This window comes from Pan troglodytes, chromosome 7 (genome assembly GCF_028858775.2).
Source record: "Pan troglodytes isolate AG18354 chromosome 7, NHGRI_mPanTro3-v2.0_pri, whole genome shotgun sequence".
NCBI classification, from domain to species: domain Eukaryota; kingdom Metazoa; phylum Chordata; class Mammalia; order Primates; family Hominidae; genus Pan; species Pan troglodytes.
This window is the reverse complement of record NC_072405.2, coordinates 81,652,283-81,796,461: the sequence shown is the minus strand read 5'-3', so window position 1 is coordinate 81,796,461 and position 144,179 is coordinate 81,652,283. Positions and strand designations below refer to the sequence as shown.

The window sequence follows — 144,179 nt, the reverse complement described above, 5'->3', positions numbered from 1 at the left end:
TTGTTGTTCTTTGTATTACAGAGATTACTGGAATAAAAACGTTTTTTAGCCCACCTCTCTATTAATAACTAGTATATGACATAATAGGATTTTGCCCTCAAGATATTAAATTGATTCTGACCTACAGTTTCTTTCCATTTTAACCAAGACAGAATCAAAGTGTTTGTGTTTCTGTTTTCTTATCATCTTATTAACCAGACTGTTGTATTTGAAAGTTATATTTTTTCACTATAAAAATGATTCTTCCTCCCTGTTATTTTCCCTCTCTCCCCTCCTATCTTCCCTACCACCTTTCTTCCTTCTTATTTCTTTTAAAAAATATTAGTTGAGCACCTATTATGTCATGTAACAGATTAGATGTTGGAGATTAAAAGATAATTCAGACATAGGCTTTCACAGAGGAAGAGAGTACAGTGGACAAAGCAGATGTGCAAACAGAAAATCACAACACAGTGTGAGTGCAGCGCTTGAGACACATCCAGGGAGTGCAAATGAAAGGCACCACCTCAGAATAATGAAGGGTTGCACTTCATCCAGGGCCAGCCTCCTAGGGAAGTGAAGCTGTGCCTAAACAGGTGAAAATGAGTATGTGTAGGAGAGGCAGGGGCTCGAGGCTTTTCAGGCTGGGGACATAGCACAATCAAAGGAACAGAAGTCAAACAAGAACAGGGAACAGAAGGAGATCAATGTTGCTGGAGTATAAAGTGTGAGGTGAGGAAGGGCAAGAGATGAGGGAAAGACATTTTTCAGGTGCCAGATCATGAATAAACCTCTGCGTTGTATTAAAGAGTTTGGATTTGATTTAATAAGAAAAGAGACTATACTTGTGAGATCCAAGACTGAATGCAGGGAAACTAATTAAGAAACTGTCGGCCATGCACATGGTGGCTCACACCTGTAATCCCAGCACTTTGGGAGGCCAAGAAGGGCAGATCATTTGAGGTCAGGAATTTGAGACCAGCCTGACCAACATGGGGAAACCCCATCTCTCTTTAAAATACAAAAAATAACCAGGCCTGTGCCTGTAATCCCAACTACTCAGGAGGCTGAGGCAGAAGAATTGCTTGAACCTGGGAGGCAGAGTTTGCAGTGAGCCGAGATTGTGCCATTGCACTCCAGCCTGGGTGGCAAAAGTGAAACTCTGTCTCAAAATACATAAATAATTAATTTTAAAAAGAAACTATCACACTGGTCCAAGAGAAGAAAACATGAGGGCTCAAACGAGAGAGGGAAGAAGGGAATGGAGCCGAGAAATATTTGAAAGGTAAATTCAGCAAGTGTGAATGACTGCTTGGACATGAGGGGTAAGGAAGGCAAGGGCAGGAATGTGAGATATCTGTCAGGTGTCTAGTTTGTGTAATTGAATAACAGGAGTGCTTTTAGTGCAGATAAACTAATCTTGGAAGGAAAAATGCTGAGCTGCATTTTGGAAACATTCAGCTGCAAATATCAGTGGGGTATGGGGCAGAGATGTCCAGATTTGGATGTATAAGTCTAGAGCTCAAGGAGAAGAATCTAAAGATACAGATTTTTTGGAGTTATTGGCATGTTGTGGTTAAAACCATAAGAAAGGATAAAATCACCCACGATTGCTCTGGGAAAGTGTTTAGAATAAGAGAAGCAGCGGGTTAAAGATGGAACTTTAGAGACAGGAACATCTAAGGGAGAGTTAGAGCAAAAGGAAACCCACGAAGAAGCCAGAAAGACAATGGTCAGAGGGATATGACAACAATTGAAGAAGGCATTGTCACAGACACAAAAAGAATGAAATGTCTCAAGGGCAGCAAGAACAAGAGTATCTGATGGAGAAGTACATAAGACCATCTGAAATGTGTTCATCAGACCTCATGATCAGAATTTCACTGGAGAGAGAGCTTGGCTAGAGGGGAAGACTCCAGGAGGCAGAGGTCACACTACAACAGCTTGAGGAGGGAATAGGAGCTGAAAGTTAGAACAAGTGAAAGCAAATTATTCTTTCAAGAAGTTTGACTGAGAAAGAGAAAAGTGAGATTTGACAGTAACTAGAGGGGAGTAACAGCAACATGGAGTCAATGGAGTTGTTATTTTTCTCTATATTTGAACAAATCTTCTTTAGAGGCTGAAGGGAAGGAGTCACTTAATAGAGAAAGGTTTAAAGATATAAAAACTAGGCCGCGTGGATTGATAGAAGTGTATTTTGGGGGAAGCAATGGGAGGCATTAAGCATACAGGAGGAGATTTTGGTCTTGAGCAAGAACAGGACTCTTCCTCCTATGAGACTGGAGGTAATAAGAATGGGTATGGTTAGAGCCAAATTGGTAGCCAACTGCTCAATAAGTTGAGAAAGATTGCTGCTGGGGATCTCAGTGAAAGTCCTCAGCTGACAAAATGGGGGTGGAGTTTGTGAAGCCTTGTGAAGAGTGGTGAAGGTTGAGAACCGTCTTTGAGAGGACGATTGAGGGAGCTGATGAAGGACAAGTGAAATATGACCAGCTGGTTGAGTTGGGAAACTGTCATTTTGTCAGTCCTCAGAGACTGTTGTGACTTTTCTCCAGCAGCACTGATTGGACTGAGCATCGACCTAGAGAAAGAGGAGCTGTGCCTGTGATCTAGGGCTGGGGGGACCATGACCCAGAACTATCAGGGTGTTAGGGAAAAGATGAGAGAGAGCGTTCAGATGACCAAAATGGGATCCAGATGGAGTAGTGAGGTCAGGAAGGAGCTCACAAGTTGAGAGAAAATGGAGAGTAAAAGAGGCTAGACATGTTTGAAGTTGAAGAAATCTTAAGCTGCAACATTCTACTCTCTCCTTTGCTGATGAGTTTCTTGAGAGAGCTGGTCTATGGAGAGAGTAGAATGTTGCAGCTTCAGATTTCTGATATAAAAGTAGCTCTAGATGACAACAAGATCCAAGGTGTGGTCCTAGAAATAGGTGTAAAGATGAAGGCCATTGAAGTTAAAGAGGTCATTAAAGTGAAAAAGGTATAGGAAGGTCCAGTCAAGGGCAGTATATCTACAATGTACACTCAAATTTCCTGGATTTGTGGGATAGATGGGTGTAAAAGTCTGTGATCCAGGTTCTAAAGACTTTAGTGATGATAATTTTTCATCTTTATTTGGTGCTTATGTGTTTCTAAAACTATTCTAAATTCTTTGTATACATGTAAATCCTAAGAGGTAGGCATTAATATTATCCCCATTTTATAGATGAGGAAATCTTAAGAACAGAATGATTGAGTAAATTGCTCAAAGGCACAACATTAACAAGTAGTGGAGATAGGATTTGAACTCAGGCAGACTGATTTCAAGATCTTTGTATGTAACTATTGTGTTATTAGCAAGAGGTTGACAATCCAATTCTTTTCCAGTAATGCTCATACCTACCTTTCCTTTTCGTGCTCACTGTTACTTCCCTTGGTTGGGTTCTAATTGCCTCTCTGCAATCTGCAATCTGCAGGACCTGCAATCTGCAATCTGAAAGGACCACTGCAATCTGCATGCGGGCCTTTCACAGACTGCTGCCAAATTACAGAGTTCTGACATTGGTCTATCCCATTGCCCTGCTGTGCCCCTTGTATCTTTTTTTTTTTTTTTTTTTTTTTTTTTGAGATGAAGTCTCGATCTGTTGCCCAGGCTGGAGTGCAGTGGTGTGATCTTGGCTGACTGCAACCGCTGCCTCCCACATTCAAGCAATTCTTATGCCTCAGCCTCCTGAGTAGCTGGGATTACAGGTACATGCCGCCATGCTGGACTAATTTTTGTATTTTTGGTAGAGACAGGGTTTTGCCTTGTTGGCCAGGCTGGTCTCAAACTCCTGACCTCAAGTGATCCACCCACTTTGGCCTCCCAAAGTGCTGAGATCCACTGTGCCCGGCCACACTCCTTTTATCCTTAATGACTCCTCACTGGGTCGAATCTGAACCTTCTTGTTCAGACCGTTAATGCACTCTGCAATCTGATCCCCATCCTCATTTCCAGCCCTGTCTCCTCTTACTCTCTTAAAAGGCCTTCTTACAGCAGCTCCAGTGCTCAGCACAGTGTCCCACACATAACAGGTGCTCAGTGATTATTCGTTGATGAAGTCCTATTTTTCCCACTAATGAAAGCTCTTCATAACAGGGAAGAAAGCTTTGTATCCCTGTTAAAGGAGAACAATCTGGGAGGAGGACATTAAGACCATCTCGATCAGCAAGTTCTCACCCTGAGACACACAGGGTGGTGATCATTTAATAGACGAGGAGCTGAGACATTGAGAAGATAAGTTGTGAGCCAAATTTAGAAAAAAATATGTGAATGTTCTGCCTCAGTCTATGGTACTAGATTAGAATTACCTTAGATTTGGCAATTGCATTCATCTGTCTGCCTATCTGGTAATAACCTGAACCCTTTGAAAGCAGAAACTCACCTTTATTGGTAGCTTTCTAGAGCCTAGAATAGCATCTTGTAAACTGAAGATTCTCAGTAAATATTTGTTGAATGAAATAAAATAAGTGGGTGTTAATCTTTACATCCCAGGAGCAGCTTTGTTTACATATTAGATAATTTAATTCAATTTAAAATACATTTACTAAGTGTTTAGTCCCATATTGGGCTAAGCTCCCAAGAAATAAGAGAATTATCACCAGGCACAGTGGCTCACACCTGTAATCCCAGCACTTTGGGAGGCTGAGGTGGGCAGATCACGAGGTCAGGAGATCAAGACCATCCTGGCTAAATGGTGAAACTCCATCTCTACTAAAAATACAAAAAAATTAGCCAGGCATGGTGGCGGGCACCTGTAGTCCCAGCTGCTGGGGAGGCTGAGGGAACAGAATGGTGTAAACCCAGGAGGTGGAGCTTGTAGTGAGCTGAGATCACGCCACTGCACTCCAGCCTGGGTGACAGAGCAAGACTCTGTCTCAAAAAAAGAAAAAAAGAGAGAATTATCATATGGCTGCATTGAACTTATTTATGCATTGCTGTATTTCTTCATAAATGGATCAAAAGTAAGATGCACATACAAACATGTAATGGGCCCCCATAGATTATTTAATTGCTTTGAATTTTGTATGTCCTTTGCCCAGGAACGCTATGTTCTGGAGTAGATTGATGACTGTTTGGAGTACAAGGTAGGGTGAACACTTACATCATGTCTTCACCTCAATCCCTACATGGCTGGACCCAATATTAATATTAATACATTTCCCTTATATTCTATCTGCAGTTTACAAGGCATGTTCACATTCATTATATTACCTAGGCTTCGATGAAAAGCTAGGAGTGTCCCCATGTTACAGATTCAACATTCATTTAACAGATATTTACTGAAATAAGCCAGGTACTATTCTAGCTACCAGATTAAAGATTGAGTACAAAAACAAGTTCTCTACTCTCATAGACTTAGCTTCTTGCCAGGGCAGGCAGACAGTAAACAGAGAAGTAACCAGAAGATAATAACGTGGCTCTGAAGACAATGAAGTGGTGTGATTGAGAAGGACCATTGTTGAGAGAGGCTTCTCTGGGGAGGTGACACTTGGGCTAGATGTGTCCTGGATGAGAATCAGAAGTCACTCATGGGCAGGTCCCATGGAAACCTGTTCCAGATAGAAGGAGTAGCAAGTTCAAGGACTCTGAGGTGAAAATGAACTTGGTATGTCCAAGGGACACATGTGTGGCAGGAGCCTAGTGGAGAATGAATGAGATGAGATTGGAAAGATATATGGGTGCCCCATCAAGTAGGCCTTTTAGGCAATGACCAGTCAGTGCTGGATGTCTCACTCTAATTGCAGAGGGGAGCCGTTGGGAGTTTTAAGTAAGCATGTGACTACTGGGAAGCATTTATCCACGGATTCCTCACGTTCCTGCATGGTCCAGGCCTTCTGAACAAAGGCATTTATTGCCAATGTTCATTTAAGGAGACATTCCAAGATAACAAAGCTTAGAGATGTCTCTCTCGCTCTCTCTCTGGAGACATCCCAGGGTCATAAAGATAAAGACTTCCTCATGCCCTCCCCAGAGAAGATTTGCTTACATTCCAAGGTAATGAGTAATCTCTCTCTCAGCAGCCCCATACATGATTGAATTTTCCTAATTTCAGGTTTCCTCTTCTGTGATACACCCCATGCACATGCAGGTAACCTCTGGTCCTATCACATTGGGGAAATAAAGCAAGATATTGCTCTGGATCCTGCTTTCGCTGTGAGTAACAAATGGTCTTTTCTCTGACCCTGAAGTCTCTTGTATCCTCTCAGCACATGTATGTAACACTATGGTAGGCTAACTTGTTAGTTTGCTAAGATAAAATTCCAGACCCTTCACAGCTTCCAAACTTGTCAATGACCTTATCCTATTTGCTTTTGAAAAATATTTCATAATAAGGAGACTGAGAGTTTGAGAGCTGAGAGGATTTTCCCAAGATAAGGCAGCCATAAGGTTCCCATTAGGACAGTCAATACTACAGGATTTTTAGACACTTGCTTAGTTTTCTCAGAAGAAAACATTTTCTCAGAAGAAACCATTCTGATCACTGTGAGTTTTCTTTCTGAACTCTCCAGGTGTGTTGTAACTTAGTTCCAGTTCATAGACTATTCCTACCAGTCCTCTGAAGGTCTATAAATTCAAAAAGTGGTGCAAGAAACAGCCCAATGGAAGAAATACATAGAAAGTTAGACCACAGACTTTGTGAAAAACAAGGTAAATAGACTTGTTATGAGATTTAAAAAAAAAACCTATTTGAAATTTGATGGATTCTCATTTGAATTGAGTTTATTGATGAAAGACGTTATATCAAGCCACCTTTGCATTTTGTGAAAGCAGCATCTCAGGGTGCAATGAAATACATCCCCACCTCCCACCGTCTTGTTTAGTCTATTGGCGCCCGATAGGCTGGAATGCTGCCAGCCCACGCATTGCAGAGCACTCGGGAGCTGCCTCCCACAAGGCACAGCTCTCTTGGTGTGGGAGGCTGTTCGATTCGTGTCACCTGGAGAGAACAGTCACAAAGAGAAGAGTCCCTCGAGGCCTTCGTTTGTTTTATGTGTGTTGAACATAAAGCAAGGAACACTCTTGGTTGAACTCACTATTCCTGGTTGCTTCTGAACATCTGCTCTCCAGTAAAGAATATTGTTTGGATTCAAAATCAAAACAGAAATCCACATTATTTTATTTTGCAATGTCCTTGTCTCGCCGTGTTGATCTCTGAAGTCTCTTGTAATCTCAGGTCTTAAAATAAGTATTTCTGTTCCAGGCTCATATTTTCAAAGGAATTGGTCACTTCAAAATTGCTTTGTACTAAACTGCCACTTGCGAGAGTCTTATGCCCTATGTTAGATATGGAAAAAGCCCTAAGAACTGACCTTTGGGATCAATTACAATATTCTTTGGGTGGGCATTAAGGCAGTGGTTCATAACTTTTTGTACTGAATATCTTACCAATTGCTGGATGAAAAACCTTGTTCCTATCATCAAAAAACAGAAACAAACAGAAAAACCCCACTTTTTCCAAAAGAGCGTTTCTACCTTGACATGCATTCTCAGTGGCTTAGAACTTTTAGGAAAACACTGCTTCTCACCCAGACTACTTCACAAGACCATTTACAACCTTGGCAGTCAATCCTAGACCTAAGTAATTACATCTTGGAAATAGGTGTTTGGTGATTATTACTTTAGGTGAGGAATATTTGAGATCCAGGTAACCTGTAAAAATGTTGATCCCATTTATTTTAGTAATGGGTATCCCTTAGCAGTATCCTGGTAGTAAATATTTGCAGGCTGACAAGTATTGTGATCTCATTTTCAAGGTTGTGTTTTAAATCACTAAATAGCTCTCCTTTTCTACTTGCCTGGATGGACAGGGGCTCTCCATTTCCAATTTCCCCTGCTCTTTCTCCATTCAGTTATGACTGCGCTGGGTCTCACCCATGCACGGTGCCCTTCCTGTCTCCAAGCAATTGACCATGTTCATATCTGAGGCTTTTTCAAGTAAAGGGAACTGAAGCGCTCTTCAGAGGCAAGAGATAAACAGGTCCATAGAAACTTCCCTTCCAAACTGAGACATTCTAACTTAAAATATTTAAACTAGGCCTCATGGATCACAAAAACAGTGTGGTTCTTTTCAACCTGATTCTCAAAACAAGCAATCCAACCACACATGCAGCTGAATCAAGTTTGTTGATCAATGTACTGGCATTCGGAGTTACTTTCCCTGTTTCTGAGAGTGACAACACCATCTACTTCTTTGAAATATCTGAGCTGTCTGATGCAACGTTGGCTTTGCCTTCCTGTTTAACTATGGCGTGGTGGAAAGAGAATTGGATGTGAAGTCTAGAGATGTAGGTTCCACAGCTGTCTTTACTGCTGATGAGCTTGTGACTCTGGGTAGCAAGGAGATGTTCCACAACTCTCCCAAAGTGGCAGTGCTGGAATCTGAGCCTGGGCAGCTGGCCCCATGCTCTGACCTTCCCCACTGCAATGCCCTCCAATGGGGGTGTTGTCTGCCCTGTTAACCCGTGGGGTTGCTATGATAATCACAGTTCACATCAGTGAGGAAAGTATGTTAGTTTCCCAATTCTTGAATGTAGTAAGCCAGGTTATAGGGTTATTTTCTTTGATCACTTAAAGTGATTTATCTTATTATTAAACTGCAGTGATAGCCTCTTACCTGGCTTCATAGCCCCCACTCTCTTTCTCCAAACACTCCTGCATGACCCCACTCCACTAACCCTCCTGGAGAACCACTACCATCACAGGTCACCCTGGAAAGAGTATTGGAGTAGAATTCAGAAGTCTCACATGCCAGCTCCAGCTTTCTCAGGTTTCCCTGAATTGTGTGATCTCATGTAGTTCACTTAGCCTCTCTCATACTTAGTTTCCGCATTTCTAAAATGAAAGGGTTGGTGTAGATTTAGAGATGGAAAACAGGTTATATTTCTCAAGCCAATTTGATCAGTAGCAGCTACCCAGAGCCATGGGTTGAGAAGGATTCTGAGGTTCCAAAAGAGCTTAGCGGGAAAGAGCAATGCTGGCCTCATGTGGGAAGGAGGCAGTGATGGCGCCTGTGCCATGTATTTGCCAGCGCTGGTTTAGATGATCTCGAAGGTCTTCCCAGCTTAAACATTTGATTCTATGTTAATCTCCTGCTCAAAACCACCCATTTTTCTCCATTGCTTAGAAGCCAATCAAATGTTCTCAGTCTTTATTTTAGTACCAACCTTAATCCAGTTATTTCTAAAGATTCTCTAACAAGCACTTTCCGAACCTAAATGTTTGCTAATGCCAATGAGCAGATAAAGTGGTTCTTGAAAATGAGGTGATTTAGGCCAGGTATGGTGGCTCACACTTATAATCCCAGCACTTTGGGAGGCCTAGGTGGGAGGATCGCTTGAGCCCATGAGTTCAAGATCAGCCTGAGCAACATAGAAACCTCATCTTTACTAAAAATAAATTTAAAAATCAGCTGGGCCTGGTAGCATGCGCCTGTATTTCCAGCTACTCAGGAGGCTGAGGCCAGAGGATGGCTTGAGCCTAGAAGTAAGCAGCTACAGTGAGCTATGATTGCTCCACTGCCCTCCAGCCTGGTGACAGTGTGAGACCCTGTCTTGAATTAAAAAAAAGAAAAAGAAAAAAAGAAAAGAAAAGAAAATGAGGTGATTTGCAGGGTAGATAATCTTTGGGTAAATGTACAAGGGCTGATTTATCATCTATGTGAAGATAATAGAAAGCACTGAACAAAAATTAACAATTGATTTGATATGTGGCATTATGTAAACAGTATGGTGTTATGTATGTATGATATAATATATAGATTTGGGAAAGGAATTTAAAGGATTAAATAGCATGAGAACTTTATAAAGACACAGCATTAGGCTTGTTTTCCTTTGAAACAGTTTATTTTGTCATGATACGCTTATTGAGTCAAGACCGTATGGCCGAGTGGTATAATAAAATGGATAGGCTTTGGCATCGAATGCCCTGGGTTAGTTCCACTGTTTACGGCTCTTGGCCCAGGTATCTCAGTTTCCCCCTCTGTGAACTGGGGGTAAAGCACCTACCACCTAGGGTTGTGTAAGGACTGAGTGAGTCAAAATACACAAAGTACTTGCAACAGCATCTGGCTCATGTTAACGCTAAGATTATATGACCTCAGTGGGATGATAGAGAGAAGACAGCACTTTTTGCTTTATCACAAAACTTGCCATCACCACGCAGATAGCACCAAGGGGTTGTAGAGACCAGGCTGTCCCACAGCCCTCAGTATCTACTTAGATTGGTGTCCTCTCTGACCTGTGTCATGAGTTAACACCTCCAGGATGCTGCCTTGTGCTTAAACCATAGGACAGGCTTAAGAATTAGTAGAAAGATTCTTGCGTGTGTAAAGTAAATATGTTATTAACTAAGGTGTTCTAATGTGCTGCCCTGTGCTTAAACCATAGGACAGGCTTAAGAATTAGTAGAAAGATTATTGCGTGTGTAAAGTAAATATGTTATTAACTTATTATTCTTAAGTTGTGAAGAGAAGGAGGAAGGGAAAAGCAAAGAGGAAAGGAAGGGGAAGAAGGGAGGGGGAAGGAGAAAAGAATGAGGGAAGACGAGGGAATAATAATCTTCTTCACCAATATATTTAATTGAATATTAATCTAGAGGAACAATTTATGATGAAATTTGGCTCTGTGAGTTCAAAGCACATTAAATCCTTTTACAGCCTCTTGAATGTATATCAGCACTAGGTCAACTTCAAAATTCCTCCTAGAGGAATAGCTCCTTTCTCAGAGCATTGAGAGTTTATCTAAGTACTCCCTTACCCCCTCTTTAAAACAAACAAACAAACAAACAAACAAACAAAAATCATATCTTCACAGATTCTGGTCTTCACATTTATTTAAATTTAAAAAAAAAAAAAACTGGGCCAGGTGCGGTGGCTCATGCCTGTAATCCCAGTAGTTTGGGAGGTTGAGGCAAGCAGATCACAATGTTAGGAGATCGAGACCATCCTGGCTAACATGGTGAAACCCCGTCTCTACTAAAAATACAAAAAATTAGTTGGACGTGGTGGCGGGCGCCTGTAGTCTCAGCTACTCGGGAGGCTGAGGCAGGAGAATGGCGTGAACCCGGGAGGCGGAGTTTGCAGTGAGCTGAGATAGCGCCACTGCACTCCAGCCTGGGTGGCAGAATGACACTCTGTCTCAAAAAGAAAAAAACAAAAACAAAACAAAAAACTGGAAAACTTTCCACGGGGCTGGCATTGCCTGTGGCTCTCCACAAATCATGGAAGTCACCTGGTAGGTTTGCAGGCCCTTATGGTGCTCAATAGGTTCAGTCAGTCTGCCCAGAGCTTTGACATTCAATGGTGGGAGGATTGTAAGATACAGTCAGGCTGTGTGGGTGGTCCAGCTGACCCACACAGCCTGACTGTAAGATGTTGTAATGAATGGGATGGATGCTCATGGGTCTCCTCCAGGGTGTGGGTCTGTCCATCACCTGACAGAGTGTCAGAGTTACAACAGAATCTTCTTTAGGCTGTTTTGCTGTGAAATGCACAGAAGACTCACATGATGCAGGGGTGGATGAGGATGTCATTCACCCCTTTGACTTTAGACAGTGCTGTGTTTTGTTCATCCCTGCCACTGGACTGTCTGATATTTTGTTTTCGAAGGAAACATCTCCACTAAAACAGAGGCCCCTGTCGGAAGGAAACTCGCCTGCCTTGTACCTCTGTTTCCCCAGGGTCTGTCCCAGAGCTTAGCATATTGTGGATGCCCAAGAAGTACTCACTCAAGATCTTCACAGCTTCCTTGTTAACAGTTTACAAACCAACTAGCCCTAGGTTTGAGAGAGTTTCAGTAACTCCACCAGTACTGATTGGGTGCCGATTCAGTGGCTGGCACTTCAGTGGATACTAGAGAAATGATGGTGAGTAAGACATAGTCCCTGCTCTTGAAGAATCTAAATCCCTCATTTCAGGCCCTGATGTTTCTGGCTTTATCTCGGGCATTTTAGTCAGGTTGCCCTGCACACAGGGCCTCAGCCTTATTCCAATTGCTTGTAATGCTTGTTCCCTGGTGCCATAAAGAACAGCACTTGAACATAAATTTAATTTCCTCAGCAAAGCCATTTTTATACTTTCTGCAGAAAGGGTACACTCGCCAGCAGTTTTGTCATGAGAGTACACCGAACGAAGCATCATTTATAACCTGATGCTTCCACCCTACTGCTGTGTCTGGTTTCCATTGGCTGAAACGGGACCTCACATTCTGTATTTGTCCCGATTGGCTAGCAACTTAGAACTTTTTAAAAGAGGCAAAGGCAGAGGTGTACAAAGGAAGGAGGAAGTAACTTGTGGAATGCTGAGAAAGGTAAAAACACCTTCAAATAAGGAAGAGGAACAGGCTATGGCCTACTGCTTGCTTGGACCAGTATAAGCATGCCAGGGCAAATATTTAGGCTAAATTGTGGAAGCTAACAACATAAAGTACATTGATTTCCTTATTATGGCTAGCAGATATTTAAGAATGTTAGCAGGTCTTCGAATAAATTTTGTTTCTAACAGAAGTTACTATTTGTTCTTAATTAGATGGGGAGGAAAGTCTTTGAAGAGGAACCTCTACTTCGCTTTTTACATCAGGATGTCCCTCCTGCTCTTCCTCTTGCCCGGAACACCCTCCACCTCCTCTCCTCCATTCTTCCTATACCCTGAGACCAGCTCAAGTACCCCCTCTCCCACAAAACCCTCCTGACATCACCAGATCCTGCAGCTCCCCTGCCCAACCACCCATAGTCTTGACACATCATCATTTTCCTTACAAACTGCAAGGCTTAATTACACAGCTTTCTGTGGGCTTCCCTTGTTTCACCATCATGCTTATCTTATGCCCTGGTAGAACCTTAGGTGTGGGTCTTCCACGTCTCTGTCTCCCATAGTGTTCACGTTGCTCTTACTACATGGTTACTGCTCAAGGAATACTTGGTTGATGGTATAGTTCTTTTCTTCCTGTTTTATTAGTGCCTATAAAGACCATCAGGACAGTATTTTATTTATAGTAATCCTTTATGTACTTGTTAGCTAAGGTTACTCCATTTCTCACTTTTTCAGATTAAATAGTCCCAGTTCCCTGCATAATTCCCAATGGTTCTCATCTTTTACCTGTTGTGATTGGAGCTGCATTCCAGGAGTACGTCCCATGAAACACCACATGAAAAAGTATTCTGTGGGTAGTTTGACAACTCTTGCTCTTTTGTTTACTGTGGCTATGCAGATCCTTTAATATCCTCTACTATGTTATGAATCTTCTAAAAGTAAGTCTAGTGTGCCTACTTAACACTGAAAAGTTTGAGTCTTATTTTACTTTTACAGGCATAACTTGGATTTATTGAAAGTTCAGTTCCAGACCACTGCAATAAAATGAACATCACAATAAACTGAGAGACATGAATTTTCTTGGCTTCTCAGTACATACACAAGTTAGGTTTACACTATACTGTAGCCTATTAAGTGTGCAATAGCATTATGTCTAAAAACAACCAACATACATACCTTAGTTAAACATACTTTATTGCTAAAAAATGTTAACGATTATCTGAGCCTTCAGTGCATTGCAATCTCTTCACTGGTGGAGGGTCTTGCCTCAATGTTGATGGCTGCTGACTGATCAGGGTGGTGGTTGCTTAAGGTTGGGAGGCTGTGGCAATTTCTTCAATAAGACAAGAGTGAAGTTTGCTGCATTGATTGACTTTTCCTTTCATGAAAGATTTCTCTATAGCATGTGATGCTGTTTGATAGCATTTCCCCACAATAAAATTTCTTTCAAATTTGGAATTAATCCTCTCAAATTCTGATGCTGCTTTATCAAATAAGTTTATGTAATAGTCTAAATCCTGTGTTGTTATTTCAACAGTGTTCATAACATCTTTATCAGAGGGCTCAGAAGGGAACAAGAAACATGTTATTGGAAGCTGGAGGACAGGGGATTCTTGTAATATAGTGGCAGAAAGCTGAGCAGAATTGTGTCCTGCAATTATGTGGAAAGCAGAACTTCCAAGTGATGAAACTGAACACTAGGTTGAGACTTCCAAGAAAGGTCTTAAGACGTTGTCTGGTTTTGCTGCTTATAGTGAAGTGTGAGAGGAATGAGATAAATTGTGTGAAGAACAGTTAAACCAAAAGAATTCAAGACTTGATTATTTGGGGAATTCTCATTTTACCCAGATTGCAAAAGATGCTAAAATTAAGAGATTCACCATCAAAAAGCATGCTGTAGAGAAAAAGCTGAGATCATGGCTGGATCCATTTGATAATACTCTGGAAAAATAAAACATTTCAGAAAAATGAAAAGTTTAAAGTCTTTGGTCACAAAAGAAAAAAAAACACAAAAAACTTTTTTGTAAAGATTAAAGATGCAACTCACAGATCCCATTATCTCAGCAGAAACCAAAAATAGAGATGGGATTATCTAGGAAAGATCTTTGAAGGATCCTTTCATCAAATGGAGTAAATCACTGTGATTTAACATGGGAGACTTACAAGGTTTCTGAGGATTTTTATACCTGCTGAAACACTTCCAGCTTGGACCGAAAAGGACAGAGTGCAAAATGAAAGAAGCCTGTTGGTCCCCAGAAATGCAGAACACAGACCAATAAAACTACTCAGCTGCCTTTTATGAAAAAGGAAGGATGCTCAGGCAGCAGAGCAGTGAACTACAGAGGATTAGTTTTAGGTTTTAAAACCAAATGGAGTTTGCCTCGCTGCAGTTTGAAATCACTTGATTGATGATTTCTTTTTTCTTCTATTTTCTCCTTTTTTGAACAGAAATATCTGTGTCATCCTATGCCTGTCCTGCCATTGTATTTTCAGAGAAGATAACCTGTTTTTTTAGTTCACAAGTCTAGGTAGAGAGAAACTGTGCCCAAAGATCTGTTATACCCAGAGGCTGACCCATACCTTATTTAGATGATTTAGACAATGAGATTTGGCACTTTGAGTTTGTGCTATAATGGGTTGAGACTCTGGGTGCACTGGGATAGGGTTAATGTATTTTGCATGTGGGGCAGACATGAATCTTTCAGTGCCAGAAGGTGGACTGTCCTAGGCAGAATAAGGTGCAGCCACTCAAGATGCCCACACCCCAATACCTGGAACCTGTGAGTATGTTATGTGGCATGGCGAAAGAGAAGGTTGCGGATGTAACTAGGTTTGCTAATTAGCTCACTTAAGATGGGGAGATTAGTCTAGATGATCTCAGTGGGACCAATTTATTTATATGAGTCTTTAAGAGTGGAAGAAGAATCAGAGGCTCAGAGACGGTGGATGAAAGGGACTGGGCCCACTGTTGCTGGCTTTGGAAACAGGGGGAAGGGCCTTGAGTCCAGGAATGAAGGCAGCCTATGGAAACTGGAAAAGGTAAGGAAACAGATTCTCCTCTAGAGCCTTCAGAACGGAACTCAGCCCTGATAACACCTTCATTTCAGCCCCGTGCAACCCTTGGCAAACTTCTGATCTGCAGGCTGGAGATAACACATTAAGTGTTGTTTTAAGCCACCATGTTTATGGTAATTTGTTACAGCAGTGATAGAAAATAAAATACATTTAGTGTCTATCAGAAACACTTGGAAGGCTTATTACAATATAGATTGTTTTCCCCAAGTTTGTGACTCAGTAGATCTTGGGCGGGGCCTGAAAATAGGCATTTCTAACAAGTTCTCAGGAGAAACTGACGCTGCTGGACTGGGGACCACACTTAGAGAATTCCTGCTTTATGTCCTTTAAGGCCTAAACTGTGGCAGGTCACTCAGCTTCTGAAGTGTTCCATGTTATTTATTTCACAATACTTTGTATCCTTTGGCTTGAGAAATTTAAAAGTGAAAAGAGGACTTGAAGGGATGGGTGTTAGAAAGCAATTAGCACCCTAAGTGTGCACAGAGCAGTTTGTAAAAGTCATTCTTATTCCCTGTAGCACAGGAATGGGGATGGGCTCATGTCAGAGAGATCAGCAGCGGCCCATTCAAGAATGTAATTAGAGATAACAGCATCTGAGTGTGTTATGTTTTCCATGGTATGGAGCTGGATCCAATGGTTCTCATCACTCAGCATGGCAGTAATCCTTGGCATGGAGCTAAATGGAACAGTGACTTCAGAATGACAACATTGATCTTGATTTTAAACTGAGCTCAGGAATTTTTGTGTTCTCAGGTTTCACTGCATGCCTGGTATTGCACAAATTCTTCAGGTTTTTTTGCTCTAAATAGGCCTTTTTAAGCTCAAAATGAGTTCTGTATGCTGAATGGACTCTCTGACTCAAGGCCAGGCACAACAGCAGGTTCACAATAGATTTTGTATTCTTGCTGGGCCTCCTCAACATCACTTTGCAAGTAGTAGCTTTGGAAGAATATACAATGGTACTCTGTATTATTTTTCAAAGCACATTCATGTCTTTCATCTCATCCTAGCTGTCACAGATATTAATGACAAAGCCAGGAAGAGAATCCAGGCTTCCTGGATCTTAGCCTCATGTTCTATCTGCTTTGTGCTCCTGAAACACTTTTACGTCAGTCTCTAGATCAATGCCCAGGATGTTGTTCCATCTATAGGCGAAACATAGCCTGTGGGGTAGCGGGGGAGAAAGAAAGAGAGAAATAGAGAGAGACAGACAGAGATAGAGACAGGGAAGGAAAGAGAGGGAGAAACCGACAGAGACAGAGACAGAGGCAGAGAGAGGAAGAAAGAACAAAAAAGTGAAGAAGATGAAGGTAACCCCCAAACAGGGAAGGATAAGCAAAGGAGGAAAAGAGAAAGAAAGAAGAAAGAAAATAGACGCTGAACCCCCTAAAGGACCACTGGGAGCCGTAACCTTCCATGTCCGTGAATAGGAATAATAATCTAGTTTCCTTGGGATGGTGACAAAAACACCATCATAACCCCGAGAGAAGCGGTGGGTGTCACAGTGATTAATTACAGATAACAGTTGTCACTTCCTTTTCCCTTGTCTCCTTGCCCTGCCCTTCAGTGATGGCTGAGCTTCTGTTGCCTCCTCCCCACTTTCTTCTCCCTCACTGCTGGGGTCTGAGAGAGCTGTGTAGAGAGGTTACCTGCCTGCAGGTCACCTTGTGCTGTTCACAGGCTGATCTCAGGGTCCTCATGGGGCAAAGTGAGGACTGGACAATGACATGGACATGCTGCCTATCGCTTGGCTCCAGTCCCATGCTGTTAGCATCACAGAGCACCCAGAGTGATTTCTGGAACAGAAACTGGACAAACAACCCTTGCCATTCTTTTTAGGTTTCATCTTGACTACTATAAGATTTAGATCATGAAACCTTTTGACAGTGAATAAGAGTCAGTGTAACACTGCTCAAAATGGTGAAATATTTTGAGAATCTAGAATGGAAACACAATATCCGTTATGTAAGTATGCTTCAACAACTGTCAGTATGACCGGGTTAGGGGATGGGGAGATGGCAAAGAGGAAATGCCTGTCAAATGTTAGAGGATGTGCTGGGTTTTGTGTTGACTCTTAGTATCCAGAACCATCTCGCTTTGTTCAAGGATCTCTTTCTTATTCCTCATCTGTATTCTCTCATCCTATTCTCTTACCTACATGGGAGTTTCTTGAGTAGTCAGGATCCTGGCATAGCACCTGGCACACTGCAGGTGCTTAATGAATGAGTAGGGGGATATTGGAGACAGAGAGGCACTGCTTGTGGGAAGAGCTCAGGCAGAGATTGCTGGATCTGTCATTTGGCAGGGGTGTGGGAGTCATGCGTAAGACAGATGGTTAGGCTCCATGATTCTACCATTCCTCCAAACCCTGAGAGTTCACAGTTCTTATATATTTAGAAAAGTTCAGAAATGCCAATATCTGCATCTGAAAGTGTGATGGTTAATACCGAGTGTCAACTTGATTGGATTGAAGGATACAAAGTATTGTTCCTCAGTGTGTCTGTGAAGGTGTTGCCAAAGGAGATTAAAATTTGTGTTAGTGGACAGGGAAAGGCAGATCTACCCTCAATCTGGGTGGGCACCATCTAATCAGCTGCCAGCGTGGCCAGAATAAAAGCAGGTGGGATGCTATGAACAAGCCCTAAGCCTGCCATAAACAGGCCTTAAAGAAACTGGCCATAAACAGGATTTCTGCAGCAATGTGACATGTTCATGATGGCTATCATGCACACTGCTGAAAGTTGTTGGTTTACTGGAGCAGGGCAAGGAAAACCTGGCCCGCCTGGAGTGGAAAACTGCTCAAACCACAAACAATAGCAGGAGCGGCCTGTGCCTCAACAACATGCTTTTGCTGCAGACAATCAGCCAGAGCCTGTTTCTCTACTCCTCGCTAAGAATGCTTTGTTTCCCGTAAGGAAAGCTTTTAGCTAATCTATAATCTATAGAAACTATGCTTATCATTGGCAGTAAATATGTGGGTCAGACTCTGTTTGTGGCTTTCAGCTCTGAAGGCTGTCAGCCCCCTGATCCCACTCTGCACTCTATTTCTGTGTCTGTCTTTAATTCTTCTAGTGCCGCTGGGTTAGGGTCTTCACGACCGAACTGGTCTCGGCAGTGGAAGAACATGGAAACACTAGGCTGACTTAGTCTCCCAGCCTACATCTTTCTCCCATGCTGGACGCTGCCTGCCCTCAAACATCAGACTCCAAGTTCTTCAGCTTTTGGACTCTTGGACTTACACCACTGATTTGCCAAGAGCTCTCAGGCCTTCAGCAACAGACTGAAGGCTGTGCTGTCGGCTTCCCTACTTTTGAGGTTTTGGGACTCAGACTGGCTTCCTGGCTCTTCAGCTTGCAGATGGCGTATTGTGGGACTTCACCTTGTGATCATGTGAGTCAATACTCCTAATAAACTCCCCTTCATGTGTACATCTATCCTATTAGTTCTGTCCCCCTACAGAACCCCGACTAATACAGAAAGGAATTGTATTAAAGTTTTATGGTGTATTTTTGTCAGAGGTTTATAAATAGCACCATAATTTGTCTTTAGCGCAAATTCCAAGTTTTTAATATTCTCATTTATTATATTCCATTTCTATAGCAGAATTGGAAACCAAGAGTCTGAGGACCCTTACTATTGTCATGCTATATTATTTTACAAATTGAAAGGGTATGTTTTTAGAATTGCAAAAGAAAGTTAACTACTTCAAATGGAGCAAATACCAGCAAAACATAAATTGCCTCTGCCCAAGGAAAGTAGTAAAAAGGATCAAAACTCGGGTCTTTCAAATATTTCCATAAAACCATCCATCAATCTAGAAGCTCTGAGAGAGCACACAAGGCTTAATAAATGGTTTCCCATGGTGATAATGTTTGGTTGTAAAAAAAAAAATAGCTCAAAGTTCTATAGCTGAAGGAAAGAGAAAGAAAAAGGAACAAATATCATAACTATGAAATTTTTCATAAAAATTGAAAAATATTTTACCTGTAATAACTATAAGCAAGCTTCACATAAAACAAAACAAGCTTCATGTAAAACAAAAAACTAAGCCTCCATTGTCACCAATCCCTGCAAGATTTGCCAGGCTTTATGTTCTTAAGGAAAAGAATGAGGAACTTGATAAGAAGTTTCCCAGCATGGTGCAGAAACTTGATTCATACCAAACCAAAAACTGCCCCGAATTGTCCAGGAATTTCTGTTATCTATTATAGTTGCTGAGGGGATGGAGGCTTGAATCTGTGCATAAATATTATTTACATGAATGTTTGGGAAAGGAAGTTCCCAAAGGAAAACAGTAACATTCCACCTAAGAAATTATACAGTCTCAGGCTTTGGCCAGTCATTGCAGGAGTAGGCTTCTTTCATATTTGATAGCATTTTATATCAACCCATAGATGATTTGCGGATCATATATGGGGAGGTGAGTCTTCACAAAGGAGGGATAAAGCTGTCATCTCCTGAACCCACTGATCAGTTTTTGTCTCACTAAAAGTGAGAGAATAAGACATTATGGCTCCAATGTACGAGGACATTGCATCATTTATCAGGTATTCTTCCCAAAAAGTTAGAATGCAAACTTAAGCATTTAGATCTAACTTCCAGTTTATAAGAAGCACAGTGGATAGAAGATCTGTTTCAACAACACCATGAGGAAGTCAGTAGAGAAATTCAGAATGTGAGAACTTCTATAACATATCTGACATCTCTCAACAGGTCAATGGTAGGAAAAAATAGCATGTGTGCTAATAGGGCAGAGACTGTTGAAGATCAGGAGACCAAGGACATGGGGCAAACAACGTGTGGACCTTATATTTGGATCCTGATGAAAACAAACCAACATTGGGGAAATAGTTGGGGAAATTAGAATATTAGATGATATTAAGGAATTACTGTTACATTTTTTAGGTGTTATGCTAGCATAGTGGTTATGTAAGAAACTGACCTTAATTTTTAGAAAGATATACTGAACTATTAGGGTAAAATGGCCTTTAAAATACCTCAAAAGGTTTTCGTGTGCTTATAAGTGTCAATAATCCCTTAATGCCTTCATAAGTTGGTTTGAATTACATTTTCTTAACAGTATGCTTGAATGTTGATAGTGTTTATCTAGTAGAGAGAGAGGGGAGAATTTCTGGAGTCATGTCTCTGAGCAGGCGGGAAGAGCTGTGATCTAGCACAGGGCCAGCTACTCAGAGCGGTCCAGGGACCCTTGCCAGCCTGTAAATTGCTTGCTACTGGTCCTCGAGAAGATAAATATGAAAGTTGAGAGTACACATTTAGAAACTTATAGAAATTCAACAGAGTCATTTTATGCCCATTGAATCTAATAATTTTTAAATGTGGCTTAAAATGGGGTTTTCCTGTTATCCATAACAGAAAGATTCATAAGTGACATGATATTTCATATTTTACCATCTCTGTTTGCTGGGCTTCTTAGCCTGGATTCTTGGGTGTGCTTCATGGGGTCTGTGAACCTCTTGAAATTGCATGCCAAATGGAATTGCAGACAGATACTCTCATACCCACATTCATGCCCTCACACACATTTGCCAACAGCTGTCATCAGGTTCTTGTAGAGGTCCACAACACCCAAAATGATAAAGAACCTTTTCCCTAGAGTTGCCTTAGAGTAATCCTCCCCACACTGCTTAGGGTTGCCTGTGTAGACGCTTTAATTTTTTCCAGATTTTAAACGTCTCAAATGCTAATTCCTAGCTCTATGCCCCTCTACAGGTCTTTAGTTGGCCGCTCTCCTCATCACTTTGCCAAAAGGCAGCTCTGAAAACACACACTATGGGCCAACCAAGCTTCCACCAGGACAGACAAGCTCCCTTCCACCCAAATTGGGTGAGGGGGGTGGAGGGTGCAGGCCACTTTCTCAAGCTTCCGGCACCAAGTGCTGAGTTATTGCCCATCTCAGCTCTACCAGGTTGGCAGCCTCCATTTGCACAATCCTTTTTGGCTTAGCTACTCACCACACGATGCACTGTTTAAACAAATTCCAGAAAGCACATCAATTATTACTAATGAATTCCAAATCAAATCATCCAGAACTACAAAGGGCCGCCAGATGTTTCAGGCAAGGAGAAAAGATGGGATGGGAGGTGTGGGGAGAGGAAGGATTCTTTCCCACCACTCTGTTAACTTGAATCTGAAAGCCATAATTTATCAGGCACCCATTATAAAGAGGCATCACATACATCTGAAAATATTTTTTGGAGATTGTTCTGATGTTAATTTCATTGTGGGATATTACTTTATATTGGTATCATACCTAAAAAAACTTTTCAGACCTCTTTTACACAGACATATCTCACTTTGTCCTTAACAGTGTCTGAGTGAAGATGCAAAGGCTGTGACTGTTTCTCATTGCTTCAGATGAGTAGGCTAAGGCACAATGAGACACATAGGGTTTTTTTGTTTTGTTTTATTTTAATAGTAGGGAGGGCTATGTTTAGAAACCAGGTGTTCTGAAGTTCTTGTTGGACGCTGTCATTTCCAAACAACCAGTGAACACACTAGGAAGAAAAAAAAAACTTTCCAAGGAGTAACGTCACAAGGGCCCATAGGAAAACCACACCATGTGTTTTAAAGGTTGTATGTTAATGAGCTATAACCAGGGCCAGAAAACAAATCTGCAGTGGTGAGCCTAAGTGAGAAAGTGAGAAAGCTGGGATGGCCATGGCAGGTGACAGTCCCCCGTGGCTGGGATCTCTGGTAGGGAGTCAGGGGCAGAGGCTCTTTAGGCAGTGGGATACCACCTTTTGCAAAGGTACACAAAAGTTTTCAGTGGTAAATTGCAGCAGACTGGCCCTTCTCTGAGCTTCTGACTCCTCCTGGAAGCTTGTTCCATTACCAAGCAGAATTAAAGACCTCCAGAGGACGCATGTCTAAAACAAAACCCCTTCAAAAGGCTGGGGGTCAGCGTTATCAAAATATAGATGACTTACAAAGTGATGATTTTGGACTTGGAAGTGAGAAGGAGGGAATCGTGGCATAGGAGGCCAGGAAGGGACCTGAACATACGTGATCCAACATGTTCATCTCTCAGGTAAGGGACCTGGGGCCCAGGTAAGGGCAAGCCATTTGCCAGGGGTACACCCCTTTTCTTTAGAGATGGAGTGAACATATGTTAATTAATTGCTTCCTTCTACTTATCCTCATCTTTGTGCTCCTTGCAAATATTCACAGGTTTCCAGTAGGTTTAAATATTTAAAACTTGTGCTCTGAAATGTTAGAATGAGTAAGAATTAAGTGCTGGCTTTTGTCTCTCCTACCATACATTTGATCAAGAAGTCAAATTTTCTTTAGAGGTAGATTTCTAGTATTTTTAAATAACAACACATGTTAAATATCTCAAAAAAAAGGCCTTCATGTAGCAAAAAGTCTTAATGTCTACACTTCTGTTGATACTGTGTGAAGACTGCTGAAGAAGGCTGGAGTTTTGTTTGTGAGTGCATTGCATGCTGCATTCCAGCCCTACAATACATTTGATTTATAAACTCTAAAAATAAGACATACTTTAGAAAAAGATGTGGGCTTGGTCAGAGTAAAAGTAATGGAATAAACAATTTCTTGCAATCACTAACATTCCAAAACCATTTTCAAGAGTGATTATCAAGCCAAGAACTACAAAAACACTTTAATTTACAAATCAATGCAAAATAAAAAAGCTTTACTTACTGACTCAAGAAATATTGTTTGTTTTTCAACTCTAGGATCAAAAGTATATAAGCATGCATAATAAAAAAATGTTAAGTGTTTAACATCTAGGCTATTTTAAATTTTAAGAATAAAAAAATTCAAAATATACAAATATTCTTGGGTGTGCTTCATGGGGTCTGTGAACCTCTTGAAATTGCATGCCAAATGGAATTGCAGACAGATACTCACACACACACATTCATGCCCTCACATATTTGTGTGAGAATGTGTGAGAGAAAGTGTATGTCTCCATCAAGTTCTCTTCTGCCAAATACCACAACCATCCTTTTCTCTACTGAAGCTACTGGCCAAGCGCCATGCTTGAGGTAACCAAAACCCAATATTTCTTTAGAGTTATAAAGAAATAACTTGAAGGACTGCCCAACCTCCTTGAGAAACAGAAGTGCTGAGCAAAGGCACCAACTAGGCGTTGTGAGCCATCACAACTTTGTGTTTGAGATCTACTTTCCAATGGAGTAGTCATTCAATAGATATGTATTGTTAGCCACCCACCAGGAGCTGGATTTCACTGATAAGTAAGATACAGTCCCTGTCTTACAGGAGGTTCTAGTTCTGGAGAGGAGATGGATAAACGGACTGTACAGCCTCACATTGTAATGCACCGGGACGAAGAAATAATAGTAATAACGGCTAACATTTATGAAATGCTTGCTGAGGGTGTGGCGTTGGGCTGATAATGTACGTGGTGCTGAGAGAGCATGGGGAAGGGATGGGAGTAGTCAGGAAGAGAGAACACTTTGTTATATATGAAAACAAAAGCAGGCTGCCCACACACACACACCACACACAAGATGACACACGATGGAAGAAATGTGGCTGGAGAAAGGCCACAGGCAGGCTGATGGAACGTTCCTTTATTTTCATTACCTCATAAAACCTGAAGTGACAGATACCTGGAAGCCTGTGTCCCTCAGCCCACCCCTGAGCCTCACTCAGTTTCATCCACTCTCTGGCACTCAAGGAAGTCAGGAGCAGACCAAAATGCCGTCGGTTAAACAATAAAGCTGAGAGTTTATTGAATGCCCTTTTTCCACCTCAGCGAAATATTCCTGGCTTTGCATTACAATGGATGTTAAAGCCGTCTCATGGCTTTGGAGTCTGCAGAGGTGGCTCTGAATCCTGTCTAAGCCCTCTGAAGGGTTGAGTATGGGACCCTGGATACATACATCATCTAACTGAGCCTCAGTTTCTTCCTCTGGGAAGTCAGACTGTGAGGGCTTCACTTCCAGGGCTGCCGCAGGGATTCAATGAGCTACGAGAAAAGCACAGTACCTGACACACAATAGTTAAGGTCAGCAGCTCTTACTGCTGTTATTCAGTCACCCTAGCCTTTAGGTGACAGCCCAAAGCCTTGGCACCTGGAACTCAGACCCAGACCCAGATTCCTGCATTCGCCTGTGAGTGCGCACATGTTTGTGCATTCGTGTGTGTGTGTGTCCTGGGCATGGAGTATAAGAAAAGGGAAACGATGGATCAGTCTATAGCAGGGTTTACCAACCTTAGCACGATTGGCATTCTGAACTAGATAATTTTTTGTTGTGGGCGACTGTCTTCTTTTTTATTAGATTTTAAACTAATTTTCATTTAAAATTATAGTATATAAGCATGCATAATAAAAAATGTTAAATGTTTAATATTTAGGCTATTTTAAATTTTAAGAATAAAAAAAATCAAAATATATAAATATTCAGAGAAAGTGTGTATCTCCATCAAGTTCTCCTCTGACAAACACCACAACTCTCCTCCTCTCTGCTGAAGCCACTGGCCAAGCACTATGCTTGAAGTAACCAAAACCCAGTGTTTCTTCAGAGTTGTGACTTTGAAGGGCTGCCCAACACTCTTGAGAAACAGAAGTGCTGAGCATTGCAGGGTGTTCAGCAGCACCCCTGTCCTCTACCCACTATATGCTAGCAGTGCCCACACTCCCCTTAATCCCCCGCCAAGCTGTGACAACCAAAAATGTTTCCAGACCTTGCCAAATGTCCCCTGGGCAAAATCACCCCTGACTGAGAACCACTGCTCTATACATTGGCATTTTACACCTCTTGTTGCCAACTAAATAAATCATGGGATTGGGGATGACTGAGCCCATGGGGATTAATGTTACATGAAAGGTTTCCAACATTCTGTATAGACAGCACGGTGGTCTTTTGCCCTACCTGTCGAACTAGAGTAAAACAAACAAACAAACAAACAAACAAAAAACAAACCAAAAAACCTGCTTCTAAGGACAGACCTTGCCAATGTTACCTGCAGCCTTTCACTTATGCTCTTACCTGCACAGCTCTCTTACTTTTTGAGGTCAAAATGCTGTTTCCAAAACAATCTCCCCCTCAGGTTTTCTGACCCCACCGCAACTCCTTTCTGCCTCCCAAGTCAGCTCCCTCCTCTGCACTTGTGTGCCAGGACACCGTGGCAATCTCATCCCATGCACCTCACTGGGCTCCTGTTTCTCATTTTGTCTAAGGGGACACCCTGTTGACCTCTTTCTTGTTCTTCTGGACGTCTGTGTTCCCCACCCCCCACCCCAGCTGAAGCAGCCTCCCACCTCCTTCCTGCCCATCACCCCATCTTTTCCTTACAGAACTTTTTCCAAACCCTACTCCACAGGGACATCTTTCCACACTCTCTGTCTGCTAATCTCTCTTCCCTCCAACAACTTTCCCATGAAGATATCTATCTACCCCTTGGTGGACAGATTCTGAGAAGAGCATCGTTTGACAACATGCCCAGGGGATTTTATTAAACGCATGGAAACACTTCACTGCTCTTGGCCGCCATTCTTGAGCTGCTTTCACACAGCAGTTGTGGTGAATTTCAAAGCTGTCTCTCATATTTATCTTGATCAAACATCTGTGTGTTCTATATCTACTGACAGTTGAAAAATGAATGCCTCTACAGTAGATGATTGGCTATTTACAAAGTCCACTGAACAATCAAACCTGTACCCTTGGGCAGTTCGTTCCTGTCTTGTTCTTGTTGATTTTGCTCTCTGATTCAAGTCAATTTTGTTTTCCAAACACCCCCTGCCCCTTTTTTTCTGGCATTTAGCTCTTCAGTTTATAACACTTTCTCCTATACTTCAGTTCTGGCTGTAGAGTTAGAAGTAATTTTTAGTGAGGGAAAAAGACTTAGAGTTAAGTGAATAAAGAGATGACAGTGGGTAGGGAAATAAAGGCTTTGGGGAATGTGCTGTATCTCATGTTCAGGACCCATTTATGTTAAAACATATTAATGTTTTAAGGTTTATTTTTGCATTTCACTGAACCAATAGCATTAGCAAAGGCTACCTAGCATACTTTCAGGAAGAAGTTTGGGCATATGCTGTGCTTAATGAATCCAGTTACCAAAACTGTCTTCCTCAGTGTAATAAGAATGGCTTTTTCTTCTGTGTTAAAATATAGAATAGACTACTGAGCTTTTATGTTTTACGAAAATTTCCTGCTGTGCAGCTCTTGGTGTTCTGGTTTTCATTAAGTTTATCCAGTGATGCATCCATAAGCTGTGAGCATGTTCACCCATTTTCCTGATGAGAAACTAAACAGAGGCCATCACGGTGGCTCACACCAGTAATCCCAACCCTTTGGGAGGCCAAGGCAGGAGGATCATTTAAACCCCGGAGTTTGAAACCAGCCTGGGCAAAATAGCAAGACCCCGTCTCTATTAGAGAGAGAGAGAGAGAGAGAGAGAATGAACAGTACAGTCTGTGGGTTCTCTTGATTGAGATCTCGGTGTTAGCACTGATAAGACTAGCACTCCTATTCCTCACACCTCCTGCATCATTGATCCCATTCATTAGTAGAAACCCACAGTTTTTCACTGAAGTTTGTCCATTTCACCCCTACGGGTGCTTATTTTTGTCCACTTCTTTTCTATTTGCATAGGTAAATTTTTAAGACTCTCAGCATGCTTGTTGCTCTCCTGACCGCATTTCAGTTCTTCACATAGGAGCTCATCTTCCTGTCCTAATAGCTTTAAAGAAGCTGAAATATAAACTGATCTGAAAACTACGTTTTAGAGTTTATTAACAGGGCAGAAATTTTAGCTGAGGACTACCTCAGCCCACTCTTATTTTACCTACACTGATGCCTATCCAAACTGGGTTTAAATCCCTACTTCATTTTCTAACTGTGTGTTTGGAGCTAGGTGTGTCAGTTCTTTCCTCTGTGAAAGGTATTTCATAGGCTTTTCATGAGGATTCGATGAATTAATAACAAAGCACTTCAAACAGTGCCTAGCACACAGTAAGAACTCAATAGATGTTAGCCCTATTATTATGGGAATTGTGATCAGAGAAGAGTATCAAAAGAAAGTTCTTAACATTTCTCTTGGAATGGAATCAGAATGAGAGCTCTAACAAGAACAAGGCAAGATACAGACCATTACCCTAAAAGTCAGAAAATACCAACCATGAATGGTTTTGTGAGGCAATAAACATCAATTTTAAAGTGAATTACCAGGCCGGGCGCAGTGGCTCATGCCTGTAATCCCAGCACTTTGGGAGGCTAAGGCGGGTGGATCACCTGAGGTCAGGAGATTCAGACCAGCCTGGCCAACATGGTGAAACCCTGTCTCTATTAAAAATACAAAAATTAGCGGGGCATGCTGGCAGGTGCCTGTAATCCCGGCAGCTCGGGAGGCTGAGGCAGGAGAATTGCTTGAACCTGGGAGGCAGAGGTTGCAGTGAGCCGAGATTACGCCACTGCACTCCAGCCTGGGCAACAGAGTGAGACTCCATGTCAAATAAATAAATAAATAAATAGATAGATAGATAGATAGATAGATAGATAGATAGATAAAATAAAAGATAAGGATAAAGTGAATTACTCAATTAAAAAATGGGCAAGTGACTTGAATAGACATTTCTTTAAAGAAGATATACAAGTGGTCAGTGAGTACATGAAAAGATGCTTAACATCACTAGTCATTAAGGAAATGCAAATCAAGACCATGATAAGATACCACTACATACTCACTAGGAGAGCTATAATTTTTAAAGATGTGCACATTCACCACCTGGAAGCTGGGGCCATTTCACCCCGCAGTGCCCCCAGCCTGGTGTAAAAAAAAAAGTGCACATTGCTGGTGGGAATGTAAAAAGACGCAGCTGTTGTAGAAAACAGTTTGGCAGTTCCTCAAAAATTTAAACATAGAACTACTATGTGATTGTATAATCCCACACCTAGGTATATACCCCAAAGAATGGAAAACAGGTATTCAAACACATACATGTGCACACATGTTTATAGCAGCGCTAGTCACAATAGCCAGAAGGTGAAAACCACCCAAATGTTCATCAATGGATGGATAGAAAAATAAAATGTGGTACACCCATGCAATGGAGTACTATTCAGCCAAAAAAGGGACAAAATATGGATGTATACTACAACATGGATCAACCTTGAAAAAAACTATGCTAAGTGAAAGGAGCTAGATGCAACAAGTCACGTATCATATGATCCTATTTATATGAAATAACCAGGATGAGTTTATCCATAGGGACAGAACACAGCCTGGTGCTCGCCAGGGTCTGGGGAAAAGGAAGAATCAGGAATACCTGCTTAATAGACACAGGGTTTCCTTTTGAGGTGATGAGAGTGTTTTGGAACTAGATGAAGGGGATGGTTGCACAACACTGTGAATGTACTAAATAGCACTATTGTCCAGTTTTTATTACTCCGCTACAGCCCCCAACACTGGGGGTGACTAAATGTTGTTCATTTTCTTCATTATCTGTCCAGCTCAATGAAACCAAATTGCACTGAGTCTGGCTTTGATGCCAGCTGGCTGAATCATTCATATTAAAATGATTAATTTTATGTTATGTGAATTTCACCTCAATTAAAATACAAAGCAGAAGTGAATCACTCACTTGCCAGTGAGCATTTCATACTTCATTGAAATAGAAGGTATATTATCTAGGTATTCTCTTGGATGTTTCAGTACACCTAAGAAAATTCTGAGGAAATACTTTCTTTAAAAAGCAAAAAATGCCAGACATGGTGGTTCATGCCTGTAATCCCAATACTTTGGGAGGCTGAGGCTGGTGGATCGCCTGCTCAGGAGTTTGAGACCAGCCTGAGCAACATGGTGAAACCTCGTCTCTACAAAAAATACAACAATTAGCCAGGTGTGGTGGCATGCACCCTGTAGTCCCAGCTACTCAGGAGGCTGAGGTGGGAGAATCGCTTGAGCCCAGGAGGTGGACGTTGCAGTGAGCTAAGATGATTGTGCCACTGTACTCCAGCCTGGGCAACAGAGAGAGACCCTGTTTCAAAAAGCAGAGAGAAAGAAAGAAAAGAAAGAAAGAAAGGAAAGAAGGAAAGAAAAAGAAAGAAGGAAAGAAAGAAAGAAAGAGAAAGAAAGGAAAGAAGGAAAGAAAAAGGAAGAAAGAAAGAAAGAGAAAGAGAAAGAGGGAGGGAGGGAGGGAAGGAAGGAAGGAAAGAAGGAAGAAAGGAAGAAAGAAAGGAAGGAAAGAAAAGAAAGGAAGGAGAGAGAAAGGAAGAAGAAAGAGAAAGAAAGAAAAGAAAGAATGAAAGAACGAAAGAAAGAAAAGGAAAAGAAAGGAAGACAGAAAGAAATGCAAAACCCCGACAAAACTGGTAATGAACTCTGGACTTAAATTGCGTTCGTGTGAAGGTGCATCCTCCACACCGTGGTAGAGTATGTTTCCCTCTCACTGTTCAAGCCTCACTGCGTTTATGGCCTGGGCCACTGTGGCTTGCCGGGCAGGTGGGCATGCCCTGCTCCCCAGTAATGCAGGTGCCATGAAACAGCTTGATTGGTGGAAGAGGGAAACCTAACCAGACAGGGGAAAACTGCTAACGTCAGTTTAAAAAAAAATAAGCGTCTCTGTTGTCAGAATCTTCCAACATGCTCTCAACGTACACATTGTAGCAGACACCTCTAGTGCTTTAATCCAGAAGGGTGACTAGTGGGGGAAATTTGAAGCCCCATAATGAGGCAGTAGATACAGGGGATGGTATTTATGAAAGTGGGGCTTTCTGCCCATTTCATACCAAATATGCCATCACTCCTCATGCCCCTGGCTACAGCCAGCCCGAATGGAATAGAACTGACCTCAGAACAATTGTTTGGCTACACCAAGTGCCGCTTTTCCACTGCCAGCATAGAACCCAGGAGAGCTCAGTGAAATCTGTGGTTTTAACCATATAAAGCCTGCCACTGCCTGCAGGCCACATATTTTCCAGGATGTCCCATCTCCAACTCTTGTGTCACTTCAGTTTAGCTACCCCCGTCCACATTGCCACTCCATGCTGCTTCCAATTTCCTATGTCCTATCTTTGCTTGTTGTCCAGCTTTTATTATGCTGCTACAGCCCAAATACTCGAGTGGTGACTACATGTTCTTTTCTTCATTATTTGTCCAGCTCATGATACCAAATTACACAGTCTGGCTTTGATGTCAGTTGGCTGGCTTCTTTCCAGGTGTTAATTATTGAAGACCTTGTCTTACTATTTGATATTAATTACTTTGTGTGGGCTTCAGTGGAAAAAAATGGTCCAGGAATGGAATGTGACCTTAGAAAACAGGTCCAAATCCTGAGTATTCTCCCCACAAGACAGGCTGCACAGAGCTTTTTAACCCTGAGAGGAATGACGCAGTGCATGCGGGCACCTTCAGAGAAGTCTTAAGACATTGGTAAACCTAAAGAAAAATGAGAACAAAAAGAGGAGGATCAAGGAGAGTGGATGGGTGTGATGGGTGTGCAGGACACAGCAAGGCAAAGATACTAAAAGGATGGGGACTCAGGGAGCACCCCTGCTAGCCATCCTTGGGATTAAAATGGGCTACAAATGGTCACTTTCCATGTAGTTGCTCCTGGGAGACGTAACAGTTAAGACTACAGACTTGGGAATCAGAACAGTGTGGGTTTTAAGTCAAGCTTTTCCAGTTACGCAAGCAGTCTTCAGGCAAAGTGTCTCATCCCCTACGTTCCCAGTTTCCTCCTCTATAAAATGGAGATAAAATTGACTGCAGAATATCTTTATTATTATGAGACCCTCATTTCCCACCTCTCCTTTTATGATCATCCCACTTCCATTTTACAAGAGGAAGATACAACCTATCTCTAATCTTACCATACTGCATTGTCCTGCATCTGACAAACCTCTGGGATGCCTAATAAAGGGACAATTTGGCAGATGGGTTTTTTTGTTTGTTGGTTTGTTTTGAGACGGAGTCTCGCTCTGTCACCCAGGCTGGAGTGCAGTGGTGCGATCTCGGCTCACTGCAACCTCTGCCTTCCACATTCAAGTGATTCGCCTGCCTCAGCCCCTTGAGTAGCTGGGAATACAGGTGTGGGCCACCACATCCGGCTAATTTTTTTATTTTTTTATTTTTTGTATTTTTAGTAGAGGCAGGGTCTCACAATGTTGGCCAGGCAGGTCTCAAACTCCCAACCTCAAGGGATCCCCCTACCTCGGCCTCCCAAAGTGCTAGGATTACAGGCATGAGCCCTTGTACTCAGCCTGGCAGATGGTTTTGATGCTGGTCTTGAGAAAGTGAGTGATTCTAATGATCAGGTAACACGTATTTTTGCAGTTCAGGTCGTTGCCAAATATTTGCTCTCAATACAATTGAAGGAAGTCCTTTTTGAGTTGTAAGCTGATTATTAAAAATAATTTTGATTATAGAATACTTAAATGATGTTCAAGAGGCTGAGAGGCTTTGCTATGACAAAACACCTTCCACTCTTGTAAATTTATACTAACTCTAGCTCATTGTAGCAATAAATATATATTTATCCACGGATACATGAATGAATTTTTTAAAATTCCAGCTAACTCATTAAGAGACATAATTCAAGACATACCCCCTCCAGCACCCTAGGGCATCTCACTACTGGGATCCCTTATTGACACTTCTACGAACTTAGGAGAAGCCCTTACTGCTGGCCCCCTTTCCTGGACATGCAGACTGACTGGTGGGTTTCCCCAATTTATAGACAATCTTCTATGGTTCTCCTTAGCATATTGACACTGCTCAGCTGAATTAATTAAAGGAAAAGGCCTATGTTTTTAGTGGAAAGATACTGCATAAATGGCTTATTGAACAGTCAGAATTTAGTCGATCACAAACACAAAATAGTCCAATTTTTTTATTCAATCGTTGCTTTTTAAAGTACTCTGTCAAATCCCTCATCCACAACTTTCTGATCACTTGTGGCTTTTAAAAAGTAGGATCCTGTCTAACTTAAAATGAAGTCATATCCAATTTGGCAATTGACCTGTATTATTTTATTGAAACTTTCTCTCTCCCACTAAGTAGTTTATTAAGAAAAGCACATTTCAGGGCTCCTCCCACCCTCAGATGAGGCCACCCGTTCTCTAATGCAGTGGTCATCAAAATATTTGTTTATACTCCCCACCAAAGGAATGTTGAAAAACTTTGTATCCCCATACTTTAAAAAATGTGACAAATAAGTTTTTTTATTTTGATGCAAATGCTGTAATTTTTATTGTATTGTAAATATTGGCACTTATAAATAACACCACTATAATTACTCTTAAATAAACCCACTATGCTACAGATATGGTAGTCATTTTATAACCACTGTCATGCATTTGTAATACATGGAAAAGTTCTCTCCTAACGGTGGGAAAGTTTGCAGTGCTTCTTTGCCTCCTTGGACTTGTATTTCCATTCCACTTCTCCAACAGAATTTTATCCTCTTATCTTGCTCTGCTTCAAAGTTTTTGCTAACCACCCTATCATAATTTCCTACAATAAAAATACCTCATGTAAATGTAAATGTTTTGATTTCCTATGTCTCTAAGACTGTAAGTATTTTTTTAAATGTATTCTGGAGTGAGTTATCAAGTGTTTTTAGGGCCAGGTAAGGTGGCTCATGCCTGTAATCCCAGCACTTGAGGAGGCTGAGGTGAGAGGATCACTTTAGGCCAGATCAACCTGTGCAATATAGTGAGACCTCCGTCACTACAAAAAATTTTTTAAACTAGCTGGGCATGTGGTGAGTGCCTGTAGTCCTGTCTACTTGGGAGGCTAATGTGGGAGGATTGCTTGAGGCTAGGAGTTGAAGGCTGCTATGAACTGTGATCATGCCACTGCACTCAGCCTGGGCAACAGAGAGAGACACTGTCTCTTAAAAACAAACAAAACAAATTTTTAGGGCCGGGTGTAGTGGCTCATGCCTGTAATCCCAGCACTTTGGGAGGCCGAGGCAGGCAGATCACTTGAGGTCAGGAAGTTTTCGAGACCAGCCTGGCCAACATGGTGAAACCCTCTCTCTACTAAAAATACAAAAAATTAGCTAGGCATGGTGGCAGGAGCCTATAATCGCAGCTACTCAGGAGGTGGAGGCAGGAGAATCGCTTGAACCCAGGAGGAGGTGGAGGTGGCAGTGAGCTGAGATCACGCCACTGCACTCCAGCCTGGCAACAGAGTGAGGCTCTGCCTCAAAATATACATATATATTTAAATTTTAAATAAATAATTATTAAACATGAAAAATAAAAGTTTGTTAGAAGTTATTTTAGGCAGCCTCCAACTTTTCCCTCCAGTCCTGTCCCACCCATGGTGCTGGCAGGTACAGTGCAGCAAGTTCTGGGCAAGGAGCTTCTTTCTCTTTGGGAATGGAAGTGAATGGTGGCTGGTGTGCAGGAGCCCCCGATGTGGGCCAAACAGCTGCACCTCAGTTCTTTCCCAGGTGGCTACCTGCTTCCACAGGCCGCTTGACTTCTTTTAGTCTCTGTTTCCTACCCTTGTAAACTGGGGTTAATATAACATGTGCCCTGTTTCCCTCAGAGTTGTAGAAAGCTTCACCCAATATAATGCAAAAGTGCTTTGTAAGCATTAAAAACAAAAATACCATTGTTAGTCAGTGTTTTGTATAAGAGGGAAATGTCCTTTCTGAAATTTGGCATCAGAGGCCTGGAATTTATACTGCAGTTTTATCTGACCTGTTTGGTATTGCTTTAGCCTTATCTGTATCCAAGATATTAAAGTACATTTATTTTTCTAAAGAAAATTATAAGGATCTTAATGATCCTTGAGGTAATCTTAAAAATAAAACTAAAAGAATTCTTAATAATCCTAAATGATTCAGTGATCACTCGAGTGAGAAGTTAGCTCTGGCTCAGTCCCCAGCCAGGACCTGGAAACCAGGGAAGGTGTATTACCAACTAGTCAACCAGGAGTGAAGTTGTGAATCACAGAATCACACAACCAGGCAGCTTCTGGTCTTAGGAGCTTCTCATTCAAGGCCCTTAGAGGAGAGGAAAGATGGGAAGGGAGGGAGAGGAGAGAGGGAAGGAGGGAGAGAGGGAAAGAGGGAGAGAGAGAAGGAAAAAGAATGTCTTTCAAGAGTACACAGATATAAGGAAATAAGCAAGAGATAGAAGAGGGGAAAAGAAAAACAGAAAAATGCAGCATGTGCAAAGTGCCCTCATCTTGATTCCATCAGTTAAATCCCTGGAGAGTAAACAAAGTGAGCCCTGTGCATCTGTAGTCCCAGCCCTGGGTGGGTCCCAGTGTGGAGGTGGAGGCGTGGCAGACTCTCCCCTGACAGATCCTACATCTCAGCTCCTCTTTGAAGTTGACCTGAATGATCCTTTTTTCGGGTTTTCGATATTGCTGTGGCTATAATTTAAACTTGAAACAGGAACAAAGTGTTTTTGCTATTGAGTAACCCCTCTGTTAGAAGAGATTCTTCGCATGCAGATGGCTTCCCTCTGTTCTCCTCTTCCTGGTGGTGCATTTAGCCCCCACATTTCACACATCAAGTTTGGAAACACATCACTCTGCAGAACAAGACAACAAAACACACATCGGGACTGACTGTGGGGTCTGAACACTGACAGTACCTTTTCCCAAGCTTCTCTTTGTCCCTTCCGACCTTACTCTCTCCATTCCTGTCTCCTTTTCTTTTTCTTTTTCTTTTCTTCCTTTTTTTGGGGGGGCTTATTTTCTTTTCTTCCTTTCTTAAAAAAATTTCTTATAATGCTAATGCAGTAGTATTGTAAATATTATAAAACATTAAGAAAATACAAATAAGCAAAACCAAATCAAAATAAAAACATGAATTGCTTTATCCAAAGTTTCTCAGTTAACATTCTAGTAAAAATTCTTTCAGAATTTCCATCTACTTCTCTCTCTCTCTCCTTTCTGTCTTTCTCTTTCACTCTGTGTGTGTGTGTGTATGTGTATGTGTATGTGTGTGTGTGTGTGTATGTGTAGGTAACTCTACAGAAATAAAGTGTCTTGAGGGTAACGACTTTCATTTTTCTCAATTTGAACCAGTTCTAAATAGAAGCTTCCTCTTGTTTTCTTCAGTAGAGATATTTAAGTTTTATCTACAAACAGCTAACTCTTAGACCATGTAATCCAATGTGATTTTTAGGTCACAGTTACTTGAGAAGGTCAGTACTAAAGTTTTTGTTCCTGATGGTGACTTGGGGTTAAACTTTCAGGGGTGTGAATAGATGCTGAAATCAGAGCTATTTCTCTGAGCAGGCTTTTCTGATCTTGACCAATAAGGTGTGATTGAAAAGTGTGAAGTAAAGCAGGCCCTCAACAAGTCCCTCATCAACTGCCCTCCTCCTCAGCTAACTCTGGCCCCTACACATTCCAAGAACCCATTGTTCTTTGTGCTACAGGAATTCTGGGAGGATTTGCAAATGGAAATGTGCCTGCTTGTAGATATCACACCAAAGCCTTGTAATTGGTGTGATGGCATTGAAGGACACTGACTTGGATTAGATCATCAGTTCCTGGGAAGAGAAAAAGACCTTGACAAAGGTGTGGGTTGGGTTGGAGGAGAATTAGGGAGACTGCAGAGTTAAGGGAAGGGAAAAATGAGGAAAGATTCTGACATTATACAGTTCCTCTAATTTGATGAGTGTTCAATAGCAAGGACCAGAAACCCACTCGACTTAGTGCACACTCTTACACACACACAGAGAGAGGGAGGAAGGAAGGATTCCTGTAAAGATCCAATATTCTTAGAAGCTACAGGGACATGAAATAAAGTAGAGCCGGTCCTTGGCAGTTGGAAATTCAGAAAGAGCTCCTCTCTTCCTTCTCTGACTCTTTATCTTTAGTTCCTCTATCCCCCAAGCAACACCTTCTAATCACTCACTTGGCACTTGGCCTAAAATGGTCTCCAGCTGTGATATTACAACAACCCTCTTCCAGTACCCACCACGGCTGAGAATTGTTTCTGTATCTTTTAATTCAAATTTACCAGAGTAGTGGCTCCCAAGACTGGCTTGTTATTTACATCAGTTGGGGCAATTTTTAAAGATCTAGATTTCTAGGGTCTCACCCCCGAGGACTCAACCAGAATCTCCATGGAGAGAGAGTAGTAACCAGCACATCTCTGTCTTGGCAGACTGTGTCATAGCTGCTGGTTGGTTGCCCTTAGGTCAAGTGACCATCCAAGGACACTGAGCTGGGGTTAGGGTGGAGGGGCTTCCAGAGACACAGGGGGCCACTTTAGGGCTGCGGCTAGGGCAAACCCTTCAGTGCTCCCTTCAATTCACTCTCTACTTGTCACTAGGGAGTTTTTAAAAAATATGTAGAAATCACATCATGCTCAGGCAGCTTCAAATCCTTTGATTAATTAGTGATCTTTTTAGATAAGGATCAAAATTCTTAATGTGGCTCACAGGGAGAGAAAGACGAGGGCAGGAACAGAGGGAAAAAAATAACTAGATAGAAGAAATAAGTTCTAGTGTTCTGTAGCACTCTAGGATGACTATAGTTAACAATAATATGCTATATAGTTTCAAACAGCTGGGAGGATATTGAATGTTCCCAACACAAAGAAATTATGTTTGAGATAATGGACATGCTACTTAGCTGGGTCTGATCACTATCCATTATATGTACTAAAACATCACCATGTACCCCACAGATATGTACAATTATTATTTGTCCACTTAAAAAATATAGCCGGGGGTGGAGGGAATATGGCTGAGGCAGGAGAATTGCTTGAGGCCAGGAATTTGAGACCAGCCTGGGCAACATAGAGAGACTCCATCTCTTAAAAAAAAAAAAAAGGAATAAAATAAATAAATACAATTTAAAAAATAGAATGGGAAACATTAAAAGCAAAACTGGAGTCTGGAGATCTGAATGCTGGTTTGGATTCTGCGACATCTTGTCAGTCTTACAACTTCTCTGGCCTCAGTTTCTTCACTATAAAAGTATGTAGGTGGGCCAAGCATAGTGGCTTAGGCTTGTAATTCCAGCACTTTGGGAGGCCAAGGCAGGAAGATTGCTTAATCCCAGGAGTTCTAGACCAGCTTCGGCAACCTGTCTCTACAAAATATTTAAAAAATTAGTTAGGCATGGTGGTGCATGCCTGTAGTCCCAGCTACTCAGGAGGCTGAAGTGAGAGGATCACCTGAGCCCAGGAGTTCAAGATTGCAGTGAGCTATGATTGTGCCACCGCACTCCAGCCAGGGTGACAGAGCCAGACTCTATCAAAAAAAAATAATTATATATATATATATAAAATATTTATCGATATAGATAAGATGATCTCTAACTCTCTCAGCTTTAACATTCTGACATTTCTTGGTCCTGTATCACAATTTTGGGGAAAGAAATCCATTCCAGGGCAAGGTAGGATTTGGCTGGTGCAACATGGGTCATGAATAAATTCACCTCTTATTAATTAATGAAATGTAAAACTAAAAAGTCAGTGGTAATAGAGGACTCTGTGTACAAGATCCTGACCAAACCTTGGCTTTATAGACAATAAACATGCAGACTTTTTCTGTCTTTTGATGACACAAATGATTTAAGTGAAAATCATGATTCTGAGACTATTCTTTCAAAAAGGATAATTCTAAAGCTGACTTGCCAGTGCATCCAGGTTTTAGCTTGGTGAGTATGTGGCAAATGATGAAATAATTCAGTCCTAAACAAACTGCAAGAATTGGTGCAAGTGGAAATGATGTGAAACTAACTACCAAGAGAAAATGAAAAGTTTCTATGGATGACTGGCCACATTGCAGCTCATAATAGTCATCTGTAGGGCAAATGAAATAGTGTGTCAACAATTCATTGGTTGGATGATTATAATGATACTTGTAAATTGATGAAGAGGCTTGAATTGCAATTTTTAAAGCAAGTTCAGAAATACTTCATTCATTTCCACCGAGCAATGTCCGTGTCCCTGAGGTCAAAGACAGCATCCATCATTTTAGTGTACCCAAGTCCTTAACAAATTCAAACTAATCTACAGCAGTAGACTGAGGCCCGTGGTTGGATGAAAGACTGCTCAAAGACCCTTTCACCTGGTATCCCACTTGCACTTCCAAGCTGCCTCCCAGGCTTCCCGCAGTGTACTAAAATGCCTTTCTCTTCTGCAGGCCAGGCTTGGTTTCTTAGGCTCAACCTACTGAGAGATTTTATGTTCACCAAAAATGCTGTCCTTTATTGCATGGATAGGGACTGATGACTTCTGATACCTGATGCTTAATTAATCTCTGCATTTTGTGTGCTGTCATGTCATCTTACAAATACCATGATTACAAGGCTTGGAGCATTATGTCTGTCTGCCCTCTCATTATAGCAGACATCATGAGTCACTTCTGTATCTCCCACATCTACCACAGTGCTCAGCACATAACTGGTTCACAGTAAGTACTTAGAGAAAAAATTGTAATGATGTCTTGGGCGGAGTGACGTGGGTGAGAAGGGGAGAAGAGATAGTTACCATCTCATAAGGACTTTTTTTTTCCAAGTGTTTTTTTCCTAGGGATAGGGTCTTGCTCTGTCGCCAGACTGGAGTGCAATGGCATGATCATGGCTCACTATAGCCTCAAACTCCTGGGCTTAGCTTTCTGAGTTGCTGGGACCAAGGTGCATGCCACCAGACCCATCTAATTTTTAAAAAATTATTATTATTATTATTATTATTATTATTATTGGTAAAGACAGGGTCTTGTTATGTTGCCCAGGCTGGTCTTGAACTCCTGGGCTCAAGCAAACCTCCCGACTCAGCCTCCCAAAGTTTTGGGATTATAGGCATGAGCCACTGTGCTCAGCCAGGAATTTTATTCCAATTTATTTTGTGCCACTTAAAATACTACACATTGACAATGTAAATATATCACAGTGCAATAGAATTTGAATATTAACGATTGAAACAGGAAAATGCTATGTGGGAAATATTTATCTTGAACGATGGTGCTTGAGAGAAAGAAAACAAACTGGTTTAAATAAAGGACAGTGAAGAAAAACCTTCTGAAGATAATGCATACCTCCTGAGTGATTTTAGGGGTTGCTCACACTCTACCCAGGTCTAGTTAAATTTCAAAGCACATGGCCTTCTTTTCCTAGACATGCCCATTCTTATGTGTTCCCATTGTGTATGGGATAATTTGTAGGCTGATGGGGTAGGTAGAGAGTATGTAGAAGAGAGATTGAGAATAAAAGATTGCCTTGAGGGGTCTGAGCAAATTGGAAGAGAAAAGAAGAAGAGGAACAGTTATGGCTTGAACTGTGTCTCCCCCCACCACCAAATTCATATGTTGAAACACTGGGTGTTAAGCCCAGTATTCCAGCATGTGACCTTATGTGGAAACAAGTTTGTTGCAGATGTAATCAGTTAAGTTGAAATTTGGGAGGGCTTCAATCCAATATGACTGTTGTCTTCATAAAAAGGGAATATTTGGACACAGAGACACGTACACAGGAAGACTGCCATGTGAACATGAAGACAACCTTCTATAAGCCAAGGAGAGAAGCATGGAACAGATTCTTCCCTCACAGCCCTCGGAAGGAACCAACCCGCCAACATCTTGATCTCAGACTCCCTGTGCTACTGTGAGGCAGTCAATCTCTCTTTAAGTCACCCTGTTTGTGGTACTTCGCTATGGCAGCCCTAGCAAACTAATGCAGGAATGACAGAGAATGTGTGTGTACATGTCAAAGAATGATTTACTGAGACAGAATTAATTGAATCGTGGGCTGTGAAATAGCAGGTCTGAGGACGACAGCTGGTGCTAGACAGTTCAGAGGAGGAAAAAAGGTGAGAAGATATTGACTCTGTTCCTGGCACTAGCCTGCAGATGGGATGCTGATTGGAACAGCTCTCTGTAGGAGGAGGAGAGATGTTTGTACTCAGTGGGTCTTTCTGATTTGTTAGATATTTGAAAGCAGAGTGTCCACGTAGCCACAACATGGAAATTGCTGGACAGGCAGACTACTGCTAATCCGTGGCCCTGCATCCTCTGTGACTCTTGGAAGGCTGTAAAAGCAGGAATCTGTGGGAAATAATATTGGTGGCTATAATCTAGGTGGGTGCACATGTGTGCTGTGTGGTGTGTGGGCATGGAATTTAAACTTTTGCCACATCTGACATTGTATTTTAATGCAAACTCCTAAAGGGTTTGTAACTGTGGCTGTACCACTCTCTTGGCATAACATCCTATGCAAAGTTAGAAGATAGTTTTTCTTTGTGATAATAATTTTATCCTTTTAAGCTTGGTGAAAGGAGACATACTTTTGAAAGTTATATTTTTAAGCCAATAGTAAATGTACAAAGCCTGCATTTACATCTACTGAAATCTTTGAGACATGCTTCTGTTTATTTCTTAGAATATAAACATTTTAATATAAAAAACTTCAATATAAAAAATGGAACCCAACAGTAACCAAGAAATAATAGTGAGTGTTTTCAAAGCACTTTCACATATACCATTTTACTTGACCCTTACGAGATCCCTGTGGGATTGTCAAAGTAGATCTTGCTGTCCCTCCCTTACAGATGAAGAAAACAGACTTGTAGAGTTTAAGTAAATGCCCTAATCACACGGGTAGAGAGTAGCAAAAACAAAACTAGAACCTTGGCTAGTTTCAGTGGCTCATGTCTGCAATCCCAGTAAATTGGGAGGCCAAGGCTGGAGGATCACTTGAGCCCAGGAGTTCGAAACCACCCTGGGCAACATGGCAAAACCCTGTCTCTACAAAAAATGCAAAAATTAGCTGGGTGTGGTGGTGCACATCTGTAGTCCCAGCTACTTGGGAAACAGGTGGAAGGATCCCTTGAGCCCGGGAGGTGGAGGTTGCAGTGAGCTGAGATCATGCCACTGCACTCCAGTGAGGGCAACTGCACTTCAGCCTGGGCTACAGAGTGAGACCCTGTCTCAAATAAACAAACAAACAAACAAACCTTTAGAACCTAGTTCTTTCCATCTCCAATTCAATATTCTTTATCATTAACTAAATATTTTAAAATTTAAGAAACAACAGAAAATAACACCACAAGGTTTAAGGTCTTAGGTTTTTTAAATTGTCTAACTATGCCCTATTTGTCATCAAGGTATTTATCATAAAAAGCCTATGAAATCTTAATAGAAATCCAATTGCTAAGTATGCAATTTGTTTTCTATGTAGAAAAAAAATGTGGACTCTGGAAATTGCAGAACTGGTTTGAATATCTCTAATTTGGGCACGTTATTTTACATCATCAAACTTCTATTTTTTTCAGCTGTGGAATATAAATGGTAACACCTGCCTTATAAGCTCCAACAAGATAAGATACATTAAATATTTAATATAGTTCCTGGTACTAAATAGGCCTTAATAAATGTATTGTGAATAAGAGAGTATTTGGAGGCTTAGTGTGCAAAGAACACGTTTTCCCTCAAGCAAATGTCTAGGATCAAGGTCAAAACCATAATATGCATCCATGAGCTGCATTCATGCCCACACAGGGCTGCTGCTGGCCAGTGAGTGCACTTACTTCCCACTTACTTGTTAGAACTAAATGGGGTAGAACATTCCTCTCCCTCAAAGGGGCACATTTCTCTCTGGTTTGTCGTGTGGCAGGCTTCTTAGGACTCTCTGCCCTTCGCTGACACAAGGAGAGTTTTGCATGTAGGAAGAAAGAACAATTTGCTATAAAAATCTCTGCTGTGGATCAGAGAAGGCTATTTACTACAAAAGGAGCAAAATTAGATGACTTCTTTAATCTCATCCGATGATTTTCTCCTTTTCATTTTTGGAAGCACTCTTATAATCTCATTTTCTAGCAGCACAGGATTAACCTTGGCACTATCCGTAGTTTTGCCATCATAAACAATGTTTGCTGGGCGTGAGTGTTCTGGCTGAGCCTTTTTAATTTCAGAATTCCATTTTATCTGAACCCCTTACATATGGATGAGTGCTGTGTAGTTTACAAAGTGTTTAATGTCACTTTGCCTACTGAATGCGTCCAGCTCTAAATTTTATTATTTTTTATTTATTTATTTTTGAGACAGAGTCTCGCTCGGTTTCCCAGGCTGGAGTGCAGTGGTGCAGTCTCAGCTCACTGCAACCTCCGCCTCCTGGGTTCAAGTGATTCTCCTGCCTAAGCCTCCCGAGTAGCTGGGATTACAGGTGTGCTCCACCACACCCGGCTAATTTGTGTATTTCTGGTAGAGACGGGGTCTCACCATGTTGGCCAGGCTGATATCGAACTCCTGGCTTCAAGTGATCCACCTGCGTCAGCCTCCCGAAGTGCTGAGATTACAGGTGTGAGCCAGTGTGCCCAGCCCAGCTCTATGTTTTAGTTCACGGAATTTTAGAGCTGGACAGTTTCAGTAGGCATTGGCAGACATTTTCTATAAAGGCCAGGTAGTAAATATTTTAGGCTTTGCAGGTCTTACAGTTTCTGTCTGCTGCAACTACTCAGCTCTGCCCTTCTAGCATAAAAACAGCCATAGACAATATGGAAACAAATGGGCATGGTTATGTTCCAATAAAACTTTACTTATGGACATTGAAATTTGAATTTCAGGCCGGGCGCGGTGGCTCACGCCTGTAATCCCAGCACTTTGGGAGGCCGAGGCGGGCGGATCACGAGGTCAGGAGATCGAGACCATCCTGGCTAACACGGTGAAACCCCGTCTCTACTAAAAATACAAAAAATTAGCCGGGCGTGGTAGCGGTCGCCTGTAGTCCCAGCTACTCGGGAGGCTGAGGCAGGAGAATGGCGTGAACCCGGGAGGCGGAGCTTGCAGTGAGCTGAGATCGCGCCACTGCACTCCAGCCTGGGCGACAGAGCGAGACTCCGTCTCAAAAAAAAAAAAAAAAAAAAAAGAAAAAAGAAATTTGAATTTCATTTAAATTTCACATGACACAGAATAATATTCTTTTTTTGATTTTTGCCCATCATTTTAAAAAATGTAAAAAAAAATTAGCTTACAAGCCATAAAAATAGGCATAATTTGCCTACCCCTGAATTAGAAGGTTTTATTCATAGAATCAGTGTTGGATTTGTAGGAGATCTTATAGATCCTCTCAAAGCTTTTCTTTTTATAGCTGGGATTCTGAGCACAGAGAAATTCCATACTTTCCCTAAGGTCATACAGCTAGTGAGTTATGGACACAAAACTACAATATCCATCTCCTGATTCTTAAATCAAAATTTCTTTTTACCATGTAATTGCTTCAATAATCACCACGACTTATGCACATCCAGGAAAGCATCTACGATGAACTTGCAATTAACCTGTGGACATAAATGTCTGTCTCCAAATTAGCTGTACTTGGAGAGACTTTGCAAAGTCACTTCTGCAGTTGTGTTACTTGCATCCTACTATTAAGGTCAAAGAGATCACACATGAGACCACTCTCTTGTGGCTTACACTGTTACTTAAATTGAATATTACAATTTTTGAGCTAACAGGGTTCTTGGAGATTTTCTTGGCTCCCATTATCAAATTATATAAGGGAAATTGAGGCCCAGAGAGTCTAAATGAACTGCCCCAGATCACTCATTGGCAGGATCAAAGCCAGGGCTTTGGACTCCCACTACAGAACTCTTCTGATTGCACCATGTAGCCTGACACACTAGTTAATGGAAAAAAAAAATTAGTCATCATTAAAGCATGTCTTTTGTGTTAAAGTCCAGGGCTACAATACAATAATTATTAATTACCAGCTCATTTTTATGAAGGAGGAACTATACTAGACATGTATAAATTATATAATTAAATGCTTTTCTTATTTATCTCCATTTTTACAGATCAAGAAGCTGAGGCTTGAGTTTACAATAATTTATTTCATGTTGCTAGTGATAGAGCCACAGTTCAAATCTACTTTTCTCTTTACAACTTGAGCTCTTTTCACTTTCCATATCCCCTCTGTTGAGTGCTTTTGTTTAAAGCCACGGAAACTGCAATTGAAAATGGCATAAATTATAAAAAGAATTTAATAGGGCAGAAGATTGAGAAGGGGGAAGTTCGACTTCTAATGTCAAGCAAAGCCCCTGTGATTTCCTGGCTCTCTCTTCCCTGGCTTGTCGCCTAAGATCTCAGGCTGGCTTCACATGGCCAAACGCGTCCCCATTCTCCCCTAGTATGTGAAGAAATGAAACCAAGTCATCTATTGAACAAATGTCCCTGGTCCCTGGGGCTCTGATTGGACCAGCCTCTGAGTGATGGGTTCATAGACTGAGAATAAGATTAACCGTCAAAGCTCATCCCTAGAACTAGGGGTGCAGTCTAATAATGGAGGGAAAAGGTGCTTCCTCTGGAAACGAAAATCTAAAAAGTCTGTTAGAAAAAGAAGGGAAAAATCGACTGAATTTATTTTTACCACTTCCATATCCAATTTACATTTTTTTCAGTGACAGGGTCATCAATTTTTCTCTTCTTTCCTCTGTCAATGAAAAAAATGTAAACTGGATATGGAAGTGGTAAAATAAATTCATTGACAGGGTCAAGGGCATAGAAATGGCAGCATAAACCTTAGTGGTGATGTACTTGACTGCTTTCTATAAGGTGATAGGAGAAGAATTACTCAAAGTGAGTTATGCATACCACCTTAAACAAGCATCTTTGGATACTTGTCTGCACATTTTGGCATTATTAAATAAATGCAGGTACTAGCCTATACAGGCAGTACCTTTCCAAAAGTTATTGGAGCTTTCCTGGTGGCTGAATCTGCATTTTCCAGGGAGAACGTAAAGGGACGAATCCTGATCTTTATAATCCAAATTCAAAATCCTCCTTGTCTGCCCTGATCCAGTGTCAGTATCTCAGACATCCCTCCCCCTTCCCTTTAATGGTAACACTTATCACCACCTGCTGTGGTGACTGCTTCCATGTCCAGCTCCTCCACTGGATTTTGATCTCCTTAGGGAAGAACCATTTTTACCCACGTTTGACCCTCAACGTGGAATGACATCACACCCTCAGGAAGAGAATGAATGCAACCACATGAACAGCGCTAGCTCTCCAGAGGGGGCTGGGCTTGAGCCCGTGGGACACTGCCCAGGTCATTTAGCTCCTTTTAACCTCCCCTTCAGCAAAACAAGTAAGTTAACAACAACTTCATAGGATTGCCACAAAAGCGTGTTATAAAATGTAAAATGATGAAAATGATATCTTGTTCCGTTTTTTCATTGGTTCAGGGATGCACATGCTTCCAAATTTAAACATCTCTGAAATTGAAATCTGTCCTACAATCACATATAAGTATGCATCACAGTGTAATTGGCAGGCAGGGTTTTTTTTTGTTTGTTTTTTGGTTTTTTTTCTGTGTTAGTGTCAAATAAAATACTGGTGCATCTTATAAGCAAAAGTGGCTAATATCCAATGAAATATTCTCTCTCTCTCTATCCATGCAGTATTCTGCCTCTGACAAATGTCCCCAAACTGTGTAAGAATCAACTACCTTATTTGTCAACCTCAAAATATTCCCTCTACAGCCCTCATAGCATCCTGGTTGCTTTTAAAAACTTTTTATTCATCTTACACAGATAAAACATAGGCTAGGCACGGTGGCTCATGCCTGTGATCCCAGCACACTGAGAGGCTGAGGCAGGCAGATCACTTGAAGTCAGGCGTTAGAGGCCAGCCTGGCCAACATGGTGAAATCCTGTCTCTACTAAAAATACAAAAATTAGCTGGGCCTGGTGGCACATGCCTATAATCCCAGCTACTCTGGAGGCTAAGGCACAAGAATAGCTTGAACCCAGGAGGTGGAGGATGCAGTGAGCTGAGGTCCAGCCACTGCACTCCAGCCTGGGTGACAGAGTGAGACTCTGTCTCAAAAAAAAAAAAAAAAAAGTAAAATTTACATTTTAAATGTACCCAAACCTTTCTGGAGAGTATTTGTATTTTGATTTCCACATACACTATTATAGTTACAGAATTTAGTACAGTACTTAATCTTATTTGTCTTTACTTTCTATTCCAATCTTTCCCAACCCCTCATAAAAAGCTTTATGTAAGGGGAAGAACGTTGCGGTGTTTTGGAAAGAATAATTTCAGTTCTAGTCCTGTTTTGTCACTAATTAGCTACATATCTAATCTCTCTGTCATCTGCGAAATGAGGATGCTAATATTTTCCTAACAATTATACAGCATCAAATGAGATCATATATGTGGATGTTTTCTTAAATTACTATATTCTGGCCAGGTGTGATGGCTCACACCTGTGATTTCAGTGCTTTGGGAAGCCAAGACAAGTGAATCGCTTGAGACCAAGAGTTTGAGACCAGCCTGGGCAACACAGCAAGACCTAGTGTCTCCAAAAAATAATTAGCTGGGTGTGGCAGCATGTGCCTGTAGTCCTAGCTACTTGGGAGGCTGAGGTGGGAGGATCGCTTGAGTCCAGGAGTTTGATGCTGCAGTGAGCTATGATTGTGCCAGCGCACTCCAGCCTGGGTGACACAGCAAGACCCTGTCTCAAATAAATAAATAAATAAATTACTATGTTCTAGAATGATGAATAGGTAGATCTCCATTCTCTCCCCACTCTCACCCCCCCACCCCACCCCCATAATTTTACCAATCCTGGACAGCTTCCAAAGACAACACTTCAGAAGAAAGTGTGTCTTCTAAGGTGCATTTTATTACTTCCTATAGTCATCCACCTGATCACTGGGATGATTTCTGCTCTCCAAACATCTCCAGGGCAAGGAAAACAAAGCCACTAATTGTTACAGTTGACTGCATCCAGTTTCCAGTAAGGATGTGAACTCCATTGCTTTAAATGTCAGGGTCCTCTGACTTTGCCCATTCCTGCAGGAACTGCTTCCTTTGCTACAGCCTGCTACGGGAGGCTTTTCTTCATATTTTCAAGACAGTACAAGCTTTAACTTGAGATTGTTTCTTTTAATGTTACTTACCAGAGACAAACTCCTTTTTATCTGTGCTGTTAAAGTAGTAATCATTTGTGGTTTTCTTTTCCTTTCTTTTCTTTTTTTTTTTAAGCGACAAAATCTTTTTGCTTTCCCCTATTTTGCACACAACCAAAACTGCACTTGTCTTTGCTTGGTTTAGGCTTAAATTATGGAGTGGGAGTGGGGTGGACATTAGGACATTAATAGATATTTAGTTCCCACTAACATCGCCTCGTCTCTGTGGGCATCTCACAACAATCTGAAAAGATTTAGTGTTCTATGTTTGAGTTGAGGGCACTGAGATTTGTCAGAAATCACAGGATCAGAACTAGACCCAGATTTTGTAATTCTGGAAGCTAAATCTCATGAGCACAGACCCCCTAACTTTTTGTTTTCGATTTCCAATTTTGGTTTTGTCTATAAGGAAAAGGGCTGGTGGGGGTGGGGAGCGGGCTGAAAAAAATGGTATTTGAGCAGGCATTTGGCATTATACTTTTAATTCTCTTAAACCAGACCTCCTCTTCTCCTTTCTGTTATCACTTCGTTTCATGTTTTATTCCTGAAAGTGAACTTGTCGGCGGATCATTTTCCTTTACATCTTTCTGGAACTGTTCCAGATTATTATGGCATTACAAAAAAAGTATCTGCCTAAAGGCGTTCTATAAAGCAGACAGCCTTAGAGAAGGCGTGGGTATAAATTACATGAATGAGTTAATACAAAACTGCTAATAAAATCTGTGACATGGGAAAAGGCAGAGGGTATAATTTGCTGGCAGTTATTTAGTTCCAGCTACAAAAACTAAAGATACACACCCACACCCACACACATATAAATATATATGTATATGTTATTTCTTTAGACTACAAAAGTAAGACAGACTTACCTAAAGATGGAAAAAAAATCTCAACGTTGAGAATTTATTTGTATAAGCTCACAAAGAAAAAATTTCTTTTTGACTTTAGAGTGTGCTTTTCTTGGAAGATGAAATAAGATTACAGTCTCCACTGGTCAAACTTTGTGGTTAGAGTTTATAAGATAATATTCTTATAATGTATTAAATCTTCTTCATTTCACAATGTGTTTTGTATGGTTGATTACCGTATTGTTTCACTACTTTTGTAGTCAAGTTTTTCATTTCTACTTTTGTTAACTTTTCTCTCTGATGAGTAAAGAAAATTCCTCTGTAAATCCTTATATGAGAAAGAAAGAAAGTCTATGAAATTAATTTGATTTCTTAGGTTCGCAGATGCAAAAAACGTTATATTCCTGGTTTCACATAAAAACCATATTAGGGTAAATGATTTAAGAACATAAAATGAAAATTCCAGAATAAATTTGGGTGAACAAAAAGAGTGGTGCAGAAAACGTAACACATTTGGAGAGAAAGGGAGAAGAAAATATATATATTAAAAGTTAGGCAAGCATTTTATTAAAGTGAAAGTTCTAAAATATCAGTACACAGAGTTTTTAGGGGGAGAAATTGGTTTATCAGAAAACAGAGCCCCGTTATTTTATTTGTTCTTCCCACCATTCACAAATTGCCTCCTCGTGAAGCGAAGTGGCATTTTCCTGGGGCAGAAGAGTCCCATTATAAATGCAGCAGAAAGAAAGGATGTTTCTTTGGACTTATCTCCTAGCTTCTCTGCGGCCTGCGGGGACTGAGAGGGTGGGCGAGCTGGTGTCCACTTTGTATTTGAATGAGCTTTCCCGGGCGAAGGCGGGGTGGCCCGCGCAGAGTGCTGCTGAGACACGTTTGGTGCCCATCGAGTGCTCTTGGTCTCATGGCTTTAGAGTGAAAATACCCGCTCGTTAATGTGTCCCCAGGCGTTAGAAGTACAGTTTAGAGCCAGGAAATGTGGCCTCCCCCGCCGGGCTCCTGGCTACGCCCCGGCACCCCACCCCGACCCCCGCCCCGCCAGCACCTGCTTTTCAGCTCCCGCGCCCCGGAGGTCCCCGGGCTGGAGCTGGGGCGCGAGCTGGCAGCGGGGAGTGGGTGGCGCCCGGACCGTCGATTGCGGGCGCGTCCCGGGAACTGCAGCGCCCTCCCCACCTGGGCAGGGCAGCCCCGCCACCCGCCCGGGCCTCGACGGGCGCGCCGCCAGGGCTGGGGAGGGGCGGCGCGGAGGGCGGGGGCCAGGCGCCGGGCAGGGCCCGGCTGTGCCTCGCCGGCCGCTCGGGCAGCTCCCGGGCCGCGGCCAGCCGAGGAGCAGAGCGCTTGCCCCGGGGGTCTGTCGAGTCGCAGGCGCCGCCGGAGCCCTGGCCATGAGGACCCTGTGGATGACGCTGTGCGCGCTGTCGCGGCTGTGGCCCGGGGCCCAGGCCGGCTGCGCCGAGGCCGGGCGCTGCTGTCCCGGCCGGGACCCCGCCTGCTTCGCCCGCGGCTGGAGGCTGGACAGGGTCTACGGGACGTGTTTCTGCGACCAAGCCTGTCGCCTCACCGGGGACTGCTGCTTCGACTACGACAGGGCGTGCCCAGGTGGGTGGTCAGGCCGAGAGTGGGGCGCCGGCCGTTCGCCTGCAACCAACGGGCACAGGGCAGGGCGCTGTGCCAAGGACCTCAGTCCCTGAGCCAGGTGTCCTCCAGCCCCTTTATCCCCACCCATCCCCACCACCGCCATCCAGGTACGCCCGGCTCCGTTCATCCTAGGGTCTCCCAGTCCCCTCCTAGACATCGAAGTGTCCCCCCACCCCCAAGACAGACCAGAGCCCGGATGGAAGGGCTGGATCCCGCTGTTCTCCAGCGGGATGGAAGGGAGCCCGGAGACGAAATCTCCGACTCAGAAACTCCAGATGGATAGGGCCACCTCTGGCCGGCAGAGATGGCACTGACAGATAAGGGGCATGCCCCTGGGCCAGGCTCCACCACCTTCATTCTGTTAACCCTCAGGGATCTTTGGGGCTGGTGAGGGGTGATGAGGGCAGGATTGTGTAATCTTCCCACTTTGTGCCAAGGGCGTGCTCTGGGAAGGTATTAACACTTTCTTCTGGAGAGCAAGGTCTTAAAAATCTGAAGATGTCCTCATCTCTGGACCCCAAAATGTAGAACAGCCTCTTTCTCCTAGGAGGTGTACAGTATGTTCTTGGAATTTAATTTTCTCTGTACAGCATGACAAGGATTTTATCTCGAGGTCCCTATTATGTTGTAATCTTGCTGGTTTTCCTTTAGGGTCAGTCTTTTTCAACTTTAAATTTCCCACAGTATCTCACAGTTCCTTGTCCCCGTAAGGGCTCAATAAAAGCTGGTTTATTAAAAGATAAAGGAACAAATGATGAGTACAGCCTTGAGGAACAAGGTGTACCTGAGAGAAGCCAGCCATGGAAGTGGAAGTCGCCCTGCTCCTGTTAATCACATCATCCCCAAAGCCACACAGATATTAGGGTTCGAGCTGAAGGATCCCGACATGTGGGAGCCTCAGCATTTTCTGGGGCTATGCCATTCCCTGGGCAACCGGATACCCAGTGGCGGGGAGCACCCCTCCTGCCTCTGCGCTGTTTGAAGAGGGCTTCAACCCGTGGCCAGGCCCGATGCTGAAAGAACACAGTTGAAAGCATTAAGATTTTTTGACCCTGGTTGAAAGCTAATGATTTACCTGTGAATATTGATATTCTTTTTGATAAAGCTTTTTGATAAGCTTCTTTCCCTTTCTGGCTCTAAGGTCAGAGTATTTTACTACTAAAGTAAGATGGAAGAGTCAGCTATTTAGGAAATGCAGTGCCCTTGAGCCAGGTAACTCCAGCCCCTCCTCACAGCATCCTAAACTGTTGGCCTCATTTCCCTGCATGACTCAAGCAAAGCCTCTCTCTCATGAGGCGCTTGCGTACATTTTAAAGGTAATTATGGAATTCCTGTGACCCAGCTAATGTCCCCTGATCTGTGGTAAGCGCAGGGATAGAGAAGTGACGAAGATGCAGTCTCTGCTCTCTAGGACTTTCTACTCTAGCTGGGCAACCTGTGCAAACTCCTGTTCGACACACTTAGCACTGAAATAGGTGATCCAGGAGCTGACCTGGAAGGGAGCACTTAAAAGACCCAAGGAATTCAAGGAAGACTCACCTGAGGAAGTAATGGGCGAGCCTGGGCCTGGAGAATGAGGAAGAGGCCTGCTGGAGGAGAGAGAGGCAGGCTGTAGGAGGGAAGCCCAATGTCACAGTCCAGCAGTTACTGTGGGCATCACCTGCTTGTGCCAGGCCCTGTGCTAGGCCCTGAGGCCAAAATGGTGAACAGGACAGATGCTGGAGGCAGCCAGATCTGGAGAGATTCAGGCACATAAGAGGGATGAGGACAGACAAGGAGAATGTCTCGAGAAGAACTTGCTTTCTAGTGAGACCTAACAGCGCTCCCAGGAATTGGAAAACCCTGTCTTCATTTGGTCAAAAAGAAATTGCTTATTTTCAGTCTAGGCGGTAGAATAGTGAGACAAAGAGCCTATGGTTTTGGAGTGGGGATTTAGTGGGTAAGTATGGAAGCGGTGAGACGGCCTGCTGTCTTGTGAAGCTCTCAGAAATCACTGTGAGTGTGTGCCCCAGAGGAGAGCTGTGAGTGGGGGAAAAGGAGATGGTGTCAGATTGAATTTTAAAAGGAGCATATTCTGAAGCCCTCAATACCCTGTGGCAGAGTCAACAGAGGACCTTGCAGGCCTAGAAGGAAGCAGGTGCGGGACTGAAAAGCTCCGTGTTGAGAAATTCCCTGTGCCTGAAGTTTCTTGCGAAGGGAGGAGGAAAACAAAGACAATTGGAAGGTGGCCACTTGGTGGGACTGAGCCTGCCCCTCCGAGGGTGAGGGCAGAAGGCCCGGAGCCGAGAGGCCCAGCCTGCTCAGCCCTGGACCCGTGCCACAACCATGCCGACTGTGGCTCCTGGGCAGGGCGGCCACCGCCTGCCTCCCAGGCTCAGAGCTGACCTGGCAGCTGGAAGCTGGTTCGGGGCAACTCCTGGAATGCAGCCTTCCCTCTCACAGATTCTAAGTCTCAAATATTTGTTTTTTATTTGTGATTTTTTTTAATCCCAGAAGTAACCCGAATGCCTCAATTTTGCCTCTAAAGGCAGAATCCTGGGTTCAGCCTTTACCCTGGTGCTGTTTGGCTTTGTGACTTTGGAGAAGTCACCCTCGTGGGGCCTAAAGTACCTCATTAAAGCGGAATGATACTGCCAGGCAGCAGTGACTCATGCCTATAATCCCAGCACAGTGGGAGGCCAAGGCAGATGGATTGCCTGAGCTCAGGAGTTTGAGACCAGCCTGGCCAACATGGCGAAACCCTATTTCTACTAAAAAGACAAAAATTAGCTGGGTGTGGTGGTGCCCTTGTAGTCCTAGCTACCCAGAAGGCTGAGGTGGGAGGATCACCTGAGCCCAGAAGGTAGAGACTACAGTGAGTTGTGGTTGTGACCATGCCACTGCACTTCAGCCTGGGCCACAGAGTAAGACCCTGTCTCAAAAAAAAATGGGGGCAGGGGAGATGAAACCACTGTGTGGGACTGTGGAGTTGACAGAAGGAGGCTATGCCTGGCAAGCCCAGAGCACTGCACCTGGCATGTGGTAGACATTTAGGTAGCAAATGTACTGTTGGTTGGCTCTTAGCACTGGTTGACAGCGGAGAATATTTTATTTGATTAAATATTTACATCATAATTTTCTGACAACATATTGCTATAATTTGTATTTGTTAATATTAAATCATAAATACATTTTATTCAACTCACACCATGTGCCAGATACTTAATACTTTGTCTCATTTAATCCTCCCAACAATTTTTTTTTTTTTTTTGAGACGGAGTCTCATTCATTCTATCACCCAGGCTGGAGTACACTGGCGTGATCTTGGCTCATTGCAACCCCCACCTACCAGGTTCAAGCGATTCTCCTGCCTCAGCTTCCTGAGTAGCTGGGATTACAGGCACCTGCCACCATGCCCGGCTAATGTTTTTGTAATTTAAGTAGAAACAAGTTTTCACCATGTTGGCCAGGCTGGTTTCAATCTCCTGACCTCAAGTGATCCACCTGCCTTGGCCTCCCAAAGTGTTAGGATTATAGGTGTGAGCTTACCACGCCCAGCCATCCTAACAATTGTTAAGAAAGGCAGGTCAGGTCCACAAACCCATATGACAATCCCAATCTAAAAAGTGCTAACATTTGAAAGCTTTTTCATAACTCATTTGGTGGCAAAAGTCTCACCTGACTTGCACTGATAGAAGGATATTGATAATCTTTGTTTATATTTTGCCTCAAAAATATTAATCTATTTTGCAAGGATCTGCTCCAGACCCTGCTGAGGAGAGGGGGACACCCCAAATAAGGTACATAGACTGTATTCCCTTTCTAAGATCCAGGAAGTCCTGAGTACTGAGACTCAACTGCCTCAAGCATTTGGGAAAAGAACCTGGTGACCTATACTAGCATTTTTACAGACAGAACAGCTAAGGCTTTCCAAGGGTTTCCATTACTCAAGCTAACACCAATGAGCAGAGCTGAGATCTGAAGTGCCTGATTTCAGACTGCCAATTGCCACATATATTTGCCAATTTATGGCTATTACTTATTCCTAGATAAATCAGGTTTCAGCATCTTAGAACCCCTAGTTACTCTATACTCATAGAACCATTCTGCCTCTTAGACTCTCTTCTTCTCTCTTTTTTTTTCTTTTTGATATGGGATCTGATTCTGTTGCCTAGGCTGGAGTGCAGTGGCGTGATCTCAGCTCATTGCAACCTCCACACTTCTGCTTCACAGGTTCAAGTCCATCTTCCCACCTCAGCTCCCGGAGTAGCTGGGACTGCAGACGTGTGCTGCCAAGCCTGGCTATTTTTTGTGGAGATGAAGTTTCCCCATGTTGCCCAAGCTGGTCTCCAATTCCTAGGCTCAAGCAATCTGCCTGCCTTGGCCTCCCAACATGCTGGGATTGTAGGTGTGAGCCAGGGTGCCTGGCCCTCTTTTCCTTCTTACCCATTATTTTACCTATTGTTGCTGCCTAAAGCCTTTTTTGACTGATATTACATTCAATGTGAATGGAAAATGTAACTGAGTCAGTGTAACTAAGCATGCTTTACTTCTATTCCTTCTGATTTTTTCATCTTGATAAATGCATTATTATTATTGTTATTATGTGGCTAAGAGATGAAATACTGGCATTTCTTTTTCTAAGTAAAAAGACTTTTTTTCTCAGGTAAAAACTAAAATGTTATTGAATCTATACAATTACTAAACTGTCAAAGACATCTGTTCTAGAATGATCTCAGGAAATCTCCTTATGACAATGGCATGAGTTTCAACACCAAGGGAGCATCACAGCTCCCTTCCCACCTCCTCTAAAAAAGGGATGGAAAATTCTCCACTGGCTGTGCCTTACCAGGGATGGGGAAAAGTAGAGTGGGGGAACAGATCCAAGTTACCCTGCCCTGGAAGAACTTCTTGGAAAACTTGCTTATGAGGTGGATAACATCCCAATCTCTGATTCTCCAGCTGGGTTCCTAGAATTTGCATTTTCTAAGATCATAGAACAGTAGTTGCATTAGATCATTGATTGGCAGCTTAAGGAGAGGGTAATAATTAACCCAAGTGAAGCAGGACAAATATTGAATAGCCTATATGGGCTGGTGTCTTCTCCTAGATTTATGGAGAGTCTAGGAAACAAACTAGTCAAAGTCTGATGACATCATATCTGGAGGGAAAGAGGCACCATGCTTGAAAATATGGGCTCCAAACTCACCCAAAGGAAAGATGCCAGAGTCTACGATGATTTAGAGAGTTGAGGCTTTACAGGAACCAGAACAGTCTGAGAGACATCGCCTTTGGCTTTGAAGAAAAAAAACGAGTGGGGCCTGACTGGAGCCAGTATTCAAATGGACTTGACTTAGCAGAATTTGGCTGCAGCCCTGGGTGAGCAGTGAAGGAGGGTCAAGTTGTTAACACTTCACATTTCCTCCATACCAGGCGCTCTCCCAAGCACTTCACAGTTATTAACTTACTTGGATCCCACAACCCGCTGATGTTAGTCCTCATTTTGGTCTCGTTTTACATACGAGGTAAGCAAGGCACAGACAGGTTGGGTAACTTGTCCAAAGTCACACCACTAATAACTGGTGTAGTGAGATTTGAACCCAGGTCATCCGGATCCAGAGGCCATACGTCAAAACATGATGTTTTTCTGCCTCAGAGAAATGAGGTCTTATGAGAAGCAGTGTGCTTTGCGGGGTAGGCCCCACATAAACACCAACAGAGTGAGCAAGGCTTCTCCCTCCATCTACTCGGGGCTCCTCGAGGGCAGAGTGTGTCTTGCCTGTCTTCATAAACTCCAATGGCTATCATGATGCCACTTAATAATGTTTGTCAAAAGAATGTGAGCAGTCGTCCCACCCATCCCCACCAGGTGATGTTATCCATGGCTTCAGACGGCACTGCCATCCAGGGTGGAGCCACATTTCCTCTATAAAAGATTTTCTTTCCTTAACTACAAAATATATGTTTGTTGCAGAAAATTTGGAAAATACAGAAATGCACAAAACAAGAAAACAACTCACCTGGAAACCTGTTACCCAGAAAGAAAAAGTACTATTATCTTTTTTATTCATATCTTTTTTTCTCCTGGGTTACATAGTATATAAAATTCTATTTATCAAATGACACAGCTCATGTCATCTTGCTAGTACTTCAGGAACTAGTTCAGTAAATGTCTCAAAAGAAAAAAAAACCCCTTTGGGGGCCAGATAACATGGTTTCTGCAAGAGGGGGAGAAAAGTCTTGATCATTTTATTTGAGCTTTCTGAGGGAGTAATAGGCAGTCGGGGAATGTAGTCTCATTTGGCTTTCAGAGAAGCTTTGACAAGGTTCTACGGAAAGAGGAATACACATGGAGAAAAAGAAAGGAAGATGATGGCCGGGCACAGTGGCTCATGCCTGTAATCCCAGCACTTCGGGAGGCCGAGGTGGAAGGATCACCTGAAGTCAGGAGTTCGAGACCAGCCTGACCAACATGGCAAAACCCCATCTCTACTAAAAGTACAAAAAATTAACCAGGCAGGGAGGTGCGCTCCTATAATCCCAGCTACTCGGGAGGCTGAAGCATGAGAATCTCTTGAACTCAGGAGGTGGAGGTTGCAGTGAGTCGAGATCACGCCATTGCACTCCAGCGTGGGTGACAGAGCAAGACTCCGTCTCCAAAAAAAAAAAAGAAAAGGGAGATGATATATATTTAAATTTGTGTCACTATGAGGTGTGCATGTGTGGGTGTTGGGGGATAATAGGGCTGTTTTATTTTTCTTCCACAGAATGTGAAGAAACAATAGCTATGCATAAATGGGTACTGCTGTGGGTACGGTGTAAGAACATTTCCTTAGGAATGATTAGGACTATTTGAACTTAACGATGTGAGGGAGAAAGCACTTGTTTGTGGGTGGCCTTAAACTTTTAGATGGCAAAAAGCCAAAAGGCAGGGCTAGATTACAAAGGAGAGTGCTTGAGTCTCTGTGATTAACCAAGGAGACACTGCTACATGAAAACAAGAACAAGGCCTCACCTCGAAGAAAAAATAGTCCAAACTCTCTTTATAAAATGAATGGCTCTGGCTGTCGGCTCATTTTGTTGTCTCTGTGTGCATGTATTTGACATCACCTAGAAAAGCATTTGAAAAAATATATATATTTTTAAATGACCCTTTGGTACCTAAAGGCTGAGAATAGGGTGTCTTGCTCTGGCTGGCACAACTCCTCGAACTGCAAACAGACCTGGAGAAAGTCCAGTGGTAACTCCGAGATGAGAAGTGCCTAGAAAGATGGGTCCAAAAGCAGAAGACATGACCTTGGAGAGTCTGGCTGGGAGGAAAGGAGACCTCCCCAAACCATGAGTGGCACAGACCATGTCAGACTATGAGTGGCATAGAAAAGGTAAGCATGGATTTTTTTTTTTTTTTCACCATATTCTGAAATTCTTGAGTGAGGGAAATTTGGATCAAATGAAAGGAAATGCCATTTTGTGCCACAGATAATAAAAGTAAAGAAGCTTGTTACTTTCAAAATGTGGTCCTGGCAGGAGATATAAATAGATCAGAATGGATCTAAAGGACTTGTAGCTGCCAGGAGAAGCTTGGACCTACCTGATCTTAAGGCACAGAAAACAATGCTCCTTCCGATGGACACCCTTGGGGCCATTGCTGCCAGGAGAGCCCACACTCTGGGCCAGGCTAAGAATTCCCATGGGTTTGTCTGTGGGGGCTTCTGATTCACTCGTCTCCTTCCACCCCACTTCCTTCCTTTGCTGGAGCCTCCTTCAGTACTTCGGCTTCTAACTAATGATATGAGCAGATCAGAGTCTGTTTCAATGTAGAACATTATCTAGGGAGGAGGGGAAACATGCCCAATGCCATTTCATTCATTCATTCAATGAATATTATTAAGCACCTACCATGTGCCAAGCACCAGGAATGAAATAAAAAACTATCATGATCCTCAGGGGCATCAATAATAAACACAACAAATGAATAAGTAATTATGAATTATGGCAATGCTACAAGGTGAGGAACACCAAGCTCTGAGAGGAAATAAGTGTGTGTGTGTGTGTGTCTGTGTCTGTGTAGTGGGGCTAGGCGAAGACTAGAAAAAGCTGGCCAGAAAAAGACTCCCTGAAGAGGAAGTAGTTAGTCTGGGAGTTAAAGGGTGAGTGGGACCCAGCCATGCCCAGTGTGGGGAGAATATTCCCAGCAGAGTAAAAATGTGTACAACGGTCCCAGGGTGGGAAAGAGCTTGGTGTATTCAAGGGGTAAAGAGGCCCATGTGGCTGAACTTGGAGCAGAGGTGGGCGGGGAAGTGCAGGTGGAAGTGGAAGGTCAGGCAGATGCCAGGTCACACAGGAACAGAACCTTGTAGGTCACAGCAGGGAGTTCAGATGTCAGATGAAATCCAAAGGAAATGAGGGAGTTTAAGTCATTTATACTTTTAAAAAATTAGTGATACATCTTTTAAAGTAATTGTACTTGGACGTGACTGGCTATCTCCATTAGGACTGTGAAAATGTGCTGCACTCTTGTGTGTGATTCATTACTGAGATATATAACTTATTCTCCTTTGGCTGTGGTAGGAATCTCTGATAACTGGAAAGGTCTTGAGAAAGGGGGACCAGTTGGTAAATGGGCAAGGACTTGATAATTTCTTGCACTCTGAATCTACATCCATTATCTCACTCTCCAATGAGCTGAAAGCCAGGGGTGCCCACCAGACCTTCAGCAGAGCTTTTAGCTTTTTTTATTTTCTGTCTGTGCTCTCTTCTGTCTCCCTCTCTGACTCTGTTCTCCACTCCTGTATGGTGCTTGAGATCACCTCACAAATAAATTACTTGCATTTAAATCCATGTCTCACAGGCTGCTTCTGGGGAGACCCAACCTGAATATTAGCTTGAGTTTAAACAAAGAAGAAAAGAAAACAGCAAGCTTACTGAGCTTCCTGGCACCCATTAAATCTAGGCTTTCTTCTCCTAAAAGGGGTGGATGATGTCATCAAATCCTAACTCTGAAGCAACTGAGAAGCTGTGACAAACTTGGAGTCAAAGGCCACCATGCCGCTCCTAGGTGCCACAGTCTATCGGCTCCATTAACAGCTGGTGAAACTCAAGTGAAGATTGAGAAGGTCAGATTGTAAAAAGAATATTTTGATATGCTGTGAATAGATGTGAGTTAGATAAGCTAGTGGGAAAGGGGACATGAATACTATTGGCATCGTCCAAAAGGAAATCTGTGTCAGGCAGCTGTAATAAATGACTTGAAATAAATCTGTCAGAGGTTTCCGTACTTCCCCTAACCTCCATGACCAAAGATCTCTTGTGATCTATGATGGCTTGCAATCCAAATAATCAAAAGTTCACAAGCTAACCAACAATAGAATCTTTGGTGCAGAATAGGAATAAATACTTCTTAATTTATTTAATCTTCCGATGCAAAATATTTTGTGAAACACCTTTTTATTCCTATAATTCTGAGTGAGTGTTTTTTATTTTGTCTCATAATGAAGCTATTGAGATGTCATTGTTCTGGACCCTACAACTTTCTGATTCTCTTTATGGAGCTTTTAAAATCATGGATTGGAAAAACAGGATATAGTGTTTTGCTAAGGACAAACTTTAACGAATAGGAGCAACTTGATGCAATGATTGATTCTGTAATTTTGAGGACTTCAACTGTGAGACCAAACCGAATACAAGAAACAAATACTAGACAAGAGACACATATGGGTTAAAAGCGAGAGTGAGAGACTGTGTGGTAGATAGAGCTCCCTCTCCCCTCTCCCCTCTCCCCTCTCCCCTCTCCCCTCCCCCCTCCCCCCTCTCCCCTCTCCCCTCTCCCCTCTTTCCACGGTCTCCCTCTGATGCCGAGCCGAAGCTGGACGGTACTGCTGCCATCTCAGCTCACTGCAACCTCCCTGCCCGATTCTCCTGCCTCAGCCTGCCAAGTGCCTGCGATTGCAGGCGCGCGCCGCCACACCTGACTGGTTTTCGTATTTTTTTGGTGGAGACGGGATTTCGATGTGTCAGCTGGGCTGGTCTCCAGCTCCTAACCGGGAGTGATCCACCAGCCTCGGCCTCCCGAGGTGCCGGGATTGCAGACGGAGTCTCATTAACTCAGTGCTCAATGGCGCCCAGGCTGGAGAGCAGTGGCGTGATCTCGGCTCGCTACAACCACCTCCCAGCCGCCTGCCTTGGCCTCCCTAAGTGCCGAGATTGCAGCCTCTACCTGGCAGCCACCCCGTCTGGGAAGTGAGGAGCGTCTCCGCCTGACCGCCCATCGTCTGGGATGTGAGGAGCCCCTCTGCCTGGCTGCCCAGTCTGGAAAGTGAGGAGCGTCTCTGCCCGGCCGCCATCCCATCTAGGAAGTGAGGAGCGTCTCTGCCCGGCCGCCCATCGTCTGAGATGTGGGGAGCACCTCTGCCCTGCCGCCCCGTCCGGGATGTGAGGAGCGTCTCTGCCCGGCCGCCCTGTCTGAGAAGTGAGGAGACCCTCTGCCTGGCAACCGCCCCGTCTGAGAAGTGAGGAGCCCCTCCGCCCGGCAGCCACCCCGTCTGAGAAGTGAGGAGCGTCCTCCCTCCTCATCCGGGAGGGAGGTGGGGGGGGGTCAGCCCCCCACCCGGCCAGCCGCCCCGTCCGGGAGATGAGGGGCGCCTCTGCTCGGCCGCCCCTACCGGGAAGTGAGGAGCCCCTCTGCCCGGCCAGCCGCCTCGTCCGGGAGGGAGGTGGGGGGGTCAGCCCCCCGCCCGGCCAGCCGCCCCGTCCGGGAGGGAGGTGGGGGGATCAGCCCCCCGCCCGGCCAGCCGCCCTGTCCAGGAGGTGGGGGGCGCCTCTGCCTGGCCGCCCCTACTGGGAAGTGAGGAGCCCCTCTGCCCGGCCAGCCGCTCTGTCCGGGAGGGAGGTGGGGGGGTCAGCCCCCCGCCCGGCCAGCCGCCCCGTCCGGGAGGGAGGTGGGGGGGTCAGCCCCCCACCTGGCCAGCCGCCCCGTCCGGGAGGGAGGTGGGGGGGTCAGCCCCCCACCTGGCCAGCCGCCCCGTCCGGGAGGGAGGTGGGGGGGTCAGCCCCCTGCCCGGCCAGCCGCCCCGTCCGGGAGGGAGGTGGGGGGTCAGCCCCCCGCCTGGCCAGCCGCCCCGTCCAGGAGGGAGGTGGGGGGATCAGCCCCCCGCCCGGCCAGCCGCCCTGTCTGGGAGGTGAGGGGCACCTCTGCCCGGCCGCCCCTACCGGGAAGTGAGGAGCCCCTCTGCCCGGCCAGCCGCCCCATCCGGGAGGGAGGTGGGGGGGTCAGCCCCCCGCCAGGCCAGCCGCCCCGTCGGGAAGTGAGGGGTGCCTCTGCCCGGCCGCCCCTACTGGGAAGTGAGGAGCCCCTCTGCCCGGCCAGCCGCCCTGTCCGGGAGGGAGGTGGGGGGTCAGCCCCCCGCCCAGCCAGCCACCCCATCCGGGAGGTGAGGGGCGCTTCTGCCCGGCCGCCCCTACTGGGAAGTGAGGAGCTCCTCTGCCCGGCCACCACCCCATCTGGGAGGTGTACTCAACAGCTCATTGAGAACGGGCCATGAAGACAATGGTGGTTTTGTGGAATAGAAAGGGGGGAAAGGTGGGGAAACGATTGAGAAATCGGATGGTTGCCGTGTCTGTGTAGAAAGAGGTAGACATGGGAGACTTTTCATTTTGTTCTGTACTAAGAAAAATTCTTCTGCCTTGGGATCCTGTTATCTGTGACCTTACCCCCAACCCTGTGCTCTCTGAAACATGTGCTGTATCCACTCAGGGTTGAATGGATTAAGGGCGGTGCAAGATGTGCTTTGTTAAACAGCTGCTTGAAGGCAGCATGTTCATTAAGAGTCATCACCACTCCCTAATCTCAAGTACCCAGGGACACAAACACTGCGGAAGGCCGCAGGGTCCTCTGCCTAGGAAAACCAGAGAACTTTGTTCACTTGTTTATCTGCTGACCTTCCCTCCACTATTGTCCTGTGACCCTGCCAAATCCCCCTCTGCGAGAAACACCCAAGAATGATCAATAAAAAAGAAAAAAAAAAAAAAAAGGGACACATATGACGATGGAATCCTGGGAGGCTAAGTTCAGTCAGAAAACCCTCCCCAGTGTCATCTTTTACCATAAGGACCAAGTCTAATTCAAGGCCATATTACTAAGTTCTGAGTTAATGCTATGGCAAAATTGTATTTTATAGTGATGTCCAAATGTTAATCTTTGAAACAAGTGCATTCTTTTGTATGCAATATTAAGTGTTGTTCAAGCCCAACACCTCACAACAGGACTAGCTAGACTCAAGGCTGAAGGTGGAAGAAAAGAGGCATTGAAATAATGAAGGATAGAAGGAGTCCTTCTCAATCAGCTCGCAGCCTAGGAGATCTCTTTAAATGCTTTTTGGTTTGATGGGCCAATGAAATTAGGAAATCAAGAAAATAAAAAGGGAAGGGCTAACAAGAGCCAACAAAAGCAGGAAATGACCTGTTAGTGTTTTTCCAAAAGATGTATGCATGGCAGATATTGGGAATGAACTGTAACGTGGCTTATTCTGGCTTCTTTAGGTAGTTGACATGTGATACCTGTGGGTATTTCATTGATGAATGAAAGCATGTTTTAAACTAGTATGGAAATTTTAAAATTACTGACATGTTTATGTTGCATGGGACCCTTTTTATGTCAGGGGTAGCTATGCACTGGCAAATCACATGTCCTCCAAAAACCGTGAATGCAGAAGTTCAAGTCAAGCTTTCAAAGAAGTCAGAGTGCTAATTCTTGTGGGAAACATTATGAATTAGAAAGTGTGAGGATGATAGGAAAGTGGATCACACTTCAAGGGGAAAAAAATGTTTGGCATCTAGGTCATGGGCATGTCTTCTGTCTTCTGGTTCTTTCCTTATATTTAATTTTAAATCCTGAAATAATTCAATTTAAAAGCTGATTACAGTCTGAGATACATTAAAACTTTCAATGAGAAAGTTAAACGTGATGCCATATTGATTTTATGGTCATGGTGAGGAAATTGCATTTTTAAATTACATCTTCAGATTTGTTAAGTGGACTTCACAATCAAGGAAGGAGAATGGCTTTAGTTGTCCATCAGGGGAATCCCAGTATGTATTGCTGGACTCCAGGGAGCAGCCCAGTGCACGGCTGTTTGCTGAGAAACCAGCTGAGCCCCACACCGACCAAATCATGTGGAAAAGCATAGACCAACAGCACAAACAAGACTCCAGGGCCAGATTCTTGGCCTGACACTGCCTCTTCATGGGTGACCGTGAATACTCTTTACCTCTCTGGGCCCTGGTGGCTCATCTCTAAACTTCAGCCCTCATAGTTCATGAGTCTACAAGCCATGGAGAAAGAAAATAGAGTAAACAGGAGAAGCTTAGAGTATAGGGGTCCCTGTGCATGGCCCTAAGCCCTGTTTCTTATGAAGACACATTTGCTGAGAAGAATTGACCTGAGTAGGTGATGGGATTGTTGGTGGGTGAAGTACATTTTCTTTTTTATACTTTTTTTTTTTGTTTATGTTGTCTATGATGAGAATGTCTTGTTATAATAAAAATGTTATGGGCAGGGGCAGATAAAATTAATACCAAGGAAAAACAAAAGCAAATATCTGATCTCAGCCCAGGGAGTATGAGAAATTCCCCTGAAAGCATCCGTCTCATCTCCTTGGGTGTGTTTCCCTGGGTCAGACCCACATTTAGGATCCCAGGGTATCCAGCTACTTCTAAGGGGTACCAGGTTATCAATTCACCATCGGGGTGGGCAGGTGGAATCAGTGTCATCTGGGACCTGCTGAGGCTTTGTGTGTGTCTCCTGATACAGGGCCTGGGGCCAGGCAAAGTTTACATGGAGCTAAACTCAGCTGTTTGTGTTGGCGGGAACAGCCTGGCAGCCTGGCGGGATTTACTCAGGTGAGCGTCCTATTGTGCTGTTTTTCAGCTCGCCCGTGCTTCGTGGGGGAATGGAGCCCCTGGAGTGGTTGTGCAGACCAGTGCAAGCCTACAACCCGTGTGCGGAGGCGCTCGGTGCAGCAGGAGCCTCAGAACGGCGGGGCGCCCTGCCCACCCCTGGAAGAGAGAGCTGGCTGCCTGGAGTACTCCACCCCGCAGGGCCAGGACTGCGGGCACACCTATGGTACTGATGTTTTCATGGTTGCTGCCTTTGTTATCTGTGATGACTTTTTGACCACTTCATCCTATAAAAGGCCATATGCTGTGCAGGGAAGGTTCCATGCACCACAGGGAGTGGTATGGGCCAGGCTGCCCAAAGTAGATAGGAAGCTCAGGAAATGCTTAATAAAGGAATTATGGCCAGCTGTGCAGACGCCTCCCTTTCCCTCACTTCCCTTGGTGTGTTTTATAATCCGATGGCCCATTCTCATTGTGCATGGACTCAGTAATGAAATAAACCGCATGCTTGTGGTTTTGAGTGAACTCAATCAAGCTGGTGATAAAGGACTTTAGATAGGAGGATGACATTTCACACAGCACAGTAAGTGTCCAGGAAGTATAATGCTATTTCACCTTCCACTGCAATTCCTGTTTCATTATGCACACTCACGCATGTGGAAAAATCGTGGAAAAATCACAGAATTCTAAACAATGATAAAGTGATTCTTTTATTATTATTATTATTTTTGAGACAGAGTCTCGCTCTGTCACCCAGGCTGGAGGGCAGTGGCATGATCTCGGCTCACTGCAAGCTCTGCCTCCTGGGTTCACGCCATTCTTCTGCCTCAGCCTCCCGAGTAGCTGGGACTACAGGCGCCTGCCACCACGCCCGGCTAATTTTTTGTATTTTTTAGTAGAGACGGGGTTTCACTGTGTTAGCCAGGATGGTCTCGATCTCCTGACCTTGTGATCCACCCGCCTCAGCCTCCCAAAGTGCTGGGATTACAGGCATGAGCCACTGCACCTGGCCTTTTATTATTATTTTTTAATGATTCGTTTTACCTGCCTCTCCTCTCAAGACTGGATTGGGGCTAATGTAATTTGAAAAGATCACTCTGGTTTTGGAGTGGCCAATGGAGGGGCCAGGAATCGGCTCATTAATGAGCCAGAGACCATACAAGGCTCACAGAGAAATAAATGAAAAAGCTGATGTGTTGATCTGCATTGAATCCAATAGGGCAAAACACTGACTTCTCAGGATAGCAAAAACCATATGTTTCTCATAGGAACGTGGAAATTTCATGTCAACACAATCCTTGTCAAGCCATTTTGTTTCTTCTTTTTTTTCACACACAAGTATTTATTGAGAGTCTACTTGATGCCAGGTGCTGGGCTGGCGCTGGGGTCACAATGGTTGATGTGGAGAAAAGTTGATGTGGAGCCTGCTGTCAGGTAGATCACAGCCTAGTGAGAGGGGTGCAATTATCAGATAATCCAGGGAATTAATGGATTTACAGCTGCAGTAATTGGTGCAGCTGGTAGCAAACGAGTGAGAGGTGCAGGGAGCGCTCAGCGGGTGTAATCAGGTGATTCCCATCGGTCTTGGGGGAGAAGGAGGAGGGGCTTTCCTGGAGATGGAGCTGAGGTATGTGGGGCTGAGGTGTGTGGGGCTGAGGTATGTGGGGCTGAGGTATGTGGGGCTGAGGTATGTAGAGCTGCCCAGGCAGGCAGACTAGTGTGGTTAAACCTGATGGCCAGGTGTAGAGGGTTTGAGGGATTTGGGAGCTGATCAAGGGAAAAGCTATATCCATGAGAGGCAGTAGCACAGCGAAGTTCACTGGGCTGTGCTTGGACAGGGCTGCATGAGAGAGGACGTCCTCACAGCATGAGACTGTTCAGAGGCTTATGGTGGGCTGGGGAGGAGGGCACAGCAACTCCTGGGGGAGAGGGAGATTGGAAAGGGGCCTTAAATGTCAAGGTGAGGTCATCCAGCAGCACAGTGGGGAGTCTTTTGGTCAGAGACCTCAGAAGGGCAGCAGCATCTTGGGGTCTGATAACACAAGGCCTATCAGTGGCCAACAGATGCTGGGTATAGTTTCACAGGTGTGCAGGCAGGCAGGCCCTAATGGCTAAAAATCTGCCTGTTTGTCTATTTAAAAACAGTTGCATGTATAAAAAATTTGAGTTTTGTGCCAGCATGTTTGTGAGCTAAAGGGTCTCAGCCTAGGGTGAGGAATAAGCATCTTTGGCTCTTTTATGTAACATGGGGGAGCACAAGGCCTGCATGCGATTGGCAAAGGAAGGTCGGCATGTGGGGCGCACAGAGAACACCCTATTTGGGATTCTGGGCTTTATCTTAAGAGCCATTGGGGTGTTCTTTGCCGGGGAGAAGATCACTGTGGTAGTGGAGTGGCAAATGGAGGGGCCAGAGTGTTGTTCCCCCATTGATACGGTGGTCATATTAAGGTCACAGGGAGGTCATTCAGTGCTTCAGACGTGGTTGCTCACAGACACAGCCATAGAACAAAATTACGCTCAGTCACTTTGCAGAGACAGTACACAAACTGCTCGGGGAGGAAGACACTGTAGGACATTATGGATGTTTTTGGTGGATCTTAAAAGCTAGCGCCAACCTATCTGGAAAAGCAGCCCACCTACTCCTGTGCCGTGCCTGACTGCTAGAGGGTTCCTTCAGCACATCGGGCTCTTCAGTGGGGCACCAGGCCGTCGCACTCACCTTCCCAGCCCTGGGTCTCTACACCAGGACAATGCAGGAAGTTGTTAGAGTCTGTGTCTTAACATATCTGTACTGAACAGCCTCCTTCCCTACTATCATAAAATAAAAGATGCCAGCTTGGGAAGAGAGGAGAAATCTCTACTCGAGGTAGGGCGGCTGGCATTTGCAGTCCTGACTTTGGTCCCCAGCATTCCCCTCCTGCTGGAGATGTCTTGGTGATGATTACTCCTGTCACAAGCTAGTTGGGGAAGACAGGACCCCTCCAGCAACCCTGTCTGATGATTCCTAACGGGTGGTCCTGGATCAGCAGCATTAGGATCTGGTTCCTCAGCCCCACCCAGACCCATGGGATCATAATCCCTGCATGTGGGCCCAGCACTCTGCGTTCTAGCAAGGCTTCCAGGGGCTTCGGATGCTCACTGGAGTTTGAGAGCCACTGCTGTAGCCCAAGCATGACAGATGCCCCTCTGTCATAGCTGGGTCACCTAATCAGCACTTCCCTGAAGGCAGAAGTTCCCAAAGAGTATCCTCTTTTATTAGAATAGTTGTGCAAGAAAAGGGATTAGTAGGAAAATATGTGGTAAATCAGACAGTTTTCTCTACCAAAGAACTTTTCAGAGCCTTTATTATGTGGATCTGCATTTTCATTCCATAAGAGAGAGAGAGGATTTGCAGTGTTTTCCCACTTAATTTGATTATATGATCCCCTTTTCTATGGAGCGTCCCACTAAAATCATTCATGTGCTGTGGAATGATCTTTGAAAAATGATGGCTTACTAGAGGAAAACAAGAGGGACATGAGAGGCAATCACGTGAACATCCAATTTGGTGGATTCTCCATGGGCCCCAGGCCCTGCTTGGCTCCACGCACTATGCATTCACTTATGTGTTTCATTAACTTAACACTCACTGAGCACCTCCTGTGTGTGCCAGCACTGTGCTAGGTTTTAGAGATCCAAACTTGATTAACAAACATATCACAGCTAAATAGAACTCACGGTGGTGAGCTCTGGGATAGAAGGAAACACAGGTTGGCGTGGGAGCATGGAGAAGAAGCCCACACTCAACCTGGAGGCTCTCATCCTGCTGCATGGTCACCTGTGTCCCTGTTACTGCCTTCCACCCCCACTAGACTTCCTGTTCGCAGATCAGGCGCCTTTGAGGCGCGGCACACGAATCCCTCATGTTTGCATAGCAGAGAGATCTTACAGGCATCATTGGTTCAGCCTTCATAGCAACCCCGTGAAGGAGTGTATTCATTTTCTACGGCTGCTGCTACAGATTACTCCAAATTTAGTGGCTTAAAACAACACAGATTAGGCCAGGTGTGCTGGCTCATGCCTGTAATCCCAGCACTTTGGGAGGTCGAGGTGAGTGGATCACCTGAGGTCAGGAGTTCGAGACCAGCCTGACCAACATGGTGAAACCCCATCTCTACTAAAAGTAAAATATTAGCTGGGTGTGGTGGCATATACCTGTAATCTCACCTACTTGGGAGGCTGAGGCAGGAGAATTGCTTGAACCTGGGAGGTAGAGGTTGCAGTGAGCCAAGATTGTGCCATTGCACTCCAGGCTGGGCAACAAGAGTGAAACTCTGTCTCAAAAAAACAAAACAAAAAACCCCACAGATTTATGATCTTACATTTCTGAAGATCAGAATCTGACATGGGTTTCCCCAGGCAAAAATGAAGGTGTCAGCCAGGCTACAGGCCTTTCTGGAGGCTCTAGGGGAGACTCTTCTTCCTTGCCTTTTCTACCTTCCAGAGGCTGCCCACATCCTTTCCTCACTGCCGCCGTCCTCCATCCTCATAGCTAGCAACAATGCATTTCTCTGTGCCTTTCTTCCGTTGCCACATCTTTTTTTTTTTTCTTTTCGTATAAGATGGAGTCTTGCCCTGTTGCCCGGGCTGGAGTGCAGTGGTGCGAACATGGCTCACTGCAACCTCTGCCTCCCAGGTTCAAGCGATTCTCCTGCCACAGCCTCCCGAGTAGCTGGGATTACAGGTGCGCGCCAACACACCCGGCTAATTTTTGTATTTTTAGTAGAGATGGGGTTTCGCCATGCTGGCCAGGTTCTGACCAGCTCTTTCTTAGGATCCTGTGATTACATTGGGTCCACCTGGAAAACCCAGGCTATGCTTCCTATTTTAAGGTCAGCTGAGCAGCAACCTTAATTCCACCTGTAACCTTAATTCTTTGCTCCCATGTAATATAACATATTCACAGATTCTGGGGATCAGGACATGGACATTCCTTGGGGGCCACAATTCTGCCTCCACAGAGAGGTAGGACAGAGTCATTATCCTTGGTTTACACCTGAGGACATTGGAGTTCTGAGAGGTGACAGCACGTGTGAAGGACTACTGGAACTAAAACCTGGATCTCCCGGCTCTAAGTCTTATGGGATTTTCCCACCTCAATAGTGTTTTGCTATTAACTGTCATCATTACAGCTAAAATTGTAATTACAGATTCTTGTAACTAAGTATAAATATAAATGCCCGTGAAGCTAGTGAAGGAAACATGATCCCTGAAGCTCTCTTATTAATGATTGAGTAGCTATTTCCTTTTTCCTGTTTCATTTAATGCATACCATGATTATATTTTTATTATAAAAACAAATTTAAAAAGCCACATTACTGAATGTGTTGCACATCATTGACAATTGTTTATATATATATGTGTTTTCCTCCTAAAAGGAGATCAATGTGCATTATTATAAACCATATGCCTCTAGGTAGATATTGTTTGTCAATTTTTCATTTTACTCTCTTCTGTACTATATCTACAGACCAGTGATCCCAGGCCTGCTTTTGTGACACCCCATTGTGTCAGAGGGCGTTATGAAATTCTCAAAGCAAATTTAATTTACTTTTATGTTCAAAGTAAGTAATATGCAATGCCCTGCTTTTAGAAGTGGAAGTTGTTGTAAAACCAAACAATGGGAGGCTGATAGAACGCCAGAAACATTGGCAAATCGCCTGTGAACAAAGAATATATTGCACTTGAATACTGTTGCCAGGAAGGGGAACTTAGATTTATTGGGGGCCTTTGTCCCAGGGATGCTGGGTTACGTGCTTCCGCACATTAGCAGAAGTGTGGCGGGAGGCAAAAATAATTTCTAAGTTATTTCATTACTTAAGTAATGAAGATTGAATTTGGGGGGTGTATTAAAAAGTGATGCTGGTTCTGGGACCTCCAGGCAGTCTGGCTCATGTGAGAGGGACCTTGGCAATAGAATGTGCCACCACCAAGCCCAAGGCCTGGGGACAGCCCTGGGTACCTGGCTTGCTCTTAGGATGCACCCTAATCCCAAGAGCATGAAACTGAGCTTGATAGAAAGTCCTGAAAAACAGATGGGCCAAGCTTGGTGGCAGATGCCTGTAATCCTAGCACTTTGGGAAGCCAAGGCAGAAGGATTGCTTGGGACCCAGAAGACCAGCCTGGAAAACAGAGTGAGACCCCATCTCTACCACAAACAGAAAATGGAAAACAAAAATGCAAACCCCCAAGCTCTCAGAAGATAGCTTCTGTGCTGGGTCCTTGCTTAGTCACTTACTACTTATTTTCCCTTCATTTAACCTCGGTGAGCCTCAGTTTTCTGATGAATGAAATTGGTATAACACCCTTTTACAAAGTTTTTGTTGAAGGTAACACATGATGTGAAATTACTTTGTAAATGAGCAGGCTATACACATACCAGGGGCCATGGTACCCAGAGGGTGACCCTGCACCCACTGTGTGCCCTCCCTGGCCTCCTCACCTCTCTCATAGACTGAGGTGACTCCAGATACAAGGGACTAAAAGTTTCTCTTTTCCTTTCTTAAATCTGACTTCACATAGAGCATAATGATTCGTGACAGAAAGGGAAAATAAAGCCAAATTTAAATAATTCATGGGAAAGATGCTGCAAACAGTACTGGAACTTTGTCATCTGTATTATTATAGAGGCAGTGGAGTGCCGCCCTGAGGAGTTTGATTTCGGAGACGTTGCCTGGCTGTGCTATATTTAGATGTGAGCCTTAAACACATTTCTTAACCTCTCTGTGCCATAATTTTCTCGTCTGTGAAATGGGGAAATAATAGGATCTATCTCAAGAGGCTTGTGAGAATTAAATAAATACCTGAAAAGTGACTTAGAGTTGTCCCTGGAAACTTAGAAGTGCGTATTTTTATTATTATAGAACCTTTTCCAAGAATTTTGTATCAGAAACTAGAATCATATATTTATGTTTTCCTTCCATTTCATAGCCTCTTTTTCTGAGCTATACATTAAGTACCTTGCCTTTGAACTTTTGTAATGTTATATGCAGTACAAATTTGATTACATAAATATCTGAGCTAAAGAATCCCCAAAAAATTACAGATGGACTTGTGTAATGCTGCATGGATTTAGCAGTAAATTGATTCTTCACTTAGTGAAGAAACACATACGTGTGTCTGAAGAACAGAAATGAAAATGTATGGGAGAATTAAATCCTTTAGATGTTTGTGTTTCTGATAATTAGGTCTCAGAGAAACAGAGAGGGATCCTGATATACATGCACTCACTTGTTCTTTCTAATTCTGTCTGTAGATCTTAGAAATGCAAACGCTACGGTCACATTTAGAAAACAATTAAACATGTCAGTGCAGCAAAAAAGAGCCACACAGGAACAAGTGGCTATCCGGTATTAGGCAGCTGCTCTTGTCTTTTTTTTTTTTTTTTTTTTTTTTTTTTTTTTTTGAGACAATCTTACTCTGTTGCCCAGGCTGCAGTGCAGTGGTGTGATCTCGGCTCACTCCACCCCCCACCTCCTGGGTTCAAGTGATTTTCCCAGCCTCCCGAACAGATGGGTCTATGGCCGAATGCCACAAAATCTGGCTCATTTTTGTACAATTTTTAGTAGAGACAGGGTTTCACCATGTTGGCCAGGCTGGTCTTGATCTCCTGGCCTCAAGTGATCTGCCTGCCTTGGGCTTCCAAAGTGCTGGGATTACAGGCATGAGCCACTGTGCCTGGCCTTTTGTCTTAAATTCCCTAGTAATACAAAAATAACTCCTCATTAAGAAAAGCTCAAAAAGAGTTAAGGTTTGTCATCTTGGGATAGTAAAGAGACAGGTAAAATCAATATGTAGGCTTGAAGCATCTATTTTGCAACCAGTATCCTCACATTGTTGAGTTCATGTTGATGATAACTTTGGTGTCTCACAAGTTGATATCAGCTTGTATCTACCCTTCCTGGAATCGCCCAGTTTCTGAAACAGAGGTAGAGGACTGCTGAGCCATCTTGGCTGCAAGGCTCAGTATAGGAACGGAAGACTGCGGGGAAGTAGGGCCTGTGTGTCTTGGCTGCAAGCCCATGACCTCATTCATTCACCCACTGGCCCATTTATTCCTTGCACAAATATTTATTGAGTGTGTAAATGTGTGAAGCTATAGTGATGGACAAGGCAAAACCCTGCCTTCCTCAAGATGACAACAGAGTCAGTCCAGGAGACTGACACCTATAGGTGTTATTATAGCAACAAATGCCTCCCTAGACTTAGTGATGAGGTAGAGAGGAGACACACAAACACAATAGAATTAAAGTGAGCAGAGACAGGAGGAAGGATTCTTGGTGCCATTTTTTTTTCTCTGACCCAGAGCATCAGAGTTGGGGTAGGGTTGTGGGGAGGAAGAGGGAAAAGAAGGGGACCACTGAAGACTTCCTTTCCCTGAGCTGGTGTGGGGACAATGCTGTGCAGGCTGGCACTGGGCAACCACATTGATACTATGTGGTGGGCAGAGCTTCCATGAACTTTTCCTGCTGTGGTTACCTGAGGCTTGGGGAAGACTCACCTTCTTTCCTCCTCTGCTTCTGCCTTTTTCTTTTTGAGACGGAGTTTCACTCTTTTGCTCAGGCTGGAGTGCAGGGGCGCGATGTCAGCTCACTGAAACCTCCGCCTCCCGGGTTCAAGTGATTCTCCTGCCTCAGCCTCCTGAGTAGCTGGGATTACAGGCACTTGCCACCACGCCCGGCTAATTTTTGTATTTTTTAGTAGAGACAGGGTTTTGCCATGTTGGCCAGGCTGATTTTGAACTCCTGACCTCAGATGATCCACCCACCATGGCCTCCCACACTGCTGGGATTACAGGCATGAGCCAACACGCCGGCTGCTTTTTTCCTTTCTCATTTTTTTCTCCCTTTGGTTGTCTGTTTTCTCTCCTTCCATCCGCTTTTACTCTCTTTTGTCTTCTCTCTTTCCTTCTTTGTTTCCTTTCTATTCTTTTATTTTCTTCTTATTTTTCCCTTTCTTTCTCTATTTCTCTTCCTTTCATTTTTAAAAACCTCCTCTTCTCTTCATAATCTCTATTATCTCACTTTTTCCCTTGTTCCCCTTCTCACCCCCATCTTCCTTTCCTTCTGGTTTTTCCTCCTGGCCCCTCTCCTTCCTCTCACACAGTTTTATTACTGCAGACAAATGTGCTTGTCAAAGGCCTGCAGGCCCCCTCCCTACCCATCTGTGTGCACACACATCTTTATTGAATTTGTAACTTGGCCTCATTTCACACCTTGATGGTGTGCCGTAGCCCTGTGAGTTTAGGAATGGAGACCCTTAGACAGGTACAAAACCAAAATTGGGAAACGATGCTCTGAGTACTTTGGCTCCCTGAATTCAACAGAAATCTCCCTTTTCCAGTTCCTGCCTTTATAACTACCTCTGCATTCAACAAGGAGAGAACACGACAAGCTACGTCTCCACACTGGTCTACACACACAGAGGATGCTGGGTAATTTCGTGTTTGTTTTTTTTTTTAATCATGTTTTTCAATTGTATAGTCAAGTCAATGCAAGAGGGTCAACTTGGTTTGTGTTTTCTTCTTCTTTCTACTTGCTCTTTGACTTTGGCTAAAATATGGACTCTTCATCAGAGTTGGGAAAATACTTGTCCCCTCCTGGTTTTTGTGGAGCTATAAAGATGTATCTACCTCTCAGGTCCAATCTCCAACAAGAAACAAACTATATACAAATGAGATTATTTTGTGAGCTTATTTTATCAATCATACTAAGGATGCTTCTCTTACAGTCTTTATGGGACGTTAGACTTCAGCACCACCTCTGTTTGGTGAATTTGAAAGTGACACACACTTCAACTCAGAGGTTTCTTATGGAAACCTATTGGCACAGGCTGGAAGTCACCTTCATGCTCAGCTGAAATCCATTCTTCTGCTGTCAGATAAGGGATACCAGACAGCTGCACGCTCAGGTCCCCACACTGCCCTCACTAGCATAAGACCTTGAACAACTTGTTCCACCTCAGTTTTTTCTTCCTAAAAAGTGAGACTGTTAATAACCTACCACATGAGGTTGGTATGAGCATTTAATGAGAAAATAACATTGAAGAGATGCCTGAGGCTGGGCCTGGTTGCTCATACCTGTAATCTCAGTGCCTTGGGAGGCTGGAGCAGGAGGATTGCTTGAGCCCAGGAGTTTGAGACCAGCCAGGGCAACATAGTGAGAACCCCATCTCTATGAAAAATAAATACTTTTTAAAAAAGAGCTGTCTGGGCTTAGCTCTCTGAAATTGATTGAAGCCACATTGTAGGATTTCTTACCTCAATAACTAAAGATACTTGTTACCTTTAGTTACTAATTAGCTGTACCTATCATTCTTAAAGATCTTTAAAGCAGATTCTCCAAACACTTCCCATTTAACCTATTGCAACTCATAATTGTATGGGTAAGAAATTAGCCCATGGAACTGAAAATGCAACAAGTTTCTGTTACAATACTTGGAGTTTTTACTATGTCTTGTTTCCCTGAAGAATTGGAAAACTGCACTGAAGTACAAATTTCTAAAATATTCCTCATGTCTGGATGTTCCCCTGGGCTTTCAGTGTCCAGTCACATATAATGTTAGAGTTTTCTGCAGCTCAGTTTAAGGTGACACTAACTTCTGTCAGAAAAGTGTGTCTCAGCCTCCCACTTCTGCTTTCACCTGCAATGCCCAATGTAACTGTGATGATTGACTTCAAGTCAAAACTCATCTTCATTACTCCAGACCATACAAGTGAGGTGGGTGGAGAGGGTGGGGAAGATCCCGGGTACTTTCGTGGAGCAGAACAGCAGAGGTGCTGACCTAGGTGTTAAGGGCTAGCCCTCCTGGGCTCACATTTTTAGGGTTCTCAGGCTCAAGCAAGTGCTTGTTCAATTTATAGAATTCCTTTAGATCAGCAAAATTATCAAGGACTGGGTTTCTACAAAAACCTGGACTTCTGTGCACAATTTAGTGATCTGATTAGACAGGATACAGGATATTGAAACTTCTGCACATTTATATTGCCCAGAGAGCTCAATGATGGACTGAAAAAGGGCACAAAGGTTCTTTGTGATTATCAGTAATATTTCACCATGCTTCAGGGAATGAGAAACCTTAAAGGTGATTGACACGTAACTTGTGAAGATGTACTCACTACCTGCTCCAGTCGGCCAAATGCCCTTGGAGGTGACAGGCTTTCTAAGACTTTCTACAGCGTTAGGCCACTGCTTATTACAGCAAGTGTCATTGTTACTTCTTTTGCTGTAGATACTGTATGGAGTTTAAGACAGAGTCCTTGACTCCTCACTGTGCTTTGGAAAACCGGCCCTTGACTAGATGGATGCAGTATCTCCGAGAGGGATACACGGTGTGTGTGGATTGTCAGCCTCCAGCTATGAACTCTGTGAGCCTTCATTGTTCTGGAGATGGCCTGGACTCCGATGGGTAAGGATGGAAATTAACTGAAGTACTTTTCTTGTCACTCATTCTGAGAAATCTGTCCTCTCCATGTCCAGACAGCTGACCAGTATGTAACATATCAAGGGATGACTGGGAAGTCAAAACAGTAGGTGAGGAGGACCATCCTCTGGCACTGCCTGGGGCCAGGGCTCCAGTTCCCACTATGGAACCCACAGGCCCTATACACCAGCAGTTAATATGGGTCCATTTGGATATTGGGGGCTGGGAGTGGTGGCTCATGCCTGTAATCCCAGCACTTTGGGAGGCCGAGGTGGGTAGATTGCTTGAGCTCAGGAGTTGGGACCAGCCTGGGCCACATGGTAAAACCCCATGTCTACAAAAAATAAAAAATTAGCCTGGCATGGTGGCGCATGCCTGTAGTCTCAGCTACTGGGGAGGATCACTTGAGTCCAGGAGGCGGAGGTTGCAGTGATCCGAGATTGCACCACTGCACTCTGGCATGGGTGATAGAGCCAGACTCTGTCTCCAGAAGAAAAAAAAAAGGATATTGGAGTTTAGATCACATTCCCAAATGATCACCAAAAACCTGATCACTCCAAAGTGGTGTTCTGAAGATCACTAGAATCAGAATCTCGTGAGATGGAGATGTAAAATGTGCAGATTCCTGAACCTCATTTCCGACTAACTGAATCACTCTTTGGAGGTGGATTTTTAAAAATGTCTTAGGTCAGGATCCAGAAAACTTTTTCTGTAAAGGGCCAGAGAGTAGATATTTTTGACTCTGCAGGCTGTGTGGTCTCTGTGACAACCCCTCAACTCTGACTTTGTAGCAGGAAAACAGTCACAGACACTATGCAAACCTTGGATTTGTTCTAACAAAACTTTATTTATGGACCCTAAAATTTGAATTTCATATAATTTTCATGTGTCACAAAATATTATTGTTTTGATTTTAACACTTTAAAACATAAAAATTATTCTTAACTCACAGTCCAGACACAAAGAAGGGGTAGGCCGGCTTTGGCCTCTACGGGGTCCTAGTCTGGGGACCCCTGCCCAGGTAATTCATACCCACGATGAAGTTTCAGAACTGTTGCTCAATGGGGCTTCTTCATAAAACCCTGACTGAGACAGTGGTGGGGTCATCTCTGCAGTATAATAATCTTATATAAATCTGTAGATTTCTCTGAAATAATTGACTCCAAAAACATTTTACAGTCATGCACCTGTATCCCAGTTCTGCACTTATTTAGTGTTTAAATTTGATAACACTATACAAAACTAAAAGAAGAGTCAACTTCGTGCTGGGCAACTATTGGGCAAAGACTAATTTAGGTCACACATAGATTATGGTTTTCAGTATGTCAGGTGTAACTGGTAGAAATACAGATTAAAAGGTAAAATATGGGCCTTTCCAGTCAATTATTATTCCTGTAGAATGTTTTCATATTTAATAACTAGAATTTATGTTTATTAGTCACTAGTGCCTCATGGCCTCCATTGAGCACACCATAAGAATAATAAAGTGGGTAAGGAATTTATATCAAATAGAAAATATTTACATAATATTTTTCTGAATACGTCATCCATGTTTTGGTTTTAAATGAATTTATAATTTAATTTGTACCCATATAGTATTTAAACCCTGGCTGAGGTAGCAGTGACTTTAAAAATAATAATTTTAATAATCTGGCTTTGCTCTTTTCAGCTCTCTCATTGTTTTTTCATTATGAAATCAAAGAGTTGGAAAGCATTAAAAGAGATCATTTAGTTCAGACCTCCCAGTTTAAATACACATAGAACAGTCAGCCATTTTCCTTTATGCAGCACTTGTGCTCAGATAGAATGGGAAAAGCAAATACAGTAACCCCAAGTTACTCTGTCAACATGAGGGTGTCCTAAAGTAGCAATGAATTAAAACTTGCTTTGACAGAAACTAAACAAGGGAAACTCTGTTTGTGATCATTAAAAAAAAATTGGGGAACTGGGTGCAGTGGGTCATGTTTCTAATCCCAGCGTGAGCCAGGAGGCCGAGGCAGGAGGATCCCTTGCACCCAGGAGTTTGAGACCAGCTTGGCAACACAGTTAAACTCCATCCCTACAAATAATTTTTCTTTATAAAAATTAGCCAGACGTGGTGGCATGCACCTGTGGACCCAGCCACCTTGGAGGCTGGGGTGGGAGGACTGCTTGAGCCCAAGAATTCGAGGCTGCAGTGAGCCATGATTGTGCCACTGCACTGCAGCCTAAGTGGCAGAGGGAGACCCTGTCTCAAAAAAAAAAAAAAAAAAAAGAGGAAGGAAGGAGATAACAGTTTTCAAGTACGTTACAAATAATTTTTTTTTTTTTTTTTTGAGACAGGGTTTCACTCTGTCACCTAGGCTGAAGTGCAGCGGTGAGATCATGGCTCACTGCAGCCTCCAGCTCCTGGGCTCAAGCAATCCTCCTACCCCAGCCTCCCAAGACCATAGGCGTGTGCCACCATGTCTGGCTAATTAGAAAAAAAAATACATATATATATATATATATATATATATATATATATATATATATATATATATATATATAGTAGAGACGGGGTCTCACTATATTGCTCAGGCTGTGATCAGTTTTTTTTAACTCCGAGTTTTAATTCTGTAAATTAGACCTTTCTTTGGTATGCTTTTAGTGTAACTAACATTTTCGAAATATCGTTTCAGAAATCAGACTCTCCATTGGCAAGCAATTGGTAATCCTCGATGTCAAGGAACTTGGAAAAAAGTTCGGCGAGTAGACCAGTGTTCTTGTCCAGCTGTTCACAGTTTTATTTTTATATAGATGGTGATATAAATATTTCCAAATGCATTTGTAAACATGCTAAATATTCTCAAGTCATGTTCAATGTTTCCTAAACCTTCAATTTTGGCCAAAGTTCCCAAACACATCATTGCCACACTCTGAAGTAGAGAAAGAAAATTTAGGGGCCAGTTCTCAAGGAACACAGGTCCTTTATTTTTATTTTAACTAACTTGAAGACCCACTCAAAAAGCTCCTGTGGTTTTATGTTCTTGACCTTTCAACTGGAGTCCTCTCATTCAGCAGGTGGCCCGTGAGACACAGAATACATGTCTGTTTGCTAAAGTAAAATTACTGTAACTCAGTCCGATTACTGGTGACGGAAGTGTCATTTAAGGGGATCTATGTTTTGAATCTTGCAGTCTTTCTTTCTATTTTATAATCTTTTAAAAGTTTCTCACTTTAAAAAATGTATACAGGTATGCACACTCTGTACATATATTTCCATATATTTAATATTCCATACATTCTGAAATAATTTCAAGCAAATTATCACAAATAATTTTTCCACAGGGCAAATTATTTAAAATTTTAGTAAGCATTCTGTAATGAAAAACCAACAGTTATACTAAAAACATTTTTTGAAGAAGAAATTTTTTTTCGCTTAAGTGAAAGGATCAAATGCTCATTGTAGGTCAATGGCAGTTCTTTTAAATGTTATAATTTTCATGAAGAGAAATGTTGACACCAGTGAATGAAACAATTGCTTTCATTCTGAAAATTCTACCACCATTTGCATCTAAGATTATTTCCAAGGCTTAAAGCCTGAAGATGAATAAAATAATCTTTCAGAGTCCGACTTCAAGTTTAGTTGATGTAAGCTCACTATTTTTTTCCTACTGCAATGCATTTTCTAATGTTTGGGGTGGATGGTGTGTCGGTTATGGAAGGCATAGACATCATTACAGGTGCTGCGATCTCACACATACACAAGGAAATGTTAGTCTCCTTATTTTATGATTGGAAAATCAATGACCTAGAGGCAAAATAGCATGTTTAAGGACCTGGGATGACAAGTCATTCTGCAGTCAGCCACAGAGCCAAATTTGGACTCCTCATCCAGAACTCCATGAAAAGCCTGACTTTGCCAAACACTGTGCTGGAAAAGCTAAGCCCCTTTCATTTGTGAAGTAAATTTTAAATTCAAGATATTTAGTTTAGAGAATTGAGTCTTGAGATGGAAACTACATGAGATTTCTTTGGTTTCAATTGAATAATATTCACTAACAAATGATTTACTAAAATACGTATTTCTTGGTCCTTATCATGTAACGACAGATTCACAACAGCAATAAGGATGGAAATTTCCCTAATAATTAATAACACCGAGAGTAGCAATATTTTTGACTGTATTTTCATTTAATTGTCAAAGTTGTTTTTGTGGAAAATTAAATTCTTCAGAAATTAATACTAAAATATGTGAGTCTCATCAAGGCTAGCAACTTTAAGTCAGTATTAACATTTTCATACTGTTTCTAACATTTATAAAGCTAGATTTTTGAAGCTATGTCTGGGTAATTTCCAATGTTACTTAAAAGTTTTTTTTTTTTTTTTTGAGACAGAGTCTCACTCTGTTGCCCAGCCTGGAGTGCAGTGGCCCCATCTCGGCTCACTGCAAGCTCCGCCTCCCGGGTTCACGCCATTCTTCTGCCTCAGCCTCCCAAGTAGCTGGGACTACAGGTGCCGTCATCACACCTGGCTAATTTTTTTTTTTGGTTTTTAGTAGAGACGGCATTTCACTGTGTTAGCCAGGGTGGTCTCCATCTCCTGACCTCGTGATCCACCCGCCTCGGCCTCCCAAAGTGCTGGGATTACAGGCGTGAGCCACTGCGCCTGGCCTGTTACTTAAAATTTTTATACTAGTAAATAAACTTTTTGTTCACATTTATAAAAGCTCTATATTTGTTTGACTAGAAAATAACCCAAATTTTCTGGACTAGTCAGAGAATGATAAAATTTCACCAAAAATAAAACAAAAAATCCTTCAGAATTGATAGGTGTAGGTACAACGACTACTAATAGCAATAAAGCAATGGTGCATTTATAGTTCCAATATGTGTTATAACATTTAACATAATTGAGTTGTATAAAATAAATTTTTCACCTTATGCATTTAATTTTTGGTGGATGACCAGTAATTGCTTTCTTATTGAAGTTAAATTTTTGTTATTTCTATTCTTGAGAAAATTTTTTGGGCTAGAGGAGTTAACTGTTAAATAACAGTTTTGAAAAGCTTGTTATTAATTTTAGCAAAGCCCAAGGGAAATAGTTCAGAACTGAAACATGTAGTCCAAGTGATGAATGAAAAACTAAAAGTTTTTATTTTCAAATTTAAAAATCAAAGTATATAAGACCTCTTGGCACGCTTTTTTAATAAGTACCTTAGTCTTAGGGCCCTATCCCCAGGCACTCTAAAAAGATTTACGAACTCTAAAATCCCTTAATAGACTGATTTTCAGAAGTGCTCATGGAAAATAATTTGAACAAAAATAAATACAGCCACCAGGAAAGAAGGGAAAAGAAGCAAGGGATAATGGCCATTTTTGAAGAGAAAAGTGAAAAACAAGCGAAGGAAAAAAAGAATAGAAAAAGGAATAAGGTGAACTATAATCACAGTATTCTTTTTGGAGTTTTGCTTTGGTTTTTATTCGAGAATGTTACAATTAAGCATAAACCGCAACAGCAATAATTTAAAGTGTTTGGTTATCATCTGGCATAAAAATTTCAGTTAGCTATCTTTTCTAGATATGCACAAAATTGATGTTAATAAAACTTGTTCCTGCCCTCTAAGAATATTCTAGTGAAGGTTCATACAAACAACCACAAGTTGGCTTAGAAAACAAACACCTGGGCCTTCTGAGGTCCAAGCAATCAGACAAAGAGCACCGTGAGGGAGGTCACACTCTAGGTCAGGGTGAAAGACAGACAGACACACGTTTACCCTCTCTCCTTCCTCATATCCCACTGAAGAGACACGATTCACAGAAGAGAATACGTCCACAGCAGATGAGAAGTGAGGTGGGCAGAATCAGCCTACAGTTCGAATAATTTTTTTAAGATTGAAAGCAAATGATAACCTACTGATAGATGAACCAGAATAAAGGGGCCATATCCTTTAACACGGGGTACAGAAGAAGCTGGAATCAGAGATGAGAGCCATTCTTGGTGGGGCAGTCCCACCAAGCACCAAAGGATGAATAAAAAGACTCTCAGCCCTAGAGACAAATTTGTGAAATTGAAAATGAAGGATAAAGAAAAGACCATATAAACTTCCAGAGAGAGAACAACAGATTACCTGTAAAGGAACAGGAGTCCCCATGAAGACAGCACTCTTCTCATCAGCATCAGTGCATGCTTAACATCTAACAGAAGAAAGCCTCCAAGCTCTGAGGGAAAATGAATGTGAAACTAACATTCGATAGCAGCCATCACTAATAAAGTGTGAAAGCAACATACAGACTTTTAAAGGCACAAGGATCGGAAGCTTTATTAAAAGGTCCTAAGCAGGACATTCTTTTTTCTGGTTAAACATGGCAGGTTGGACACATATATTTATGTCCCAATTTCCAATAAAATTACAGTTAAGGGATTTTCAAAGCCATCCCCCCACCAAAACAACAACAAAGCCCATATATAATGAGGAGTTCAAGAGAGAAAACGCAGAAGAGATGGCCACATTTCAGGACCAGAAAAGAAGATGGCTATTAAGATCGGAGGAGAAAACCAAACACCTAGATCTACGGGTGAATTTGAGTAAGCAAGGTAATTTCTAGCACTCTGGAAAGGCTCTGGAACTGAAGGTTCCAGGTATTTCCTTCAATGGAATGAATGGCTGATGGTTGGTCTAAGAAGTCAGAGCCTTAAATTCCCTCCCCCATGCTGCGGGTTAACAGCCTGACAGAAGGTTCAGTCTATGGAGGAGTTTGGATTGGAAACACCAGTCACAAGGACAGAATGAAGCCTGAATGAAAGTCTCTATTCTGACTGGTGACCCCTGGTTCCCTTTTCCATGTGCTCTGAGAATACTGCAAGCAGGGATAGATATGGCACTCCTTCACTCCCTCACTGCCACTCCTCTCATCCCTACCCACCAGTTTGTTAGATTCCTCTCTAAGGAAGTGGATTATCCAAGAGAAATGACAATAGGTGTTGACAGTTGAGGATCCCCTAATGAAAGAGCCATGTCTGTGTCTAATCACTACAGGCATATTGCTACCTGGATGTCTTTGTTCAGCCTGCTATATGAAAAAAAAAAAATACCATAGATTGGGTGGTTTAAAAAACAAACATTTATTTCTCACAGCTCTGGAGGCTGGAAAGTCCAAGATTAAGGTACCAGTAGATCTGATGTCCGGTGAGGGCCCTCTCCTTGGTTTGGAGATGGATGCCTTCTCGCTGTCTTCACATAGCAGGGAGAGAGACAGAGGGAGAGAAAGAGAGAGAAGAGAGAGAGATGGGACAGGTGAGAGAAAGAGGAGAGCAAGCACGGAAAGCTTTTTCATTTCCCTTCTTATAAGGGCACTAATTTTATCATCAGGGCTCTATCCTCATGACTTAATTACCTCCCAAAGGCCCATCTCCAACTCCAAGTTCCATCATATTTGAGATAAAGGTTTGAACATATGAATTTTGCGGGGACACAACCATGCAGTTCATAACATTTGACATGTCCTATCAGTGCTCGCAGAACTTGAATCAGCTTTTTTATTTTTTTAAGTATTACTTATTTATTTAGAGATGGTAACTTGCTATGTTGTCCAGATTGGTCTCAAACTCCTGGACTCAAGTGATCCTCCCACCTCAGCCTCCCAAGTCACTGGGATTATAGACATGAACCACCTCATCTGGTTTCAATCAACTTTTTTGTTCTTACCCATAAATATAAATGGACAGCACAGGACAACCAGACATTTGAGAAAAACCACTAACAAGAGCAACCAAAATTAAACATGAACAAACAAGCAATATAACAAAACTCAGAGGAAATAAATCACTGATCGCTACCAGGAACAGAAGAGATTAAATGATAAATCATGGAATAAGGACAGGATGCTCTAAAAAAGGAATATTTAAAGCTCTTGAAGATTAAAAAGTTTAATAGTCATACATAAATGTTATGAAAATTTATAACATAAAGCTTAATGCCATTTTCCCCAGAAAGTAAACAAATTAAAGAGACAGAAATTAGGAGGTAAAATATAAGGACATTTGAGAATCAGTCAAAAAGATACAACACCTGAATAATGTGAGCACGTCAAAGCCTACTGAGTGCCAGGCTCCTTAGTTTACAAAGAAAGGCTGGCCCAGTATGGTGGCTCACGCCTATAATCCCGGCACAGTGGGAGGCCAATGAGGGTGGATCACTTGAGCCCAGGAATTTGAGACCAGCCTGGGCAACATGGCGAGGCCTCTGTCTCTATAAAAGTTTTTTTTTTCTTTTTATTATACTTTAAGTTCTAGGGTACACGTGCACAACATGCAGGTTTGTTACATAGGTATACACGTGCCATGTTGGTTTGCTGCACCCATTAACTCGTCATTTACATTAGATATTTCTCCTAATGCTATCCCTCCCCCCTCCCCCCACCCCAGGAAAGGCCCCGGTGTGTGATGTTCCCCGACCTAGGTCCAGGTGTTCTCATTGTTCAATTCCCACCTATGAGTGAGAATATGCGGTGTTTGGTTTTCTGTCCTTGGGATAGTTTGCTCAGAATGATGGTTTCCAGCTTCATCCATGTCCCTATAAAGGACATGAACTCATCCTTTTTATGGCTGCATAGTATTCCATGATGTATATGTGCCACATTTTCTTAATCCAGTCTATCATTGATGGACATTTGGGTTGGTTCCAAGTCTTTGTTATTGTGAATAGTGCCGCAATAAACATACATGTGCATGTGTCTTTATAGTAGCATGATTTGTAATCCTTTGGGTATATATCCAGTAATGGGATGGCTGGGTCAAATGGTATTTCTAGTTTTAGATCCTTGAGGAATCACCACACTGTCTTCCACAATGGTTGAACTAGTTTACAGTCCCACCAACAGTGTAAAAGTGTTCCTATTTCTCCACATCCTCTCCAGCATCTGTTGTTTCCTGACTTTTTAATGATTGCCATTCTAACTAGTGTGAGATGATACCTCATTGTGGTTTTGATTCGCATTTGTCTGATGGCCAGTGATGATGAGCATTTTTTCATGTGTCTGTTGGCTGCATAAATGTCTTCCTTTGAGAAGTGTCTGTTCATGTCCTTTGCCCACTTTTTGATGGGGTTGATTTTTTTTTTTTAAATTTGTTTAAGTTCTTTGTAGATTCTGGATATTAGCCCTTTGTCAGATGGGTAGATGGCAAAATTTTCTCCCATTCTGTAGGTTGCCTGTTCAATCTGATAGTAGTTTTTTTTGCTGTGCAGAAGCTCTTTAGTTTAATTAGATCCCATTTGTCTATTTTGGCTTGAGTTGCCATTGCTTTTGGTGTTTTAGTCATGAAGTCCTTGCCCATGCCTATGTCCTGAATGGTATTGCCTAAGTTTTCTTCTAGGGTTTTTATGGTTTTAGATCTAACATTTAATTCTTTAATCCATCTTGAATTAATTTTTATGTACGGTGTAAGGAAGGGATCCAGTTTTAGCTTTCTACATATGGCTAGCCAGTTTTCCCAGCACCATTTATTAAATAGGGAATCCTTTCCCCATTGCTTCTTTTTGTCAGGTTTGTCAAAGATCAGATGGTTGTAGATGTGTGGTGTTATTTCTGAGGCCTCTGTTCTGTTCCATTGGTCTGTATCTCTGTTTTGGTACCAGTACCATGTTGTTTTGGTTACTGTGGCCTTGTAGGATAGTTTGAAGTCAGGTAGCATGATGCCTCCAGCTTTGCTCTTTTTGCTTAGGATTGTCTTGGCAATGTGGGCTTTTTTTTGGTTCCATATAAACTTTAGTTTTTTCCAATTCTGTGAAGAAAGCCATTGGTAGCTTGATGGGGATGGTATTGAATCTATAAATTACCTTGGGCAGTATGGCCACTTTCACGATACTGATTCTTCCTATCCATGAGCATGGAATGTTCTTCCATTTGTTTGTATCCTCTTTTATTTCATTGAGCAGTGGTTTGAGGTTCCCCTTGAAGAGGTCCTTCACATCCCTTGTAAGTTGGATTCCTAAGTATTTTATTCTCTTTGTAGCAATTGTGAATGGGAGTTCACTCATGATTTGGCTCTCTGTTTGTCTGTTATTGGTGTATAGGGATGCTTATGATTTTTGCACATTGATTTTGTATCCTGAGACTTTGCTGAAGTTGCTTATCAGCTTAAGGAGATTTTGGGCTGAGACAATGGGGTTTTCTAAATATACAATCATGTCATCTGCAAACAGGGACAATTTGACTTCTTCTTGTCCTAATTGAATACCCTTTATTTCTTCCTCTTGCCTGATTGCCCTGGCCAGAACTTCCAACACTATGTTGAATAGGTGTGGTGAGAGAGGGCATCCCTGTCTTGGGCCAGTTTTCAAGTGGAATGCTTCCAGTTTTTGCCCATTCAGTATGATATTGGTTGTGGGTTTGTCATAAATAGCTCTTATTATTTTGAGATACATTCCATCAATACCTAGTTTATTGAGAGTTTTTAGCATGAAGCACTGTTGAATTTTGTCAAAGGTCTTTTCTGCATCTATTGAGATAATCAAGTGGTTTTTGTCTTTGGTTCTGTTTATGTGATGGATTACATTTATTGATTTGCATACGTTGAACCAGCCTTGCATCCCAGGGATGAAGCCAACTTGATCGTGGTGGATAAGCTTTTAGATGTGCTGTTGGATTTGGTGTGCCAGTATTTTATTGAGGATTTCTGCATCGATGTTCATCAGGAATAGTGGTCTAAAATTCTCTTTTTTTATTGTGTCTCTGCCCGGCTTTGGTATCAGGATGATGCTGGCCTCATAAAATGAGTTAGGGAGGATTCCCTCTTTTTCTATTGATTGGAATAGTTTCAGAAGGAATGGTACCAGCTCCTCTTTGTACCTCTGGTAGAATTCGGCTGTGAATCCATCTGGTACTGGACTTTTTTTAATTGGTAGGCTATTAATTATTGCCTCAATTTCAGAGCCTGTTATTGGTCTATTCAGGGATTCAACTTTTTCCTGGTTTAGTCTTGGGAGGGTGTATGTGTCCAGGAATTTATCCATTTCTTCTAGATTTTCTAGTTCATTTGTGTAGAGGTGTTTATAGTGTTCTCTGATGGTAGTTTGTAGTTCTGTGGGATCGGTGGTGATATCCCCTTTATCATTTTTTATTGCGTCTATTTGATTCTTCTCTCTTTTCTTCTTTATTAGTCTTGCTAGCGGTCTATCAATTTTGTTGTTTTTTTCCAAAAACCAGCTCCTGGATTCATTGATTTTTTTAAGGGTTTTTTTGTGTCCCTATCTCCTTCAACTCTGCTCTGATCTTAGTTATTTCTTGCCTTCTTCTAGCTTTTGAATTTGCTCTTGCTTCTCTAATTCTTTTAATTGTGATGTTAGGGTGTCAATTTTAGATCTTTCCCTGCTTTCTCTTGTGGGCAATTAGTGCTATAAATTGCCCTCTACACACTGCTTTAAATGTGTCCCAGAGATTCTGGTACATTGTGTCTTTGTTCTCACTGGTTTCAAAGAACATCTTTATTTCTACCTTCATTTAGTTATTTACCCATCAGTCATTTAGGAGCAGGTTGTTCAGTTTCCATGTAGTTGTGCAGTTTTGAGTGAGTTTCTGAATCCTGAGTTCTAATTTGATTGCACTGTGGTCTGAGAGACAGTTTGTTGTGATTTCTGTTCTTTTACATTTGCTGAGGAGTGCTTTACTTCCAACTATGTGGCCAATTTTGGAATAAGTGCGATGTGGTGCCGAGAAGAATGTATATTCTGTTGATTTGGGGTGGAGAGTTCTGTAGATGTCTATTAGGTCTTCTTGTTGTAGAGCTGAGTTCAAGTCCTGGATATCCTTGTTAACCTTCTGTCTCATTGATCTGTCTAATATTGACAGTGGGGTGTTAAAGTCTCTCATTATTATTGTGTGGGAGTCTAAGTCTCTTTGTAGGTCTCTGAGAACTTGCTTTATGAATCTGGGTGCTCCTGTATTGGGTGCATATATATTTAGGATAGTTAGCTCTTCTTGTTGAATCGATCCCTTTACCATTACGTAATGGCCTTGTCTCTTTTGATCTTTGTTAGTTTAAAGTCTGTTTTATCAGAGACTAGGATTGCAACCCCTGCTTTTTTTGCCTTTCCATTTGCTTGGTAGATCTTCCTCCATCCCTTTATTTTGAGCCTGTGTGTGTCTCTGCACGTGAGATGGGTCTCCTGAATACAGCACACTGATGGCTCTTGACTCTTTATCCAATTTGCCAGTCTGTGTCTTTTAATTGGGGCATTTAGCCCATTTACATTTAAGTTTAGTATTGTTATTTGTGAATTTGATCCTGTTATTATGATGTTAGCTGGTTATTTTGCCCGTTAGTTGATGCAGTTTCTTCCTAGCATCGATGGTTTTTACAATTTGGCATGTTTTTGCAGTGGCTGGTACTGGTTGTTTCTTCCCATGTTTAGTGCTTCCTTCAGGAGCTCTTGTAAGGCAGGCCTGGTGGTGACAAAATCTCTCAGCATTTGCTTGTCTGTAAGGGATTTTATTTCTCCTTCACTTATGAAGCTTAGTTTGGCTGGATCTGAAATTCTGGATTGAAAATTCTTTTCTTTAAGAATGTTGAATATTGGCCCCCACTCTCTTCTGGCTTGCAGAGTTTCTGCCGAGAGATCCGCTGTTAGTCTGATGGGCTTCCCTTTGTGGTTAACCCTACCTTTCTCTCTGGCTGCCCTTAACAGTTTTTCCTTCATTCCAACCTTGGTGAATCTGACAATTATGTGTCTCAGGGTTGCTCTTCTCGAGGAGTTATCTTTTGGTGTTCTCTGTAATTCCAAATTTGAATATTGGCCTGCCTTGCTAGGTTGGGGAAGTTCTCCTGGATAATATCCTGAAGAGTGTTTTCCAAGTTGGTTCCATTCTCCTTGTCACTTTCATGTACACCAATCAAACGTAGATTTGGTCTTTTCACATAGTCCCATATTTCTTGGAGGCTTTGTTCATTTCTTTTTACTCTTTTTTTCTCTAAACTTCTCTTCTCGCTTTATTTCATTAGTTTAATCTTTAATCACTGATACTCTTTCTTCCACTTGATCGAATCGGCTATTGAAGCTTGTGCATGCGTCACGTAGTTCTTGTGCCATGGTTTTCAGCTCCATCAGGTCATTTAAGGTCTTCTCTACACTGTTTATTCTAGTTTGCCATTCCTCTAATCTTTCTTCAAGGTTTTTAGCTTCCTCGCGATGGGTTCGAACATCCTCCTTTAGCTCAGATGAGTTTGTTATTACCAAACTTCTGAAGCCTACTTCTGTCAACTTGTCAAAGTCATTCTCCGTCCAGCTTTGTTCCGTTGCTGGTGAGGAGCTGTGATCCTTTGGAGGAGAAGAGATGCTCTGGTTTTTAGAATTTTCAGCTTTTCTGCTCTGGTCTCTCCCCATCTTTGTGGTTTTTATCTACCTTTGGTCTTTGATGATGGTGACCTACAGATGGGGTTTTGGTATGGATGTCCTTTTTGTTGATGTTGATGCTATTCCTTTCTGTTTGTTAGTTTTTCTTCTAACAGTCAGGTCCCTCAGCTGTAGGTCTATTGGAGTTTGCTGGAGGTCCACTCCAGACCCTGTTTGCCTGGGTATTACCAGCGGAGGCTGCAGAACAGCAAATATTGCTGCCTGATCCTTCCTCTGGAAGCTTCGTCCTAGAGAGGCACCCGCCTGTATGAGGTGTCAGTCGGCCTCTACTGGGAGGTATCTCTCAGTTAGGCTACACGGGGGTCAGGGACCCACTTGAGGAGTCAGTCTGTCCAGTTCTCAGAGCTCAAACACCGTGCTGGGAGAACCACTGGTCTCTTCAGAGCTGTCAGACAAGGATGTTTTAAGACTGCAGAGGTTTAGGCCAAGGTGGGCAGATCACGAGGTCAGGAGATTGAGACCATCCTGGCTAACACAGTGAAACCCTGTCTCTACTAAAAATACAAAAAATTAGCCAGGTGTGGTGGTGGGCGCCTGTAGTCCCAGATACTTGGGAGGCTGAGGCAGCAGAATGGCATGAACTCAGGAGGCGGAGCTGGCAGTGAGCTGAAATCGCGCCACTGCATCCAGCTTGGGCAACAGAGTGAGACTGTCTCAAAAAAAAAAAAAAAAAAAAAAAAACTATAGAGGTTTCTGCTGCCTTTTGTTCAGCTATGCCCTGGCTCCAGTGGTAGAGTCTACAGAGGCAGGCAGGCCTTGGTGAGCTGTGGTGGGCTCCACCCAGTTGGAGCTTCCCAGCCACTTTGTTTACTTACTCAAGCCTCAGTAATGGCAGGCACCCCTCCCCCAGCCAGGTTGCCACCTCACAGTTCGATCTGGGACTGCTGTGCTAGCAGTATGCAAGGCTCCGTGGGTGTGGGACCCGCTGAGCCAGGTGTGGGATATAATCTCCTGGTGTGCCGTTTGCTGAGACTGTTGGAAAAGCCCAGTATTTGGGTGGCAGTGTCCTCATTTTCCAGGTACAGTCTGACATGGCTTCCCTTGGCTAAGAAAGGGAAATCCCCCGACCCCTTGCACTTCCCAGGTGAGGTGATGCCCCGCCATGGGCTGCACCCACTGTCCAACCAGTCCCAATGAAATGAAACAGGTACCTCAGTTGGAAATGCGGAAATCACCCGTCTTCTGCGTCAGTCACGCTGGGAGCTGCAGACCAGAGCTGTTCCTATTCGGCCATCTTGGAATGGACCAAAAGTTTAAAAAATCAGCTGTGTGTGGTGGTGCGTGCTTGCGGTCTCAGCTACTTGGGAGGCTGAGGCAGAAGGATCACTTGAGCCCAAGAGATCAAGACTGCAGCAAGCTGTGATTACATCACTGCACTCCAGCCTAGGTGACAGAGCAAGAACTTATCTCAAAAAAAAAAAAGGTTCACACCAAGGCATCTTACCATGAAATTCCAGATTATCAGATACCCAAGAATCTAAAATATTCCAGAGAGAAAAAAGCAGGTCATGTGCAAATAATCAGTAATTAGAATTGCATCAGAATGTTTATGTAAAGCAACATTTGAAACGAGAAGACAACAGAGCAATGCCTTTAAAATTCGGAAAGAAAATGTTTTCCAAACTAAAATTCTATATCCTATAAAATTATTATTCAAATGTGAGGCAGAATAAGGATATTTTCAGACATGCAAAATATGAGTTTTCCATTCTCTGTGCTTTTTCTGTGAAGGTACAGGAGGAGGTGCTCTATCTAAACAGGAGTGTAAACCAAGCAAGAGGGTCCAGGTAATAAGGAACACAACCTGGGAGAGAAATGAGGATCCCCAGAGTGCAGACGAAGGGCAATGTAAGCCTGACAGCTTGCAGCAGGCCTGCAGAGCAGCCAGACTACCTGGGAGCAGGGGCAGGGATGGCTCCAAAAAAACAATGCAATCCGAAGGAGGGCCTACATCTTTCATTATGTTCTGAGATTTTCAATTTGGTTGGAGAATTTGGAGATGAATAAGTGACATGTACATAGAAACTACACAGCTCAGGTGTAAAGAACAATTACAGAGTTAACCTAATATGAACACTTACTATTGATTCAACAAAAACTGGCATAAACATGCTGAAGGAACTGGGGAGGAGAAGCACATGTGTGAGTGCAATATGTGTATGTGAGGTGTGGCTGGGCACAGCATTCCATATAGAGGAGGTCAATAAGATATTATCTCTGGCCAGGCGCGGTGACTCAACACTTGTAATCCCAGCACTTTGGGAGGCTGAGGTGGGTGGATCGCTTGAGTCCAGGAGATGGAGACCAGTCTGGGCAACGTGGTGAAACCCTGTGTCCTTAAAAACAAAACAAAACAAAACAAAAAACGGTCGTGGTGATGCACACCTGTGGTCCCAGCTACTCAGGAGGCTGAGGTGGGAGAATTGCTTGAGCCAGGGAGGCAGAGGTTGCAGTGAGCTGAGATTGCACCACTGCACTCCAGCCTGGGCAACAGAGCAAGACCCTGTCTCTAATATTAATAATAATAATCATAATATAATATCTCAAACTGAAAAACAACAAACAGCAGTAAGAGCATGTTTTTAACAAATATAAAAATCAATAGCTAAGGGAAGAGCTAAAAGAATTGAGAATGGTGGCTTTTAGGAAGCACCAAAGGGTAGTGAAAGGGAAGTGTGTTTTGCATTTTAAGCCATGTGGAACTATTTCAGTTTTAAAAGTGTGAACATGTACTACTTTCATAAAACTGGAAATAAAAGTTTCAGGATGAAACTGAAAATAAAAACATGATCAAAATATGAAGCTTAAATGTGGCATGATCCTGAGCTATTGAGGGGGGAAACAGAGAACATTAATTTCCTTTGACACTTTAGTTGTATGAATTTTGTAATATAGGATTACATTTTTAATGAGTCAACCACACTTCTAGGAACTAATGTGAATAATATACTATATAATCATAATACAGGTTTATTGGTTTCTGATTTTTTAGAATCTATCCACACATAAAGCACAAAATATTTAATTATAATTTGTGGACAGACTGTGCATGAATGGTGAAACCAAAACAAAACAAACCAACCAACCAACTAACCAACCAACCAACCGCTTGACAATGAAATAGTCATAGCTAACAAAATGAGTGAGTGTTAACATTGGGGATTGCAGATTTCTAATTTCCCCATCTTACTCAGTAAAGCCAAGGAATTCCGTCTAAAGTCAATGGCATAAGAAAGAGTACCTTAAGCAAGTAAAAGGAGAGTAACATTGAACAAAGCATGGGAGGTGCATGGGGAAGGAGGAGGAGGGAGTGTGAGGAAGCTAAACATTTCATCTTCATCTCAGGGAGTTACTGTAATAGGTTTCAAAAAAATAAAAAATAAAAAGCTGGGCATGGTGGCTCACACCTGTAATCCCAGCACTCGGGGAGGCCAAGTTGGGTGGATTGCTTGAGTCCAGGAGGCAGAGGTTGCAGTGAGTCATTGCACCACTGCACTCCAACCTGGGTGACAGAGCAAGACCCTGTCTCAAAACAAAACAAAACAAAACAAAACAAAAACAAAAACATAAAAAAGAAAGGAATGATCCAGAAATATAGAAAAGACTCTTTAAAAGGGAACTCAAGGGAAGCCGACTGAGGTTTGTTTTGCCTCTGTGCTTCTACTGTGCTTCATACACATATAGCATGTAGGGGTCACACTGTGCCACAATTGAGAGGCCCCTGGGATGTGTTAAGTGTTAAAAACATGTTTGACCTACTTCCTATTCAAAATTCCAAATATATAATACAGAGATCATTTTTCTTTTCAAAATTGCTCATCACAGGATTCCTTTGACTAACAGCTCATCAAAGTTGTTGTTGTAACCACTTGGTAGAAGTAAAAAGGGCTGGGATGGCTGGGCGTGGTGGCTCATGCCTGTAACCCCAGCACTTTGGGAGGCCGAGGTGAGACGATGGCTTGAGGCCAGGAGTTCAAGACCAGCCTGGGCAACATGGCAAGACCCTGTCTCCACTAAAAATACAAAAAAATTAGCTGGGTGTGGTGGCAAGCACCTGTGGTCCCAGTTACTTGGGAGGCTGAGGAGGAGAATCACTTGAATCCAGGAGTCAGAGGTTGCAGTGAGCAGAGATCGTGCCACTGCAGTCCAGCCTGGGCGACAGCGTGAGACTCTGTCTCAAAAAAACAAAAACAAAAAAAGAAAAAGTAAGGCTTGGGGCTTGGGATAAGAGGAACAACAATCTGCTCGATGCCATGCCAACTGATCTATAACCAGACACAGAGGAAAAAGCATCTCTGAAATAATGAAAAATACACTTCTACTGTAAGTGCATTTGGGTGAATTCCCATACATTCTACTATCTGCTGCAGCTGCAGAGCTCCACGGGTATCGAGATCACAGGCCTGGGCTTCTTTATAACAAGCATATCAACATGTATAGAATAAAAGGGAAAAGAATTCTACCTGAATAATGAAAAGTTTTAATTGTGGAGTATCAGCAAATAAAGTTCTGTCACTTACCAAATCAATTTTGGGCAAGTGAAAATAACTGAAGCTTGATTCCTTATCTGTTACATGCAATGAACAATACCACTTTGCCTGTTACTACTACCATTCTGCTAATTAATAATACCATTCATCAAAGTTCTGCAAGAATTAAATGAGATAATCCATGCAAAGCAAAACACGATACAAATCTGGGCTAAAACAGATGTGAGTTCCTTGAGGACTTACGTAGAAAGGGAAAAATTATGTATCTCTTTAAATTATGACTTGTAAATATCATCAAAACATTGCAAAATTATTACTCTTTTCCTTCGAGAGTTGTAGGTCATATAAACCATTGCATTTCTTGAGTCAAACTGTCACTTTTTTTTTTGCTCTTTCAATATAGGATAGATTTAAATGAAAACTTAATGTCATTTTGACATACGAAGGGGTGTGTGTGTGTGTGTGTTGGGAGTAAGTTGAAAAAAATAAAAGCACTTTATGTGCCAGTTATCAATATAATGGCTCTCAGCTCCAAATCCACCCTTCTCTGCCCTGCTTTGTGATAGATGGACATGGGCTGGACTCTGTAAACATCTGTTGACACAATGATCATTAAGCTTTACCAACAGAGGGCTTTGGAGGGTCTCTGGAGTGAATGGACAGGAAGACCATTCCCTTCCAGTCCTGGTCCTATCATTATTATTCAGGGGGGGAGTGATGTGGATGAGTTCCAGTTGCCCCCAGGCCACCTTTCCACCCAGCCACACCCTCCTGGGCTGCTGTTCCAGGTTAGCACCACCTGTGCCCTCTGGCCAGTTTCTTCCCCGCTGCGGGCTGTGGTCCAGGTGTAGGAAGTTCCTCTCTTTGACGAGGTCTGAATCTTAGCCTTGGAGGAAAGGGGGGTCCTATACTTCTTACTTCCATTATTGTCTTCTCTTCCTCAGCAAGGGGGCCAGAAGTCAAAGCCCAAGGACACATTGAGATGGGAATAATTAAATGAGGACACTGAAAGACTATATTCTTAGGGGGAGACTGAACCAGAAGTCACCTCAAACCCTCCCTTAAGGCTCAAGGAATTGTGCAGCATTGAATGGGACTAAGAGGTCATTGGCAGTCAGCTATCCTATCTATTTGTAGCCCAAATTCTCATCACCAGGCTGATCTTGGAAAACCAACCTGTTAATTTATAAGTGGTTCCATGCTTGGAAACTTCCAAAACTGGAAAAAAAGCCAAGAGAATTAAAAGAAGTTCCCAGATTCAGAAGTAATTTAACTGCTTGCCAGAACAAGGTCCAATGAATTTTAAAGGAAGGAAACACACTCTAGAATTCCACAGCAAAGGTCAGGAAACTATAACCTGTGGCTAAATCCAGCCTGTTTGCTGTTGTAAATATAGTTTTATTGGAACACAGCCATACCCACTCATTTATATATTGCCTATGGCTAATTTGAGGCAGAGTACACAGACTGTATGGCCTGCGAAGCCTAAAATATGTACTATCTGGCTCTTTACAGAAAAAGTTTGCCACGCACCTTCTGGCTTAGACCGTTAACATTTGATATAATTATTGATGTGGTTGGATTTAGGTGTACCTTTTTATTTCTTCTGTTTGTCCCTGTGATTTTGTTTTTGTTTCACTACTTTTTGTTTCTGGTTTATTATTATTCCAAATAGAGTAATTTAGTATTCTATTGGCTATCTATCTATATTTTTGAAAAAATGCTTGCTCTAGGAATTAACAATATTCATACCTAACTTTTCATGGTTGACCCTTGCTGTCGAGTTCTAGATTGTGTTTCCTTCCTTTAAAATTCACTGGCCCTTGTTCTGGCAGGCAAGAGTTCATATTATTTCTAAAATCACACTTCATTGTGAAATGTAAAAGTCTAGCAGCCAGAAACTGGAAACAACTCTGAGACTAGGCATATACACGGACGATGGACGAGCTTCTGTGACAACAAAACTCTCACCCAGACCCTCTGCAGCAACCACTCCTGGAAGCCAAACCACAATCTCCCCAGTGATCCATTCAGAATGGTCAAGACTTACTCAGTTACTGCCATCATCCCAACATTTTGCTCCCTCTTCCAACATGGGACCAATCAGAGAAAGCCAAATAGGTTCCCCAAAGCAATCCTGTAAGTCACCTGCAGTGAGCTGATCAGCCTCCAGCTTCCTCATGCCAACACCCTCCAAGCAGAGCATTCCTGAACCTTGCCCCTTTCCCCCCACTATAAACCTATCTGCCTCTGAGTCTGCTAAACACAAGAGATCGTGGCTGATTCCTTTGCTACCGCAAGCTCTGAATAAAAAGTCTGTTTTTCTCATGTTTGGTCTTCAATTATTTTTACAAACGCTCATCAACAGCGTAAATTATTAATAGAATCATGTAGTGGATTAGTGTAGAAATAAAAATAAACAAGCTACAGCTACAATTTGAATTGTACAAACATGCTGATTGAAAGATGGCAAAGAATACGTACAGCATTTCACTTAATTTCCTTAACTGTCATGAGTCCAAAAGAACAAAAGATACTGTTTCACTTTGAAAGGTTGAGGCAGGAGGATTTCTTGAGGCCAGGAATTAAAGACAAGCCCAGGCAACAAAGCGAGACCATGTCTCTATTTAAAAAAAATAAAATAAAATAAGTTAAAAATGGTAATTCTCCCAGGCTTTGTAGATTCGTCCTGACTTGGGCATTCCTTCAGCGCTTAGCCAGGTCACCTAAATTCTGCTTTAGCTTCCACCTCCTACTTCTGTGGAGCCTAAAGATCAGTCAGAGGTGCAGGCCTAGAGTCCTCTCAGTCTTTTCCAAAAATGTGTCCAGTGCTAGGCATGTGTGTGGCCTTCCAGACTACCTAGTACAGACAAGGGCCCTTCTGAGCCTTCTCTCTCCCACGTATCTTCCTCCCAGTTATTTCCTTCCCAAGCTTTTTGGTCTGTTTGCTGCTTGCCCCGTTTGCCGTCCCCAGCCCCAGATGGTTGCAGGTAATGCTTCTGATAAGCACTGTGAGGCTGTTCTAGTGTGGAGGGGGCAAAACAAAGGCAACCCTCTGAGCTGAACCTTCAGGAACTGCCAGGCAGGTCAAAGCACACCCACATTTCTTGGAGAGCAAGATCTGTATTGCCCGTTCTGGTATCAAGATGCACTAGGAGCACAGGCCACTGTCCTCTCAGTTGTTGCCTGGCTGGGAGACAGGGCATGGTAGGTGCGTAAGCAAAACCACAAAAACTCTTTTACCAAAGCTAAATAGCCTCTTCATTAAGCATTCCTCTGGTTGTTGTTTTTATTAGATAGTAGAGATCCAAAAAGTTGATCTTAAGTTTTTGCTAGCAATGGTTGCTTCAGTGGAGGGACAGATCTTTGGAGCTCCCTATTTTGCTATTTTTGGTGATGTCACTATATAAGATTTTAAAATGATTAACGTTTATAAATAGAGGATATGTTAGTGGCTGTCAGGATTTGGGGAAAGAGAGGTATGTGTGCTTACAAAAGAGCAATGTGAGGGATCCTCATGGTGGTGGATGTATGAACACAAGTGATAATACTGTTTAGATCTAAATACACAGAATACTAAGCTGGGGAAATAAGTTGAATGGATTGTATCAATATCAATATCCTGGTGGTGATACACTATAGTTTTACAAAATATTAATATTTGGGGAAACAGGGCCAAGTGTACAGAGATCTCTATATTATGTCTTACAATTGCATGTGAATTTACATTACCTCAACAGAAATTCTGACTAAAAAGAATTCAGGGGCCAGGGCTCAGTGGCTCATGCCTGTGATCCCAACACCTTGGGAGGTTGAGGTGGATGGATCTCTTGAGCCCAGGAGTTTGTGACCAACCTGGGAAACATGGAGAAGCCCTATTTCTACAAAGAAATACAAAAATTAGCCGGGCGTGGCAGCACATGCCTGTAGTCCCAGCTACTTGTGAGGCCAAGGTAGGACAATCACCTGAGCCCAGGAAGTAGAGGCTACAGTGAGCTGTGATTGTGCCACTGCACTCCAGGCTGGGCAATGAAGTGAGACCCTGTCTCAAAACAAAACAAAACAAAACAAAACAAAACAAAAAAAGGATTCAAAAAAATACTCAGACTGGAGAAGATGAGGTTTTAGGAATATATTACCCAACTTATTTTGCTTACAATTTCTCTTTTTTTGTATCCACAAGTTATGTGATAAAAATCTTATGTTTAAATACATCTAAAATAGCTCTTCTAATAAGTAAAATTCAAAATAAGAAAGCACCATACTATAATTGATACCGATTTTTCTTTTCTAGTTGTGTGTGAAATAACAGGACATCTTACAATTAATGGCAACTTAGATTTGATGATTTATAGCAGGTGTTTGGAATGAGGCTGACTTAACAAGTCTATTTTGGCTCATGATGCCAGCCTTGGCACTACAAAATATCTCCAATAAATAGTGCAGTATCTTGTGGTGTAACAAGATAAAGGAGTCAGGAAGCATATGGTACTCATCCATGTTTCTGTTTATATATAGGATAACAAATTCAGGAACAATGGGAAAGTAATATATGAAACCTTAATAGGAAATATAATAGAGATTACAAAACACCACCATTTGATTTTTTATGCAAATACTTCAATATTCCAATATTTTTACTCACTTGCTAAATAAAGCACACGACTCGAAATGCTAAATAATTCTGTTAGTCTAAATCTTTTAAAGAATAAAATGTTGGTGAAAAACCAAAATTGTTTAGTAAGGTATGTATGACCTTGTTTATTATCTATCATAGACATCAAGATGATCATAGTTAATACCAATTTAAGTTTTACAGAATACTGTTTTAGGCCCAATATTGATATATTAAATGAAGGTATCAGAGAATCTTGTATTTATGGCATCAGGTTATAAAGATCTATTCAAAACCATTTTTGTCAAAGTTTAAACACTGGAACAAAAGTCAAATTGTTTCTAAATGAGACACAAAATGATTCTTGCTAATAGTACAAATTTTGTCCCATGGGTAATACTATTGTCTTTTTCTTTTTTAAAAAAATTATTTCGATTTTTATTTTAGATTCAGGAAACACATGTGCAGTTTTGTTAGCTGAGTATACTGTGTGATGTTGAGGTTTGGGGTACGTATGATCCTGTCACCCAGGAAGTGAGCACAGTCCCCAGTAGGTAGTTTTTCAACTCTTGCTCCCGCTCCCCACCCTACCTCCCCAGTGTCTATTATTCCCATGGGTCCTCAGGTATTACTATTTTCAAGTTTTTTTCTTTACATGAAACTACTGAAAGCAAAAGTATGTCATGCTTATAGGTTACTCTGTACATTTATCATTCTATTAATAAACATCTTAAGTAATTAAGTAGTATATTAAGGCCATAAACCAAGTCATTATCTTCTATCAAAGGACTACTGTTATTCAATCATCTAGAAAATTCATTTTAGGCAGGACGCAGTGGCTCACGTCTGTAATCTCAGCACTTTGGGAGGCCGAGGTGGGTGGATCATGAAGTCAGGAGTTGGAGACCATCCTGACCAGCATGGTGAAACCCCGCCTCTACTAAAAATACAAAAATTAGCTGGGTGTGGTGGTGTGTGCCTGTAATCCCAGCTACTCAGGAGGCTGAGGCAGGAGAATCGCTTGAACCTGGGAGGCAGTGGTTGTAGTGAGCTGAAATTGCGCCACTGCACTCCAGCCTGGGCAACAGAGAGAAACTCTGTCTTAAAAAAAAAGAAATTCATTTTAATGGGTTACGTTACAGGGTTGAGGTCAGCCTACAGACACAAAATAGGTTAACTGAAATTTTTTTTTTTCGTATCAGGTTTTAATTTTTTCATTGGAACAGGATTTGGGGGTGGGGATACTAAATGTGGCAGGGTTCAACAAATTTACATTTTATCAAAATAAGGTTCTTAAAGAATACAAGGATAGCATATGCTTTAACTCTTGTAGCACAAACCCTCATATTAATTGATGGTCACAGAAAAATACTGTAATGCTTTAAACAAAAGTTTTAAATTACATCAATGACACAAGTTTCAAACAAAATGCAGTGATCAAAATACTTAACTGTCCTTTCATCAAGCTTTTACAAACACAATCAGTCTTCGCTGTCTGAGCAAATCAGTTTTAGTTTCTTCATGGTCCTCCATCTGTCTTTTAACATGACACTTGTCCGGTTGTTGAATTTATAATGCAACAGTATTTTAGACCAGTTTCCCTCTCCATATTTCCTCACACCAGATCTCAAATTCTTGTCTTCTTCCCAAAGCCATGCCTTTTGATAAAAAGTAAAACAGTTATTTACAGAAACAATTATTCAAAAAGAAAATACCTACTATAAATGCCAGTTTTAAAAAATCAAAATAATGCTTAGTTTCTTAAAGACGGAAGACTTCTCTAAACATTTCTTAGATTTTTAAAAGATTTTACATTTATCATAACATTTTTAGGGGTCATTATTATTACTGTTCATTTTATGTAAGCTCAGCTGCCCAAGATCAGATAGCTAGAAAGTGGCAGTGCTACATGTCAACTGAATTTGTCTGACTTTAAGCCCACACTGTCTCTTAAAATGCTCTTCTACAATTGTTAATAGTTGTATTTATTATCCTCCAAATCTCCAAATAGGCTTTGTGAATGTTTAGTAGTTCACTAATGAACTCAGTGAAAAACCTGTTCTGCCTATGGTAGGGGAAGTATTACACACCCATATAAAACTCAAATCTTGTCTAAAATAGACTTTCAAAAACACAACTAACATAAACTAATTAAAAACATTTAATTTTATGCTGGGAGAAAATTCCTAAACATTTTTAAAAATCAAATTTAATACTATACACAGAAAAATTACTGATACTTGGCATTTGCTACAGGCAACTAACTAATTATTCCTTCTGTTGGCATGGTGAAAGAGCAATTTGACCATCTGCGTGGTTATTTACTGTGTCTAGACTACAAGAAATTCTCCAGCACTTCACATTTTCTTTAAAAACCCGGTTCATCAACCCACTCATTCAGATGGCTGCTATCAAAAAAAAAACAAAATAAGTGTTGGTGAGGATATGGATAAATTGGAACCTGTGTGCACTAGTGGTGGGAATGTAAAATTATAGCACCACTATGGAAAACAGTATGACAGTTACCCAAAAAATTTTTTAAAAGGACTACCATATGATCCAGCAATTCCACTTCTGGGTACATATCTAAAAGAGTCGAGAGCAGGGACCTGAAGAGGTATTTGTACATCCATGTTCATAGCAGCATTATTCACAATAGTTAAAATGTGGATGCAACCCAACTGTCCATCAACTGATAAATGGATAAACAAAATTATATTATATATTATACTTATATAATTCAGCCTTAAAAAGGAAGTTCCGACACATTCTAGAACATGGATAAACCTTGAGGACATTAGGTTAGACAGAAAAAGAAAAATACTATGCTACTTCTGATATGAGGTGCCTAGAATAGTCCAACTCATAAACAGAAAGTAGAATGATGGTGGCAAGGGGGCTGGGGGGATGGAAATGGACTTACTGTTTAATGAGTACGGTTTCAGTTTTGTAAGAGGAAGAGTGCTATTGATAGATGGTAGTGATGGTAGCACAATATGAATATATTTAATGCTACCAAACTGTACACTTAAAAATAGTTAAAATGGCAAATGGTAAATTTTATATCATGTGTACTTTACTATAATCGAAGAAAAAAAAATCCAGTTCAATTGTCTGATGCAATATTAGAAAGAATTCAAGGTGGCCTGAAGAATACAAACATGACATGAGAACCATCTCGTGTATGACTCAGTACCAAAAAGTTGGCAGTGACCGTAACCAAACCCATGCAGAAGTTTGTTTGAGCTACCTTAAACCTGATCCCCTGTTCTTGTTATTCCTCTGCTTTGTGACTTAAATCCAAGATACGAACCTGGTCTCTTCTGTACGTGCTTTTGCTTTTGTTTGTCTGCAGCACACCTATCGGCAACTGTGCTGCTTACAAGTACATGGCTATTCAATCGCTAGACAAAGGCTGACAGCCTCCTATGACCATCTATTACTGCCTGACTCGGCCTTCACTCCTACAAAACCTCACTACACTGCTTGTCATTAACTGACAAAAAACAAGAGATGCATTAATAAATTTTTCATGTGTGGGGTGACTGATTAAAAGCACTTCAACAGTGGGTTATTAATCTTTGGGGTCATATAAATCTTACAGACATACTCCACAGAAAAGTATAGTATCTAAAATTTCATATACAAATTTGGGGGCCACATAAACTCTCTTTAAAGAGGTTATCAACTCCATGGTCTCCAAGTTAAGCATTTCTGTTCTTTCAAAAACTTGTCATATACGTTATTCAGCTTTAAAAAGTAGTTTGTGGTTTAGACAAATTTCATACACATATACAGCATTGTTTTCTTGTTCTTATCTGAGCTGTAGTATTTTTAATAAGGTGCACAGACGACGTTTGATACAATACAAAAGCCCCTTTCTTTCAAGAAATGACCAATGTTTTCTGAATCCTATTTGGGGTCCTGGGTGCAGTATGTTTAAGCAGTATTTTCCAATGTATCATCTATAGCAGGGGACAGCAAGCCACTGCCAAAACCCAGCCCAAGGCTGGTTTTCTACAGCCCCGGAGCTAAGAACCATATTAAAATTTAAGTCATTTAAAAAATATATTTAAAATATGTAACAGAAACTATGTATGTGAAATATACATAAAATCCATTAGTAATAAGTATATTATAAATCTTACTCTTTATAGAAAAATTTTGCTCACCCCTAACCTAGAGGAAAGTAGTAATGTTGTCAGTATAGATTAACTGAAAACTAACAGTGTTTAGCATTAAGTATTTTATTTTTTTCTTCTATTGAAAAAGAGTAACTTTAGCTTGATATAGTGTTACTTCATGGTTGATTATGCCTTGATTGTTTTGCTTGATCTAAATGTTTTCAGTCTTTGCTTAATTTTACCTGTGACTGAAAGAGTTTTGAAAACATCATACAGAATAAGCTATCGTCTGGCAGATAAGGAAAGCTGTAATTTTTAAGTTTAGAGGTTCAAGTGGCCTAGTAGTCATTGGTACCAACTTCTACTTTCTATAGCTAGAGTTTAATGAGTGACACAACTGACCTGTGTCAGATCAGAAAGAAAACATATGGGCAGTACAATTTCATAAAGTCTACTATTGTGCTTAAAACTTTCCATTTCCTCATTTTATACATTTAACTGATTGTACCAGATTCCACTGATAGTAATAATTAAGGGAAGAGTTTAAGATGACGTATTTCTGGACATTAAACCCATACAACCCCATTTCCTTTGTTTTATTGTCATTTGTCTTTTATTTTCTCAAAAAATCAAATACAAAATCGTAACAACCCCAGCCATGCCAATAGCCTGAAAAGATACAAAGAGCACATAACAAATTAAAACACACCAATCTTTTTCTTTCCCAAGGCTAGAGATTACATAACTCAGATCTGAACTGTATATCCATTCTAAAGAACAAATAATGCTTTTTAATGCCTTAAAATGATACTACGAATAGTAAAAGAAAATACTGCTACAGTATTTCTCATTACATACTGTTTATGGAAAACAGTTTGAAAGGCATTTACTTTCTTCTTTAATGGAATAAGTTTATAAAAGGAGGGCTCTTTAATTCTGATAAGGAAGGAAGAAATATCTTTAACAGACCAATGCAGCAAAAGAAAACTGTCCAAGTAGACATGGGCTATTGCCGTAAGTTTTTTTTTTAAAAAACCTCAATACAAAATAAAATTAAGTCTGTCACTTATCTTCTAAAACAAGTATTTTAACAAAAGGCCAACAACGGAAAGCTAAAAAATAAAACCAGGCCCTTGTGATATCCACAGAATTCTTTTTTGGCATAGGAAATGGTGATAGATATTATCACTGATTATGTGGTCAATATCCTACATTTCGTTTTGAATAGAAGAGAAACAACTGTTTTCTTCATATATATCTGTAAATAACACCTCATTTGGAATGGCTGCTGGAAGAACTATAGGGAAAGATCAGTTATATGTACAAGGCAGAGACTTCTGGTTTCCAATCTAACATGTGAAGAGCTTGGAAATCATCACTCCAGTCCCCAGAAGAAAAAAGCTGTTGAACAAACTGAAACTCAGTAACTCTTCTTAGATACATCAAAGAACAAATGTCACAGGGCAAACTGCTGCCCTGAAAACTAAAGAGAGAGGCAGATTGAGAAAATCACAAGAATTACTGGGGACAGAAAGGCCAGGAGCTCACAGCTGGAGCCAATACTGGTAGGAGCAATTAACTGTGACTGAGGAACTGATGGAGGATCAGTGTGGATAAGCTTGAGAGTTAAAAACTCCAAGGGCCCAGTTTCAGAGGGACTCACAAACTTTTGTGAGTTTTATCTCCAGGAGCCCCCCCAGGTCTCAGGGTAAAGATCACACAAAAATTCCTTACTGCTTCTGACAGGCGGAGGGAAAAAGTAGCCATTTTGAAATACTCCCCAATTAGAAATACTCCCCATTTCAAAATAAATGAGGAAAGTGTTCTGGTCTTCTTAACAAAATCCTTTCCTCAAGAGAAACTAATTTTGCCAGAACCTAACCAACTGAGGTTTTACCAGAACCTAACTTACCTGTGGAAATACTCAACTCCACCCCTCTCTAGCCTTCATGTCTCACCCAAGGGGTGGTGGGCTGAGAAGCACTTATGAAGGTCACAGCCTAGGACACAGGCTTACTAAAAGAAGGAGACCTATGCACAGGACTCCAGAACGCTTCACCTCCCCTTACCTTACCACCACATTAGTCAGGATCCTGGGCATTATAGTTGAAAGAGGTCCCTCAGATTCTTATTAAAAAGCAGTCTCTAGGGAAACCCAGAGACAACAAGAGAGACAAAAACAGGACACTAAAGGAAATTTTAGCCTTTGACACCTACAGCTACAGCAAACGATAACTCCTAGACAGATAAACATAAAACCTCACATTAAAGGATCATTTATCTCATTTCCTTTTACCTGATATATCATGTCTAGCTATCAGCAAAATATTATAAACATGCTAAAAAGCAAAAAACACAGTCTGAAGAGACAAAGCAAGCACCAGGACCACACTCAAGATATGGCACAGATTTTGAAATTGTCAGACTTGGAATTTAAAATGATTATGATCAATATGTCAAAGGATTTAATGGAAAAAGTGGACAACATGCAAGAACAGATGGGTAAATGTAAATGGAGAGATGAAAACTCTAAGAAAGAACCAAAGGGAAATGCCAGAAATCAACATGGTAACAGAAATGAACAATGCCTCTGATGGGCTCATAAGCAGATTAAACACAGCTGAAGAAAGAATCAGTACATTTGAAGATATATTAATAGAAAGTTCTCAAACTGAAAAGTAAACAGAAAAAAGAATGAAAAAAGATAAAGGAATAACTAAGAACAGTGGGACAATCTTAAAAGGTGTAACATTTGGAATCATAATGGGAACACCAGAAGAAGAAGGAAAGAAACAAAAGAAAGATTTGAAGTAATAATGGCTGAGCATTTTCCAAAACTAAAGACAGACACCAAACTACAGATTCAGGAAGCTCAGAAAATACCAAGCAGGATAAATAAACAAACTATATACATGTACATCATATTCAAACTGCAAAAAAAATCCAGCACAAAACGTATGCATGACTGTGGTCGCATATGGTAGCATAAGGTTAGCATTTCCCTCTTCTCCTTTGGGAATTCACCCAAAAGCAACAAGAAATAAAATCCCAAACTCTGAAAAAAGTTAAGAGAAATTTACAACCTGAACCATAATGTAGGTAGAAAGGGTATAAATAATCAGTGCAACTTAGGTGTATGAAAAAGCAACTCTGTCTACAGATCTCAGGAAGCGTGTGCCATCTGTTTTTCTAATGAAAATACCCTGAGGTACACCCCCTAAATCTCTGGTCAGCAACAGCAGGAGCTCCCCTCAACCTACCAAAGGCCAGAGATGGCAAGGCTAAAAAAGGGAATCACAAAGGCAAGTAATATGTGTAGGAAGCAAATCAAAAGTAGAAGTTGCTTGCTATGTTCACTGGGGGAGAAATGAAGGGTAACATAACCTTGAGTCACAGAAGATATTCCGAGTAGCGTGCAACTTGACACTATCTGCAACACCTCAGTATGAACTATTTGCAATTAGCTTGTCAAAAAAAAAAAAAAAAAGGCACCTTCGAGTAAGAAAACGGTTCCAGCCACAAAAGAAAACAAGGGCCTGACTGGGTGCAGTAGCTCATGCCTACAGTCCCAGCACTTTTGGAGCCCAAGGCGGGAGGATCACTCAAGCCAAGTAATTCAAGACCAGCCTAGGCAACATTGTGAGACACCATCTCTACAAAAACAAGGGGGAAACACACACACACACACACACACACACACACACACACACACACACACCACAAAAACAAAGACCAGATTTATCCATCTGCTGTGAACAACTAGACAATCAAAAAATACATAAAATAATGGTTTCAGACACTGGACAGATGGCACAAGACTATAGTCACTGAAAGGGGAAGCAAATGAATCAAGCCCTAAATTGACCCACCTTAATAAAATTTTGTGATCAAACGGTATCTTTTCTTTGTTTTTAAGTAAAGAAAACTCTTTTTTAAACTGGATCCCTGTTAGGAAAATTTAAACATCAAAGCTTATAATGTGGAGTTAAGTCCCACCTTACATCTAATAAATAGATTTTATGATAGTATCACAATAATTCCAAACAGATGTCAGTACCAACACCCAACTTAAGACTTTTTAATGTGGGTGAAGTATTTCATTTTGAATAGGCTGATTAGTCACCTATCTAAGACGGCAAAATAAAAGATGGCAAAGGGTAAATATTTTACACTCAAAATTTTGGGGAGGTTGAACAGAAATAACCACAATTATTCAACTTATAACTTTAATGTCCATAAGTGTTATTCGAATATTAAAAAAACCAAATACCTGTCTTTTTCTAGCTCGATGTTTTTCAGGAGTTACCGGCTGACTCTTGGAAACAGGTATTCTGCTTTCAGTGGCTCTTCTGCTTTCTTTTTTCTTTTTTGTACCTAAAAGTAGAAAAATAATGTCATAAATATTGTTTTACATTAAAGAAAAAAGAGCAATTATATTTTTAATGATTATCATGAAGTTCCTTTTTTAAGCTATTCTAAGAAAAAGTACATGTTTAATTTTTTCCTTCAAATCTGGAAGCAGCATGGTATAGTGCAAAGATCAGCCTTTGAAATCAGAGGGGGGGTGTTTTGAGTCTTGATTCTTTTATATGTCTTTAAATAAATCATTTCACATCCCTGAACCTGTCTTTTCATTATCTGTTTAAAAAAAAAGGAAAAATATTTATTGCATAGGATCGTTGAAATTTTCTTACGATAATGTTTTAGGAGTACTAAGAAGCATAATCCTTTCCTCACTCCTTCTTTCTTATTCATAGTCAGTTTGGTAAGACAAATATATGTAACTGAAAAGAAACAGAACTGTAATTACTGAAAAATGATAACTGTTTAGGCAGAAAACCTAAGAGAATCTACAAATAGAATTAAAAGATCAGTAAGATCAATACACAAAAAGGATTTCACTCATTAGCAATAGGATTTCTATTCGTTAGCAACAAACAGTTAAAATAATTTAATTAAAACAATATAAAGATACTATTTACAATAGCCACAAAAAAATCTAACATTCTTAGAGATAACTTTTTTTTTTAAGAGATAGGGTCTCTCTCTTTTGCCTAGGCTGAAGTGCAGTGGTATGATCATAGCTCAAACTCCTGGGCTCAAGTGATACTTCTGCCTTATCCTCCCTCACCTCAGCCTCCTGAGTAGCTGGGACTAGAGGCACCGGCCGCCATGCCCGACTAATTTTTAAAAATTTTTTTGTAAAGACATGGTTTCACTATATTGCACAGGCTGGTCTCTTAATTCCTGGGCTCAAGTAATCCTCCTGCCTTGGCCTCCCAAAGTGCTGGAATTACAGGTATGAGCCATCATGTCATGGCCTCTTAGATAACTTTAGCAAAAGTGACACATTTGTATGTAGTAAATTATAAAGCTTTACTATGTATATAAAACATGTTATGAGAAGCTTTATCTATCTACCTATCTACTTACCTACCTACCTACCTACTGCTGGCCTTCTATATTCGCAGGTTCCACATCTGTGGATTCAACCAACCTTGGAATAAAATATTTGGGGTGAAAAAAATATATATGTTTTATATATATAATATTTATATATATAATATTTATATATAATATATAATATTATTATACTATATAATATATGGTATATACAATATGTTATATATAATATATATGTTGTATATAATATATATTTATATATAATAAATTTATAATATGCTATATATATTATATATAAAATATATATATATTTCCCCCCCGAATATTTTATTCCAAGGTTGAATTTTATTCCAAGGTTGAATCTATGGATTCAACCAATATATAAATTTATTATATATAAATATATTTAATATATATTTATATATTATGTTAATATAACATATATAATATATATTATATGCAATATATATATTTACATATATAATATATAAAAATTTATATGTATTTTTCCCCCCAAATATTTTATTCCAAGGTTGGTTGAATCCACAGATGTGGAACCTGCGAATATAGAGGGCCAACAGTTAGGTAGGTAGGTAGGTAAGTAGATAGGTAGATAGATAGATAAAGCTTCTCATAACATGTTTTATATACATAGTAAAGCTTTATAATTATATATAAATTATAATGTATATAATATAATATATATAATTTATATAAATTATATAATTTATATATATTCTTTATATATTTTTATATATAATATATATAATTATATATTATATAATTATGTATATAATCATATATATGCACAGGTCTATATGCAAAGACTATGCCATTTTATGTAAGGGACTTGAGCATTTGAGAATTCTGGTATCCCTGCTGTGGGGGCAGGGGGATGGGTCCTGGAACCAATCCCCTGTGAAAACCAAGGGATGACTGTATATATAAAAACATGTTAGAGGAATATATTTTGTTCATGCATAGGAAACTTAATGTAATGGTGTCAGTTCTCTGCAAAATCATCTATTGTTAACAATGCAATTTCACATAAAAATCTCAACAGGGTTCTTCGTATAGTTTAACAAAATTATTCTAAAATTATGTGTTAAGACAGGTAGTCCACTATTGGCTCTGAGCACTCCTGCAATTCCTGTTGAATGTACAAAAGCCTTATTCATCTCCTGAAATAGTGCATTTTCTATAGCCAGTCAGATAGGCAATTAAGCAGGTCAAGGAAACCACAACATGATGACCAGGCCAACTGCTCTCTCCTGGGAGAGGGTACTGGCTTGTTTGCTATTTGTTACAATGTTTTGTTGCTTACTCAAAAAGCACTGGGCCCTTGGCTCTGAGTTTTCCTCAGCTGAAATATAACTTACTGCCTTCACAGCATCCATTTAGGCCTGTTGCATAGTCCACCGGACTTGGGGTAGGGAAATCTGAACAACTACATCAATGCCATGTTGTTTGCTATAATAATCTGTCTTACTCTAACTCATTAAGTCACTAAGTCTTGTTGTCTACCTTTTGTACCTATAAAGTAGCAGCAGGTTTACTGCTTATAAAGCCCTATGGCTAGGTTTTTTCCCTGACAATATGGAACACCAAAACATCAGAATAGTCAAGATACTCTTGAAAAACAGTAAGATTACCCTACTACAAACATGGGATGTTGACATGTATGGGATTTTGACATATATATTGGGTGTGTTCCAGTCAGGAAAATGGAAACCACACTAGCTCTGATGGAGAGATTTTAGCATTAGGAGAAACGTTTAAATAGGTGCTAGGGGACTAAAATAGCAAAAAGCAAATAATCACATAAATGTAAAGACAAATTCATAATTATATTTGGGAGATTTATCACTTTTCTAATTGATACAACAATAGACAGGAAATGAGTACATATATAGAATACCTGAACAGCATTATTAAAAACTTGACCTAATTGACATTTTAAAACACTTCATTCAACAATGCCAGAATTCACGTTCTTCTCTGTGCACATCCAAATGGACCAAAATAAACCACACTGTGGGCCATAAAACAAATCTTAAAAAAAAGAAAAAAATCTACGAAGCATATTCACAGACTGAAATAGAATTAAACTAAAAATCAGCAACAGAAAGATATTTGGAAATTAAACAACTTCCCTCATAGGTCAGTAAAAAAGTCTCTACAAAATGAAAAAGTATTCTGAACTGAAAATCCAACATAGGAAAACAATGCTACAACTATTGATTATATAAAATATAACCAAGAAAATTTGGGGATTGGTGGAAGAAATTTTTGCAAGGTCAATTAACAGACTAAAGTTGATTAACTAAAGTTGACTGACCTCTTAAAGCATTTCATATTCTTTATTTTACACAGATCATAAAGGTAACTGATAGATTTCTTGTGAAACCACCTTTATCTGAAGTACTGAATCCTTCAGTTTTACATATTAAAAATTAAATGTAAATATATTTTAAAGTAACATATGTAACTTGATGACATTTTTCTAAAATTTGATTTGCTTTCAATCTATACATTCTTCTATTGAGGTAGTCCATCTAAGCAATTAAAGGCCTGGGCTCTGGAGTCAGACTGTCTGATTTCAAATTTTGGCTCCTGTTCTATTCATACACTGTGTAACCAAAGGCATTTTATTTACCTTTTTAAGTCTCAGCTTCCTCATCTGTATAATGGAGATGATAAAAAAAAAAACAGCACTAATCTCATAAGGTTGTTTTGAGGATTGAATGCATTTACCTATAAAAAGCTTTCAACTCAAATATTAATAATTTCACTCAATGCTGGTGAGTTTTTCTGCACTGATGAAATCTGGATGATTTGGCTTTTTCTTTCAACTTTTCTGAATTAACTTGATTTTTTTTCCCTAAGCATATGTCAATTTTACAATACAAAAACTAGTTTTTGAAAAAAAGGTCAGGGCTGGGAGCAGTGGCTCATGCCTGTAATCTCAGCACAATTACAGCGAGCAGATTGCTTGAGTTTGGGAGTTAGAGACCTGCCGGGGCAACATGGCAAAACCCCACCTGTACAAAAAACACAAAAAGGCCAGGTGTGGTGGCTCACGCCTGTAATCCCAACACTTTGGGGAGGCCGAGGTGGGCGGATTTCCTGAGGTTAGGAGTTCCAGACCACCCTGGCCAAGATGGCGAAACCCCATCTCTACTAAAAATACAAAAATCTGCTGGGTGTGGTGGCACACTCCTGTAATCCCAGCTACTCAGGAGGCTGAGGCAGGAGAATTGCTTGAAACCTGGAAACGGAGGTGGCAGTGAGCCGAGATCGATCCACCGCACTCCAGCCAGGGTGACAGTGCAAGACCCCATCTCAAAACAAACAAACAAACGAACGAACAAAAAAATAGCAGGGTGTGGCGGCATGTGCCTGTGGTCCCAGCTACTTGGAAGGCTGAGGTGGGAGGATCAACTGAGCCTGGGAAGGTAGATGCTACGGTAAGCCAAGATCTCACCACTGCACTGCATTCCAGCCTGGGCAACAAAGTAAGACTCTGTCTCCAAAAACAGAAAAAGAAGAGAAAAAAAGGTTTAGCACAAACAAAATTATTATCCTCAAACTATAAAGAGGGGGTACCTGGGTACCACTGAAGTACACTGGATTTTTTTAAGAAAACGTACTTATTACTGACACCTAATAAAATGTGCCAAAACTCAAAGACCTTATAGACTCAATAGCCACAGTCACTGTCAAGCCAGTTTGCAAAGAGTTTATAGTCTTTGAGTTTGCTGATAAACCATGTTTTCTCTTTTTTGAGACAGTCTCGCTCTGTCACACAGGCTGGAGTGCAACCTCCACCTCCTGGGTTCAAGCTGGATTCTCGTGCCTCAGCCTCCTGAGTAGCTGGCATTACAGGCAGGCACCACCATGCCTGGCTAATTTTTTCTATTTTTAGTAGAAACGGGGTTTCGCCATGTTGCCAAGGCTGGTCTCAAACTCCTGAGCTCTTCAGGCAATCCACCTGCCTCAGCGTCCCAAAGTGCTAGGACTATAGGCGTGAGCCACTGAGCCTGGCCTACATTTCCTTTTCTTTGAATTTCATACTATGAAATTAAAACCCTAGGAAAATGCTCACATTATTCTCATTTAAAATGATTCCCAGCCATCTTGCAGCAATAGGTATAGAAAACCAATCCCGGAACTCCACCAACATTAAGCACATAACTTTACTGAGTTTCCGTTTTCTCATCTTTAAAAATGGGAATGATATCTATGAATGTAAATATTTTAGAACTCTATTTATAAATATTTGCTAATGGTTGCCATGTCATCAGCCATCAGGTATGAACAAATTTATTCTATAATATTTACTGCAGGCCTATCATTTGCCTGGCACCAAGATGGTACCTTATGAGCATGGAGAAATAAACCTAATTTCATTATGTCTATTATTTTTATCAATAAGTATTTAGGTTTAGATCCATATTAAAAATCTCAGGGGGGAGGGGGGAGGGATAGCATTAGGAGATATACCTAATGCTAAATGACGAGTTAATGGGTGCAGCACACCAACATGGCACATGTATACATATGTAACAAACCTGCACGTTGTGAACATGTACCCTAAAACTTAAAGTATTAAAAAAAAAAAATCTCAGTATCAGTTTAGTACCTAAAATATTAATGTGGGGTCAATAAACATTTGTTAAATGAATACATACCAAAAAGAAACTTGTAATTTGCTAAGTCAACACTCTCAGACTTTATTAAACGTAACTACTGTGAATAACAAGAATCAACTGTACTTAATGTTTCTGAAAAGTAACTACAGTCACGGATTGCTTTACAAGGGGGATATGTTCTGAGAAATGGGGCATTGGGTGATTTTGTCCTTATGTGAACATTATTAAGAGTACACTTACACAAACATACATATATATATATATTCATATAGAAAACCCACGGTCCCCAGTACCATTGCTAATTATCAATCATTTCCCCTACTTGATATGCAATGCCAATATCAATCAAGTGCCACATTATCAAGTTTCCATATGTGCTCCATTACATTATTACAGGACCACCATCCTATATGCAATGCAGTCTGTCTTTGACTGAAATGTCATGATGTGGCATATGACTATACTTGAAGTTGCTGAACACAGTGAAGGTAGAAAAGCAGTGTACCACCATAGCAAAAGAACCCTAAGCTAGACAGTCAAAATAGCTAACTTTCTAAATTAAACACTATCTCAATTAACTCTATGAAGTCAAGACTTTGTGCTTCAGTTTTCTGAAGTGTGTGTTTTTTTGCTATAGTGGTAAAGTCAATGGCTGGATTGTTTGAGGACACATCAATTCTCCCCTTCTAAAACTGTTATAACAGTACTCACTTTGAAGAGTTCCTACTCTTCTTTCTTTCTTAGTAAGGTCTTGTTGCTGGGTTCCATGTTGCAACTTAGAAAAGAAAAGATTCTTGTGAGACCTAAAATAAAACATGAAAGTTTGTAATTGGCTCCAGAAAGATTAGTAAGGCAATGGAAAAAAGGTAAATGATTTGCCTTAATCTGTTCTAGGATCTTCTATTAATACTTTGGCCTACTTCCTTTGGTGCTCTCCCTGCTTAGTGCCCCATCTTAACCTGTGGCCTCTTAAGATTTCTGTTGCCTGTCTCATCTTTCTCCATCTCATCTACTCCGCAGAAATCAAGATGTTTTTTGATGTCTCAGAAGAAGCAGGCAAAAAAAAAAAAAAAAAAAAAAGACAAGACTCTTTCGGCCTTCCAATTAGATACATCAAGGAAAAAAATCCTTAAACTACAAAGTATTAGCTTTCATTCTCTCTTATGGCTTTTATTTCCCCAAAGACGGATTCCAAAATTCCTTTACATAATGGCAGGTATCACTTGATTATCTTTACAGCTTCCAAAAAGAGTTTTGAAAGGTAAGGCTGTTTGGAAACACAGGATGTGGCATCATTTTTTTTTGAAAACTCTGCCAAATTGGTATTATATTAATCCAATTTTATGAAGGAGCAAACTAAGATTCAAAAAGCAGTTCACCTAAGCTTAGGCAGCTGTATTATCTCCACCTAAAATGTAGGTTATTTTAGCTATACTTTTATCCCTATAGATAATCTAGGTGACCAGCCATCCTTTCTCTCTTCCCCTCTGTCCCTCCTTCCCAAGTCCTTTCTAGAATGTCATTCTCAATCTCTTCACCCTTTCCTCTCCGCTCTTTGCCTTGTCTAAAATCTAGCTTTCCCCTGGGGACAATGTTTCTCTCCTTGGTAGCCTTCTCAAGTAGAGATTGGCTTAATCTTCTACCCTCCATAAACTATAGGACTCCAGAGACAGCAGTTTTCATTTCCTAATGAATGCCACTTTCAAGATCCTGCTTCCATAGAAACTTCAGCCTTGAGGATTCATGCCACTGAGATGTATCACCTTCGATCATTCTTCACAGCCATTTACCATCCTTCCAAGCACTTCTTCATCATTCACAGATCTTTCTCTACACCTAAGTGCTGCTATTATGAATTATTTCAGTGTTCTCACAGACAATTCATATACCATCTTGACCTCTCAATTCCTCATGTCCAATCACCTCCTCCACATGAAGTCAGCCACCTCCTCCCATGGTTCCACTTGTGATCCCAACTGCTCTATGTTAGAAATCATTCATGCAGACTTTCTGCCCTCGGGACAGGTTGTATTGTCTGTCACAGCGATTCTATTAGATCAAATAAAGTTTTTCAAGTAACTTTCATAAAATTGGCATGGGGCATTCATTAGAAATGTAATTGCCATCCCCTTCCTGCCCCAGTATCATATCTTTGTTTCTATGACAGAGAAGTGTTTACTAAACATCTGTTTTAAGCTCAAGAACTCCCTATATGTGTATTCCAATAATGGCTTTGTAGAAACAATGTGAAACAACCCAGTCTCAGAGCAGGTCTCTACAGTTAGGAATTTCAAGATGTCTCAGAGTCGTGACTATCTGTTGGGCTAACTAGGACCCTGAGATATTCTTTCAATTGTACCATTTATGTGGTAGTTTTATTAGGTCTGCATGAATTGCTTCAATCAAAGATTTGAAAGACAAAGAAGAAAAACGTCAATTTACTTCACCTCAATAAGGATACTGTACCCTCTGAGGATTCAGTTACCGCAGACTGTTTGTCACTAACACTTTAAAAGAAGAAAAAATTTGTAAGAATGTAAACAAAAGAAACTTTTCATAAGGATAGTACTTTCCACATAGTCAAGGCATATTTCAATTTATAAAAAAATAACTTTGGAAAGAAACCTCGGTAACATTGGGACATATACAGTCCATTACAACATGGCTAATTTTTGTCCAGACATGCTTATAAGAGGTATTAAATCAAGTTTCTCCAAACATAAGCATAATTAATGGTGTAGTCAAGCATTTATAACACTCTTTCAAAAACTCTTCTACGGCACTTTATTTCCATGAATTCAAGTTTTAAAAACCGCTTTATTAAGGTATAATTGACACATAAAAAGCATGGCACATGTTTAAAGTATACAATTTGATGGGTTCAATTTTAATTTATGGTTCTCCCCACCAGTCTCCAATTGAACTTTTGGGAATTGATTAACTTCCCGTTTGTTATAGTTAAAATGGTTTCCACATACACACAGCATGACTATTTACACCTCCATGCTTTCACTAGTAATATTCCTCTCTCCTAAAATACTTCCTCTTCTATCCATCTGTAAAAATCTTAACCATCCTACAAAAGCCCCTGTTCAAGACTACTACCTCCATGAAGCTGTCCATCTCAACTATTTCAACACTGTGTTAGATATTTTAAGTAATCTAGAGATGATTTAAAGTATATGGGAGGATGTGTGTAGGTTATATGCAAATATTACACCCCTTTTTTTTTTGACAGGGTCTCGCCGAGGGTCACCCAGGCTGGAGTGCAGTGGCACAAACATAGCTTACTGCAGACCTGCCGGGCTCAAGCAATCCTCTCACCTAAGCCTCTTAAGTAGTTGGCACTACAGGCATGCACCACCAAGACTGGTTAATTTTTGTAAAGACAAGGTTCTGCCATGTTGCCTAGGCTGGTCTCAAACTCCTGGGCTCAAGTGATCCTCCTGCCTCAGCCTTTCAAAGTGCTGGGATTACAGGTGTGAGCCACTATTCCTGGCTATTACACCATTTTTGTAAGACACTTGAGCATCCATGGATTTTGGTATTCATGAAGGATGGATGTCCTAGGACTAATCCCCTTCAAACACCAAGGAACAACTGTATAAGCTTTATCAGAGCAAAATATTTATTTCATCTAGTCTTCATAACATGGAGGTTTCCATTTTTCTAGGATTTGTCTGACCTCACAATCACACTTCTGATTCTATACTTGCTTTACTTGAATCCTTACTGGTAACTGTCATGACACTGGTGGTTTGATGCTTTATTTGCCCTGGTTCTGCTTCCACGATGGTTTTGGTATTTGCTCGATTCTTGATCTTTACCCTGTTTCTAGTTTTAGTTTTGTTCCCTGTAACTAGTGTACAGCAAGTTCTAATGTATGCCTGGTAATGAATTAGGCAACAAGGATACCAAGCTAATTAAGATGCTTCAAAGCTAAGTAAGAACCTTCAAATAATTCTCAATCTATTGAAAGAATCAGGTAAACAAATAAGTTACCAACGAAGATAAGTCCTTTTATAGAGATGTATGCTATGAAAGCACAGAAGTAACAACTCTGATTACAGAGCTGGGCAAGACTTCATATAGGTGATCTCTGAGATAGACTGAATGGCAAGGAAGAGCTTGCCTTGGAGAGAATAAAATGATAGGAATTCAAATAGAGGGAACAAAGCTTCTGTGCTGCTAGAAAGTACCATGTATGTGGACAGGGAGGAGTTCATGCTTAGGGATAAGACTGTACGTAAAAAAAAAAAAAAAAAAAAAAAAAAAAAAAAAAAATGGGTCTACGTAAGGCTTTATAAGCCATGCCAATAAATTCTGACTCATCTAGTAGGAAATAGGAGCCAAAAGGTTTTTAAGCTGGGAGTGATCTACAGAGATTTATTTTTGTGGAAGCTAACTCTGGAAGTTATGTCAAGGATGGATTTGAATGGTACAAAGCTATATAGATAAAAATAGATTGGAGAAGCATTTCTGAGGTGGGGTTCCTAATACTTGGAGAGCAGCTGGATGTGTGAGGTTAAAGAGAGGCAGGGTGTAGAGAGGCAAATGAGAACATGAAGAGTTCTGTTTGGTACACATGGATTGCACTGTGTTTGTGTCTAGGAGAGCATCTGAAATAAGTGGGTAGCACTATATAAGGAGAGTCCATAGGAAGTGTGCTCATGATTATCTGTAAGAACCATGGTATTAGCAATATTATCATGAGCAGGATGGCTTGGCCACAAGAATGTATTGGGTATTAGTATCATTAAACTTTGATTTTTGAAACAAAAGGAAGTAATTGGGCCAATAAAAATGGAATCTCTACTTCTTAAATTGGAATTTAGAAAAAAGTACATCAATGTGAAATAAGACTTTAGTACAGCCTTTGGAGAGATGAACCAGTGAGGAACAAGTCATGCTTTGACAGGCAGGAACAATAGGAGGGGCCACTATAAGATGACAGAACCTCAGTCCTAAGATGTGACAAATGCAGTGTAGATCCAACTTGAACCCCAATCTCCACCTCTAAATAAGTAGTTAAGATGGGGTCCCTGCAACACTTAGGTCATGGTCCCAAGAAGAAAGTAATATTACATCCATTTCCAAATATACCCATCCAGAGACCACAGAGATTTGATTATCTGGCCTTGGTTTAAGGGTAGAAGAACAGAGAAAACAGACCATGGGTTCAACAGAAAAGAAGATCTTTATAATGTTAAGAGTTATATCTTTCTCAATAGGGGAAGATACTTAAGCTTCTAAAACAAAAGACAAAAATCACCCCTGAAAATCCCTAAAGAAAAAATAATTTTGGAGACTTAACAACTATCTCTCAATATATAGGACTGACACAACTTGTTTTCCTCCAGTATTAAAGCAAATCACTGTTTCTTCAGTTGAGCACCAGATGAAAAGTGAGCTTATGCTTAGAGAAGATATATGAATAATATCTTAAAATACTAGACTCTTAGTACAGTGAAACATGAATCACATAACGAGAACATGTAGAATCTAAACACAACTAAGGGGCACAGGAGTCCAACCTCACCCTTGTTCCTAAGCATACCCCCAGTAAGAATGGTAAACTATCCACATTATTTAAACTGTAATATTTTCTTATTCTCTACTTTTGCTTAGCATATATAATTTGCACAAGTCATGAAATAACTCTACAGTACTCCAAATACCTAAATGTTAATCATCAGCAAGATAACATGCTACTCAATAACTATTTTTAATAAAAAGACTCACATCAATTTTACATAAAGACAGAACATTCATAAAACAAAAAATATACAAATTGATTAAATTACAAACCTTTTTCTTGTATCCAAATTAGCTTCAGTTTCCATTTCAACATCATTACCACTAGGTTTATCTTGAGAAGTTATTGTTCTTGTCCTTTTGCTTTCTACTACTTTTGCCGCTGCCTTAAAAGACGGTGTGCGTGGAGGTAGGAGGATAGGAAGAAATGCATTAAGCCATTTTAAACAAATAGCATTAAATTAAGCCTTGTAATTCTTTGATAGTCATAGCCAATGTATCTGTTCACAGGCCAATGAAGGGCACTGTGTTGTTATTTTCACCAATAATTATGACACTGCCAGCAGCTACATTAGCTATCTGCTTGGTTTATCAGCGTTACGAAGGTGATCTTTCCTTGTAAATTTATTTGATAGACAAAATGCTCTCTAGGCAATTTTAAGAGAAAAGGCTGCATGAAAAAAATAAAAATAAAAATTCTAGATATTTTGAAATAAAAACTATCTCAAATCAATCAAGATGCTCCACTATAACACTGTCAACTTAAAACTTTGGAGGCCAAGACAGAAAATAAAATGTTATTAGAAAAATTTTATTGTTGTTTGTTTTGAGACAGGGTCTCACTCTGTCACCCAGGCTGGAGTGCAGTGGCACAATCACAGCTCACTGCAGCCTCAACCTCCTGGGCTCAGGTGATTTCCCACATCAGTCTCCTAGGTAGCTGGGACTACAGGCATGCGCCACTATGCCTGGCTAAATTTTTGTAATTTTTTTGTAGAGACGGGGTTTTGCCATGTTGCCCAGGCTGGTCTCAAACTCCTGGGTTCAAGCGATCCACCCATTTTGGCCTCCCAAAGTGATGGGATTACATGCGTGAGTTACCGCGCCTGACCAGAAATGTGTTTTTTTTTTTGAGACAAGTCTCACTTTGTCACCCAGGCTGGAGTGCAGTGGTTCAATCTCAGCTCACTACAGCCTCAACCTCCTGGGTTCAAGCGATCCTTCTGCCTCAGCCGCCACAAGTAGCTGGGACTACAGGCGTGTGCCACTATGTCTGGCTAAATTTTTCTATTTTTTTGGTAGAGATGGGGTTTTGCCATGTTGCCCAGGCTGGTCTCAAACTCCTGGGCTCAAGCGATCTACCCATTTCGGCCTCCCAAAGTGCTGGGATTACAGGCATGAGCCACTGCGCCTGACCAGAAATGTCTTTTTTTTGAGACAGGGTCTCATTTTGTCACCCAGGCTGGAGTGCAGTGGCTCAACCTCAGCTCACTACAGCCTCAACCCCCCAAAGTAGCTGGGACTACAGGTGTATGCCACCATGCCCAGCTTTTTTTTTTTTTTTTTTTTTTTTGAGACAGAGTCTCACTCTGTCGCCCAGGCTGGAGTGCAGTGGCGCGATCTCAGCTCACTGCAAGCTCTGCCTCCCAGGTTCATGCCATTCTCCTGCTTCAGCCTCCTGAGTAGCTGGGACTACAGGCGCCTGCCACCACGCCCAGTTAATTTTTTTGTATTTTCTCAGGAGAGATGGGGTTTCAACATGTTAGCCACCTGACCGTGTGATCCGCCTGACCGTGTGATCCACCTGCCTTGGCCTCCCAAAGTGCTGGGATTACAGGCGTGAGCAACCGCGCCCGGCCCAGCTAATTTTTTTGTATTTTTTTGTAGATAAGGGGTTTCACCATGTCGCCCAGGCTAGTCTCGAACTCCTGAAACTTGGCCTCCCAAAGTGCTAGCATTACAGGCATGAGCCACCGCGCCCAGCCTAGAAAAATTTTAAAAGGCCCTTCTTTAATACAATTCTATTTTTTCCCCAAAAATATGTTTAAAAACGTCTTTAAAATTTACTTAAATTAAAATATTTGCTTTTGCCTATTTCTTATTTTTAATTCATTCTAAGTTTTCCCTTCAACGTTTTCTTTTCAAAATTTTCCCAAACTAATTTTGAAAAGTTACAAAAGTACATATCACTCATAAATCTTTTAATTAGGTCCACAAAATATAACATTTTACCACACCTTTCTACAAAACCACAATGAAAAATTCTAATTAATTTTAAAGGATTTCTATTTCAAGTATTCTCCTTTATTATAACGTTTCCTTTAAGTCTATTATTAGAGTCACTCTTGAATAATATGTATACCTTCATTAGAAAGGTTGATGATTTTTCACTTAGCACATAATTCACATAACTCTTAATTTTCTCCATCATGTGGTTGTAGCTGAAGTGTTGAAAAAAGGAATGAAATGTATCTTTCTGAGAGATTATCATAAGCAATTTGCTTTTGAAAGGCTAAAGAAAACAGAAGAAATATATTAACATAAATCACAAAAAGTTACAGATACAAGGATTTTTGTCATATATTATTTAATTGAAAAGAAATCACTTTACAAACTCAAGAGACACAGATATTTTTAAAATTAAGTTTTAAATGGCATGCCAATGTACCTTTTTCTGACTTCTTCTGGCCTCTCCTCATTTTAAAAAATATTTTACATTTTAGACAGATTCAAAAAGATATGTATTATAAACCAGAGTATCCATTACCCAGTTTAAGAAATAAAACATAATCAGTATGGTTAAAATCCCTGTTTACTACCATAATCTGATTGTATTCCCTTTCCTCTCCTAACTGTAACCATTACCCTGAATTTAGAATTCACCATTCCCAGGAATTCCTTTACTTGCACTACATATGTATGTATCCACAAATATGTAGCATTGCTTAGCATGGTTTTAACTCTACAAATGGTGTTGTACGATGCGTATTCTTTTGAAACTTGCTATACTTCACTCAACTCTATGTTTACAACATTTATCCATGCTGATTTGATATTCCTAGAAGTAGTTATTTTTGCCATTGTAAAGTACTACACTGATCAAAAACATCACTTATTCATCCATTCTTCAAGCCTATTGAGGGATTTAGGCTACTTGCAATTATTGTATCACTCTTCAACATTTTTCTACATTATCTTCTGTGCATTGTATGTGTTTTTCTTGGACAGTAGCTTTTTCAATGCTGGCTGCACAATAAAAAATGTAGAACTTTAAAAAAATTCTTAGGCTCAATCCCAGAGCAACTGTCTCAGGAAGGCCTTGGTTTTTTGTTGCCTTTAAACTTCATGGCTTTTAAAATATGCAGTTAAAAGTGAAACCAGCTATTCTAAGGTATTGTCTAGAAGTGGAATTGCTGGAATGCATGCTTAAAATATTTTGCTAAAATGATCTCCCAAAGAAGTACCAATTTACAGTCTTGAAAGGAAGTTATGGCAGGCAGTACAATCATTTCTCAATTTGTTGAGACAACTGTTGATATTCTAAGACATTTTAATTGATGCCAGTCTGAGGCATGGAAAGTGGTATTTCAATATAGTACTTAATATTGCCCTAATGAGGCAACATTAATACTAGTGAGGTTAAGTACTTATCTTAACCTCTTAATATTTCCTGGCCATTAAGTTTTCCTCTTCTGGGAGGTATAAGCAGAGTAGAATTTTCAGTAGTCTCATAGTGCTATGGAGAAAATATTAAGGGTAGAAAACCCAACAGACATATCAGGCTATTGGCTGAAATTTCTGGAGGGTTATACCCCAGGTACAGGGTTAAATTAGAGATAGACAAAGCCTTGCCAAAACTGCCCAACCTACTCTCTACTAGGCCCAGGTTCCTTATTGGATTAAGGTAGTCACTCTCCAACTCTATCTACTAACATTATCAAGGGAAGGTGCTCAATCTGATTATTCATCAGGGAAACAAATTAAAATCCAACAGGATAGCACTACATATTTGCCTGAATGGCTAAAATGAAAACCCAGATACAAGGTGTGTGGAGCAACTAGAATTCTTTCACACCACTGGAGGAACTGACGTAACTACTTTGGAGAACAGTTTGGCAATATCTACTAAAACTGAGTATGTACACATCTTATGACTAATCAGTTCTACTCTTCATATAAACCCAAAAGAAATGCATATATTTGTTCCACAAAATGTATGGGGGAAAAAAATTGCACCTGTACTGAACACATACAGACTTTTTTGTATCTTTCTGTTCCTAAACAGTACAACTATTTACATTGTGTAAGTTATTATACATAATCTAGAGATGAATTAAACTATACAGGAGGATGTACATATGTTATATGCAAATACTATACTATTTTATTATTTATTTATTTTTAGAGACAGGGTCTCTCTCTGTTGCTTAGGCTGGAGCGCAGTGGCAGCGTTATAGCTCACTGCAGCCTTGACTTCCTGGGCTCAAGCAATCTTCCCACCTCAGGACTACAGTATTGCGCCACCACACCTGGCTAATTTTTAATTTTTTTGTAGAGAACAGGGTCTCGCTGTGTTGCCCAGGCTGCTCTTGAACTACTGACCTCAAATGATCCTCCTGCTTCAGCCTCCTAAAGTACTGGTATTATAGGCATGAGCTATTGCACCAGGCCTCTTTTTACTTTTTTAATATGACTACTGGAAAATTTTATTTATTTTTCATTATTTATTATTCCTTCTTTTTGGAGAGATGAGGATCTCTCCATGTTGCCCAGGCTGGTCTCGAATGCCTGAGCTCAAGAGATCCTCCCACCTCAGCCTCCCAAAGTGCTGGAATTATAGGTGTAAGCTACTGCGTCCAGCTTATTAGAAAATTTTAAATCACATATGTGACTTGCGTAGTTTTTCTATTGCACGGTATTATTCTATACTGTTTAAAAGATAAAGCATTTCTTTTCTCCTCCAATTTTCTTTCAGTTTTCCTCACTCTACATAAACACTTCTAAAATTCTATGGTTTTAATTTAAATAATTACCATATGAGAATTTGGATCACCAAATATTCTTTCAAAGACTTCTTCTGCTTCTTTAAAGTTGCCATTTTCCATACAAACAGCTATAGCCTAAAAGATGAAAAATACCAACCTTAGACTGCGTTTAAAAATACCCAATAGTTATTTAATTGTTAAGATAACTCAGATAAGTCTGAAATCCTCTGTTGAGAACATTTTTACGTAGCTTAATAATTTTAATTTGATAAATGATATAAAATTATTTTTCAAAGACAAAATAAGTGTCGCCTGAAATGACATGAAAAATTTGCACTGGTCCCATGCACATTTATTCATAAATGCCCAGCATTCTATCTCTAATTTAGACCAAATGAAAAGTATGTATTAATAAATAAATTAGAAGCCATACCACACACATTTAGGACCCACCTAAATATTAATTTTGAGTAAAAGGGAAATGAGAGGAGGTAGATGATGTTTGTGATGATTAGGATACATAAAATTTGCTAGTCAGATCCCTGGAAAATATCTAATACACACCTAAGAAGCTAGATGTTTTTTAATGATCATTTTTTTCATGCATTGGCATTTTTGGTAACGTGGTAAGACAGGACCACTTACCATTTGGGTAGCTATGTAAACTTGGTAAGCTACTTAACCTCTTGGTGCCCCAGTTACCTTATATGTAAAATGGTGGAAACAATAGTACCTATTTCATAGGATTGTTATGAGGATGTAAGAGTTTTATGTGAAAGAGTTTAGAACAGTGCCTGGCAAATAGTAAGGAATATATTAAATGTTTGCTATAAACTTTGTCACCCATTTGATTTTACAGTAGTGTATTAAGAAAGACTTGCTTTCTCTAGCAGCCTAAAAGATTGCAATAACATGACAAATCTCTTTGCTCTGGGTTGAATTCATAAAGGAAGCAGTTGTTTTTCTGCCCATTTTCTTTTCCTCAGGTCCTAATTCTACTTGACAATCACCACACTAATTCTTGGGAAGGTGGGGAATGACCTGGATTTTCTTTTATCCAACCTGAAAAGAAATTTTTAAAATTCTCAAAAGAGAAAAAGTTTATTTAACTAAGAAAGTACCTAGTATTTGCTTTGACTGCTAGCTATTGTATCTTTGAATGACGTTTTGGGCTACTTACTGTCTACTAAAATTCTCCCTACTTGGTTAAAATTTTATATATTCTTGATTACAAAAATCTAAAATTTACCATTAATTAAAAATATTATCTACTTTTTACATAATCTTTAAGTATTAATTGGGAGTGCCCAAACCCCTGGTTTTTAAATTTTCCACAACATAGGGGCAACATATGCTTAAGTATGGCACATTAAGTTCCAGCCCCCATTGCTCATGTTAAGACTATAAACCAAAGGTCAAATTTCTGAAGAGAAACAATACATTAAATTTTACTACTGCTCAACTTCTACTAGGTTCCTCTTAATTTCTTTTAAATGTTCTTATTTTCTAGAAATATAATAAGCATAAAAGTAATTTATTCATACCTGAATTTTAATTAAATTCTGTATTTCTTCATGAAGTTTGTCATGTTCCTTTTCAATTGAACCCCAAATCATCAGGGCTGATTCCAAAGGTGTAATTCGTTCATCATTTTCAAACTGTGCATCTTTTAAAAACAGAACAAAAATAAGTAACTCAGAAAGCTAAGTAGAACTTTGTCAGTTTTTAATAATGCATTCCTTTAAATATTTACTGAGTGTATACTATGTGCTAGGTACTCTTCTTGTTTATACCAGTTTAGAAGTGACTTTATTTTCTAAGTTAATTTGCTCATTAAGATCAATTTCAAATAGAAAAAGGTTGATGAGATTACAAACATTTGAAGATGTTCTTTACAAAAACATGAATTTTAAGAACGAAAGTAAACTATTTTACATAACATGTCATAGCAACAGAATTCTTAAGTGGTTCCTAAGTCTAATGCATTATAACAAACCTCAAGACAGGCCAGTTTTCTCACCTATAAAATGGTGACAATAAATACTATCTCACAGAATTTATGTGAATATATAATGAGATAATAGTTGTACTATTATTAAGCTTTCCTAAAAGAGTTGTGATCAAGTTATTCAGAACAGAGACTCACAACAGCTGATAACTAATTAGCAAATTACACAGCAACAACCCATTCGGACATTCAAGAGCCTTCATGATAATGTCTTACATGTCTAGCATCTACAGTCTACAATTCATTCAATAAATATTTATTGATCACTCAGTATATATAGGCACTCGCCTAAAAACTTGGAATGGCTCAGTGAATAAGACAAAATCCTGCTCTTATGATACTCACATGCTAATGAGAAATAAATACAGTTTCAGAGTAGTAAACAATACAGTTTCAGAGTAGTAAACAATATAGTTTCAGATTAGTAAGGGCTAGAAAAAAGAAAAAAGGTTCTGGAAATGAAGAATGGTAGGGGAGAGGGAAGCTCTTTCAGACAGGTTAAAGACCTCTCTGAAGAAGTGACAGTGGAGCTGAGAACAGCGTAATGTGAAGCAGAAGGTACAGTCACACAAAGATCTGGAAGAAAAACATTCCAGAGGGAATGGCAAGTGCAAAGGTCCTGAGGAGGAGTTTGATGTTCAAAGGGCAGGAAGAGCCAGGTGGGGGCGTGTGCCTGTAGTCTCAGCTACTTGGGAGGCTGAGGTGGGAGGACTACTTGAGCCAGGAGTCTGAGGCTCAGTGAGTGATGATGACACCACAGCATTCCAGCGTGACCTTGTCTTGAAAAAACAAATACAAAGGGCAGGAGGAAGGTCGGTGGGCAAGTTGGATGCATACTCTTAGAAGGATGATGGAAGAGGCAAGTAGTTGTCTGTTTTGGAACTTATTTTGAATGTAGAATAGAACCTGCTAATGGACTGCATGTAGAGCATGAGGAAAAAATGGAGGACTCTTGGGTTTTAATAATTGGATAAATGGTGCTAACATTTACTATCATAGGAAGCCTGGGTGAGGACCAAGTTTATGAAGTTGTATATGGAAATCAAGAGTCTATTATCCAGGTAAACTATAGTTTATTTTCAAAATAATGCTAATGTTTTCATTTTGTCTAGACTACCTTCCCCCCACCCCCACACCACATCTGAGGATGTGGATAGACTACCATTTTTATACTTTCTTTCTGACAAAATCTAGCAATTCTTACAGGCATAGTGCAAACTGCACCTCTTTCTTGAATGCTGTCCTTACCCCAGCAGCTAAGAGACTAGGAAATGTCCTTTCTCTAAATCTCCTGTATGTGCTTGCTTTGGCAGCAAATATATAAAAATTGGAAGAATGCAGAGATTAGCATGGCCCCTCGAGAAGGATGACACAAAAATTCATGAGCATTGCATTAATTAAAAAGAAACTCTTGTATCATTATTCATTTTTTAATGCCTTGCAGTACTTTATACTTACCTCAACAACCCTATTAGCTTTTACAGTGTCTTGAAGACAAAAAACTTCTTACTCTATAATGCATAATATTTCAAATTTTGGGGGGCAGAAGCCACTTAAGTGTATTTTTCTAAATCCCTGTAATTCCTAGCACAGTTGTAGTTCCATAGCAAGTATGCAACAAATAAGCATAATAAAGAGAATTTTTTATTTTTATTTTTACTTAATTTATTTTTTGAGGCGGCGCTTTGCTCTTTTGACCAGGCTGGAGTGAAGTGATGCGATCTCGGCTTACTGCAAGCTCCGCCCCCTGGGTTCAAGCGATTCTGCTGTTTCAGCCTCCCAAGTAGCTGGGATTACCGGTGCCCACCACCACGCCGGGCTAATTTTTGTACTTTTAGTAGAGACGGGGTTTTGCCATGTTGGCCAGGCTGGTCTCGAACTCCTGACCTCAGGTGATCCACCCGCCTCAGCCTCCCAAAGTGCTGGGATTACAGGTGTGAGCCACCGAGCCTGATCGAATAAAGAGAATTTTAAAAAGCACATCCTTTTTTCCTTGAAAAACCAGAGTGAGCATGCAGTTTAAATATTCGTAGTTTAAAATATTTTTACTTTATTTCCTGTTGTCCTCTCCAAATTGTTTTTCCAACATTTTAGATATAAAAATATATTCATTCACATACTAAGTCTCTTTATATTCCAGGTTCTGTGTCAGGTACTTAAGATACAAACATGAAAAAAAAAGTTCCTGACCTTGTGGAATTCACATCCTAGCTATGGAAGAAGACATGCAGACAAACCAATATAACTGGTACTTTAATGGAATTGTGCATTATGCCAATGGTTCTCAATGTTTGCTATACCTCAGAAACATCTGAAGAGCTTTTGAAAAATACTGATGCATGGCCAGGTGCGGCGGCTCACGCCTGTAATCCCAGCACTTTGGGAGGCCAAGGCAGGCGGATCACGAGATCTGCCAATCAAGAAATTGAGACCATCCTGGCCAACATGGTGAAACCCTGTCTCTACTAATAATAGAAAAATTAGCCAGGCATGGTGGCGCACGCCTGTATTCCCAGCTACTCAGGAGGCTGAGGCAGAAGAATCGCTTGAACCCGGGAGGCGGAGTTTGCAGTGAGCCAAGATGGCGCCACTGCACTCCAGCCTGGTGACAGAGTGAGACTCTGTCTCAAAAAAAAAAAAAAAGAAACAAAATATTGATGCCTATACCCATCTCCCAGAGATTAAATTCTCAAGCAGAGTCTAGTGTATTTGAGGAACATGGTATTAACTCTAAGTAGGAATAGCAGAAGTGAATCCCTCATGAAACAGAAGTCATCCAAATTGGGGCATTAAGGATAAACAGATGATAACTAAGTGTAGACTACAAGGATGGGAAGGAGAACACTTCAGGAAAATGGAGCAGCATAAGGTAAGAAAGAGGTGTACAAAAGATATTCATGCTAGTAACTAACACTGAGTGTCAGGCACTGTGGCACTTGTTTTATACAGTAAGATCTGAGAGCTAGAGAGGTCACACACCAAGCAAGTAATACAAGCAGACACCAAGACACTTAAATATCACTTACTATGCCTCAAAAGTAGTGAAATGAAAATGCAAAGGTAGACTGCCTAATTTTTCTTCCTCATTTTTCATCTGCTTGCTTTCTTTCAAGAGCTAATTTCAACACACATTTTCAAATAAGTATTTCTTGACTGACATTACTTAACCCTTCTCACTTATCTGCCTTCCTTCTTATAAATGTGACATACAGAAAAATGTATGTTAGATCTTAGCTTCAAAAAATTTACAGTATAGACATTCACTTCCAGGTGGGATGTAGTATACTGCAGCAAACAAAACACTCACACTACAACTAGAAAACAGATAAACTCCAAAATCACATTGCTAAAGACATGGGATAGCCATGGAAGCAATGAAAATGAGATGAACTAAAATTCCAGAGAGAATCCCTTCTGAGGTGAGCTGCCGATTTGCTGATTTTGGATAAGGCTGAGGATCCAGTGCAATCCAGCCAGAGAGACTTTACTGGAGAAAGACAAATAAGAACAGCTTCTGGTGGTTTCCTTGGGGCTGGCACGTCGACTGGAAACTAGAGGAACTGCAAACATGATTGGCTTTTCTCCACAGGACATGTGCTGAGTTCCAGGGCAATGCAATAGGCTGCAGTGGAAAGGCACATTAAGTCTCCCAGAGTTTTGGGAGGCCTAGGCGGGAGGGTCACTTAAGGCAAGGAGTTCAAGACCAGCCTGGACAACATGAGACCTCGTCTCTACAAAAAATTAAAAAATTAACTGGGCCTGATGGTGCACCTGTAGTCCTAGCTACTCAGGAGGCTGAGGCAGGAGGATCACTTGAGCTCAAGAGTTTGAGTCTGCAATAAACTATGATGGCACCACTGCATTCCAGCCTGGGCCAGAGAGACACCCTGGCTAAAAAAAAAAAAGCTTAAAGTTCCATAAGAGGAGGATGACAAGCATTTCCCCTTTAAGATATCTGCTGTATTTCAGAGCTACGTGGGGGTCTACGACCACATCACCCCGAACATGTCCAATCTTGTCAAACCTATGTGGGGTAGGAGACTAAACCCAATATGGTAGCTGCTAGCCATACATGATTACTGCACAGCTAAAATATGGCTAGTTTGAGTTGAGATGCACCTTAAGTATAAAGTACACATGAGATTTCAAAGACTTACTCCAAAAAAAGGTAAAATATCTCATTTGATTTTTTTTTAAGAGATGGGGGTCTTGCTGTGCTGCCCAGGTTGGGGTGCAGTGATGTGATCATAGCTCACTGCAGCCTCAAACTCGTGGGCTCAAGTGATCCACCCACCTCAGCCTCACAGAACTGGGATTACAGGTGTGAGCCATGTGCCTGGCCTTACTAACATTTTTTACACTGACTACTTGTTGACATAGTGTTTGAGAAATATTGAGTTAAATAAGATTATCAAAATTAATTCCACCTATTTTAATTATTAGTATTATTTTTTAGCTACACCTGCTGGAATGGGAATTTCTAAATTTCATGACAGGATTTCATTCTGTCACTCATACTGAAGTGAAGTGGCACAATCACAGCTAACCACAGCCTCAACCTCCTGGGCTCAAACGATCCTCCTACCTCAGTCTCCAGAGGACCACACGTGGTTAACTTTTTATTTTTATTTTTTTTTGTATTTTTAGTAGAGACGGGGTTTCACCATGTTAGCAAGGATGGTCTTTATCGCTTGGCCTCGTGATCCGCTCACCTCGGCCTCCCAAAGTGCTGGGATTACAGGCGTGAGTCACCACGCCCAGCCAATTTTTTAAATTTTTTGTAGAGACAGGGTCTCGCTATGTTGCCTAGGCTGGTGTCAAATTCTTAGGCTGAAGCAATCCTCCTATCTAGGCCTCCCAAAGTACTGGGATTACAGGTGTGAGTCACTATGCCTGGCCTACTTATCTTAACATAGCTATTAGAAAATTTTAAATTAGACATGTGGCTCACATATCTCTATTAGACAGTGCCACTATAGAGCAAAATTAAAAAAAAAAAAAAAAGCAAAAGGGTTATGTATAGCCGAAAATCCAATACATAAAATTTTAAATGCTGCCTCAGTTTAGTGCATTATGGTGAAATACATTGATTCCTGACAGCTGACCCTGGCCTATTATATCTAGGATATATCCAAAAGAGTATCCTGGTAAATTCCAAGATTAAACCATGAAATCACACATAAAATCTGGATTCCCCCCCCCGCCTTTTTTTGGAGAAAAGGTTATCCAGGAAGCAACTAAGATGTGCTGAACAACTGCTATGTGTAACGCACTGCCAGGCACTTTAGAATACTTTTCCACCTTAATGTAGAAAACAACCCTGTTAACAACAGTGTCAACTTATAGTCTGCATGGTCTGGAATTTTGCTCCAGCCTGCTACTTCTCCAGCAACTGGCCCAGGCCTACCTATGGCTCTGTCTCTTTCACAACTATTCTGCCTCTATCTAGTTCTATCCATTTATGGTCCTGGTACCAACTCCAGACCTACCCTCACCCCCTAAACAAAGCAGACTACATCAGCCAGAGATACTTTGGTGAGGGCCTTGACAGTGGTGCTAATACACTGGGATTTTATGTAAGACAACACTTCAATAAGCAAGCAGTTTTATGTAAGTACTGCCCACTACTCAGGATTGTTGGAAAAGTATTTTGTAAATTATAAAAACCAATCTAAATACAAAATTATTTGCATCAAATAGCCTTTTAAAATGACCATGTTGTAAATACCAGCCATTACTGATAAACTGAATCAGCCTTGCCCATTACAATCTAAAATGGAACTACAGAGACAAGGGAGAGAGATTACAGCTATAAACTGTACTTCTTACGTAAGTGCTGGCATCAAGTTCAAATAAAAGGTTTCAAATATAATAGTTGCCAGTAAAAAACAGAGTGTGTATGATTGGAGTCACCACAAAGTTAGCAAATAGAGTCAATGAAACACACTTCCCCAAGAGTAGCATCAGAATCACCTGGGAATTTATTAGAAATGTACATTTCAGAGCCCCATACCCATCCTACTGAATCTGAAACTCATGGGAGTTAGGGAGACTCAGCACTATGTTTTTTTTAAATAAGTCCTTTAAGTAATTCTGGAGCAGGCTAAAGTTTGAGAACCAATGTTCTAAGATGACAGGGACTACATTTCTTTTACTTGCTTTAGATATGACTGTATGTGTACACACACACACACACACACCACCCCCCTACACCCCTATGCACTAGACACTTGTAGGCAAACTTCCCCCAAAAACGTCTGTTTCTTCCCATTGTCTTACATTAGAAACAGATTGAAATATTTCCAATATAAAATAAAAACACATATTTACCAAGGGTTTTTCCTGCTGCAATTCTCGTCAAAAACTGACATATGTATATCGTTCTCAACTGGTAAGCTGTTAGACTGGATAGTCCATGAATAATAGCTAAAAAAGAAAAAAAGTAAATTTTATTAAAATCAAACTTGATCCAGTAGTGCCACTGTGTGGTCAGTTGAGTAATAGGCTACAAACATATTGTAAAAATTATCATAAATTTAGAGTTGTACATTTAAGATCTGATTAAAATTCAGAACAAAAAAAAGAATAGCCATGAAGACATTTCTTACAAAATATAACTTTCACATGTAGAATAAAAATTGTTGAAAATTCTTTCACAAGTAGCAGTCTACATTAACAAAAAAGATTTAGATACAAATTGTAAAATGTGTAAAATCATTGGTTGGAAACTTATGCCTAGAAACATTTCATATAATAGAAAATATTTTATATTATTTCTATCTAGGTTTCAGTTAAGTGAGTCTGTTTAGCTTACAAAGTTGTATTTTAAAACCTATTAATATTAACCTCCCCAAAACTTGAATGCCCACCCAGATGTTGAGTCAGGCAGTGATTACATACAATACCAAGTAAGCCATACTCCTGGACCACAGTGAGCTTTTTACCATGTAGCAATGAGACAAGCGATTGAACTACTGAAGTAAAAATGTGGTGAAAACTTCAAAAAGACAAGTACAGAATGCTTTGGAAGCATATAACAAGAAATCTGTGTGTTTAAGTATCTTCTGCACAGAGGAGGTGTCAGGGAAGGCTTCTCTGAGGAAATAATGTCTAACCTAAGACCTGAAGGTGCCACTACTACCATTATACTTAACCCAGGGCTTGGTTGGTGTATATAAAAAACTTAAATAACTAGCAAACTGAAAAGCAGTTCTGTAGCAATTAGGCATATAAGACAAATATATTTTTACCCAATTTCCTCCCTCAATTCTAACATAATCTTATGCTACACCAGAGATTATCTGGACCATACACAGTCATAATAGAATTTAACAGGATTTTAAGAGAGCACAAAATTTATATAGAATTTAAACACAAGCCATTCAATATTTACTGAACATCTACTGCCAGCCTGTGTTAGGAGGTGATGACTTCAGATAGCCAGTCTCTGCCCCCATGAAGGTTTTAATCTGAGAAGACACAATTAAACAAAAAGTTATGTAAGTAACTAATTAAAATTTTAATGAGTACCACGAAGGATAGGTGCAGACATACCTCATTTTATTGTGCTTTGCAGATTGCATGTTTTTTACAAATTGAAAGTTTACCACAGCCCAGCTTGAGCCAAGTCTAACGGCACCTTTTTTTTTTTTTTTTTTTTGAGACAGAGTCACGCTCTGTCGCCCAGGCTGGAGTGCAGTGGTGCATCTCCACTCACTGCAAGCTCCGCCTCCCAGGTTCATGTCATTCTTCTGCCTCAGCCTCCCGCATAGCTGGGACTACAGGCGCCCACCACCAAGGCTGGCTAATTTTTTTTTGTATTTTTTTAGTAGAGACGGGGTTTCACCATGTTAGCCAGGATGGTCTCGATCTCCTGACCTCGTGATCCGCCCGCCTCAGCCTCCCAAAGTGCTGGGATTACAGGCATGAGCCACCACGTCCGGCTCATTTTTCTAACAGTACCTGTACCTGTCACATTTTGATAATTCTTGCAATATTTCAAACTTTTTCATTATTATTGTATCTGTATGGTGGTCTGTGATCAATAATCTCTGATGTTACTATTGTAAAGGTTCTGGAGTACCACAAATCATGCCCATATAAGACACAAACTTATTCCATAAATATTGTGTGTGTTCTAACTGCTCCACTGACCCGCCCTTCCCCTTACTCCCTCTCTTCAGGCCTCCTTATTTCCTGAAACACAACAATATTGAAATTAGGCCAATGAGTAACTCTACATGCCCTCCAAGTGTTTCAGTGAAAGGAAGAGTTGCAAGTCATTCACTTTAAATCAAAAGCTGGAAATGATTAAGCTTAGTGAGGAAAGGATGTCAAATGCCATGATAGGCTGAAACATAGGCCTCTTGTGTCTAACAGCCAAGTTGTTAATACAAAGGAAAAGTTCTCAAAGGAAATTAAAAGTTCTAATCCACTGAACACATAAATGATAAGAAAGTAAAAGAGCCTATTGCTTATATGGAGAAAGTTTGACTTGGATAGAAAAAAAATCAAACCAGCCACAACATTCCTTTAAGCCACAGCCTAATCCAGAGCAAGTCTAAGAAGGCTGAAAGAGGTAAGAAAATTGCAAAAGAAAAGTTGGAAGCTAGCAGAGGTTGTTGGTTCATGAGGTTTAAGAAAAGAAGCCATCTCTGTGACATAGAAGTGCAAGGTGAAGCAGCAAGTGCTGAAGTAAAAGCTACAAGTTATTGAGAAGATCTAGCTACAATCACAAATGAAGGTGGTTACACTAAACAACTGATTTTGTTTTTTTCTCGCCGTGTCACCCAGGTTGGAGTGCAGTGGCGTGACCTTGGCTCACTGCAGCCTCCACCTCCCAGGTTCAAGTGATTGATTCTCGTGCCTCAGCCTCCTGAGTAGCTGGGATTACAGATGTGTGCCACAATGCCCAGCTAATTTTTGTATTTTTAGTAGAGATGGAGTTTTGCCATGTTGGCCAGGCTGGTGTCTCAAGCTCCTGACCGCAAGTGATCCAACTGCCTTGGCCTTCCAAAGGGCTGGGATTACAGGTGTGAGCCACTGTATCCAGCCAACAACAGATTTTCATTGTAGATGAAACAGCCTCATATTAGAAGAAGATGTCATAGAGAACTTTCATAGCCAGAGAGAAGTCAATGCCTAACTTCAATATTTCAAAGGACAGGCTGACTCTCTTGTTAGGGACTAATGCTGCTGGTGACTTTTAGTTAAACCCATTGCCCATTTCTCATTCTGAAAATCTTAAGGCCCTTAAAATGATATATCAACTTTGCCTGTGCTCTAGAAATGGAACAAGATGACAGTGCCTCTGTTTACACCATGGTTTACTGAATATTTTAAGCCCATTATTGAGATTTACTGCTTGGAAAAAAGATTCCTTTCAAAATACCATTGCTCATTGATAATGCGCCTAACCACTCAAGAGCTCTGAGGGAGACGTACATACAAGGAAATTACTGTTGCTTTCATGCCTGATAACACAACATCCATTCTGCATCCCATGTATCTATTGTTCTGTCTCCCTGTCCCAGCCTTACAAGTAACTGTGAAATAACCAATCTTCTTTTTGTTCTGTTTCAGCTTCCTTAAGTCCTTACTGTCTATAAAGCCAACCCCCAACTGCTCAATTCATTGAGCACTTATTTTATGGAATAAAGTATTACCTGAATCCAGAATCACAATAAAGCCAAGTGAGGTCTTTAAACTAAACTTAGTTGTAAACAAGATCGGGGTGCTAGGTGTACTCATTGTTACTAGAGTTAGGTTGCTTCTGTGCCCTTTTATCTGACAGAGTAAGGAAATACATATTTGTATAGTAACCTATGTCTACACATGCATATGCAAATATTTCTAAGTCATCTATACCTACATGAGCTAAACAGTTCATACTGATGTCTCCAACTCTAAGAGAACTCTAAGAGAATTCTAAGGAACTAGCTTCATTCCAGGATTTAATTTTCTACTTAATATTAATTATCCCTGGCTCCAGTGTTAACCGCAATACAGAGGAAAGATCCTTGAACTGGAAGATAAAGCATGGGGCTGAAACACTCCCTTTTAACCTATCAGTACCTTAAAACTAAGATTATTTGCCTAACTCACAGGATTATGGTGAAGATGAAATGTGTCAAAATGTCTTTCTAAGAATTCTATTAAATAGCATAATTATAGTATTATAAATATATACTTGCACAGTAATTTTAGCGCCAACTATGAATGAAGTACCAGAACATCTTTCTGTTGTTTTTCAAAAAGCTACACTAGGCCAGGCGCGGTGGCTCACACCTGTAATCTTACAGCTGCGGGTGGTGGTGCACGCCTGCAGACCCAGCTACTCCAGAAGCTGAAGCGGGAGGATACCTGAGCCTGAGGTCGAGCCTGCAGTGAGCTGTGATGGCGCCACTACACTCTCCAGCCTGGGTGACAGTGAGACCCCATCTTGGGACGGGGGCGGGGTGCAGCAGATTTCATGAACAGTTTCATTCATTCATTTATTCATACAGGGTATCACTCTGCTACCCAGGCAGGACTGTAGTGGCACGACCTCAACTCACTGCAGCCTCTGCCTCTTGGGTTCAAGCAATCCTCCCACCTCAGGCTCCCAAGTAGCTGGGACTTGCAGGCATGTGGCCAACATTTACTTTTATTCTGAGACTATACAGAATAAAAGTAACTGCTGTAGAGCCAGCAGGCCAAATAAGGTTTAATAGCTCACAAATTAACATAAAACACTGATGCCTGGGGGGTCACTGGAGGCCACAGGGACTGCTGAATATTACTACAGGAATACCTGAGTAGAAAGCGCCAAAAGAGACAAAGGTCCTGGGTTGAGTGGAACTGTATACATTTTAAATCATGTAATGCTTGCATCAAACCTAAACAGGGTCTTATTTTCATTTTATCGAAGAGGAAATCAATCTGAGAAAAACTCAGGTGCTGACAACGGGCGAACTGGGATTCGAACAAAGTTCAGCCCGGAGCCTCGGACTCCCAGCTAATCGGCCGCAGCAGCCCCTCTCTCCCGACCTCCCTCGGCGACCTAGGAAACCAGCCCTCTGCCGCGCACCACGGAGCCCGCATCCGCCCCCCGCGTAGTCCCGGCCCGGACGTGGTCTGCCCTCACCCTCTGCGCTGTTGCGGGTCCTGCGGAAGTCCTCGGAGCGGCCGTCGCGGAAAGCTCGGCAAAGAGAGAGGCAGAGGAAATCGAGCATCCAGCCGGCAGCCACGGCCTCGGCCTCGGCCACCAGGCCCGCGTCCTCCTCCTCCTCCTCCTCCTCATCGGGGGCCCCCACCTGCACCTGGCACTCGAGCAGTTCCTGGCATTCGAACTGCTCCTCGTCGTTTCTCTCTGTTTCTGCCATCTGCTTCTCAGTAGGGTCGGCATCCCTACCATCCGCACAGCCCCGCGGGCTCGGGGCCGCTGAGGAGACGTCCTCCGCCATGTTAAATGGCTCGCTTGGGTACTGCCCCTTCAGGCGCCGAGCAACGATTGGCTCGCATTCGAGGGCGCGGGGCGTGGCCGCGGAGAGTCTCTTCCGCCGGCGGGACATGGGCGAGCGGTTCAAGCCTGGCTTCTGATTGGCCGACACCTGTTCCGGCTTCTGATTGGCCGACACCTGTTCCTGCCTCTGGGCGTTGAATTTGCCGCCAGTCTAGGGCAGAGCTTTGTAGGTAAACCGGACGACTCCATACTGAGCGAGGAGTGAGATTAGGATAGGGAGGAGGCAGCTTTATCTTCCTTATTCCTTGTAAAATGCAACCTTGACTGGAACAACAACACGGTTATTTAAAATGAAAACGCATTTGCCTGCAGCCTATTTCAGAAAGAGATGGGTAATGAGAACTTGTCACTATTAGACAAGCGTAACACTTTTAAACCCTAGTTTTCATCTAACAGTTACTACGTGATCACGAACAACAACTATTACAACTGACAACATCCATGCTTCTCCAACCTCAAGATGCATCAGAATCAGCCTGGGGGCTTGCTAAAACACAAATTCCCGGGCTCCACTCCCAGAATTCCTGTTCTGCTGGTCTAGCTTGGGATCCTTGAATTTGAAAGTCTAACGCTACTTGGCTGGGCACCACATTTTGAGATCAGTGCTCTAGAAAGGGTATACTATAATGGAAATGTATCTCAATCAAGGTTTGAGATCGACTATAGAACGCAGTTTGTAGAAAACAAGTGAATGCTTATTTTGAATTTTGAAACTTAGCACAAAAGGAAATTCTAAATGGGGATGGGTGGTCTGGTTATTGTTTTTGTTTTTTGTTTGTTTTTTTTTTTCCTTTGAGACAGGGTTTCGCTCTGTTGCTCAGGCTGGTCTCCAACTCCTGGCTTCAAGTTATCCTCCTGCCAAAGTGCTGGGTTTACAGGCCTGAGCCACAACGCCCGGCTCCGTTTTCTGTTCCTTGATGTGGGTAATGGTTACATCAGTGTGTTCACTTTATGAAAATTCACTGAACATCGTTTATGCACTTTTCAGTATGTGTGTCATAATTGAATAAAAAGTTTATTTTAAAAACCTTTCTGTTTATAACGCATCCAGCATCATCAAAGCCTTTCCACATTTTCACACACTTCTTGTTATTGTCTTTAAGGTGGTACAGTTTAAGTGTTGAGTAACTAAGGCACTGTATTCTAGTATTAAGAATGCTTAGGTTAGAATATTCCCTACCAGTTACTCACTAGCTGTGTGACCTTGGGTAAATTATGTCTCAGTTTTCTTGTCCGTATAATGTGAATAATAATAATACCTGCACGATTAAAGGGCTTGGTAAATGTAAAGAGTTTAAAACAGCCGGGCGCAGTGGCTCACACCTGTAATCCCAGCACTTTGGGAGGCTGAGGCGGGCGGATCACCTGAGGTCAGGAGTTCGAGACCAGCCTCAACATGGAGAAACCTCGTCTCTACTAAAAATACAAAATTAGGCGGGCGTGGTGGTGCATGCCTGTGATCCCAGCTACTCGGGAGGCTGAGGCAGAAGAATTGCTTGAACCCGGGAGGCGGAGGTTGCGGTGAGCCGAGATCGGGCCACTGCACTCCAGCCTGGGCAACAAGAGCGAAACTCCGTCTCAAAAAAAAAAAAAAAAAAGATTTTAAAACGAAACCTCAGCCAGGCACAGTGGCTCATTTTGTAATCCCAGCACTTTGGGATGCCAAGGTGGGAGGATTACTGGAGCCCAGGAGTTTGAGGCCAGCCTGGGTAACATAGTGAGATCTCATCTCTACCGAAAAAAAAAAAAAAAAAGCCAGGGAAATAGTAAGTGCTCAATTAGTATTAGCAGGAAGAGCAGAATATTTGTGCTGCCAGGAAAAATGATGATGCATCAGAAGAGATCTCTTCTTCAGGCTCTAATTGTCCCATGGGAAGTAAGGTCTGTTTTGAAATAATACAGTGGAATGGGGATAGAGGCTAAGGGAATAAGGGTTACAGCACATTATGAACCTAGTATTATGGACTGCATATTTGTTTTCTCCCCAGATTTACATGCTGAAGCCCTAACCCCCAATGGGATGGTATTGGGAGGTAGTGCCTTTGCGCTGGAGTGGGTTAGGAAAGAGAATCCTGTGTGATTTCGGTGATTTAAAAATCATCCCTTGAGTAAAATTATGTTTCTTGCAAACCTGAGTTCATGGAGTAAGACTCGCAAGTATAGTTGACTTTACCTCATTTAATGGGACTGTTATGAGGGGAGAGATTCAATCTGTTTTGTGATGATCTGAAGAGCACAACCTGAAACCAAAGTTTGAAGGTTTGGGGTGGCAGATTTGACTTCATATCCCACATGGTTCCTAACCATTCAGGCTTTCCCACAATAAAGTGCCAATTTCTACTGCCAGGTACTGATTTCTCACCACTGGAATCATTAATGATCCTGTGATCGTGGTATCTCCCCTGCTAGGTAAGTATACATCTATGATTCTGGATGCCAGTAGTCAGAGACACTGTGGAAAGATTCCCATAAAGCCTAGATGACATTCCCCATGCTGTTGCATTTCCCAAGACTGTTTTTGATTTGGACTATTTCCTAAACAACACTTTGAAATCTATAAGTTTCCTAAATTCTTATGTCTACCATATTAAATAATTGTGTTTTAACCCATATTTTAGTCTATCCCATTGCTAATATAAGCTAATGGTCTCATTATGAATTATATACATTGCTTTATTTTTGCATTTATAAATGTCTCGTGAATATCCAAACTACATATGTACTTTTGAAACATCCTTTATTGAGTAACTATTATGTGAAATGTACTGCGCTAGGATGGTGCATGGTAAATATAAAGATACTACTCCTCTCCATAAAGAATTATAGACCAGTTGGTAAGACAAGCAACACACACACATTGTACATAAACATCAGACTAATGAGTGATGCTAACAGTAACCCTAATAGGAGTTTGGTGGGGGTGCAACCACCCAACGGGTTCACCTTGCTCACTGCCTAGACAGGCTGATTTATCAAGACAGGGGAATCGCAATAGAGAAAGAGTAAATCATGCAGAGCCGGCTGTATGGGAGACCAGAGTTTTATTATTACTCAAATCAATCTCCCCGAAAACTCGAGGATTGGTGTTTTTAAGGATAATTTGGTGGGTAGGGGACCAGTGAGTCAGGAGTGATAATTGGTCGGGTCAGAGATGAAATCGTAAGGAGTCAAAACTGTCCTCTTGCACTGACTCACTTTCTGGGTGGAGGCCACAAGACTAGATGAGCCTGTTTATTGATCTGGGTGGTGCCAGCTGATGCATTGAGTGCAGGGTCTGCAAAATATCTCAAGCACTGATCTTAGGTTTTACAATAGTGATTTTATTCCCAGGAGCCATTTGGGGAGGTTTACAGTCTTGCAGCCTCCAGTTTCATGATTGCTAAACCATAACTTCTAATCTTGTAGCTAATTTGTTAGTCCTGCAAAGGCAGTCTAGTCCCCAGGCAGGAAGGGGGTTTGTTTGGGGGAAAGCGCCGTTATATTCTTTGTTTCAAAGCTAAACTATAAACTATGTTCCTCCCAAAGTTAGTTTGGCCTACACCTAGGAATGGACAGCTTGAATGTTAGAAGAAAGGTAGTATCGGTTAGGTCAGACCTCTTTCACTATAATTTCTCAGTTATGATTTTTGCAAAGGTGGTTTTATAGGGAGAGTGTGTAAGCCAGTGGGATTTCATTAAAAAGGTTTGAACAGAGATGCGGAGGGGAAGTACCTGGGTATGAACTGATTTTTTTTAAAGTAAATTTTACAGGGCCTAAAACACTAGTTTCACTATCCTCATAAATAGTTCTCAACCTCGACCGCACGTCATATGTTCTCAGTTGGCTGAGTTATACTTTGTATTCACTAAATCAGAATTTCTAAGGGCAAGGTTCAAGCATATGTGTTTTTCAAAGTAGCTCTAGGTGATTCCAATATAGAACCAGGGTCGCTAGCTACCAAACCATACAAATAAAATGAACCACTCCATTTTGAGGTAGTGGACATAGTATATAATAATGATAAAGAAGCACACTCCTACTCATGAAGACTTCCTCCCTTTTCAGAATCAATAAGGTAATGCTCAAGGACTGAAGGAATGTTTTGAGTTTAAAACAAAGCAGGTTTCAGGAAGAGAAACATTATCTTAGGCAGTTCTAATCATTTAGAGCTTTTAATGTATTTAAAAGATCTTTGTAGCCTCTTGAGACTTTTTTTAAGTTGTTTTATGCATTACAAGATCCGTGCGTAGCCTGGGTCTGACAGAATACAGAATACAGGCACTGTGGTGGTGCAGGCTCACTCTGCAAGAAAACGCAGTTAGTTGAAAACTGGAACCCAGGACTGACTCTCCACGGTCATTTTGTTTGATCGTTTTGTTAAAAAAACAAAAAAAAAAACAAGGCCTAGTGTGGTGGCTCATGCCTGTAATCCCAGCGGTTTGGGAGGCCAAGGCGGGCGGATCACCTGAGGTCGGGAGTTCGAGACTAGCCTGACCAACATGGAGAAACTCCGTCTTTACTAAAACTACAAAATTAGCCAGGCGTGGTGGCGCATGTCTGTAATCCCAGCTACCCAGGAGGCTGAGGCAGGAGAATCGCTTGAACCCAGGAGGCGGAGGTTGAGGTGAGCCGAGATTGCACCATTGCACTCCAGCCTGGGCAACCAGAGTGAAACTCTGTCTCAAAAAACAAACAAACAAAAAACAGACAAAAAACCTTCTAGTGTATGCCGTTAACAAGTCCCTGATTAGCCACTATTTTTAATAAAACACATCTCCCAAAAGCAAAAGCAATAACATTGTGTGTGAGTAAAAGAATATGACTACAAACAGCTGGGGACCTAGGGGAAGAATCCCGTTTCCACCTCCTAGAAATAAACCAATGCCCAATAAAACAACGCACCCTGGTGATGTTTTCTACCCTTGAATAGAGAAATAACAGGAAGCGCCTTGACCTTGACAGCACTAAGAAAGAAAACCATGAACAGCCTCTACTTTTTGCAGCAGCATACGAACCACATATATGTAATTTTTAATTTTCTAGGAGCCATATTAAAAAGCATAGAAAGAAACAGGTGAAGTTAATTTTAATATTATAAATATATCCCAACTATTATTTCAACATGTAATTTTAAAACTTGGATATTTTACTTAAAAAAACAGTTTTCAAAATCCTGTGTGTATTTTACACTTACACACATCTCAGTTTGGAGTAGCCACATTTCAGGTGCTCAAATAGCCAAGTATGACTGGTAGCTATCATACTGGACAGCAGAATCCCATGCAGTTAGGATTTCAGGCTCTGGAGTCAGAGTTCTAGATTTGAATTTTTCTTTCTTTCTTTCTCTCTTTCTCTTTCTTTCTTTCTTTTCTTTCTTTCTTTCTCTCTCTCTTTCTTTCCCTCCTCCCTCTCTCCCTCCCTCCCTTCCTTCCCCGTCTCCCTCCCTCTCTCCCTCCCTCTTTCTTCTTTTCTCTTCTCTTTTTTTCTTTTGTTTTCTTTTCCTTCTTGATTAGTCTTGTTCTGTTGCCCAGATTGGAGTGCAGTGGCACCATCTTGGCTCACTGCAAACTCCACCTCCCGGTTCAACTGATTCTCCTGCCTTGGCCTCCCAAGTAGCTGGGATTATAGGGGCCCCCACCACGCCGGGCTAATTTTTGTATTTTTAGTAGAGACAGGGTTTCACCGTATTGACCATGCTGGTCTCGAACTCCTGACCTCAAGTGATCCTCCTGCCTCAGCCTCCCAAAGTGCTGGGATCACAGGTATGAGCCACCGTGCCCGGCCTAGGTTTGAATTCTTTCTCCACCAATTTCTCTTTACCCTTGAGCAAATCGATTAGACACTTTACTCCTATGTTCTTATTTGTAAGGTAAGAATAAGAACACCTACTTTAAAGAGGTGTTTGGTGGTTGAAGGACTCAATGAATAGTTGTGGTTGTTGATAGTCTTATCCAGTGTTATCTTTCCACTATAGCAAGTGAAAATCTAACTCATCTGAATGTTTGCATTTAATCTACCTCTTCCACTGAGTAGCTTTGTGTGGTTGTGGGGATGATTCTTTACCTCTCTATGCCTCTTTCTTTATCTGTCTCATTGGAAATAATGGTTCCAAACTCAGAGGATTGACATCAGAGTTAAATGGAAAAATACATCCGAAAGTGCTCTGTAAACTGGCAACAGTCATTTTTAAAGTGGAACTAGAGCCATTGATAGATGGCATGATTTGTGACTTAAAAACAATTGGGATTGCAGGGGTGGTTATGTGATTGTGTAAAAACTCAGAATTGTACCCCTAAAATGGTTGGATTTTCCTGCTTGTAGGTTATCCTCAATCTGATTTTTAAGAAAAAACAATTTGGGGGATTCCTGTTTTTAAAAGGTAGAAGTTTTCTTTTCTATGGACTTCTCAGAGCTTTAAATACACTAATGTGGATCATGAATTTCTGAGTGAAACATGTCCCATAATTGATCACTGCACTCCTTTTTTTGCAGAACATCCTATATAATTATCGTACTCTGGGAACCATAGGTTCTTGACCACTGAAAGCTTCACTGAAAAATCACTAATGTAAGGCAGACTGATTAACAGAAGAAAAGGCATACAAATTTATTTAATGTGTGTACATGGGAGCCTTAAGAATGAAGACCCAACATCCTGAGCCACAGTAAAGAATACAGACTCAGAGGGTGGCCAGAAACAGGTTATGTTGATAAATCAGCAGGTGATGAGGGAGAAAGTAACAATCTTGGCTAGCAAAGGTGGCCTTGTTATGTAAATGAAACCTCCCTTGGAGAGAATAGATGGTAAATGTTTCTTTTCAGACTTTTAAAATGGTCAGACACTCAGCCTCTCCTGGATTCAAGAAAGGCATAGAAAGGGGAGGGGGCATGGCGGCATTAATGGAAATTCTCTACAGATGCATATTTTCCCCACAAAAGACAGCTTTGCAAGGCCACTTCTATTTGCTGGCCAGGTGGCAGCCATTTCAAAATATGTCAAAGAAATATATTTTGGGGTAAAATATTTTGATTTCCTTCAATATCAACAAACACAATTTGAGAAATGCTGCTGTAAACTACCAGGCAAATATAGGCAGCTAACAGTTATTAAGTTTATTCCATGATATCTAAAGATTATAGAAGACTCAGATCACTTGACCCATTTGATCATGCCCTCCTCCTGGATGCGTTTTCTTTATTTGACTTACAGGATAACATCCTTTGCTGGTATTCTTCACACCTCACTAGCCACTTCTTAGTATTCCTTGCTGACTATATCTCTTCTTGCTAAACTCTAAATGTTGTAGAGTCCTTAACCTCAGCCTTTGAACTTCATTCCCTAGTTGATCTTATCTACTCTCTCTGTTTAATATCATCTAGATCCTGTTGAGACCCAAACATAAACCTCCCTCTCTAAAATTTCTGCTGAGCACCCCCACATCACTGCTTGGATTTTTGTGCATCTAAATTGACAAGTCCAAATATAACCCATACCCCATCAAACTAGACCACGCTTGTCCAACTCACGGCCTGTGGGTGGCATGCAGCCCAGGACAGCTTTGAGTGCGGCCCAACACAAATTCATAAACCTTATTAAAACATATGAGATTATTTTGTGTTTTTTAAAGCTCATCAGCTATTGCTATTGTTAGTGTTACTGTATTTTATGTGTGGCCCAAGACAATTCTTCTTCCAATGTGGCCCAGGGAAGCAAAATGATTGGACACCACTGAACTAGACCTTACCTCATCTTTCCCATCACAGTCAATGGCACTGCCATTCACTTAGCCAATTAATTGGGCCAAAGACACAAATTTCATCTTTGATTCCTTTTTTTATTTCACACATCAGATCTAGTCCTTCAATAGCTTTGGTCAGCTCTACCTTCAAAATAGATCCATAATCTGACTATTTACCATGATCTGCATCTCCACCCTCAGCCAAGTGATCCTCATGTCTCATATGGCCCACATAGTAGCCTCACAATAGCTCTCCTTGCTTCCACTCTTGCCCTGACATGGTCTTTTATTTTTATTTTTATTTTTTTTTGAGCCAGAGTCTCGCTCTGTCACCCAGGCTGGAGTGCAGTGGCACAGTCTCGGCTCACTACAACCTCTACCTCTTGGGTTCAAGCAATTCTCCTGCCTCAGCCTCCCAAGTAGCTGGGATTACAGGCACCTGCCACCACACCTGGCTAATTTTTGTATTTTTAGTAGAGATGGGGGTTTCACCATGTTGGCCAGGCTGGTCTCGAACTCCTGACCTCAGGTGATCCATCCACCTTGGCCTCCCAAAGTGCTAGGATTATAGGCATGAGCCACTGCACCCAGCGATTTTTTGCACAATAATCTGAATGGCCTTTCTAAAATGTAAATCACAACTTGTCATTCGCCTCCTCAAAACCTACCATGATATGTGATCATTTTTAGAATAAAACCCAAA

General features: G+C 41.3%; 2 protein-coding genes, 1 long non-coding RNA gene and 1 pseudogene across 11 annotated transcripts; 2 read left to right on the top strand and 2 right to left on the bottom strand.

Moving 5' to 3' along the window:
- Positions 1 to 49,375: 49,375 nt before the first annotated feature.
- SBSPON (somatomedin B and thrombospondin type 1 domain containing) lies at positions 49,376 to 80,656 on the top strand. The gene is made up of 5 exons (XM_009455509.5): positions 49,376 to 49,699; positions 63,642 to 63,836; positions 72,992 to 73,082; positions 74,879 to 75,055; positions 77,731 to 80,656. Exons 1-5 carry the CDS (start codon positions 49,486 to 49,488, stop codon positions 77,846 to 77,848), a joined length of 795 nt encoding a protein of 264 aa, XP_009453784.1. The 5' UTR covers positions 49,376 to 49,485; the 3' UTR covers positions 77,849 to 80,656.
- A 1,478-nt stretch (positions 80,657 to 82,134) lies between these two features.
- LOC134810881 (uncharacterized) lies at positions 82,135 to 92,425 on the bottom strand. 2 transcript variants are annotated; one of them, XR_010159607.1, is made up of 2 exons: positions 89,594 to 92,425; positions 82,135 to 82,261 (listed from the first exon to the last, which is right to left on the bottom strand). It is a non-coding gene; the product is annotated as an uncharacterized LOC134810881 (long non-coding RNA). The 2 variants fall into 2 exon arrangements; XR_010159606.1 differs by having other exon boundaries at positions 82,135 to 82,265; positions 89,594 to 89,681.
- A 4,996-nt stretch (positions 92,426 to 97,421) lies between these two features.
- On the bottom strand, positions 97,422 to 135,814 carry TERF1 (telomeric repeat binding factor 1). Of its 8 annotated transcripts, XM_016959567.3 has the most exons (11): positions 135,380 to 135,814; positions 130,585 to 130,680; positions 123,791 to 123,912; positions 122,295 to 122,381; positions 119,624 to 119,773; positions 117,535 to 117,647; positions 114,174 to 114,233; positions 112,438 to 112,529; positions 106,366 to 106,455; positions 105,942 to 106,045; positions 97,422 to 99,205 (listed from the first exon to the last, which is right to left on the bottom strand). In XM_016959567.3, exons 1-11 carry the CDS (start codon positions 135,804 to 135,806, stop codon positions 99,029 to 99,031), a joined length of 1,518 nt encoding a protein of 505 aa, XP_016815056.1. In that variant the 5' UTR covers positions 135,807 to 135,814; the 3' UTR covers positions 97,422 to 99,028. The 8 variants fall into 8 exon arrangements, with proteins under 8 accessions (XP_016815056.1, XP_001164723.3, XP_016815057.2 ...); XM_001164723.7 differs by lacking the exon at positions 106,366 to 106,455 and having other exon boundaries at positions 135,380 to 135,805; XM_016959568.3 differs by lacking the exon at positions 114,174 to 114,233 and having other exon boundaries at positions 135,380 to 135,774.
- On the top strand, positions 125,556 to 125,655 carry LOC112204254 (U6 spliceosomal RNA; annotated as a pseudogene).
- Positions 135,815 to 144,179: the final 8,365 nt, after the last annotated feature.

Excerpts from the sequence above, each read along its gene's own strand:
- TERF1 (XM_016959567.3), bottom strand. The coding sequence starts at position 135,806 with ATGTCCCGCCGGCGGAAGAGACTCTCCGCGGCCACGCCCCGCGCCCTC. Across the intron at positions 122,382-123,790 it reads AGAATTTAATTAAAATTCAG|GCTATAGCTGTTTGTATGGA; the intron begins GTATGAATAAAT and ends TTCATCTTTTAG. Across the intron at positions 99,206-105,941 it reads ATCGAGCTAGAAAAAGACAG|GCATGGCTTTGGGAAGAAGA; the intron begins GTATTTGGTTTT and ends TTTTATCAAAAG.
- SBSPON (XM_009455509.5), top strand. The coding sequence starts at position 49,486 with ATGAGGACCCTGTGGATGACGCTGTGCGCGCTGTCGCGGCTGTGGCCC. Across the intron at positions 73,083-74,878 it reads ACACACACAGAGGATGCTGG|ATACTGTATGGAGTTTAAGA; the intron begins GTAATTTCGTGT and ends CTTTTGCTGTAG. Across the intron at positions 75,056-77,730 it reads GATGGCCTGGACTCCGATGG|AAATCAGACTCTCCATTGGC; the intron begins GTAAGGATGGAA and ends ATATCGTTTCAG.